The sequence below is a fragment of the Rosa chinensis genome, chromosome 7 (genome assembly GCF_002994745.2).
Source record: "Rosa chinensis cultivar Old Blush chromosome 7, RchiOBHm-V2, whole genome shotgun sequence".
NCBI lineage: Eukaryota > Viridiplantae > Streptophyta > Magnoliopsida > Rosales > Rosaceae > Rosa > Rosa chinensis.
In genome coordinates, this window is record NC_037094.1 from 26,395,018 (window position 1) to 26,522,970 (window position 127,953).

At 38.7% G+C, this 127,953-nt stretch overlaps 10 protein-coding genes, 3 long non-coding RNA genes and 1 other non-coding gene across 16 annotated transcripts in view; 5 read left to right on the forward strand and 9 right to left on the reverse strand.

Annotated features, from left to right (window-relative positions):
- Positions 1–2,259, reverse strand: part of LOC112177697 (cyclin-dependent kinase F-4) — a 4,896-nt gene extending 2,637 nt beyond the window's left edge. Inside the window, exon 1 of the mRNA XM_024315960.2 lies at positions 1,345–2,259. Coding sequence (XP_024171728.1) covers positions 1,345–2,259 — 915 coding nt within the window. The remainder of the gene's footprint in view (positions 1–1,344) is intronic.
- A 971-nt stretch (positions 2,260–3,230) lies between these two features.
- On the reverse strand, positions 3,231–9,031 carry LOC112176289 (DExH-box ATP-dependent RNA helicase DExH7, chloroplastic). 2 transcript variants are annotated; one of them, XM_024314131.2, is made up of 5 exons: positions 8,596–9,031; positions 8,360–8,465; positions 4,318–8,174; positions 3,898–3,993; positions 3,231–3,794 (listed from the first exon to the last, which is right to left on the reverse strand). In XM_024314131.2, the coding sequence occupies exons 1-4, from the start codon at positions 8,914–8,916 to the stop codon at positions 3,913–3,915; spliced, it is 4,365 nt and encodes a 1,454-aa protein (XP_024169899.1). In that variant the 5' UTR covers positions 8,917–9,031; the 3' UTR covers positions 3,231–3,794; positions 3,898–3,912. The 2 variants fall into 2 exon arrangements, with proteins under 2 accessions (XP_024169899.1, XP_040366463.1); XM_040510529.1 differs by having other exon boundaries at positions 4,318–8,189.
- Positions 9,032–32,746: 23,715 nt separating this feature from the next.
- LOC121050771 lies at positions 32,747–34,245 on the reverse strand. The gene is made up of 6 exons (XM_040511874.1): positions 34,124–34,245; positions 33,776–33,949; positions 33,562–33,669; positions 33,391–33,460; positions 33,201–33,299; positions 32,747–33,094 (listed from the first exon to the last, which is right to left on the reverse strand). Exons 1-6 carry the CDS (start codon positions 34,171–34,173, stop codon positions 32,999–33,001), a joined length of 597 nt encoding a protein of 198 aa, XP_040367808.1. The 5' UTR covers positions 34,174–34,245; the 3' UTR covers positions 32,747–32,998.
- Positions 34,246–34,541: 296 nt separating this feature from the next.
- On the reverse strand, positions 34,542–37,175 carry LOC121050770. Its single transcript, XM_040511873.1, has 6 exons — positions 36,588–37,175; positions 36,256–36,468; positions 36,064–36,156; positions 35,842–35,955; positions 34,936–35,559; positions 34,542–34,781 (listed from the first exon to the last, which is right to left on the reverse strand). The coding sequence occupies exons 1-5, from the start codon at positions 36,795–36,797 to the stop codon at positions 35,164–35,166; spliced, it is 1,026 nt and encodes a 341-aa protein (XP_040367807.1). The 5' UTR covers positions 36,798–37,175; the 3' UTR covers positions 34,542–34,781; positions 34,936–35,163.
- A 5,713-nt stretch (positions 37,176–42,888) lies between these two features.
- On the reverse strand, positions 42,889–44,236 carry LOC112179862. Its single transcript, XR_005804047.1, has 3 exons — positions 44,145–44,236; positions 43,874–44,010; positions 42,889–43,014 (listed from the first exon to the last, which is right to left on the reverse strand). It is a non-coding gene; the product is annotated as an uncharacterized LOC112179862 (long non-coding RNA).
- Positions 44,237–44,318: 82 nt separating this feature from the next.
- On the reverse strand, positions 44,319–44,588 carry LOC112179861. The gene is made up of 2 exons (XR_002927937.2): positions 44,450–44,588; positions 44,319–44,354 (listed from the first exon to the last, which is right to left on the reverse strand). It is a non-coding gene; the product is annotated as an uncharacterized LOC112179861 (long non-coding RNA).
- A 1,573-nt stretch (positions 44,589–46,161) lies between these two features.
- LOC112179389 lies at positions 46,162–47,596 on the forward strand. Its single transcript, XR_002927738.2, has 2 exons — positions 46,162–46,335; positions 47,149–47,596. It is a non-coding gene; the product is annotated as an uncharacterized LOC112179389 (long non-coding RNA).
- Positions 47,597–49,731: 2,135 nt separating this feature from the next.
- On the forward strand, positions 49,732–56,182 carry LOC112179986 (ent-kaurenoic acid oxidase 2). Its single transcript, XM_024318466.2, has 8 exons — positions 49,732–50,041; positions 53,478–53,958; positions 54,319–54,582; positions 54,814–54,900; positions 54,994–55,072; positions 55,160–55,266; positions 55,397–55,518; positions 55,887–56,182. Exons 1-8 carry the CDS (start codon positions 49,815–49,817, stop codon positions 55,993–55,995), a joined length of 1,476 nt encoding a protein of 491 aa, XP_024174234.1. The 5' UTR covers positions 49,732–49,814; the 3' UTR covers positions 55,996–56,182.
- Positions 56,183–56,252: 70 nt separating this feature from the next.
- On the reverse strand, positions 56,253–57,737 carry LOC112179987 (glycine cleavage system H protein, mitochondrial). Its single transcript, XM_024318467.2, has 4 exons — positions 57,540–57,737; positions 57,152–57,240; positions 56,705–56,875; positions 56,253–56,502 (listed from the first exon to the last, which is right to left on the reverse strand). The coding sequence occupies exons 1-4, from the start codon at positions 57,646–57,648 to the stop codon at positions 56,374–56,376; spliced, it is 498 nt and encodes a 165-aa protein (XP_024174235.1). The 5' UTR covers positions 57,649–57,737; the 3' UTR covers positions 56,253–56,373.
- Positions 57,738–59,425: 1,688 nt separating this feature from the next.
- Positions 59,426–66,036, forward strand: LOC112175200. Of its 2 annotated transcripts, none has more exons than XM_024312864.2 (7): positions 59,426–59,677; positions 63,972–64,104; positions 64,688–64,773; positions 64,869–64,947; positions 65,040–65,149; positions 65,316–65,380; positions 65,592–66,030. In XM_024312864.2, exons 1-7 carry the CDS (start codon positions 59,543–59,545, stop codon positions 65,683–65,685), a joined length of 702 nt encoding a protein of 233 aa, XP_024168632.1. In that variant the 5' UTR covers positions 59,426–59,542; the 3' UTR covers positions 65,686–66,030. The 2 variants fall into 2 exon arrangements, with proteins under 2 accessions (XP_024168632.1, XP_024168633.1); XM_024312865.2 differs by having other exon boundaries at positions 59,445–59,681; positions 65,592–66,036.
- An 18,707-nt stretch (positions 66,037–84,743) lies between these two features.
- LOC112180767 (protein phosphatase 2C 29) lies at positions 84,744–90,610 on the forward strand. Its single transcript, XM_024319335.2, has 4 exons — positions 84,744–86,849; positions 87,977–88,090; positions 88,356–88,620; positions 89,925–90,610. Exons 1-4 carry the CDS (start codon positions 84,999–85,001, stop codon positions 90,047–90,049), a joined length of 2,355 nt encoding a protein of 784 aa, XP_024175103.1. The 5' UTR covers positions 84,744–84,998; the 3' UTR covers positions 90,050–90,610.
- A 334-nt stretch (positions 90,611–90,944) lies between these two features.
- LOC112180768 (pentatricopeptide repeat-containing protein At5g46580, chloroplastic) lies at positions 90,945–93,314 on the reverse strand. Its single transcript, XM_024319336.2, has one exon. It carries the CDS (start codon positions 93,190–93,192, stop codon positions 91,054–91,056), a length of 2,139 nt encoding a protein of 712 aa, XP_024175104.1. The 5' UTR covers positions 93,193–93,314; the 3' UTR covers positions 90,945–91,053.
- A 46-nt stretch (positions 93,315–93,360) lies between these two features.
- LOC112181043 lies at positions 93,361–93,488 on the reverse strand. Its single transcript, XR_002928655.1, has one exon. It is a non-coding gene; the product is annotated as a U6atac minor spliceosomal RNA (small nuclear RNA).
- A 24,290-nt stretch (positions 93,489–117,778) lies between these two features.
- On the forward strand, positions 117,779–123,304 carry LOC112175267 (ribosome biogenesis protein BOP1 homolog). Its single transcript, XM_024312933.2, has 17 exons — positions 117,779–118,003; positions 118,925–119,020; positions 119,247–119,363; positions 119,466–119,620; positions 119,755–119,872; positions 120,064–120,165; positions 120,359–120,527; positions 120,638–120,746; positions 120,838–120,940; positions 121,089–121,239; positions 121,329–121,461; positions 121,555–121,661; positions 121,744–121,805; positions 121,904–121,964; positions 122,114–122,341; positions 122,462–122,549; positions 122,842–123,304. The coding sequence occupies exons 1-17, from the start codon at positions 117,818–117,820 to the stop codon at positions 123,104–123,106; spliced, it is 2,250 nt and encodes a 749-aa protein (XP_024168701.1). The 5' UTR covers positions 117,779–117,817; the 3' UTR covers positions 123,107–123,304.
- The last annotated feature ends 4,649 nt before the right edge of the window (positions 123,305–127,953 follow it).

Below are 127,953 nucleotides of genomic sequence, written 5' to 3' on the forward strand. Positions count from 1 at the left end.
GAAACGTCACGCCAAAACAAGAAATAAATAATCCGAGTATCGAAAGTTAGAAGCAAAAATAACGTTACCACTGGCTTTCTTATCAATTAATTCCTTCAGAACAGAGGTGAAGAGTTGAACGGAGTTCCTTGAACAGGACAGCAGTTTGTGCTTGACACGGGTGGAGTGCCCTTCTTCTGTGAGAGAATTAGGAAAAAAAAAAAGCTATCTATGACACTACTTCGATCAATAGCAATGTTCTAAAACTCGGCCGCCCAGGCCGCCTAGGTGCTAGGCGGTGCCTCTCTACCTCGACTAATGAAGAATCGGTGACTCTGGGCATTTGGATTTTAGGCGGGCACCCAGGCGGGATCCCAAGCAGATTAGGTAGGCGGATTAGGCGGTAGGCGCTGCGCTTGGGCTTCTTTTTTTTTTTTTTTTTATATTTGTATGCTTATTGCTTAACATTCTCTCCCTATTTTGATTCTTGAGGGCTCTTTTAAAATTTGAATGTTCTAGATGCAATTTTATGGACAATTCTTAGGTTCACCCCTTAGGTAAATGAGCATATTTGTCATCTCTTGCGATTAACGAATAATAACTTTATAATTTTCTAATCTAACCGTTCATGCTTATAACGTAATACAAATATTAGCTCTAGCTGTAAAAAATAAATCAAATTGAAGACCTTTTATTTATTCATTTCTATGAAATACATGGACGGACCATAACAGTAGTAAGTGTTGTTAGAACCATCCATTTGTTTGATTCAATTAGATAATTAAACGATTTTTTATTCGATTGATTTTTTATAGAGATGATTTTTAAAGGCTAATTTATGATATGGACAGTTTGATTATAAATTTATTAAGTAAAAATATGTTAATCGACAATGGGGATGAATAAAAATTGTCCCAATTTTATTACTCTTTAATTCTTTATATATTTTTAATCATATATACAAAAACTATAAATTAAAAAATACAAAACCGCCTAGGCGCTAGTCCTTTGGTCACCCCCCGACCAGTGCCTAGCAATTTTTCAAACCTTGATCAATAGAAATACATAAACCAAATTTTTATGACTTTTGGGCCATCATTAAACTTGTTTGTATTTGGTACAAACTAAACACTACAGAGACAAATATTAACTTTACATATCACGGTACAAAATACAAATAAGATGACTCTGCTTTTACATATCAAAGACAAATGTGAAGGCCAAAGCTGCCACTTATTCCTCCCCTATTAATTTTGCCCTAGATGAACCTTCCTTGAATTAATGTCATTTATATAGAATTTACATATAGATAATCAGGACAATTTATAAATTCTAGACTAGAATAGGCTGCTGCAGGCAGCTTACATTTCCAACGTTGTTAGCTGAGTAATTAGTAGAAGCTGAATCTTTGTAGCCTCCAGTGAAGAAAGGATGGTGAAGAGCTTGTGCAGCTGTTGGCCTCTTCAAAGGGTCCCAAGAGCAAAGCGACCCGATGAGCTCTACTGCAGAATCACTAACCCATGTCGGCATTACTGCTCTAAGACCAAGACTATCAATCTGCGGAAATTCATAGTTCATATGGCTTGCAAGAAGACATCCCTCCCTCCATGTATTCCTCGTTGGAGCCCCAATGACTCTACAAATCTGATACATCTGATCTGGCGAACTCGAACCCGGAAACAGAGGGTGCATGCGAAACAACTCCGCCATGATCGCTCCCATTGCCCACATGTCAACCTTTTCGTTGTAGATAAAAGAGTCTAGCAGCATCTCAGGAGCTCTGTACCACCGTGTGGTGATGTAATCACTGAATGGTGGGCCGGAGTTGATCTCCCTTGCAGCACCAAGGTCCGAAATCTTGATCACGCCTTGGTTCACCAACAAGTTATCCGGCTTCAGGTCTCGGTGAATGTAGCCATGTTGGTCATGCATAAATACAAGGCCTTGGAAGACCTGGAAACACATGGCTCGAATTTCAGCTTCGGAGAAAAGCTGCCCAGCGCTTTGCTTGAGGTGAATGAGTTGGGACAGGCTACCTTGCATGTATTCAAAGATGAAAAAGACGACGCCGTGTTGCCTCTGGACTCCCTTGAGGTTGACAATGTTTGGGTGCTTCAACTTGGTCAGTGCCTGCACTTCTGGTAGCTGTAGATACGAAGACTTGCATAAGTGCTTCAACTCTTTGATGGCGACGAACTCCCCGGTGGTCTTGTCTATGGCTTTATACACACGCCCGAAACTACCCGCACCAACTTGCTTAATGAACTTGTATTGCTCCATTGAACAAAACCCTAGCTAGACAGAACCCAGATGGAACGATCTCAAAGATAGACGTACTCGATCTTGGAGGAAGAAACTGGTGTTGGCGTCTTCTTCTGCCACTGACTTTTGACCTGATTACTATTCAAGAAGCGATATTGGCCACCTCATGATCTGCAAGAAACCGTAGCAGAGAACGCACCTACTTGAGTACTCTCTCCACTCTCCACTGAAAATGAGATGTGAAGAAATCAGTCTACTATTTTATAGCAAGAGATCACTCCCAGTCCTACTTAGGTTTGGAAAAGGTCATTCTTGTCATTGTAAAAATGTTGCTTGAGTCCAAAGCTACAATAGACAGTGCCGATCTTAGGAGGTACAGATATATCGACTATGATAAGAAAGCGTCTCCACATTTTTCTCTTATTTTTTCCATTTCTCTTAATTTTATTACAGCAGTCATATAAATAAGCAGCTTCTGCCAAATTTTGCTTTGGTCTCGGGACAGATAAAGATGATTAATGTTATTGTAGACATAGACTTTGTTACTAGGCTAATTGAATATGAAGGGACAATAGAGTCATTCCAGGTTGTTGTTTTCTTATATTATATTGTCGATGAAAAGATTCGAGTCATTGTGACTGAAGAATATGAACCAAAATTTATTTTTGTTTGTCCAAGTAGCATGTTTAAATAAGCATCTCGCCATGAATGAAAAGTTTGAATCTATCCAAAACTTAAATCTGCTTCTTTCTCACTGAGTCCAAATACCTTTGCAAGATATTGATAAAGTTTCTGTATCAACTAGTTTGTGAAGATGATAGTCAGCTTCATCGTACCATAATTCTGCTACAATAATAGAATTGGCTATGAATTTGATTGTTATACGTATCTTATGAATTTCATTTGAGTCTTTCATAATTCGGTCTTGATTCTCAAATGCCAAAAATAACTTTTGATTAATATAGATTCATTTACTGTGCTCTATAAAATTTAAAATACCCTGATGGCCGTCTTTGGTGAACGAGCTGAAAAGCTAACAATGACAATATTCCGATCTACAGAATCCATTTTTTCTGTTCGTAAAACTTTGATACAAAATGCAGCGGAGAGACAACAGATAATTTTACTAGTACATGTCAAATATATATGCCTCTGCTTTCACCCTGATTGAGGTCAAAGTTGCGTCTATTGCCTCCCACAATACCTCACATTAAATCCAGTATAGATCAGAAGAGGAGTAAAGCCGTATACCGCGCCAAAGTCCATGGTGGAATACTCTGTCCATATGACACATGAGCACCATATTTCAGCCAGATATGATAGTCAAGATTACGCTATATTTTGTCCTTGGTGTTCCTTCCCTTGCAATGACGTCATTGTATATAACTTTTACCATACGCAGCATGAAAACAAGAAATCCAGTAGAGCAATACAGAGATGGGAATGATTTTCGAGTGCGAAATAGGCAGTTTTTGCCAGATGCTGGTCAGCTTGATTCAGTCAACAGAAAGCAGCAACACAGAAATGAGCTTGAGTGAACCCCGCGTGTGAATCTAAAAAGAATGAACCACAAAATCATGAAGAGAAAAATATGTATCCCACCAGTATAGTATCAATAGTCAAGCTACATGTTGAAGCAAGGGCATGGAAGCATACCTCGAGTTTGATAGATTATTGAGGAGGAGGCTTGTCTTCTTCCAACAACAAATGGATAATAGACCTTAAAACCTCGTTATGACCAACAGTGCAATTCTGGAATCAAAGTTAAAAAAATTAACCATAATATCGCTACTGTGTTGAAAGCCATCTCATGTGAAAATAGTATGAGCTTAGAGAAGCAACAGTATTCTGGTTAATAGATTAAGCACTCTAAAGTAGCAGCTACGTAAAAATAAATTTACGGGTCCATTAACGTAACATCTAGATTCTTTGGATCATCTGGGACATTGAAATCCAGTATGGGACAGAACTGATTAGACATAAGAAAATTCTAATGTTACAGATGAATGAAACGTCATGCCAAAACAAGAAATAAATAATCCAAGTATCGAAACTTATAAGCAAAAATAATGTTACCTCAGGCTTTCTTATCAATTCTTTCAGAACAGAGTGAAGAGTTAAACGGAGTTCCTTGAACAGGACAGCAGTCTGTGCTGGTGCTGTCAGTTTTAACCATCCATCAACAATTACAAGTCCAGTCTGATGCTGGATGTTAATGGAGCCACCAAACAGCAAAATTGAGTTGGGAGAAATGATTGTAGAGTCCCGCAAAAATACTTTGTTGGTTTCAACTTTTTCGAGGAAGACAAGGAAAGGATACCGAAATTCATTTACATTATGGTTGATAGAAGAAGGGTGTACATTGACTTTTCTTCTTCCATCATACCAGGTTGGACAATGGCTAGTTCCGTGACCAGGAGCCTGTTTAAGGTTATTGAGGACTGTTCCAGCAATGCCTTTCTCAGTGGCTGCAATGTTAGGGTATAAACCTGCACATATGATAGCTTTTACAATTGGTGAATGGTTTGAATACATATTGAAGGGTTGCGATGCATCCGAAAACCAAGCGTCAAGATTCTCTTTCTTTCTTCCATCAACCTGATATTTCTTTGGAAGATCAATGAGTCCAATATCAGCAAGCAGTGTTCCAAACTGTATCCTCATGTCTCTTATCATGTACATCACTGAACTGCTCAAATAATATGAATTGCAAAACTGCTGCGCAGCTCTAACCCCTTTGTCACGTAGAATCTTTTCCCATTTCTTGTATGCAGTTATCATTATGAGATGGTCGGATTGCTTGTCAACATCATTTGATTCACTTGGACCATCTAGCTTGTCAGTCAACAGTGCCAATTTTGCTCTTTTAGCATTTTCCTTCTCATCTTTTGGATGGACAAATGGAGATTTGTAACTTAAGAATGCTGAAATTGATAGAATTGGTGATAAGCAACCAAATATTCCACCATATATCATCATCTTCCCAATTAATACGTCAACAGGAAGTTTCGCCAAATGATGCCCAAGAGGCGTTAACTCTTCATCCGTTTCAAGAGCACCAACCTCATACAATATCTTAATTGCTGAAGTCATAGCCTCTTCCCTTGGAGGTTCCAAAGCCTGGGACAAAAATGGTTTTATGTGGCCCAGAGAAAGTAACTTAATTTGTAAACACAACTCTACTAATGGCATTCGAAGCATCTCTGGAACCTGAAAGGGGCGCATCAGCTTTTCAAATCGATAACTAGTGTACAGGCAAAAGCAAATTCCAGGTTTCACACGGCCAGCTCGTCCTCGACGTTGCCTTGCATTTGCTTTAGAAATCCAATCCTCAACCATGCTCGACAATTTCTTCTGAGGATTATAACGATTCTCCTTATGCTTTCCACAGTCAATAACATAGACCACATCATCTATTGTTATGCTGGTCTCAGCAATATTAGTGGCTACAATAATCTTTCGTATGTTCTCAGGAGCCTGCAAAAACACCTTCTTTTGATCAACTGATGCAACAGATGAATGTAGCGGGAGGATCCAATCAGAAGCTGCTCCACCAAACCGGTAAGAAGCAGCTAGTTTATCAACTAAGGTGTAAATTTCAGATACTCCAGGCAAGAAGACAAGAATAGCACCTTCGCCGCAAGTTTCATCAACATGGCACACCAAGTCTTCAAGAAGATCATAATCAATGACATCTTCATTCAATCTTTTCAAATTTTGTCGAGTTTGCTCTCTGTAAGATTGATACGTATCATGAACATAATTTGGATTAATATATTCTTCAGAGAGTAGAGAATCATCACCCCAGCCAGATAAAACAAGATTCTTCTTTCCTCTGCTGTTGTCTACAGGACCAATCTTCCCTTCGGTCGAAGTTCCATAGACCATGGAAGCCGGAGAATCTGATGCAAGCCGATAATCAATGCGCTCATAAATATCCTCAAGAAAATAAGTCGTCACTGGATGTGTTCTACCTTCTGCAGTAATCACAGGACAACCACCAAAGTAATTTGAAAACAAATTGGAATCAACAGTTGCAGACATTAGAATAACTTTCAGTTTTGGTGTGTTAAGAGCTGATTGCTTCTCAATCAGATTCTTCAAAACTATGAGCAGGAAATCACCCAAAAGAGACCGCTCATGTACTTCATCAACTATGACATGAGTAATTCCAGTCAAGCTTCTGTCTCCCACGAATTTTCTCAGAAGAATACCTGTCGTGCAAAAAAGAAGCTTAGTCTTTTCATTACTTGCATTATCAAGGCGTACTTGATAACCAACCAAAGAACCATTTGAACCGGGTGAAGGTTCACAACGCTCATCAGCGACTCTGTCAGCCACAGAAATAGCTGCTATTCTCCTTGGTTGTGTGCATATAATGTTACAGTGTCCACCACGTCCTGACTGGATCATGTCATCCAATATAAATTGTGGAACCTGAGTTGTTTTTCCAGATCCCGTTTCCCCACAAACTACTAGAACATTATTATCCTGCAACAGTTGCAATATATCACCCTTCAAACCAGCAATGGGGAGTGCAGCTCTAGCTCTCAACATTTCCTTGAATTTCTGCTTTTTCTGTTTATTCTCCAGTTCTTGTTTCAAATAAGAGCTCTCTGCATCTTTGCGAGGATTTAGTTCTGCGTTTCTAGGTTCTTGAACCTGGAGTTGTGGAACCACTTTAGGAAGAGAATCAGAATCATATACAACATTAGCAGCAGAAGTTGAAGTAGAACCATCAGCTTTCAATAGTGAATCCACAAAAGTAGCTCTTCGGTCCTTAACACTATCTTCTACATTGGTTATTGTTTCCCCTTCCTTCCATTGAACAACTAGAGAAGCATAGGGCTCAGTAATTACAAGATGGATTGGGAGATCAGGAAACAGTTGACAAAGAGCATATGCTGCCACTCTATTCTGTGCATCCTCAGCTGAATCAAAAGTTACATCGTGATCAGGAAGCTGAAGAGTGACCAAACCCCCAGCCTTTCTGCTCTTACCCCTTCCACTAGCTTTACGCAAAACACTGATAGTATAAGAGAAACTATTATCCTTTCCCCGCACTTTATGAAACTTTGGGGCTTCCCATCCTGATTTTTGACATAATTGCTGAAAAATAGCCTTGGGAATCTTTTGAGGATCCCCCTTCTTCCAAATACCATCTAATTTCTCCAAATTTTTCTCACTGAGCATTTCTCTCAACTTTTCTTTCTTCTGTAGTTCCAAAATAGTAGGAGTTAGGAATTCGTTAGATGGTGCATCTTCCAAGAAAAAATTACCAATTTCCATATCAGTTGTCTCTTCTTCTGCAACAATTTTTTCCTGAACAGGTAAATCTGAAGGAGTAGAGTTGATTGGGAGCTGAACAGAGCTGCAGTGTTCCATATCATTACCGTCTACTTTTAATTCATCAGCATGGAGTCCTTCAGACTGCGTGTAAGGCGTTGAACTAGCATCTGTGTCCCCAAAAGCAGAATAAGCTCGTTCTGTCGACTGTTCCTGTTCAAATTCCAATGCCAAGATGTCGTCCGATAAGCCTAGAGCAGCCAACTCTTGCTTGAGATCACGTATCATTTTGCCTGCCCGCTCCTGGTTTTTCTTGTCCTTTTGTTGCTTGGCTTCTGCAGCTTCCAACCGCGCAGCGTGGTACTCTTTGGCTATAACATCATATGACCTTGGTTTACTGACCTTAGCGCCCATACCCTCATCATCTACATCATCTTCCCATGTACTCGATTCATCCTCTTCTTGCTGCTCAACATATCGTTTGATCCAATCTGCCTGAGACGGTTGACATGAATCAAGTGTTTTATCATTCCACTGCCCCTTGGTCCTAATAGCAATCCCCGGCGTATCCTCATCAATCTTAGCAGACGTATCCACCGACGGAGTCCAGTCGTCCCGAGAAGTCAGTACAACACCAACAGAACCACCTGACACACAGCATGCTTATAGGAACTCACAATCAAATCCAACATAGCACGATTACACTCAATTTCAAAACCCTAAATCTATGGAAGCATACAACAGATTTACGACCAATTTCCACACCCTGCATAGCACATTTAAACAACATAATCCACTGTATATACAAACAACACAATGAGTTCAAATGTACCTTCATTTGCAGCCATCGAAACACCACTCGAAAACTTGAGTGGAAGCTCATTCCCAGGCACATTTAAGCACAACCAGTCCAGAGCAGCCTCATATGTAGCCCCCTCCTGCTCAAATAAACCCCAAACAAAATTTCAATTAGGTTTCAGTAAAATTCTGCAAGAACCTAATTCACCAAACTAAGCAGAGAAAAGTTACAGCGAGTGAAATTGAAGGTGAAAGATTGATCAAAGTTACCTTGACGGCGGAGAGAGCGAGTTCAATCTGATCATTCGTGAAGCCTTCGCAGGAGAGCTGCTCGTACACGGCCCTGAGCTTCTTGGCCTTCTGAGCCTTGGAGAGCGACTCGTCGACGGGGACCGCGGCGGACCGGCCGGAGTTGAGGAGGAGGCGGCGGAGGCGGTTCTCGTTCTCGGCGGAAATCTGGAGCCTGGGGCCGGAGGACGTCGTTTGGGGTTTGGCGGTGTTGGGCAGGGGCTTCTGGCCAGACGAGGCCGGTTGGGGTTTACTGCTGGGCTTCTTGGGCTGCTGCTGCGGCTGCTTCTTCTTTGGAGCCATTTCTATGTGGTCGGCTGTGATCGGAGAGGGGGTTAGAGGACGGTGGAGGTCTGAGTTAGGATTCCGTGAGCAGAGTAGAGACCTGAAAAAAGGTTTCTTCTTTTGTTTTGTTGGAGAAAACACAAACCTTTTATGTACATTGGGAGTTTTCTTTTCAAAATCAATAAAAAATAAAATAAAATAAAAAAGACTAAATTTTAATCTCTTGAACTTTAGGGCTAAAATCAGTTTTAGTCCTTGACTGTTTTTTTAATCACGATCGTCCCTGCACTTCCAAATTGCATCAATCTAGTCTAAAATTTGACTTTGACTTGAAGTATAACATCATACGCTGAGCTGAAACCGACATGGGGCCCATTTTCCAAACTCCGACCCTCAGTTTAGATGAATAGTCCAAACTACAATTACTTCTTCAGATTTTTTTTTTTTGGCCGTGACCACTTACCCAATTTTAGACTAAAAATTACCCACTTACTCCCCTAAGAGTTTTTTAACCTCATTTACCCAATCTAACAGTATTTGACAGTATTGCCCTCATATACTCTCTCTCTCTCTCTCTCGACTCCCCTTCTCCTCCCAGACTCTCTCTCTCTCTCTCTCTCTCTCTCTCTCTCTCTCTCTCTCTCTCTCTCTCTCTCTCTCTCTCTTCCTTCCCCTGCCAAGCCGACTCAATGACCACAATAAGCCACGAAGATGCCGAGTCCACCAACCACCATCGGTCTCGAAGATGCGAGTTCACCATCGTCTGCGCCGGACGATGAATGGACGTTAATCGATGAGGCGGCCGGTTGGGGATGGAGATCTCGGCGTCATGGAGATCTCCGTGATGCAGGAAATCGCTGCTCCCTTCTAGACGAAGACAACGACGATGATGAAGAAGAGAGGCGGTGACGAAAAGCTTCAGAGGTCTCACCGGCGCTGCCTTTGTCGGTGACGTCGTTCTTATTAGCTATTCCGGCGCCTAGGAACTCAGGTGTGAGTTCCGGTTTAGTTTCCGGTAGGAGAGCCATTGTCAAAACAGTCGTTTGGTTCTAAAGATGAGACCGATGTGGGTTTGGATCGAATGATCCCCAATCAAAATTTGATCCAAGTGAAGGTTGACCAATTTATTGTTGATCAGAATGTGGATTCTGGGTTTCAATTACAAGGAACCGGCGGAGGAGGAGGAGGGGCCGGCTTCACACTCTTGGGTGCCCAAAGCAATTTTTGGGTGCCCATATCATTTTTTTTTTTGTACACTGTGAACCCTGGGAATGAGGAAGGAATTGCAATGTAACTGTGGGATTTGTTTGATGGTCTACTGGGGGCAGTAGACACATTATTGGCCCCCAGTAGACTTTGATATGAGGGACAGGGATCACTATAGTGTGGTGTTTGGATAAGTTACCTGTTGTTTTCTGTGTATTAAAGTCAAATTATCTGTGAATCCTACAAAAAGGTGCATTTTTGGTGGTCTATTGGGAGGCAGTAGAGACATTGGACTTTGTATTGGGGGGCAATAATATGATTATTGGGAGGCAATAATATGATTATTGGGGGCCAATAATATGATTATAAATTGATCAATTGTGCCTGTAGTGTGTTCATTTTTGTTTTGGGAGTTCATACAATTCACTGGACGGCAATAATATGATTTTTGGGAGACAATAATATGATTATTGGGGGGTAATAATATGATTACTGGGGGGTAATAATATGACTACTGGGGGGCAATAATATGGTTACTGGATATTATTAGGGACCGGTCGCCGGATTCCGGTCACTGGTCGTCAGATTCCGGTCACGGTCACCGGATTCCGGTCACATGTCACCGGTCGCCGGCGCCCTGCCACTGGTCACCAGAGGCCGGCAAGGTGGAGGATGACTTCTCCCTCTAAGTGAAAAAGAAGGAGAGGGCAAAAAAGTCTCAAAAAAAATAAAAAAGAATTAATTGGGTAAAGGGGAAATAATCCCTTAGAGTGTTTTGGGTAAATGGGGTTAAAAAACAGTTGGTGGAGCAAGTGGGCAATTTTTAGCCTAAAATCGGGTAAATGATCATTTCCCCTTTTTTTTTTCCCTTTTCTTTCTCCCTCTTCCAGTTTTCTATTCCCTTTGTTCCTCGACTCTACTTCCAGACCTCATAAACACCAACTCTACGTTTGATGTGATACACACTCTCTCTCTAATTCCCAGCCACCATGAATCTCTGCTCACAAGCTCCCACTACCCACCACCTCAACCAAACTCCACACCCTCTCAAAATCGGAGCAACAAGAGGCCTCGATCAAATCCACCGTCGAAGCCTCTCTCTTCGCCTCCACCTCTGCCTCTTGATCGGCGCCGTCCTCGTCTTTTTCTCCTGTGACTGACTTGGACTCGTCAAGTAGCCCAAATGTTCTCAGGGGTGTTGATTGGGTACTTGACCCGGCAGGCGATTCAATATGCGGATGGATGAGTCAGAGGACTTGGAATCGGAATCAGAATTGGAATGGAAAAGGGAAGAAAGAGAGAGAGTGGATGATGGTGTGGTGAGATTTGCTGAGTTGATTCGGTTTCGGGTTATTATTTAGTAATGGGGTATGGGTATTATGCATTTTTTTGGAGTGTATGGTGAGATTAGATTCTGGGATACAAGGTGTGGAAATGTAGTTTGGGATATACAAGAGAAAGTTGATTGCTTTTCAGATTTCATGGTTTCGGAAAACTTGTTAGCAATGTTCAAGATTGGTGTGAATTTCAGTGCAATGTTCATTGCAGATTTGAGAAATTTAGGTGTGGAGTGGGCTTGGGTTTGTCTTGGTAATAGGAAGAAAATGGTTATTGAAAAAAAGGAGGGATTGTAAGCCATGAAAGCTGAGTGTTTTGTTGTTGGGAGGGGGGAGGGGCGGAGAGAGATTTATAGGTGTGCTCATAGGTATTTATAGGCTCTAAGAAGAGTAGTGAAGGTGGGTCAGATGACATGCTCCTTAGGAAGTATGTAATGGGGACGATGGGGAGTATAGGGGAGATTCCAGGATAAGGAACATGACTTGTGGAGGTAACAAGATATTCATGATTAAGAAGGACTAGCAATATGTTTAGTGTTAGTTAAATAGCCACCATCAAGTATAAGGGTCAAGTTATAGTGTAGGGAATTATGAGTAGGGGATATCGTACTCAAGAGATTGGAAAACTCACTCTAGCTAAGGAAAACCTAAAGGATGCTAGATGAATATGCAAATGTACAAGTCATAAACAAGGGCTCACAAGTGAACCAAAGTTCATGGTGAATATATGCAAGATGGTGAGTGGTTTGATTTTTTTGGCTTTGGAAATGGTTTCGAATCAAATTAACACACAATAGAAACTTGAAATGTAAACTAGGCTATGCTAAACTAGATGTGATAGATTGAATGAAAGTTAGAGCTTTAGGTTGTTCACCATAGCCTCCCTTGCATACATTGATGTTCAAACTATAAGTAATCAAATATCCAATTACCCTCTTAGCATCCAGATAAGACTACTAAGGCCTAAACTCCTTTTATTTTATCAATTTCCACCGGATAAGTGTGAAACTAACTACCCAAGAACAAGTTATATTACCGGATAAATATCAATTCCTTGCTCCTAGATGCATAAAGATTTGAGTTTAGATAATCAAGCAAGCAAACTAATCCTAGATTTAGGTGATTTTAACTCACTACTCTCACATACACACCTAGTGTGCTATCATGTTTTCAATGTCCAAAGCTAGCTATTCTCTAAACATTGTTCATGTAATGACAAATGCAAAGTATTCAAATTAGCTAGATTACAAGCATTGACTTCTTGAATTAGCAGGTGAAGATTATCATGGAAAATGCATCAAATAAGACTCAAACATCAATTCATTACAAGTTTGTCTAGGGCTTTCAACCCTAGCCCCAACAAACTAGCTACTCACTCATAATCAAATACATAAGCTTCAACATGCATGTTTATGAACATCAAACTGAAAAGTAGGGATAGAGAAGGGACTAGTGATAATCAAGTTGAGGATGGTGTAGATGAAGTCATGAAGGCATTGACATGGTGAAAATGGTAATGGTGATGATGATTCCTCAAGTAATACTAGACTCCTCTCCTTCTTCTTCAAAGGTTGATGATGGCATATAAGATGTAGAGATGATCAAGTGGTGAAATGGTGGAGTGATGAAGCTTTTTGTCTATGAAATGGAATGAGTAGATGGAAAAGATGATGAAGGTTGTGGTGGTGATAATGGAGGTTATGAATTTATGATAGTGGTGATGGAGGTTTTGTGGAGGAGATGATAGTGGATTGTGTAGAGAATATAGAGAGAAAAAGATGTTATGGAGTAGCATGGGTGGTGTCTTAAGAGTGTAATGAAGGGATGCATATATAGAGAAGAGAGAGAGAGAAGTAAAATGATGAATGAAAGCAAAATGGAGCAGCTCTAGCATTGTAAGAAGCATGGAGGTGGAGTATGAGAGTGGTAATAGATCCTAAAAACAAGGGAAAGAGGTATGGAAGAGATGGAGTAAAAAAGAGGGAAGTAATGATGAGTTATGAGAGTGTAGAGTAGAAAAAAATGACTTAGGAAAAAGATAGGAGAAGCTGCTCTCTTTGTTGTCCATGGGAAACATGAAAATGAAGAGTGTTTCGGTGGTTTTGGGTCACCAAAGTCAATTTAGCAACCAGAGGAGAGAAGGTGCATAGGGATGCCTATTATCCAAAGGGTATTATGATGGACTAGTCTTGTTATAATCTTGTAGGATTCTTCAAGGGCTCTCCTTGATAGTTTCAGCATCATAGACCTTCCAAAAATGCACAAGAAATCCGTCCAAAGAAGGTTCTAGGCCAAACTGCCATGTTTTGACTCTGTTTTATGCTCCTGAAGCTTCCTTCAATTGAATCTCCATCGAGACATCAGAATTAGCCTTCAACTTCTTCATACCAAATGTTCCTTGATAAGTGTAGATCATCCTGGTAAAATTTCAGAGCTTATTTAGCCGTGGTTTGGCCTAAAATTCTGCCGGAATCTTTACAGGTCAGGTGTTGCCAGTTTTTCATCTTTTAGTCAGAAACTTGGACCGATATTTTGAAGGCCTTACACTCCGAAAAAGCTCTTGAACTCTTCATAATAAATGATCCTTAGGATGTCTAGAATTTATTTAAAAATTTTCAACTCATTTGGAGTTCGTTTGATCAGGCTACAACCCCTCATTTCTTGTCTAGCTCGCTTTCTCCTAGCTAGAGTAAGAAAATGTGCTAAGGTTGACTTTTAGTGCATTTCCCATGCTTCTCCATCATTTCCTAGCATGATAAGGAAAACATAATAAATATATATAAAAAATACAAAGGTTAAGCAAAAGTACAAAATTATAGAAATAATGAAATTGGATTAGTCAACATTAAATTGGACTTTAGAACAAGTAATTTTCATATTTTAGGGGACAAATATGTATATGAATTATGATCCAACATTGAGGTTTGACAGAATTGAGCGAGAGGATTTTGATTCTAATGGCTTAGTTGCAATAGGTAGATGGGAATGATATCGTTGAGAGAAGATAAGTCAATTGTGAGCTTGTGAGAAGAGATTCAAGGTGGCTGGGAATGAGAGAGAGAGTGAGAGAGAGAGAGAGGTTTCATATATGAGTGAGAGAGGAAAGCGAGGTAGAAGAGAGAGAAATTAAGAGGAAAAAAAAATTAGAAATTAGATTAAATTTAAAATGTCCATTTTGCCCTTCTTGTGGATTCAAAATTAGAAATGTGGGACCTCCTTGTCGGCTTCCGCTCAGCACATGACGTCATATTTGGCGCTGGATTCAAATTTTGGACTAGGCTGATGCAATTTGGAAGTGCAAGAACCATCGTGATTAAAAAAATGGTTAATACTAGTTACTCCCTATAATTTGCTCCCTAAAACAGTTCAGTCCCTCACTTTCTAAATTAAACAGAATACTCCTTGTACTCTTAATTTCTCACTCAGTAGGTCCAAAATACCTATTATACCCTTCACATCCTCTTTTTTAAAATTTTGTCTCTTTTTTATTTATATTTTTTCTTCTTCCTTTTTTTATTTTTTTATTTTTTTTATTTACTCTCTCTCTCTCTCTCTCTCTCGCACACCTTTTCTCTTTGTCGCCCCAGAAAATACGACCTTCAATCGTCAGATTTTGGCACTACCACCACTAGATGATGCAGCTTGGACTGACAGACGATTGAAGAGGAGGTGAGGGGCGTGAAGTCTACACTCTCTTCCAATTTCAATCCACCAAAGATCTAGGTGGAGATGATGAACCAACATTTTGGGCTGGCTTTCGGGTTATGGACTCAAGTAATCCAAATTAGCTCTTCTATTTCAGTCTTTCGATCAATAGTTTTTTAGCTTCAATAGTGAATTGGGTCTGTGTCTCGATCTTGATTTCTTATTGAGTTTTTATGGGTTTCATCCCTGCTGTGAAGGTAATGTTTGTGTTTATAGAACTGGGCTTCGTTTGATTTACTGGTCCTTGCTATGAAAGCATATTTCCTTTGTCCTGGTAAGGCTGATTAAAGACCTTATTTGATTTACTTATCATTGCTCAGTGGTTAGAGCGCCCACTACCTAGGATCCAGGTCCTAGGTTAGAGTCACTATGGGAGTAGGAGTGAAATCCTTTGATCCTCTTTGAAAAAGAAAAGAAAAAAACTTATCCTTGCTCTGAATTTCGTTGTTAGTTTTAATTGTGAAATTAGTTGAATAAGGAACCTTGAGCTCTCAACGTCAATGGAGATGGAACTGGCTAGTAAAGATGGAGATGAAGTTGGCTAGTGAGGATGCTTAGATATATTGGTCATGTTTTCCGGCGCAACAAAGAGAGAGAATATATATTTTTTAATGAAGAAGAAAAAATAAAAAAATAAAAAAGAAGAAGAAGAAGAAGAAGAAATTAAAAACAGAGAAAAGTACATATAAAAAAAATGAGGGGTATAATCGGCATTATAGACCTATTGGGTGAGAATTTGAGAGTACAAGGAGTATTATGTTTAATTTAGAATGTGAGGGACTGAACTGTTATAGAGAACAAAGTATAGGGAGTAACTTAAATACCTTAAAAAAAAAAGTCAGGGAATAAATTGATTTTAGCCCTAAAGTTCGAAGGTCTAAACTGAATTTAGTCCAAAAAAAAAAACAATAATACAATTTTTATGAAATATTACACGATAGGAAAATGAATATTCATATATCCGCACAGTTTTACTAAATCATTAGAAAAATACATACATCAAAGCGTAAATTCCTGCAATAATAAATTGCTATGCTTACTCGACCTAAATAGGGTATGGAGCCCTAGCAAGTATACTTCATTATAAAACTTATTGCCCACTTATTTAGTAAGAAATAAAACTAGAAAGAACACAAAACAAACTAAAAAATAGAAGATATTTTAACTAACTACACAACTCGAATGAGGACGAAATAGAATCTCGTCAATTCACGCAATTATGGTACTAAATGCCATTCATCTCACCCAAAGTCTGTCACGCAATATAGTAGCCAAAGCAGTTAAAGACCACACACCTATGCCTTTCTCTTTCCCCTTCCCCGAAGAGAATGGGAAATTAAGATCAATGGAGGAGGATGAAGTACATTAGTTGGTTCACTAACCACCTCTGTTAGCTTCGGTTTATTTTGGCGTCCTTGTGGTCTGCCTCGAGCCTTCTCCTCCTCACCAGCCATAACGATCACCTGTACCTCCACCAAACTATCATTTGTCCAAGCCAACCTTAAGTTCTCTGCAACCAAGGTTAAAAGAACCAGCTCAGGAAAAATCGGCTCCTCTTCGGAGCAGTCTCCAACTCCTCATCCTGATCCTATTGCATACCAGCAATAAGCAACCTTACCTCCTCCATCGATCGGCGCTCTTACACCTGCTTAAGGATGACAACTAGACTGAGTGCAGGCAGCACATTGTTCTATCACAAGAACATGGTGGAGAGGGAATGCGGAACGTTTGCCCTAAAAATTAGCGGAGACAAACCTAAATTCGATCTCACCCCAGTCACCTGAACCTCTGACATCGCCTCTCCACTTTGTTGGCTCTACTGGGGACACGCTGCTCCGACATGATTCAGACTTCAGAAAGAAATAATCCCTGCACCGGCCTATTATTTTAGATTTTAGTTATCTCGCTCTTAAATATAAAGAGTGAGATGAGGCTCCCTACATGTGTTGTGTAGGACTAATCTGGCTTTTTGCATGTGTGCGCACTCAATGTGCCTTGTCTGTTCTAGGTAGGCAGGGAGTTCCTTACTTTGTCAAATAGTTGCAACCTCTTAGTGGCAGGGTAAAGCTAAGTGTCATCGGACTCATCCTCTAGCGGCAACATCGTAAGAAAACTGTGCTTTTGGTAATTATGCTTCGTTGTAATCAAGTTATATTTCCATTATGACACCACTATGTCAAAGTAAATGGAGTAACTAGTAGTGCACTCTTCATTAGTTGGTGTCTGGTTGAATACATTTACTTGGTAGAGACTCTTGATATCATTTCATGAAATTCTATAGTGTTTGTTGTAATCAGGAGATTAGACTTAATATCCCCCCTCCTTAGTATTTGGCAGTTTCTTTAATCAAGGCTTGAGGGCAGCCACACCTATACTTTATATATACACATATATATTCTTTTTAAGTTGTTCAATGTAATTTATAAATATATTTAAACTATTTTTTATGCATTCAATAAATTATAAATTAAAAAATAGTTAAAATAAAGAAAACTGATGCAGATGTTTTTCAAAAATGTCTAGCCAAATTAACATATTAACTATTTTAAATCAATCCAATGAATTTGGAATATTGACCTAGCAGTTCTCTCTGCTAGGGTTTCTCAAAGAAGTCTCTTCTCAGAATAAATTCCCCAAACCTATGGTTGATGCCATAGCTAGTGTCTCGACTGCTTTCCAACTCTTTTATTTCGCACATATAGGTCTCGAAGTGGCAATCGCGAATGCAATTCAAGATGATTACTTCTATTTGGTGGGTCGGTTGCTTATCCCCAAATCCAAATTCCTCAGTTTCATGGGTACCATTTGTCTATCTGGAGGATCAAGACAGGACTGTCTATGAGTAAGGACGGAGACAAGTATATTTTTCAATTTGATCTTGAGAATGAAAGGAATAGAATTTTGCATGGAGATCCTTGGTATTGTAAGAATAATATGGTTGCCTTAGGAGAATATGATGGCGTGGTAGATGCCGAGGTTGTGCCTTTGTGCCTTTGTGCCTTTGGGTTTCGGTGAAGAGGTTAGCTCCTGTGCTGTGTAATTCCATAGCCTTAGCTATAGTTGGATCTTCGATAGGACAGGTTATCAGGTTTGATCAGACAACTTTGAAGCAAAAGGAGGTAGAACAAAGAATCAGGCTAAAGTTTGATACTGGCAGAAGAATTAGAGTTTGGAAAAGGTTTTTGTTTTCTCCCCTTGTTGAACCAGATTTGACCTTTTTCTATGAAAAGGTCAAAGGCTTTTGTACAGATTGTGGGTTGTTTTTGCATGATGTAGTAGGTTGTGACACATTCCTGGCCAAGGAAAGTGAGGAGCTACTGTCTCAGCCACTATCGGCGGCACTGGCCAACCTCTCTCTAGTTGCATCCCTGGCTGCGAGTCATCTCAGGGGTGCATCTCGGGCAACTTGGTTGGACCGTCATCATTAGGCGGGGGTGAGAAGCAGGGGCTATGTTGTGGAATTCCATCATCATCAAGAGTCTAGAAGCTGCAGGTTTCCAAAACATTTGGATTCCTGCTTTCTCGAAGCAGATCCAGGTTGGGGTTCATGCAACATTTTTCTTGAAAGCATTGGTGTTTCCGAGGCCTATCCATCAATTTGTGGTACCGGACCCAAGGTTACTACCATTGGCAATGATTGATGGGGATAATTCAGTGGAAAAATGTTGGTGTACCGATGGTGGAGCCTCTCAAACTGACTAGAAGCAAACGTTGTGCTGAGGAGGAGCTAGACAGGATTGGCAAGCGTTATCTCACTTTGGCTTATCCGGCATTGCAGCTTGAGGAAGAGGTGGCTTTAGCTTTAAGCATAACCAGGTACATTGGTTATTTCTCCGCAGAAGAAAAAGAGATTGGGGAGACCCAAATGAAGTAAGAACAGACCTAAAGCAGATCAAGAGTTGGCTAAAGAACTGAAACAAAAACTAACAAGAAATGAAAGAGCCAAGCTAAGCTTAAGCCTAAGATGATTGAGCATGAATCTGTTTCATCTATGAAAGGGGTTGCTGCTTCATCTAAGGTGACTACTCCAATTGTAGATTACAAGGAGGAGATGGTTTCATCTTCTCCTATTATTGCTTAAATTTTTGTTTTTAGGTCATTAAAAGATTGGGTCACTCTGTTGACCCATTTTTACCTCTACTTTGGAAGAATTTGTTTTTGTTTTAGGGAAACGAGAATTGAGAGGAATTTGCTGCGTGTTCTCATTGATAATAGGGGCCTCTTTATATAGAGGATTACAATGCATAGAATCTCAATCATACAAGGAAAGTAATTCTACATTGATTAGGATTCTAGATCCTTCTAATTAAATCCTATTACCACTAGGTCAAGTAACCTAGAGTTTGGATTAAACACAAATAGAGACATCCTTAAACACTCCCCCTTGTGTTGTCCAAACGCGGTGCTTCTCTCGTTGCCTCGTTAAAAATCTTGCCGAGTAACAAAAACCCAGTGGGACCAAAATAACCTCGGTCGAAGGGGAAAAAGAGCACAACACACCCTTCACGATTCGAGACGAACATATAGACATCTCCCCCTGATGTCTGCACCTCCCCCTGATGACAACGATCATGGGAGTTCAGATAATTTCCGCAAGTCAATTCTTGCCACATATTTCTCGAACGTGGATTTGGGCAATGACTTAGTAAACAAGTCTGCCTCACTGTCCTCAGATCGAACCTAATTCACTTTGATCTCGAGGAGAGCCTGTTGTCGCTGATTAAGCTTGGTTTTGTCGCTTTTGATGTAGCCTTGCCTCATTTGTTCAAAACAAGCAGCATTATCCTAAATGCTCGTAGGCTCATCTGTGGTAGACTTCAAACCACAATTGCTTCGAACATGCGTAATGATGGATCCAATCCATATACATTCACGAACCACTTCGTGAAGAGCAATGATCTCTGCATTGTTCGAAGATATAGCGACTAGGGTCTATCATGTAGACCTCTAAGATGTCACGGTCTTTTCTCATGGTGAACACTTAACCGGATTGGGAATGACCTTTGTGTGGGTCAGAGAGATACCCAACATCAGCAAAACCTTCCAAAACACATGTCGTTTTGGGATGGGGATAGTGGACGCAGGCCAGTGTTAGCGGCGTACCTGGTGTGTGATGGGTCCGAATCCACCATCTCTTTGTAGGGATAGAACAAGCCCATATCAATCATACATCTCAAATATCGAAAGATATCTTTTACACCAATCCAATGGCGTCGCGTTGGCGCAGAGCTATATCTAGCTCACAAGTTCACAACATATGAGATGTCCGGTCTTGTGCATTGGGATAAGTACAATAATGCGCCTATTGTACTAAGTAAGGCACTTCTGCCTCTAGCACATCTTCGTCATCATCCTTTCGACGAAGAGGATCCTTTTCAGGATCAGGACTACGGACGATCAATGGGGGGGCTTGAAGGCTTGACCTCATCAAAATGCCTAAGCATCTATCGACACGATGCTCAAGTTCTAAACCGAGACATAATCGTGTTCTCCCAAAATCCTTCATCTCAAACTACGGATTTCAAGTGTTCAGCGGTTTCCCTTAACTTTTTAAGGGCTTCTAATGAAGATCATGTCCAACATGAACCGCGATAGAATCCGAAACTTGTCATAGAAACGCGTGGGCATATCCCTTCCCAATCAAGTAGTCACATTAGTGAGCGTTTCAACCTTATTGTAAACTCGCTCCGTGGTCTAGAACCTCTTGACTTGGGTAAATGAAGTTCGCCATGAACCTTCATGTGTATTCCGTATCTAGATCCCTATAGAGATACGTAGTGATCACATTTGTAAGCTGCATGTTCAGTTATTCGGAAACTACCAAACTGACAAGGTAGTGGAGTGCAATGACATCCATTACAAGAGAATATGTCTCATCGTAGTCGATTCCAAGGCGTTTTGTGAGAAGCCTTGAGCCATAAGGCGAGATTACCATCTCTTTTTCTCACTACGCTTTCTAACGAAGACCCATTAGTCAACAGGTTCTATGTTGGAGGTGTTGGCATCTCTAGCTCGAAAACCTTCCTCTTCGTTAGAGAATCCATCTTAACCTGGATCGCATCTTTCCATTTAGGCCAAAACTCTCTACGTTGGCCATCATTCATCAACGGAGCGTGGTTCGATATCATCTGACTCAACGAACTCATGCGCAACGAAATACGCAACTACATCATCAATTATGATAGAGTTTCTATCCCACGTCTCATGTACACTAGTGTAAGTTTCATAGAGCTCTATAGTCTCAGGAATAGGTTCTAACGTTGAGGCGTCCCCCAACGATAACCATGACCTGGAAGATTCTCATGAGGCGGATTTTGAGTGTCGATGATTCAAGGATTGGTTTGTGCCAATGTATCCTTCGAACCCACGGGCCTCCCACGCATCCTAGCTGGGGTCATGGCCTGTATCGCCAGAGTGCCACTTTCTTTGGCATTGGCGCCATGCCTACCTCCATGTAGGGTGGCGCTACATCCTCTCGTAGGGACGTCCTTCCTTGCAGGCATGTTTGCAGCATATTTGTGTGATCTCGTCACTTTAATAGGGATCAAGATGAGACATAGTGGGGACAGACCATGGCAATTCCTGTCGTTCCTGTTGAACATCTGTGTTCTTATCTCCCCTGAACGATGGGAAGACTGTCTCATCAAAGTAACAACCCGCAAATCTAGCGGTAAAGAGATCGCCTTGCAAGGGCAGTAAGTGGCAGACGATTGTTGGAGTCTCAAATCCAACGTAGTTGCCCATTCGTCTGTAAGGACCCATCATAGAGCGCTGTGGCAGCACAATTGGCACAAAAATGGCTCACTCAAATGTGCGTAAGTACAAAAGACATGTACCCAGTCACTAGCTGTAACGCAGAGGTACATTGAGTGGCGGTAGGTCGTAGACGAATTAGCATAGCTGCATGCGATATCGCATCACCCCAAGCGGATGTAAGAAGATTGGTGCGCATTACCAATGTTCGGACTACCATCGTAGTCGTTTCCGCGAGACCAATTGGATGTGTACATGGGAATGTGATGTCCAACATCAAGCCCATTGCAATATCCATCGAAAGTCTTTCGATGTAAACTCTCTAGCATAGTCAAATCCAATTGACTAAATAGGATGATCCGGGGAGTGAGCCGGTTGTCACATGATATGTGCTAGGAGTGTAGCATAAGTAGCATTACAAGTGGACAAAGGCACAACACGTGACCAGTGTGTTTGCGTGTCAACCAACATCATGAGATATTTAAACGTCCGCAAGTTGGTTGAACTAGTCCACAGACTCCCTACGGATTTTGTGTAAGAACAGAATGAGTATTTTCATATCCTTTGCATAGGACGGTCTCAGTCCTAATTTCCCGAAGGAACAGGCTTTGCAAAATGAGCGAGGGGCCTTAGAAGCAACCAATGAGGATTTTGGTTGGGCCTGAGCATCTGTAGCGTTATTAGAAGCAAAATGTGTGACTACATCTCCCATCATGGCGTTGGAGCCATGGACATTAGCATGTATGGCGTCATGGCCACTAGGAGGAACAACCATGGCGTCATGCTCATGGTTGGCGCCATTTATGGCGTCATCAGATTCTTGCTTCGTTTTGCTCAAAAGAATGGATGTTCTTGTGAAGTCTTCAGTAGACGGATCATCATATCAGGACTAGGATGATCTATCCTATCGTGACAAAGACAATATGTGCCTAAATCAAAGAGATCTTCTCTCATAACTTTATTGGATTTAATAGCTCGAATAGTGACATAAAGTCCACTAGAGAGACACATAAACTTCTCTAAGATGCGCCTTTGTTCGCAATCATTAGAGGTATTGCAAAGGAACTCATTTTTTTTTGTTCTCTTCATGCATTTCTGCATGGAATCCGTTGGCTATTCATAGGTGCAATTTTCCCTAGAAGCGAAGAGAGTTTCTGTGACAATAATCAAGGTGCCATTTAGCAAGGGGAACTTGGGCTATTCCATGTCCTTGAATTAATACTGATGGCCCAGCCATCGTAGTCACAAAGTAACATGCTCATGAATCAAAATGGAGTCATAATGAAAAAAACTCAAAATTTTATTCATAAGCCAACGGAGTACATCATCGTCTCTTAACCATTTAGGAGAATCTAATCCAAATGCTAGCTAATGCAAAACAATGGTAGTCGTCTAACTTCTTTCGGTAATTCCAACGCAAATGTGACCAGGTGAGTAGAGAGATGTCGGTGGAGCAAAGCTCGCTTAATTACAACTTATCTCAAAACCTTCCTAGACATCACATTTACATTGAGTATGCCTACTTTGGAGAAAGACTAAACTATAGGCATCTACTACAAAATTAATATGGCAATCGCCTACATCTCTTGGAAAATAAAGACTTAAATAGAGTAGGCGATCTATTGATCCCAGCCAGATTTGTAGTCTTTAACCCTTCACTCTAGATCATCTTCTTGATCTTCTTATTCCACATAGTGAGCTTCTCTTGCTTCACAATATGCTTTGTAGGTGGTGACAAGTTCTTCACGAGCTCTACAAATGTGTGTCCAATGATCAGACACTCCACATTGAGAACATACATCTCTTTGCTCAAACTCCATTGATTGAGGCGCTTTGAAAGCGTCATTTAGATGGCTCTTAGTGTTGGTGGCGCCACCAACATGGCCAGAGGCGTTGCCTCCCTCTCTCTTTCCACGTTGACCTTTTCGGTTCCGTGTTCGCCTATTTTGGCGGTTACCTTCCCAAGTAGAGCAATTATATGGATCAGAATGTCCAGAAGTATACCTAATATTAGGGTTTCACTCTTGGCGCCCTCTATTAGAGGTGCGACTATAATTGGATTCCGGAATATGCTCTGTTTCCACGGATCTCGAATTATAGTTCTTCACACCGATATTGTCATGCTTTTCAACGACATTCATAGCTCCAATGAGCTCATGAAACCTTGTGATCCGTCTTGCATTAATATCGATTCGATAGTTCTTAGCAACCATCAATACAGAGACGGGGAAGGTAGAGAGAGTCTTCTCAATTAACATCGCATCTGTGATCTCTTTACCACAGAATTCCATTAAGGACTTAATGCGAAGTGCTTCCGAGTTATAGTCAAGAACTGACTTGAAATCACAGAAGCGGAGGCTATGCCATCTCACTTCTAGGTCAGGAAGCAAGGAGTCACGGACGTTGCCAAATCTTTCTTCGAGTGAGACCCACAGCCTTCTTCATTCATACACTCGTACTGGAGCGAATCATCCATATGACGAGTCATTAGGATGACGGCTTTCGCCTTATTTGCCTCTAAGGCTGCTCTATTTGCTTCCAAAGCTTGAGCTTGCTCAACAATTATCACGTCCTGGCTAGGCTCAAGAATCATATCCAGGATTCCATCAGCCTTGAGATGCTGGCGGATATCACGAACCCACCTGTGATTTCCAGAGCCAGTTGTTCCCAATGGAGCAAAGTCCAATTTGTTCAGGTTACTCATCCTGAAAGAGAACAAGAAATTAGGGCTAGTTTCGGAGCGAAATAGGCTACCACGAAAACATATGAAATTTCTGAGCGTAATCGCTTCCAAGAAATTAGGAATTTCCGAGCGTAGTCGCTTCCAAGAAATTCGATTCCAAGAGATATTGGATTAGATCGAAACAATGATGTAAGTGGTCGATCATAAATTCTCTACAAACTCTAAGTTTGGAGATCTCAACAAGCTGTAAGCTTGGAGTGAGCACAAACCCCCACAATTCGGCTTAATTTGGTCTCCCCTATGATGAAGAAAGGGGGGTAGAAGAAGGGAGTTTGCAAGTCCCCGAGAAAAAGAAGCGAAAAAGAATTGAAAAAACTTCAAAAAGGGGAAATTTTAGTAAACCATACCTCTTAGGATTGTATAGCATATTCGATCCTTATTGTAGGATTGCAGACGAGCTTCAGTCCTAGGCGAATCAAACTTGTTGAAATTCAGAGCAAATTCGCTTCTGAACAGCTCCCACTCTGATTGGTGTACAGGTCTCAAAACGACTCCAATAGGGCTTAAATTTGGAGGTTAGATATGAGAGACAGACTTGAATAATTTTGATCTGAAGTCCTGAACTAGGCGTTTCGGGGCTTGCAAACTGACTGATATGCACAGGAACGAGCATGCTGGACAGCTCCCACCTCGAATGGTGTACATGTCTCAAAACGACTCCAATAGTGCTGAAATTTGGAGGTTAGATATAAGAGACAGAGATGAACAACTTTGATGAAGAAATTATTTTCATCAGAGGTTCTGAACAAGACGTTTCGGCCAGTGAAAGCAGACTGATCTGCACAGAAACGAGCGTGCTGCTGTGTTGCAGGGGGCAGCAGGCGTGCGGCAATGCTGCAGGGGCAGCAGGCAGCACACGGGTGCGCAAGGGCTGCAGGGGCTGCATAGGGCATAGCTAACAAGGGCTAGGAGCTTGCGGCAGTTTTGGTAAGAAGAGTTTTCGGGTTTTTTGTTTTTAGGGCTAGGGTTAGGGCTCGTGCTGATAACGTGTTTTAGGGAAACGAGAATTGAGAGGAATTTGCTGTGTGTTCTCATTGATAATAGGGGCCTCTTTATATAGAGGATTACAATGCATAGAATCTCAATCATACAAGGAAAGTAATTCTACATTGATTAGGATTCTAGATCCTTCTAATTAAATCCTATTACCACTAGGTCAAGTAACCTAGAGTTTGGATTAAACACAAATAGAGACATCCTTAAACAGTTTTTTATTTTTTGGAAGAAAAGTGTTGAAGGTTTTAGACATTTTCTAGTGGTGTTGGGGCTTATTCTGCCATAGTAGTATAAGTTTTGGTACTCTGTAAGATGACTTTTTTTTACGACCTTATAAGAGTGTGTCGCTAGATTTGCTGAATTATACTTAAGATGACCTCATTTATTTCAAAAAAGAAGATATTTTTGTTTAAGGATATCTCTATTTGTGTTTAATCCAAACTCTAGGTTACTTGACCTAGTAGTAATAGGGTTCAATTAGAAGAATCTAGAGATTCTTTTTCCTTGTATGATTCTAACTCTATGCATTGTAATCCTCTATATAAAGAGACCCCTATTATCAATGAGAATACACAGCAAATTTCTCTCAGTTTCTGATTCCCTAAAACACGTTATCAACACGAGCTCTAACCCTGAAACCCTAAATTCGTAACCTTCAAATCTCAGAAACCACCGCTGCCTACCTTGAAGCTCTCAATCCCAGGAACCCAGAACCGGCTGCACCACCCCCAAAACCGGCCAGAATCAACCTAAACAGGCCACAGGAAGTGTTCAAACCGGCCTCCCAAGAAGAATCCGAAGATCTCTTGTGTGGTTTGCCATCTTCCGGTCCACCCTTCACTGCCACCTTTTGTCAGTAGCTGCAACTCGTCCCCAGAATCCGGAACCTGAAAAATCTCCACCGGAATCGGCCTAAATTCAACCGAACCGGCCACCGGCGTCCGCCTGACCTGAATAGGCAGGAAAAAAAAAAAAAGGAGAACCCACAATCGAGCCCACGTGCAGCAGGCCCCAGCGGAGCCCACGTGCACCAGCCAAGCCTCCAAGTTTCCTGCCACGTTAGCGTCCACGCAGGCGTCCAGTCAGCCCTGCCACGTCAGCACCTCCGGTCAACGGTCAGTCAACACGGTCAACCCTCTGGTCAACGGCTAGTCAACGCCGTTCAACACTTTTCCGGCCAACTTTTCGGTCAAGTTTTCCGGCCACTTTTTAAGGTAATTTTTTCTAAAAGTTACTGTTTTTGAAGTTTTTTTTTTAGTTTCTTCTTCTTTTCTCGGGGACTTCCAACATCCCTTCTTCTACCCCCCTTTCTTCTTCATAGGGGAGACCAATAGCTGAACTGTGGGGGTTCGTGCTCACTCCAAGCTTGGAGCTTGTAGAGTCCTCCAAACTTAGAGTTTGTTGAGAAGAAAACGATCGACCACATACATCGTTGTTTCGATCTAATCCAAAACCCCTCTTGGAATCGGATTTTCTTGGAAGCGACTGCGCTCAGAAAATTCCTAATTTCTTGGAAGCGACTACGCTCAGAAATTTAATAGTTTTTCGTGGTAGCCTTTTTCCCTCCGAAACTAACCCTAATCTTGTGTTGTTTTTCAGGATGAGTAACCTGAACAAGTTGAACTTCGTTCCACTAGAGACAACTAGCACAGGATACCATAGGTGGGTCCGAGATGTGCGCTAACATCTTAAGGCTGATGGACTTCTGGGAGCCATCCAAGAGCCTAGTTAGAACATGCTCTCCATTGAGCAAGCTACTGCTTTTGAAGCAAAACAAGCTAAAGCCATAATTCTCATGACAAGGCACATGAATGACGCGCTCCAAAATGAATACCTCAATGAGGAAGACCCAAGAAAGCTATGGGTAGAACTTGAGCAGCGATTTGGCAACGTTCCTGACTCCCTGCTTCCTGATTTAGAAGTGCGATGGCATAGCCTCCGCTTTTGTGATTTCAAGTATGTGCTTGATTATAACTCGGAAGCTCTTCGTATCAAGTCTCTGATGGAGTTTTGTGGCCAAGCCATAACTGATACGATGTTGATCGAGAAGACTCTCTCTACCTTCCCCGTCTCTGTACTGATGATTTCAAAGAATTATCGGATTGATGTAAATGCAAGACGTATCACAAGGTTTCATGAGCTCATTGGCGCCATGAACGTAGCTGAAAAGCACGACAATATTCTTGTGAATAACTATAATGCTAAACCAGTGGGAACTAAGTCTATTCCGGAGTCTAACTATAGTCGCGCCCCCAATGGAGGACGCAAGGAGCGAAACCCTAAGAGTAGGGACAATTCTGGACATTCTGGTCCGTATGTTCGCTCTAAAGAGGAAGGAAATCTCCAAGAGAGGAGTGCACGAAACCGTGGAGGTCAACAGGTGAAGAGAGAGAGAGGCGGAGCCTCCGACCATGGTGGTAACGCCACCAAGAGCATAGGTAGGGATGGCAAAAATCCCCAGCGGGGCGGAGCTTCATTGGATACCCGCTCCTAATGGGGGGAGAATTCGGGGACAAATGGAGAATGGGGATGGGGATCCCCAATCCCCGCTATTTAAGATTGGGGATGGGGCGGGGATGGTATTGTGATCCCCATCCCCAAACCCACCCCAATAATATATACATATATTTAATTTTTATATATTTTAATTTATTTTTTATAATATAAATCATAAATATATATATATATATATATTTACTATTTTACTTTAATAGCTACACTTTTACTTTAATGGTGTTTTGACTTTCGAACTCACTGAATTATGATTTATGAATTTAATCATGTTTTAAATTTATTTGTTGTAGATTTTGATTTTAAAAAAGGTAATATGAGAAAAAATTATTTATTTATTAAATTCTTATTGGGGATTGAGGCGAGTTTGGAGGCTTAGTCCCCAGTGGGGATAGGGACGGGGAATCCCCAATATATTTTTATTGGGGATTGGGGCGGGGATGGGGGTAGAGAATGACCCCGGGGATGGGGATGGTATTGTGATCTCCATCCCCAACCCACCTCATTGCCATCTGCTTAGGTCGTCCAAATCGCGCCCTAATGGCGCCTCGATCAAGGGAGCCTGACCATAATGATGTTTGTTTTCGATGTGGATCAACTGAACATTAGGCCAAAGCATGTACAACACCCCAGAATGTTGCAAACGCATACAAGACGTATCGTGAAGCAAGGGAAGCAAATTACATGGAACAAGAAGATCAAGATGGCGATCTCGATCTAAGGATGGAAGACTACAAGGATCAAGACCCAGAAACTGGCGATTTTGATTAAGTCTTTTCATTTTCCAAGAGATGTAGGCGATTGCCATATTACTTTTGTAGTAGATGCCAATGATATTAGTCTTTCTTCAAAGTAGGCGTACTCAATGTAAGTGTGATGTCTAGGAAGGTTTTGAGATAAGTGGTACTTAAGCGAGCCTTGCTCCACCGACATCTCTCTACTCACCTGGTCACATTTACATTGGAAATACCGAAAGGAGTTAGACGACTACCATTGTTTTCCATTAACTAGTTTATTGGATTAGATTTTCTTTGATCAAAGAAAAAATGATGTACTCCGTTGGCTTATGAATAAAATTTCGAGTTCTTTTCATTATGACTCAATTTTGATTCTAAGCATATTACTTTGTGACTACGATGGCTGGGCCATCAATGTTAATTCAAGGACATGGAATAGCCCAAGTTCCACTTGCCAAATGTCACCTTAATTACTGTCACAGAAACTCTCTACGCTCTTAGGGCAAATTGCCCTATGAATAGCCAATGGATTCCATGCGAAAACGCATGTAGAGAACGGAGATGAGTTCCTTTGCAAATACCTCTAACGATTGCGAACAAAGGCGCATCTTAGAGAAGTTTATGTGTCTCTCTAGTGGACTCTATGTCACTATTTGAGCTATTAAATCCAATAAAGTTATATGAGAAGATCTCTTGGATTTAGATACATATTGGCTTTGTCACGACAGGATAGGTCATCCTGGTAATGATATGATGATCCGTCTACTAAAGACTTCACTCGGACATCCATCCTTTTTGAGCAAAATGAAGCAAGAATCTGATGACGCCATAAAAGGCGCCAACCATGAGCATAACGCCATGGTTGTTCCTCCTTGTGGCCATGACGCCATACATGCTAATTTCCATGGCTTCAATGCCATGATGGGAGATGTAGTCACACATTTTGCTTCTAATAGCGCTACAGACGCTCAGGCCCAACCAAAATCCTCATTGGTCGCTTCTAAGGCCTCTCGCTCATTTTGCAAAACCAGTTCCTTCGGGAAATTAGGACTGAGACCGTCCTATGCAAAGGATATGAAAATAGTCATTCTGTTCTTACATCAAATCCATGGGGATTCTATGGACTGATTCAACCAACTTGCGGACGTTTAAATATCTCATGATGTTGGTTGACCCGCAAACACGCTGGTCACGTGTCGTGCCATTGTCCACTTGTAATGCTGCTTATGCTACACTCCTAGCACATATCATATGACAACGGGCTCACTCCCCAAATCATCATATTCAGTCAATTGGATTTGACTATGCTGGAGAGTTTACATCGAAGACTTTCGATGGTTATTGCATTGGGACTGATGTTGGACATCATATTTCCATGTACACACCCAATTGGTCTCGCGGAAACTACTACGATGATAGTATGGACATTGGTAATGCGCACCACTCTCCTTATATCCACTTGAGGTGATGCAATATCGCATGCAGCTATGCTAATTCGTCTACGACCTACCGCCACTCACTATACCCCTGCGTTACAGCTAGTGACTGGGTACAAGTATTTTGTACTTACGCACATTTGAGTGAGCCATTTATGTGCCCATTGTGCCTCCACAGTGCACTATGATAGGTCCTTACAGACGAATGGGCAACTCAGTTGGATTTGAGACTCCAACAATCGTCCGCCACTTAATGCCCTTGCAAGGCGATCTCTTTACCGCTAGATTTGCGGATGTCACTTTGATGAAACAGTCTTCCCGTCGTTCGAGGGAGATAAGAACATAGATGTTCAACAGGAACGACATGAATCGTCGTGGTCTGTCCCCACTATGTCTCATCTTGGTCCCTATTAAAGTGACGAGATCACACAAATATGCTGCAAACATGCCTGCAAGGAAGGACGTCCCTATGAGAGGACGTAGCGTCACCCTACACGGAGGTAGGCAGGGCACCAATGCCAAAGAGAGTGGCACTCTGGCATTATAGGCCATGACCCCAGCTAGGATGCTTGGGAGGCCCGTGAGTTCGAAGGATACTTTGGCACATTCCAATGCTTTGATCATCGACACTCAAAATCCGTCTCATGAGTATGTTCCGGGTTATGGTTATCATTGGGGGACGCCTCAACGTCAGAACCTATTCCTGAGAATATAGAGCTCTATGAAACTTACACTAGTGTACATGAGACGTTGGATAGAAACTCCATCATGATTGATGATGTAGTTGCGCATGAGTTTGTTGAGTCTGATGACATCGAACCACACTCCGTTGATGAATGAATGCCAAGATAGAGAGATTTGGCCTAAATGGAAAGATGCGATCCAGGTTAAGATGGATTCTCTAACGAATAGGAAGGTTTTCTGAGCCAGTAATGCCAACACCTCCTGACATAAAACCTATTGATTAATGGGTCTTCGTTAGAAAGCGTGATGAGAAAAAGAGATGGCAATCTCTCCTTATAGCGCAAGGCTTCTCACAAAACGCTCTGGAATCGACTACAATGAGACATATTCTCTCGTAATGGATGTCATTGCACTCCACTACGTTGTCAGTTTGGTAGTTTCCAAATAACTGAACATGCAGCTTACAAATGTGGTCACTACGTATCTCTATGGGGATCTAGATATGGAATATACATGAAGGTTCATGGTGAACACTATGTCAATAAACCCATCAGACAACAGCCGAGGACTGTTGTCTGATTCAGAAAATTTCTGTTGTCTAGTAGCCTGATATCTCTTAGGCCTTTAGACGACAGATATTACCCGTGATCTATATTTCACTCAAACAACATAGGCCGGCCAATAATCTGTTGTCTGATTGTATTGAGATATGCCGAATTATGACTTTCTGAGGTTGAAGATGTAATCAAACGACAGAAATATGTTGTTATAAAAGATTCTGGACAACATCTATTTATAAAACTCTATCGTATGTATTTAGTTCACACGACAGAAATCTGTGGTGTGAATATAGAGTTTTGATCTATCTTGGTTAATTTTCTGTTGTGTGAATCTATTGTGGACGACATATATTTATTATGTTTTCTGTTGTCTGGTTGTCATAAGGAATATAGATGGCCTGTTTCGTCTGTGGTCTTCTGTTGTTTCAAACAACAGATATTTGGTTAAATTATGTTGTTTGATGTCAGGTTTAGTATTAGTTTCTTGGTTATATATGTTGCCTCAGTTGTCTTATAACCACATATATCTGTTGTCTGGTTGTCAAGGAATTTAGATGGCCTATTTCTTCTGTGGTCTTCCATTGTTTCAGACAACAGATATTTGGTTAAATTCTGTTGTTTGATGCAAGGTTTAATATCAGTTTTTTGGTTATATGTGTTGTCTCAGTTGTCTTATAACCACATATATCTGTTGTCTGGTTGTCATGAGGAATTTAGATGGCCTATTTCTACTGTGGTCTTCTATTGTTTCAGACAACAGATATTTGGTTAAATTCTGTTGTTTGATGCAAGGTTTAATATCAGTTTCTTGGTTATTTATGTTGTCTCAGTTGTCTTATAACCACATATATCTGTTGTCTGGTTGTCATAAGCTAGGAATTTAGATGGCCTATTTCTTCTGTGGTCTTCTATTGTTTCAGACAACAGATATTTGGTTAAATTCTGTTGTTTGATGCAAGGTTTAATATCAGTTTCTTGGTTATTTATGTTGTCTCAGTTTTCTTATAACCACAAATATCTGTTGTTTGATGTTTTGTTTAACGTCAGCTTGATTTGGTATTTAAGTTGTCTGATGTTTGGTGCAACAACAACTTCATTCGGTATTTATATTGTATGAGCTGTATTATAACCACATCATATATTGAAAAACCTGTGTTGACTAGTAAGCACAATAACAACATCCAACTATAACAAGTCAAAGGCCATTTCATTTAAATCAGCCAGCAAACTACATCAATATTCAACATTACCATCAATCCATCCTACAAGTTGAGTAATCTGTTAGGAGGTCAAAATATGATCGATAAAGGCAAAAGTCGATCATATTAGTTAGGCAAAAAAACCCTCCATAATCTAGCTATGCATTCAATGTCAATATGCACCAAAACAGCTAGCCCTAACTATGCATATACCACAGATATTTTTGTGCGCACTACACTTGTGCAAACTTCATAACATGTTTCGCCCATTCAGCCCGAACTTCATCAATATCATTTTCTGTGTAAACAAGATTTGTTCTTCTATCCCACTGCAAAAAAAAAAAAAATAATAACATAGTATATATGATATATGAAGATTATATTCAGCAAACCATGAAATAAAGTATATAATGGTATTGGAAGCTGCTCAAATACCTTAGTAGCAAACTCCAAATTTGTGTCTTCCACTATCTCCTTCATGTAACGCATGATCCAATAACCACAACTCTTGCCACCATTTTGCTCAGGAATGCCCTGAAATAACACAAGACACCATATTAGAAGAACTACTTACTATGTAAAACATTAAGAGGCTGGGATACTTCAAATCTCTTTATCAACTTACAGCAAGATTTTTCCACTGGATTAATTTCCTCCCTTTCCTATTCTTGTTCGCATTGTAGATTTTAATGGAGCTTCAAAATGAATAGAAAAACACCAACATAAGTAAAGCATTTATATAATGTATCCTTAACATCAAGTACTGATCAACTTATATAGTGGAAAAGAAACATACTTATCCAAAATTGTTTTCCATTCACCAGTTATGAGGCGCCTCTTTAACGGATCCATGAAGTAAATGATCTCTTCATCGGGATTCACAACAGACAACATCCAATGAGAACTATGCCACAACAAAACTTATTTTCAGTTTAAGATAGTTTATATAAAGTAGCTACCTAGAAGCAATATAACATAACAATCTCATTATTGTAATCCAATTTACATACCCTGAGTTATACGGCACCAAATAAATCTGGCCACGCTTTCCATTTTGGAACCGATTAGACAAAGACCGAGCTCGTTCAGTAGGATTTCCACAGCCAAGTGCGCCCGTATGATCAGGATCAACAAAGGCTACCATCTCAGTCATCTTAGACCTCTTCAAAACATCATGAAGGTAGCTACATAAACATTTCAAATTCGTAATATTAACACTGATTCACATAAGATAAATCATAAACACATAAACAACAATGCAGCTGCCTACAATATATTGATTACCTTATAAACACATAAACATCATGATTGTTCCAATCGAATGATAAACAATTGCTAGCTAGTTTTAATGTATTTACCTCATGAAAAATACAATGCAGCCTCCTGATAGTTCCAGCATGTTTGCCATGGCATGGATGTCACTTCTAAAGACAACAGCCTTCCTTCGATGACCAAAAATTTCAGCATCAAAAGTGGTGTAGATGGTAGCCCCATCTTGCAGTTCATGGTTGGCCCAAATGCACAGGGCACTTACAGCTGTTGGGAGATTTGGTGGCAAGTTTAGCAAATCTTCATTATCTTCAAACATATCCATTGTTCTCTTCTTTTGATTTTTACGCTTTAGTTTTTTCTATTGTTTCAAAAAATAAGTTAGTATAAACTGCCATATCACATTATCAGTTTAGTTGTCCAAGTGACATCCATTTTGAAGTAAAGACTAACAAATTGAGTTACCTTGGAATCTGCTGCAAGGGTAATGACTAGGTTCTTTGGCCAAGCAACACAAGTCCCAATGGCATCCTTAAGTGTTACTATCTCATCTTTTATGGGAAATGGTAGCAAAGCTTCAGGAACCAAAGTCCGAATGATAGAGACGCGTACATTTTCCTCTCCCAATGAAGCGCCATGGATAGTTTGCTGGTTGGTCTCAAGGTCGACATTAATGATTGTTCCAATGGCTACAATGTTTTCCACCGAATCAATGGCCAGTTTGCACTCGTTCTGACCTAATGAGACCTATACCAACATAACATAACAAGTTCAGCATAGACATGACAGGTTCAACCTGATTTATGCAATTATGAAATTGACCTCTTCACCATTCACATAATGAAAGCTATATCAGCATAACATGTGTAATTCAACTTTGATTAGGAAACTATAAAATTACCTCTGCATCATTTACTCGTGCCTTTGGAACAGCAAAGACACCTCTTGACTTCTCTTCCAATACCGCAGTTGGCTTTGCCTTCTCATCAGTGGCATGCACAAGTTCCTTTTCAAGTACGATATTGTTCACATCGTCTCTTAAATCCAACTTCTTCTTTGCAGTTGTCACTATCTCAATTTCTCCATTACAATTTACACCTTTTTCACCTGGACGGGAGCAGCTCCTTTGTCATGAACCAACTTCATTGACTAGTGTGGCAGATTTGGGTGTATCAACAGCCAACTCCTTCCCGTCAATCTTTGCTTCTATCCTTGCAATCTTCTCACTCCAATAAGCTCTTTCCTCAGCCAACTGTCTATCTCTCTCCTCCTCCCATTTAGCTCTTTCCTTAGCAATTAAACAATCCTTCTCCTCCTCCAATATCTGCTTCACTGATGATCTCACTGTCTCTTCCACACTCTTTCTCTGCCGTTTTGGCAAATGAAAATAGGCAGCCGGCTTCACAGTCCCACCAACACCTCTAACCCTTCCATGATGCTCAGGATTCCCCAACGCAATAGTCAGCACATCTTCAGACCCAGATGTGGTGATCTCCCCTTCAGCCTCCCTTTTCTTTAAGTTTTCCTGATTGACAATAATATCATTATACGATCATCCCAATAAATGTTTAAGAGTTTATGAAAAGTTGAAGCAAAGTACAGTTAACCAAGTCAAGGAATCAAATGTAAATATTGAATTCATAGATTAGATGAATATTCTATACAAATAAATGTGTCGAGTAGCATTACATTCATGCATAAAGCCATGAAATAGTACAACTATATGAGACACATAAAGTTCGTTCACATAACTGGAATTGTAAATAATAATGTGTAGAAAAACAGTTGTTATCCTACATGCACTTACAATTTTTTTTGCTGTCTCCTCTACCTCAGCTTGTTTGAACTGACCATTCTTATCTTGCCTTGCCTTAATCCACATTGTAGCTCGATCCAGTTGTTCCAACGGCATACTTTCAGACTAAATGACCACAAGAAAAAAAAACAGCAATTAGATAATCAACTAAAGATATTTCTACTGATAATTAAAAACATTTAGCAAGTTAGTAGCCATCTAACTAAAACTCACCAATTCTTCTTGCAAATTTGCATACCCTTTGCGTGCCATACGGTGAGGGTATTTATTCTCCTTTCTTTTCATAATTTGAGACTCACGTACTTCCTACAAACCAAACCAAAAGAAAATTACATATTGCAGTGACTCACTGTAGGATTTAACAACTTCCACCAAAAAACAATATTCATTAAATGAACAACAAACCAGAAAACTAGCTGAAAGCCTGTCAGCAACAAAGGTTTGCCAATTGTCTTTCGTTATGCTTCGGTAATCATCCGGTGGAAATTCCAAGAGATCAGGTTCATTCATGTAAGGGATAATGTATAAATTAGTCAATTTGCTCTTGAACTCTCTCCATTTATTTGCAGCTGATGTGATCACCATTTTCCGACATTCTTTAGGTATGACAAATGCATCCTAAACACATAGCAAAAATAAATTTCAAATAAGAGTACTACTAGTGGTCCAATAACATTAAAACCATGTGTTTGTCAATGTAATTTGTAAAAATTGAGCTCTATGATGAGTATAAGTACCGTTATTGATTCCCAAATTTTTTCCTTTTCATCTGGATCGACGTCTCTCCAATCCGGTATTGAGATTGGGATCTTTGTACGAGCCAACACTCCTATGTAAGATTGCATTTCATTTGCCACCTTACCAACAGGTTCCCCTTTATCATTGAACTTGACAGTTAGCTTCTTTCCTCGGATAAGTCTATTTGTGATGCGGCTCATAGTTACCATCCCTCACTTCAACAGCTTTAATCCACCGGTTATGTTTTCATCATCATCATAAGCAGCGACCTTGTTGTTTGTGGAACTTGACTTTTTGGACGACTTACTTGATGATGCTCCTTTCTTTAACTCAGCAGTCATGATCAGCTTCACTTTTCTTGATGTAGTTTGACGCTTCTTGGGAGAGGAAGATTTTCTAGTAGTTTTATACTTCTTTTGCGCAACAGCCTTTTTTTGTGGAGTCACCTGCTTTTTAGGGGAGGCAGCTACTTCTGAAATACTTGCATTTATCGGTATGGCAGATGTTGATCTTGACCGTTTCATCGCTGCACTCCTAATCCTTAGTGCTATAGATCTTGCAGATGCTGATGATCTTGTGGACGCCGACATTATCTGAAACAAAGAGCAAATATAGTTAGTTACATGTTAAATAACATGACAATTATTCAAATCAACAGAAATTAATTATTAAACAAGAACCAAATACTAAGGCAACAATCAACAAAAGCAATAGTGAAGCAGGAAATGCAAGAATGAAAGTAGTCTTTATATAACAAAAACTTTATTGCAACTTAACAAAGTAAAAAAAAACCTAAACAAAGAAACCCAACCTAAAATGCATACATTCAGATCACTTATCTTTTCCTAATCACTAATCCACCCATATTCCTTCATTGCCATCTCGAATGTAGGAGCTTGGCTCTTCACCAAGTACATCATCAAATGTCTCGATTGATGGCATTATAGGAATAAATGGGTGCTGCGCCACTTCAATATCTTCTAGCTCTTCATCATTACCAGCCCCTTGGTAGTCTCTCTCTAGGCACCGTACTACCACTGACCATTGATCATCAAGGGGGTCATCTATGTAGAAAATTTGTTTGACATGCGTGGCTAAGACAAATGGATCATTTAAATGCCCTATTCTATTCAGTTTAACCAAAGTAAAACCAAGTTCATCTACTTTAATGCCCCTGGCTGACTCAACCCAATCACACATAAAGACCGGTACCCTAAACTTGTAGTAGTCCACCTCCCAGATTTGCTGTATCCTGCCGTAGAAGTCCATATCATTGGTTTTGGGGTTATTATCCTTTGCACTAGCAACTTGCATTACATCCGCAACTAAAAAAACCCCACTGTTTTGAACTGATCTGACTTTGTCACGCGCAATAGTGTTGAAATCCACCCCATTAACATGATATCCACTAAAAGTAGGGACCTCCTTTTTCGGTCCACCTGCGAGCCACCTAATACTTTCTGAAACAGCATTATCGGCAAATCTCATTTCGTTTGCAACCTACAAATTACATCATATGTCAAAGAGCATACCACACAAGTTTTGTTCGACTAAAAACTTATAATTTACTTCCTAAACCCTCAATAAAATAAAGTAGAGGATAAGCTATGTACCCTCTCCTTTAACCAACCAGCAAAGGTAAGATTCTGTTTTTTCTTCAACCACTTTTTATTTTTGATGAACCTCGGGAAACTTAACTTCAATAATTCCATATGCTCACTGCAAAGAGGGAAATACTTGAAATGAGCAGAAAAACCTAAACGAATGTGTACGTTAATATTGGATGACATTAAAATTGTAACAGAAGAATAAATATCACTTACGTGAAATATGGGATTGCATCTTTTGTGTTCTGTAATACACAAAGGTGAGCTAGGTCTAGCTGCTTCTGATTCACACTAATGATGGTGGCACCTGACAACGGTTTGCAGCCATTTAACAGCCCATATTTGGTTCTCAAAGGGGTCCCAACAGTGGTAGCATCTTCAGGAAGTATACGTTCTGAGCAAAACTCAATTGCTTCTTCAACAATATAACTCTCTGCAATGCAGCCCTCAGGAAATTGTCGATTCCTCACCCATCCTTTGAACACCTTCATGTACCTCTCGAAAGGGTACATCCATCTAAAAAAGACCGGACCGCATAACTCGACTTCCCTAACGAGATGAACAGTTAGGTGAATCATTATGTCAAAAAATGAGGGTGGAAAGAACTTCTCAAGCAGGCAAACTGTATTAACCAGGTCTGCTTGCATTTGTTCTAGCTTTGAAACATCGATCACCTTGCTACATATTGCTTTGAAAAATAGACAGAACCGGATAATTGCATACCGAACCGGTTTCTCTAAAACTGAACGTAGTGCGACTGGGAGAAGAAGTTGCATTATAGTGTGGCAATCGTGTGATTTAAGACCGGCGAGTCTTAATTCCTCCATTGACACCAGATTTCGTACATTGGATGAAAACCTAACCGGAACAGTCATATTGAAAAATGAACTACAAACGATCTTTCTCTCATCAAGGAACAAGTTCCAACTAGCCAAAGGCAACTTCTCCCTTTTTCCAGTGCTTGTAGCCTTCAAATCAGTGCGTATACCCATATCAACCATGTCTAAACGAGCAGCAGCCCCATCCTTAGTCTTCCCCGGAATATTCAACAACGTACCGAGGATAGCATCGCAACAATTCTTCTCGATATGCAGCACATCAAGATTATGTCTTACCGGAAGATGTTTCCAGTATGGAAGTTCAAAGAAAACAGACTTTTTCTTCCAACAAGGTCTGTTTTGATCTTGAAGACCCTTATAAGGGGGAGGAGGGTTTTTTTTTGCCAAATGGCCGATCAACACCTTGAACTCTTGACAAAACCTCTTCTCCACTTAACGGTTTAGGAGCTTCACCCTCCTCTACAGTGTTGTCGAAAGCAGCAGCTTGCTTTCGATATGGTTGATATCGTGGTAGGAATCTTCGGTGCCTCATGAATGCCATTTTTTTAGACTTTTTCAACCTATAGGGTTTGGTCTCTTCAACACATACTGGACAAGCATTGTATCCTTTGACAATGCTTCCCGATAAGTTCCCATATGCGGGAAAATCGTTAATTGTCCAAAACAGTGCTGCCCTCAATGTAAAATACTCTCCTCTTATAGCATCATATACTCTCTCAACCCCATCCCACAACACTTTCAGATCATCAATCAACGGCTACAAATAGACATCGATATCATTTCCGGGCTGTTTAGGTCCAGAAATTAACAATGTCAACATCATGTACTTCCTCTTCATGCACAACCATGGAGGAAGGTTATACGTGATAAGTATAACAGGCCAGCATGAGTATTTGCTACTTAGAGAACTATGTGGGTTAAACCCGTCTGATGAAAGAGCTAGTCTAAGGTTCCTAGGCTCTACACCAAAATCTGGCCATTTTGTGTCAATTATTTTCCAAGTCGGGGAATCCGCTGGATGCCTCATCATTCCATCATTCTTTCTATCCTTGACATGCCAAGTAAGTTCCTTTGCTGAAACAGTTGATTGGAACATCCTTTTGAACCTTGGGATCGGTGGAAAGTACCACAATACCTTCCCCGGCACCCCTTCTTTCTCGGATTTGTCCCTGCCTAGTTTCCACCTTGATTCACCACAAGTGGGGCAGCTTGTTGCATCGGCATGCTGCAACCTATATAAGATGCAGTCATTTGGACAAGCATGAATCTTTTGATACTCCATCCCCAATGCGCAAAGTGTTCTTTTGGCCTCATAAACTGACCCTGGTAACTCATTCCCTTCAGGAAGTAAGAGGCCAATCATAATTAACATGTCTGAATAGCAAGCATCAGTCATGCCGTGTTTAGCTTTCAAATTGAATGTTTATATCAACCCATTCAACTTGGTCGTCTTGGTACAACCAGGATATAGGGGCTTATCTCCATCCTCTACAAACTTCATAAACTCATTCGAGTCTTCTGAAATCCCCTCATCCTCACTACCCTTCATACCTTCTTCATCCTCTTCTATCCCAAAATCAGGATTCATCTCAACTGTTTCAGAATCCCCTCTAGCAACATACAAGGCAGAAGTTGATGGTTCTCCATGCCACTTCCAATGCCTATAGCTAACATCTATGCCATTAAAAAATATATGGTCCTTAATCACCTCTATGGACCAAAAATCATTGTTACAACACTTCAAGCAAGGGCAGCATATGCTATTTGTGTCCCTTGCATTAGCCAACGCAAACTTAAGAAATTCTTCAAGTCCTATTTGAAACTTTAGTGATCTTCTATCTTCTTTCATCCATGATTTATCCATCTTATATATACAAACATATAAAACAATTAGAATTGTAACATTTTATGTAGCTAAGATCATAATATATACTTAAACTAAGAGGAAAATACAGATCTGTTAGGAACTTTAAACCATTTTGCATACCATATATTTTTCAGTTGCATACTTTCCCGGAATTTACATTTCCCATATCTATCAAGATTATTAATATTCTTTGTTACCAAAGAAGACCATTTTAGACAAAGCAAATTAAAAACACTACATGCTCTCATAATTCATGAATTCATTTTAGACAAAGTCAATTTATGATTTAAGTCACTTATATCTTTAACTTCAGAAAAAGATAAATGTGGAAAGATTGCAGGATAATCTCACCTTCTTGTTTGTTTCTTGCAGCTCTCCAGCAAGACTAAATTAGTCAAGTATCAAATAGACCTGCATGCAAGAACATGTTAAGATATATTGGATGACCACAAAGAATATAAATTTGAAAAGATATATTGCATGCAAGAATATAAATTTTTTTGTCATTGAACTATTAGGATTTAGCAACTATTATAGAAGGTAGGGGAATAAAAAAAGCTAATACCCCCAAAAACAACACAAAGGGTAGACAGACCTGATATGAAAAACTACTGAGAAAAATGTTCATAAATGAATCATATATATGGAAAGAATAGACAAAACTAAAATCCAATCGAATCAAATCTGTAAATGTTAATAGCTTCCACCATGTATGACTATTCTGTTTCAATTATATATGGTGATGAAATGAAGCAGAATACTTTCCATCAGCAGTTCCATATTCCCCCAAAACCCAACAAATGACCTATAATCACAACTAAACATTAAGATATCAACAGCAATATTCCACCAAACAAACAGGAAACAGCACCAAACCAAAAAATTCACAGACATGAAAACCTTTGACAAATGAAGCTGTTTCTCGACAAAGTAACAGACATAAACATTACGATTACCCCAAAAGCCATAATGTCCTCTATACAAATATCATATGGGGACATTGACAAGAAAGCTAAGGAAGAAATTAGCAAAGGACTGTCTAAATTAAACTAATATAATCAGAAGGATAAGATGATGTTATTATCTTCACTAATGGGTTTTCAACAGATTATGAATTGGGGTAGTTTCTTCGGTAGGGGAACATAGAACACCTACTGGTATATCAATTTCAATTCTAGAAATTTAGGCTGTGAATATTGAAGTGGGTAGGGTTTTAGGGTTTTGTTTGGAGGCTTAATGAAAGGAGCAATCTGGTATGCCCTCCCCTAGCCCAACATTCGTAAATGCATGTAAGTAGGAGGATTGAAACTTCCGGTTGCTACTAGAACTACATATTTCTTGTCCCTAATAGAGTAGAGAGGGAGTCAACAAATTTTCCAGCAAATTACACCTTATAAGATAAATTTTATGAACCAAAACATCTATCATTGGAAATTCACAAACAAACGCACTTCTGCTGCAAAGTAAAAATCTACTGAGCTTCAAGATAGATAGGAATAGGAGTAGCTATGTTAGTGACCAAAACAGAGAAAAACAAATTAAGAAAAACATTATGTTGTTTATGCAATTCCTCCTTGTACTAAAATTCTGTCTAAATCCATTCTGCAAAAGTCGACATATCCAATCGTTCCAATAGCACCAAACAAAACCACATAGCAGTGATTGTCGCCCCCCATAACTCTCAAGTTATCAAAATTTTTACAGCACACTCCTAAAACCCTACTGGGAGTGTTATGTCTCTAACAACCTCTCTATTTGCTCAACCTGTTAATTCTCAAGCCACCAAATTTTTACAGTGTCAAAACCCACACAATGAAAAACAAGAATTTCTCTCCAATTCTAACACGTCCCTACCAACCAAACACAGCATTATCAAGCACTCACAAGAATACAACCAAATCATAGTCAAACATACCCAATTGAAAATAAACGCAAATAAGCCAATCCCAGATTAGAAAATTGGCAAAACCAATTGAAAAATCAATACCCTTTTGAGATTGAAGAGCTAAAGGCCTCTCCTTTCAGCCACGTGGACCTGATTGAGCTTCGGATCCTCCCAGCGATGCGACCCAAGCTTCCAAGCTCGGTTGACGCAGCTGCAGGACTGGTGAAACTGTAAGAAGCCTTTGAAATAAGAAATGAAAAACTGACACGGTTTTGAAGTAAGTTCTAGTTTTCTTTTCCTATACGTACAGTTGTTCATGCAATACTTCTTGTAAATATTTCAACAGGAATTAATTAAAAGGAAATTTTATGACCAATTTGTGACGATATAATTGACTAACGCATACACTACATGATACAAATTAACACATAATTATTAAGCAGCAGATTAATCAAAAATAAGATCATATATTCCCAAAGAATCCATCTTGGATGCAATGTTCTGCTCTTTACAAATAGTCTTAGGCTCCTCTTACAATGGAACTAAACGATTTGCTCCTTTTTAAGTGTTTATGAGAGGAGGGAATTAAGCTTTATATTCTCTGCGAGACAGTTGCATATATATCGATCCACTAGGCTTTCCCAAGACATCAACCCGCAAAAGCACAAAATTTATTCATGTCCAACTTGAACTTGAATTGTAACAGTAAACACTACACACAATAGGTTTCTATAGTGTATTAAACTTTTATCACATAAAGACTACTTATAGATAGACAACGGACTATTCTTATAAAACACAGTTTCTTAGCCTGCAAGTCTTTATAATTACTGCCAGAATTCTTAGCAGTATGTGAAGATCTAAAGCTGGCCTATTTTTCATCAATGTAAAATATTTGCAAACTATCCCAGTTATTGAGCAAACACATCACTTAGTGATCAAAGAAATTGTCAAAACAAGTAATCAAAATCTCTTTCTCTCAATTCTCTAAGAGACATCTACTCGAAAAGACCGAAAATTAATCAAAATCTGAAGCAAATTTTTAAAAGGATCTCAAATCAAGAGCGAGGAGGAGGATATCAGATACCTTGACTTCTTCCCTCTTCCTATTTCTTCTTCTTTTCTTCTCTATCTTTCTTAACATCCATATCCTCTTCTTTCTCCTCTCTTTCCCGACCCCTTCTTATTTTTTTTCTTTTCTTTCTTCTGCTCCGCCACCAAAAGCTGCAACAAGTACATAAAATTTCAAGCTTGCAGATCAAATCAAGCTATTTTTAGAGAAAAGTAAATCAAACCGAATTATCAAGCAATCTTTTAACAAAAAGGTAAATCAGATCGAATCTGAGAGAGGGACAGACCGAGACTGACAGAGTGATGTCGCGAGAACGAGACGAGGTCGTCGTGCCGCTGCCGTCGACCGTCGCAGAGACTGGGTTGAAGGTTTTGAGGATCGAGGTTTGGGTTTTCAGAAGTTTGGGTTTTCGCAGACCTCCGTCTTCCACCTAGCCTCTGTTGAGGAGGTTTGGGTTTTCGCAGACCTCCGTCTTCCACCTAGCCTCTGTCTTCGCCTAGGCAAAGTGAGCTGAACAGTTAATCGAAAAAACCCTAAATTCCCAATACAACAAAACCCCTAAATCTATAAACACTTAATCGAATGGCTTACCAGCAGTATAGTGAACGAATAGAAGAGATTGATGTTGGATTTGGCGCTGGATTTTTCAGTTCAGTGGTTTTGGTTTGAGAGATGTGCTGTGAAGAAGAGAGAAGTTTGAGAGAGGGGCGTTTTCAGTGTTTGAGAAATCCATCGGGCCCGATTTGATTAAGTTGTTTGATGACTTGATCTAATTTCAAGTATGTGTTACCAAAAAACCAAACAGTCCTTTCCAAAAAAAAAAAAACAAACTTTCGAAACTAAGCAACTCTCCATTACACACACAACAGAAAACTGTTGTCTGAAACAAAACATTTTTCTCAAAATCAATTTACCATGGTATATCACTATATTCAGACAACAGAATTTTTTCATTCTGTCGTTAAAGTTATTCAGACAACAGAAAGCAACAATTCTGTCGTCTGAGCTCTGTTGTCTGATGGGTTTATTGACATAGTGGAACTTCATTTACCCAAGTCAAGAGGCTCTAGACCACGGAGCGCGTTTACAATAAGATTGAAATGCTCACTAAAGTGACTACTTGATTGGGAAGGGATATGCCCACGCGTTTCTATCACAAGTTTCGGATTCTATCGCGGTTCATGTTGGACATGATCTTCATTAGAAGCCCTTAAAGAGTTAAGGGAAACCGCTGAACACTTGAAATCTTAGTTTGAGATGAAGGATTTTGGGAGAACACGATTATGTCTCGGTTTAGAACTTGAGCATAGTGTCGATAGATGCTGAGGCATTTTGACAAGGTCAAGCCTTCAAGCACCCCCATGATCGTCCATAGTCTTGATCCTGAAAAGGATCCTCTTCGTCGAAAGGATGATGACGAAGATGTGCTAGAGGCAGAAGTGCTTTACTTAGTACAATAGGCGTATTATTGTACTTATCCCAATGCACAAGACCGGACATCTCATATGTTGTGAACTTGTTAACTAGATATAGCTCTGCGCCAACGCGACGCCATTGGATTGGTGTAAAAGATATCTTTCGATATTTGAGATGTATGATTGATATGGGCTTGTTCTATCCCTACAAAGAGATGATGGATTTGGACCCATCACACACTAGGTACGCTGCCAACATTGGCCTGCGTCCACCATCCCCATCCCAAAACGACATGTGTTTTGGAAAGTTTTGCTAATGTTGGGTATCTCTCTGACCCACACAAAGACCATTCCCAATTCGGTCAAGTGTTCACCATGGGAAAAGACCGTGACATCTTGGAGGTCTACAGAATAGACCCTAGTCGCTATATCTTCAAACAATGCAGAGATCATTGCTCTTCACGAAGTGGTTCGTGAATGTATATGGATTGGATCTATAATTACGCATGTTCGAACAATTGTGGTTTGAAGTTTACCACAGATGAGCCTACGAGCATTTAGGATAATACTGCTTGTTTTGAACAAATGAGGCAAGGCTACATCAAAAGCGATAACACCAAGCATAATTAGCAACAACAGACTCTTCTCGAGATCAAAGTGAACTAGGTTCAATCTGAGGACAGTGAGGCAGACTTGTTTACTAAGTCATTGCCCAAATCCACGTTCGAGTATTATCAATGAGAATACATAGCAAATTTCTCTCAATTTCTGATTCCCTAAAACAATTTTAACTATTTTTACTAAAATTTAACTAAAAAATAATTCGCTCGACTAAAAAGACTTAATTAAATAGGGGCGGAAGAGAAGAGGGAATTTTACATTGTAGATAATTAAAGTCGCAATTAATTGGCGCTAAAAATAAGGAGCAGATCGAGGAAACAAACCCTCACGTTCTCTGTTTAGATAAAGCCAAAACCAATTCATTGGATTGGTCCAGAGAAAACCAAATACTTGTAGCAGAGAGAGAGGAAGAAACAGTAGACGGACGCAGGGCGCCCACAGGTACAACAAAGATTATCCAGATAGCTTTCTTTGATTTAATTTTTATTACAAAGTTTCTCTCTTTCAATTTCATTCGTCGATCATCATCTTGGATAGTACACTGTGTGAGTGCTTTGCTGGAGACTGTTCATTCACTAAACATATTCGTCTGGATCTGATTGCAATTGGTAGAATCTTTGACAGATCATTATTCATGAAATCTCTAGAAATATGTTTCCGGAAATGAATTTGCTCGCCATGTAAGTGTTAGGTGGTGATACAATCACTGCGTTATGTGACTTTCATGTGTTATACAACCGCCGATTTATTTTAACTATAGTTACTTGTGATGACACAAGGCAGCTGCGTAAGAGTGTAGTTATATTATCACCGACACTTGGCGTTAAGTAAATTTATTTGTTTCTTCTATCACTTGCAGAATTTTGCAGAATTTTGAAATTGATTGGCTAAACATATTCTTTTTATGTTTTTATGTTATGTTATTAAACTGTGAATTAATTAGACATAATCCTCCAGGAAGTATATCCAAACCCTTCTAAAGTTTAGCTGAAAATGACCAGATTTTTATATTGGCATAACCAAATGCTAGTATTCAAATGTCCTCACACTTGGGTCTTGGTATGGTCATCTTTCTATTAGTTTGATCAAAATGGGCGTGCTAATAGCTCTAAAGTCTTGCTAGATGGAACAGTATTTTGTTGTTGTTCTGAATGAGATTTAGGGTCCCTTAAGTACTAGTTCCTTAATCATCTGATTGAGCAAGTTCTATCACAACGTGCTGAAATTTTGAAGAATTTTTGGATTGAAATGCAGCAGCAGTTGAAATTTTATGGATAACGGAGCACTTTACAAAGACGTTTCTGAGGAGCTGGCAACTACGAGGGAGTTGCTCATTGCGATTTCTCACCCTACTGCAGATCAGGTCCGCAATTTGAGTTTCGTGCCTGTGGACGTGGTTGATGTGTCAAATGGCGATGTCTCGGAGCAGTACCGGTCTGAACTGATATCTATTTCTTGTGAGTCCCCAGATATATGAATACAACTTATGAGCTCCAACTGGGAAACCATAAAGATTACCAATGCCAAGTTCCTCTTGCGTTTTCAACTATAAACAACTCTACATTGCAAAATTTTCAATGTTTTGTGTGTCATTTCTGATGTCAAATGTAAAGCATAAGTTACATTAATAGACACCTGGTGTCATTAGCGTGATAAACCTTATAAGGATAATGATGAATGGTAATGGTTATTGGTTTCTCCATGCTTCTATGCTCATTAAGTTGACACTTTCATATAGTAGTTATTACTTATTAGAATTATTTCCTGGGAAAGACTACGATACATTAATGTACCGATACATCAAGCAGACTAGATTTGATACAGAGGTAGACTGATTCCATGCAAAAGTGGACTAGCTTGACTTGATCTCAAATTAGTCTCTATATTGAGCTAGTCTACCTCTGTATTAAACTAGTCTACTTGATGTATCGATACATTAATGCACCGTATACAATCCCTTATTCCCTAATGTATCGAGTCTATTGCTGTCTTTATTATCATATTGTAAGAGCCCGTAAGCAACTCAGATTAATTTGGTGAGCTTATGTCATCTGTTCATCCTTTATTAATGGTTATGAATAAACTACTCTCATCACTTCTGTATTATCTAGCTGTTAATTAGTAGCAGTGGTTAAGCTTTCACAATATCATAATACAGCCATTTGATTTTGTTAACTTTTCTAGTTCAGAGATTCCAATCCAGATATTGTCACTTGAAATGGAAAATGGAATGATGTCCCCACTACCTAGTCTATGTAAGTTTGTAAGTTGATTCTGATTAAAATGGTATTTTCACTAAACAATTCTTCTTCTTTTTCTTTTTTTCTATGTTACTCTGGTACTTTTTTTTTTTTTTGGACAAAAGATTTGTGTGGTTATCCTAAGTCTTGATTAATAAAACTTCAGAATATAAAGGAGGACATATAAAGAGCCTGAAACTCAAAATACCATAAGCAACAAGAGAATGTTCCGAAATAATATCAGGAGTCTCTACAAAATCTATGTATTCTAACATGCACAAATTAGCAAAGAGTTCTCTACTACTACTCTATTTGCTTTGACATAGCGGTGACATATAACGGAGAGATAACTCGAACCCAAAGTATCAGTGCAAGCAGTGCAGCTTTCTTATTATGCTGCCGACCGGAATTGAGAGCGGAATTGACATAGCGGTGGCATAACTGAGATAACTCGAACCCGAAGCATTAGTATAAGTAGTGTAGCTTTTCATCATGTTGTCGACTGAAATAGAGACCGACGACACTTTGTTTGATTTTATAATTAGGAGGCCAGTTATAACCATTTGACGAGACAATGAACTCACCGCCTAGTACCTGGCACCTTTCAAAGTCCAAGGATATGTAATTTTCACATGACGTGTATCTTTGGCAAAATGCCAAGTGTTAGTTATAGTATGCTGGCTATTGGCAAAGAAGGGATTATATATTAGTATGTAGCCACCATTAGACAAACAACTACAAGAACTATGCATGATTGGCTTTCTGTTGCTAGATTTCATTTTCTCCAGCATACAGAAACCTAAAATTTCTTCCCAGTAAACTCTCTCAGATGTTCATATAATTAGTCAAATTGTCATTTGCCAATAGCAGATGCAGGTATACGCTAATTTCTTGTTAAATCAGCGCAGGCCGGTGGCCTTAATTATAGGCGCCCGCTTTCGACCGGTGTTTTTTTTATTTTAAAGACTAACTGATCTTACGTTTTAATAAACATGCGTCAAGCAGAGACAATGAAAGTTGTGGGGCAGAAAAAATATGTAGATAATGGTCTTCCACCCTTCAACCCTCCATTTCATTGATTGCAGCTAGAGATTCCCTCAGCAAGAATCATTTCTGTAAATCAATTAGCAAAATCAAAGCTGTTTACTAGTGTTTGACAGGTGGTGTTTGTATGGAAAGGTGTTCTTTGGTATTGTAATTCAGTTGCCTTTCAACTTGTATGGACGATTAGACTCTCTGCAAAACTTGGTTTTGGGGTTAAGGAAGAGGCTAGGTATCAAACTTTGAACTTCATTCGACATAATTGCTCTATTTGTACCTAATTGCTAGAACTATGGCTTTACATACTTGAAATTTAAAATGTCTTGTAAAGAAAAAAAAAACCAATTTCTTTCTAATGCATACCACCTTTGACACGTGCCTCCTCTATTATTGGCAGGGAAATTTATCACATTATTTAGAACGACCAGTCACAATTTCTTCTATGAAGTTTGTATTTTGTAATAATATGAACGCCGAAAGCCTCTTGCCCTGTTTTTTAGATGCCTGGTATCTTGAAAAGTTAATAAGGACAAATGCTAGGAGGAGGGTCCTCTACTTTCCAAAAAACCACTCTGCTAGTCCTACTAGTACTCTCAACACTTGCCTAAACTTGTAAAACAAAATCCCAGAAAATCAAAGATGGACGAGTTGGGTTTCTGGTGTTTGGTTTTCACAGCTTCAGTTGGTGGCTTTGGTGTTCTAGCTTTGATCCTAAAGAGAGCAAATGAGTGGTACTTAGTGAGCAGGTCGGGTGAAAGTCTGCCTCCAGGTGATATGGGGTGGCCTTTCATTGGGAACACCTTGTCCTTCCTCTATTCTCTAAAATACGGTCATCCTGATTCATTCATCTCCAACTATGTCAAAAGGTCTGTCTCTCCTTTCTCTCTCATTCTAAAAATAAACTGTTTGATCATGTTCTACTTAGTTTGTTGCAAAATAAAGAACAGGAAAATCGTCACATGTATCCATGTAGTCATAGGCGGGCGGCTCAATCACCAGGCCACTGCCCCAAGTGTAATATTTAGTTTGGTTAGGACATCTCCAACCCTTTAGTCAAAAGTCATAACCATGTCATGAATTTGACACCCCTAGTGTCATTACTATTCATTCAGATTCTGTATATCTAACCTCCCATGGTCAAAAGGCATAGCATAATCTCAATGGACCATGGACCCACCTCATCTCCCTTATTCTCCATTTTGGCTTTCGTTCTACAAAATTAGTCAATATGACTAAGTTTTAGACTCAGGAGTCATTTTGCCTCTCTTTTCTATTGGGTTGGAGATGTTGGACTTAGATTGGGAAAGCCAAAATGGTTTTTGATACTAGGGTTGGAGATGCCCTTATATCAGCTTCAAAACGTTTACATACTATACTGATTTGGACAGTTAGTTATATCATTGCCCCCAGTACTCCACAACAATATAAGCCCCAACTCTAAAGCTCTATTCAAGTGTGGATCTTTGTATATGAAATTCCATAGGCTCAAGTAAACTTCTAGCCCACATATATTAAACAAAGAAATAGAATATCTCTTTCCTTACACTTACTAATTAGCTAAACTTTGAAGATTAGTTTTCACAGTTTACAGGTTAATTGATTCATTATATCATAGATGATTTAATATATTTATATTTTTTTTCTTTTTACTTGGAAAATTTTAGAGTGATTCTAATTGGACCTCTCCTACTTATTAAAACTTCCAATTCACTTTTTTGAATACTTAAAAAGTTAAGTGCACCTCTTTAATTTTACCCAAACACCCATGAACAATTAAATATGCATCTTAAATTATGCTTAAATAAAATTGACGAGAGAGGAGAGAAAACCCTAGGCTCTACCAATGGCGGTGACGTTCCCGTTTCTAGCTGCGTAGTGGCTCTTGAAGCCGAGCCTGAAGGACGTTGGACGGTTTCTTCGAGAGTTCGGTGGTTCTTGGTAGCTAGCTGCTACAAAAGACTACAGCGGTGCTAAAGGAGTGATCCAGGCTGGTTTGGGGCGTAGAAGGTAGCGCGACTATTTCAAACAGTTGAACTCAGATTTTTGCAGTGGCGGTGGGTTCAAGGCAAGCAGATCTGCTCTTGGTGTTGATGCGGTTTGGTTGCGATGCAGTGGTTTTTGGGGTGATTTCTTTGTCGATCGTGTTTGCAGAAGAGAGGTAGTGGAGCTGCTTCGGATTCCGACCTCGATGTAGTGTTGGAAAAGCTGTATGTCAGAAAGCTTGGTGGCGACACGACGATGAATCAGCAGGAGATGCAGGGCCTTCCTCCTCCTAGCTTTGCTTTTGTCTGGGTCTAGGATTGGAATTCAGCTTTTGGGCTTGGTCTCAATTTTGGGCTATTAGGGCCTGCTGACAGCTCTGACCTTTCTAATGGGAAGGAGCTTGTCATAGCCTAGGTGTTTTAGTTAGAATAATGTCTATGCTAGTATAAGCTTCTCTAGAAGTCTTTGTAGAAGTATTTGGCTTTAGCGTACCACAATGGCATGCTCGGTGTTTGAGGTCAGATAGACTAGATTGCCTACAGGACGAGTTGATTTTATTTAGGCCTGGGCATTTTAGCTCGAAAGCCCGGATTGGACCGATGCGGACCTTCGGGTCTGGGCCGGGCTTTGAGAAAAAAGAGACACAAAAAAATAAGGCCCGGACCGTTTGAGTTTTAACGGGTCGGTCCCAGGCCCTAGGATTTAGTGAATGTAAAGCCCGAAGTCCCGAACACTCCTAATATACCTTTTCAGTTTTTTCATTTTATCCCCATACCTTATTCTTGTTTCTCAATTTTCCCCGATCCCTTTCGAGTTTCTAACTTTATACTCAATTTTCCCCGATCCCTTCCACCTATCAATTAATCAATCTCAATTCAGTCACCTTCAATCAATCAATCAAATTCAATCTCTTTGTCAAAGAGCTGATTTCCCCAATCCCTTCTTCAACAACCCTAAGCCTCTTTTCTGTGCAGAGCCTTATAACTCTAATTCAATCAATCAATCCCATTCAATCCCTTCGTCAAAAAACTGATTTCCCCAATCCCTTCGTCAAAAACTCCAAGCCTCTTCTCAAAGAATAGAGCCTTAGAACCCTAATTCCTAAATGGAAACGCAGCTCCGGTTTTGTTGGAGTGAGATGGTGGTGGCTTCCCTTCATTCCAGCCAGTCTGAAGGCGTTGGAACTTTATTTGGTCGGTAACTTTGATTCTTTGAAACTTTGGGTTTGTAACTTTGAAGTTTGGATGTTATTTCTTCATTTTATAGCTTAGTTTGTGATTTGAATGATGGGTTAGGCCGTGCTCCAAACCCAAAAAATTAGAAATATAAAAAAATGGTCGAACCCAGATGCACTTGGTCGAGCTTTGTTCCTTTTCCCTTCTTTTTCTTTTCTGCTTTGACGATTGCAGAACCACTACAAATCACCAAATACATAATCTTTGCCATCACATATCAATGAAAAATGTAAACCTTGGTGATGGATTGCTTCAATTGATTCTTTATTGAGGGAGCCTGAGGATGAAATTGTGGAGAAACTCAAGGTAAGCAAAATAGGACTTTTGGGCCCGAAAACCCAACAAGACAAGCCCGGGCCTATTTGGTCCGGTACTTCACAGTCCCTATAACTGAAAAACATTATTTAAGCCCGGCCCGAAAAAAACTGGCTTGGTCCCGGGCCTAGCAAATTGACATGCGGTCCCGACCCGTGCCCAGATCTAATTTTGATAGTATAGTCTTCTTTGTACTATTCTTTACCCATGATTAAAGGTCATATTTAATGATATGAACTCTTTACCTAAATATAAAAAAATTAAATATGTCCTTTCAAAAAAAAAATTAAATATGTATCTTCAACAATTTTTTATTTTTTATTTTTTTATATTTTTTATATTTTTATTTTTATTATTTTTTTATTTTTATCTTTGTCAATTAAACAGAGTCTTGTGTGTTTGGAGTAACCAACTCGATGGTTTGAGCATATTGAATGGCTTAACGATTTCACCTGTTTATTGTTTCATACATGTATTTTGGTTAAGAAAAGCACTGACTTTGTCTTTCTTTGATTATAGCTAGTCATATGGATCCACAGGAGGACCCACTAAGGGCCCATGCGCGCAGTGAAATTTTTTCATACATATATATATATATATATATATATATATATATATATATATATATATATACTTGGTGCTATATATCGCAAGATCTTCATATGAACGAGAACGTGAAATGATCAAAACTCTATTATGTCCTTTATGTTTAATGCCTAGAGTTTCTGATGATAATACATACTTTCTTTATTGGTACACCGTTCACCAGATATGGTCAGACAGGAATTTACAAGGCCTATTTGTTTGGAAAGCCAACCATCATTGCTGCAGCACCGGAAGTATGTAGAAAGATCTTAACTGATGATACACAATTCAAGGCTGGCTGGCCAAAATCCACTACTGAACTACTGGGAAAGCTGGCATTTATGGGCAGTTCTGCAGAGGAACACAAGCGCCTTCGCAAGCTGACCGCAGCTCCAATCAGTGGTCACAAGGCACTGTCTATGTACCATGAATACATCAAGGATGCCATAGTAACTTCATTGGATGAATGGTCTAAATCTGAGGAGCCAATTGAGTTCTTGACAGAGATTAGGAAGTTAACTTTCAAAATAGTCATGCACATTTTTCTGAGCTCTGAGATTGGTCCCATGTTGGAAACCTTAGAAAACGATTATACTATTCTCAATCATGGACTAAGATCCATGGCCATTAACATTCCTGGCTTTGCTTATCATAAAGCACTCAAGGTCAGATTTCTTTGTTTCATTTCATATTTTTTCTTTGAATACTGTTGTGATACTTTTTATCTGGTTTGATACCATAAGAGTTTATCGCAAACTAAAGAAGTAGAAAAACAATGCATTATTTTATTAGGAGAGAAAGAAGGATCACATTAATATGGAAATGGATTCTCTACCATGCTTTTTTTTTTTTTTTGTTTACTTCAATTGTAGTCCTATATTGCAAAGTGTTTCAAATCCATCACTCTTATGTTCACCCATCCTAAATTTATAATACAGGCCAGAGAATCCAGATCCATAGGGATCTGATTATTCAGTCTAATGAAAACATTTGACATGATTCATTGATATTCTTGCATGCATCAGGCTCGAAAAAGGTTGGTTAAGGCTCTTCAAGCGATTGTCGATCAAAGAAGAGAAGGAAAGGAGGGTAATCTATCAGGGGAAAGAAGAGATTTGATGGATTTGTTACTGGAAGCCAAAGATGAGACTGGTAGAAAACTGTATGATGAGGAGATCATAGACATAATCCTCATGTACTTAAATGCTGGTCATGAATCTTCAGCCCATGCCACAATGTGGGCTACTCTCTTCTTACATCAAAATCCAGAATACTATCAAAAAGCCAAGGTGTGTAGGTGACGATTTAGTAACTCAAACATGTGTGTGATGTTTAAGTTTTGTGTCTGTAAAGAAATTGTTAGTGTGGAGACCATTTGCTTGGAAACCAAGTTAATCTCAAGTGTGTTTTAAGTTTGTCTGCAGTTGCTACATTCTTCCTTCCAGTTGTGAACTGTGGTTGTCTTTCATATTTTTTTATCAGACTTTGTTCATTGTTGTTGTAAATTACTTACCTTTCAGGCAGAGCAAGAGGAGATTCTTAAAAGCGTATCACCAGAAAATGGATTGAGCTTCAAAGAGACTAAACAGATGGAATATCTTGCTAAGGTAAGTACTCTACCAAATTTAGCATCATCATCTTAAGCATATGCCTCATATTTCAACTTCAGCAACTAACAAGTAGCAATGCTTGGCAAAAAGGTAATTGACGAAACAATGCGTGTGGTTAATATCTCGCTGTATACTTACCGGGAGGCTACAACTGATGTCAACATCTCTGGTAAGCAATTAATCTCTCTACTTTCTCCATTTCTTTTTGCATCTGTTTCTTGTAAGGGAACTTACTAGAAACTGTTGTGTATTCAAGGATACACAATACCAAAGGGATGGAAAGTAATGATGTGGTTCAGAGGAATTCATTTGAATCCAGAAATTTATCAAGATCCAAAGGAGTTCAATCCCTCAAGATGGAATGTAAGCCAGATAACTCACAGAATTAGATGTCTTTGTATAGCATATTCATCAATTTATGCATTACTGGTATGACTGAGCAAAGTTATTCATCTCACAAAGTAAACATGTTTCATTCTTTTTTTTTTTGTAGGAAAGTAAAGCCAAGGCAGGGACTTACATTCCCTTTGGAATAGGAAGTAGGCAGTGCCCTGGAAGTGATTTGACCAAGCTTGAAATTACTACATTTCTTCACTATTTTCTCCTTAATTATGAGTAAGTTCCCTTGCTTTTCGATCAAGGGTTGTCATTTTAAGTTGAATTATCACATTCAAACTCCCCACTTAAATTCATATATCAAAATGCAAAATGCATTAGTTCATTTGGAAGTATCTAATACTTGATACTAATCCATGAACTTTCAAATGAATCGTTGTATCTAGTCACTTCAGTTTTTAATGGTATGTGTTATCGAAGTCATCTCAAATGCATTGTGTCCTAATATCTTGTGATCCTTTTTCCTCCAACCAATTCTTCCATCCAAATATGTACTTGCCATACTATTGTTTACTCTGTATGACACTGAAATTGCAACCAGATGAACAATAAATAATAGTCTTTGACATTGAACTTCTTGAGTGCAGGCTCGAACGACTTAATCCGGGATGTCAAGTGAGGTATTTACCTCATACAAGACCAGAAGACAATTGCCTTGCAAACATTAAGAAGCTTCCATTATCATCATCTATATAAGTTATCTTCCATTTGTATAATAAACATGTATTTAGCTCCCTATTGCATCCCTTGATTTGATGTTTGCCTAGTGAAAACGATAATAATAGTAGTAGACATTTGAATAAATTGTTGGGGGTAGACTTCTTCAAGTATAGTCCCCCTTGTTTTGTTAAAGCTAAGTCTTAAGTATCAAGCATGATCCAAGAAAAGCAGTGCAGGCAAGTGCTAAAGAGATGATACATAGTAGAATTGAAAGGGAAATGAGGGAAAACACATTTAACTTAGAACCTGCAGTTTTGTAATAATATTTTGACAAGAACTTGTCAAACAAGATTCTTAAACATCTGAAAATCAGTCGGTTCAAGACTACTTGGCCTGCAAGATTTTGATTACATTCTAGTGGGCTGCATCTTCTTCCTCGCAGAATTTCGTGTATTCTTTAGGACCCAACAAGGATTCTAGTTCTGATGCATTGCTGGGCTTCACCTTGATCATCCATCCATCTTCATATGGGCTTGTATTGATCTTCATTAGAAAATACACCGAATGAGTGTAAACAAAGGAATATGTTGTCAAATACGAATATTTGGCTATGTAATGTTGTCAAATTTTCAATCTGAAAACCGTCCTAAATTTTATTTGGTTGGCTGGTTCAGATCGAGAGTCTAACAACTTAACAAGTCACATTATTGAAAATACAGTTGCGAAATTAAGGAAAAGCAATTACCAAACCAGGTGTTTCACTCAGCTTCGGGTTAACCTCAACAACCTCACCAGAGATTGGGGAATTGACATCACTGGTTGCTTTCACACTTTCAACATTTCCGAAGCTGCTGCTTTGGGAGACTGCTGTACCGGGTTCTGGCAGCTCCACAAACACCACTTCACCAAGATGGTCCTGAAACGAAAAGGCTTCATCTAGTCACTCTATCTGCTACTTCAAACATTACATCACTCGCCAAACTGGCTTACCAAAAGTTTGTTCATCAAATAATATCCGAATATACGCCTGCTCTGAGTTTCATTTATTTCTAGTAGATTAGGTTCTGCAATGTGCACTTCGACATTATTTGGTGACCTTTTCTTCCTTTTCAGACCATAATAAGGTTCAGACTTCAGACTAGTGGAAAAGCTTATATATAGTACATCATTTATTTCTACGCATAACACTAACCTGAGCATGGTCAGTGATACCAATTGTAGCAACTGAGCCTTCATGCTTCACCCATTCATGTGAAGATGCATACTTCAACCCATCCAGAACTGCATATCCAACATAACCCAAAAAAGAACATTACAATTCTTTCAAAGTCTAACCAATGAATACATACCCAAACCCTTAGCTTATTATGTTTCAGAGGTCTGAAATTGCCTATACTAAATTTTCATAACCTACACACTAGAGAGAATAATCATACATGCATTAGCAGCATTATTTGATTCCAGTGAAAAAGATAGGTACTTTATAATCTAGACCACAGTTCTAGTTGACCCTTAGCACTAAAAGTAAAAGAAGACAAAAAAAGCCAATGGTCCAAGTTAAAGAAACTGAGAAGTAGTACCAGTGGAAAAGCATCTGGAGAGAGAAAATGCAGGGGAGAGTTGAGCTTTGGAGGCACCAGAGATTCTGAGTGCATTTGCTGTAGAAGAAGCCCACATTTTCATTGCCATTGTTTTTGCTACGTTATCTCTCTTCTGTGTCTCTGTGAGGTTTGCTTGGGTTATCTCAAACCTCAAAGGCTGTTATGAAAGAAAAGAATAGGGGCACACAGAGTTAGGATATGTCGTTTTATCTTGGATGAATGGTTGGCAACAAGAGCCTCATCCTAAGACACAATACAAAGACCTCATTTGTCTATTTTTTGGGCCTACTAGGGCCTAAATCAGCCCATGTATAGATAGTTGCCTGGATCCCAAATGCGAAACCCAAAATGTGCAGACCCCAAGTAGTAGCCCATAAATGTTTAGGTAAATTGTCTAAAGCAATTTGTCAATAACTTTATTAATTTTTTTTTTTATTGGAAGTGAGGTTGCAAGGCACCTCGGTTACGTTAGCGAGTTAGTAACACACCAGTATTTGGACCGAGTTCCACGAGAGTATCCCAACAAAAACAGACTAATCTCTTGCTGCATGCGCACGAACCCCGAAGGCCCCTCAAACCTGCTAGCCACAAACTGGTAGAAGTTGGGACTCGAACTCTAGATATAGACATTTCATACTAGACAAATCGACTAACCTTACAACACGAGGTGGTTAACTTTATTAAAGTTTTTGAAAAATAATTCAAACGTAGAACAAAAATAGTATTAATGTCCAAAACATAATATATATATATATATATATATATATATATATATATATATATATAATGTATAAACATAAACGTTTAGACCAAAAAACAAAAAACCTACAAAAGCTATCAATACTTGGAAGCCTCAAACCCAACCCAAGACCTCCTTGTTGGTAACTGATCAGGCGCCCTCAACGCTAAACTAGCCACATTGTATAATAGACAAACTATATATATATATATATATATATATATATATATATATAATCACTAGAGCATAGGACCCACCATGCCCCAACGTGATTCCGCCACTGGTTGTTGGGTTTAAGGCTAGTGCTATTTGTGGGTGGGCGTTGGGATTGATTGGATGACCTATTCTTTGTTTGGCGACAATCCCTTCTCATTGTTTTTGTTGGATCTGGCTTAATCTATACATGAGATCCAGAGGTTTTTGACATTCAAATGCGAGACCCGGGATGTATCTGCATTTGGGACCTGGATGAGTCTGATTTTTGGGCTGCAATCTAGACTTAGACTTTGGATTTGAATTATCTTACACGCACCTTCCAACTGAATTGAGGAACTGTATCTAATTCTCATACACCAAAATAATAAAGCGATTCTTTAAAACCTATTTTAAGTGCTATTACCAAAATATTTAAGTGATATTACTTCTTTTTCTTTACAACCTATTTTTCGTGAAGCAAATGATGTGGCCCATAGATTGACACATCTTGCTAGTGTCTCTTACTTATATGATTATTGGTTAGATGAGACTTCTGTGATTATCCATGATGTACTCTATGAGGATTCTTGTACTAGTACTCGAGGTGTAGGTAACACGTCCCCCTCGCTGTACAATCATCCCTCTTATATTAATAATAATAATAACGGACGTGAGGCTGAGTCTCTCAATTAGGCCGGATTCCAAGCTCATTTTCAAAATAATAATAATAAAAATAAAGCGAATATTTTCTAAATACTTAAATAGAGGGATTACTTATTTTCTAAGTGAATCAATAGTTATATTTTATGTATCGTACTTAACCATCTGTAATTCTATTTAAATTATATATTTGGGATACATATTTTACACAAAAGAACAAATTCCTTTGAGAAATTTTGAAACATTAAGCACTCGAACTTCCACAAAAAAAAACTCAAAAATAAAGGGTAGTAGCACTAAGCCCAGACCCACGCCCCAAGACAAAAACGGAGAGCAAAACCCCGACAATCGGACCGTGCAAACTCAAGAACCAATTTAGGCATATGGTATGGCTGAGATTGTAGAGGAAGAGGAGCTGATACCAATCAATCACAGAAACAATGGCGACGACAAGGTTGGGATCGTTGTACGGACCATTGGCCCAGCTCCCCCTTCTCGTCTTCAGCTCCCCTCTTCTATCAGAGTACGTATGTCCTGCCCTCTCTTTCACCCTTCACTCTTTATATATATATGAATGCATGATCATGATCATGATGACGACCCAGATGCTCTGATTGGAAATTTGGTTTGGTTTTCTGTTTTCTGTGCTAATTGATTGATGCCCAGGTTAGAAATTCTTGATTATTTGAAGCCTTTGTGTGATTCCCTGAGTTTGATAGCAATTGGTAGCAGGAAAGTTGCATAATTTGAAACAATGTCGAAGTCTAGCAATTAAGATATTGTCTCGGTTATTCTATTTGCTGATTTCTATAGTGTAGACATGGCCAAACCTGGGTTTCTTCACTTACTTTTGTACTCTCTAGTGTGCCTGGTAGCATTAAGATATTGTATCGGATCTAGTTCAATGAGACTTCACCCGGCCCAGAGAACTTTACGTTGAAAGATTAGGAACTGAAAAGGGTATGTAAAAATTGATTGATGTGATAGAAAACCTCTGGGACTAAAAGGATATGGGTTGTTCTCGACAATGAGGCTTACATGTTGAGCCTGCCTATCGCGGCTTTTCCATCTTGTTGAGTGGTTGGAGTATCTCACAACAGAGAGTGTCAGCTGGTTGGTGTAGGTCAAACTTTGTGCTTAATTTTCTGAACCCTGTAGGTCAGTTAGTGCAGCAATATATGTTCAAAAATTAGAAAAAGGAAAAACTTTCCCACACCAATTAGTCAGGCGTATTGTATTCCTCTTGCATGTTTGCTCTTGTTTGTTTACAACCTTTCTAGCAGCTCCTCTCTCTCAGATGACATTGTGTGTAATATGGTGATATGTGAAAGATATAGTTTACAGTAGAAACTAATTAAGAATGCATTGATTTCTTGCTTTCCATGTTAGAGATAACCCATACTGTAAGTTTCGTATGCTTCTGCTTCAATTGATTTGCACCATTGGAGCTGCTGATAATATTTTAAACAAAATACCTTGCTATGCCATGACACATGTTTTATGCTGTCATAAGAAAATGTGGGTTGCATGTAAACGATTGCTACACATTTCTGGTGCGTAATGGTGAATGGGCGAGGTGTTGGAAAGAGAGATGGTTTGGGGAGACAGCATTTTGTCTTTCATTTCCACGTTTATATACATATCATATCATTGTCATTGTCATTTACCCATAGCTAGGGTGTGTTCTTATCTCTCTAGTATTCCAGTGAGTTGGGACTTTGGGTTAGAAGGAACATGAGAGATTAGGAAGTTCAGGAGCTTATGTGTTTCTTATCTGGGTTAAAAGGGTGCTGTGCTGGTTCATCTAGACAAGACAAGAGAAAGTGGTTGCTGGAGTCATCAGAACTCATCATTCTCACGGAATTTACCAGTTCCTCAATTGATTCCCTCTTCCGTAATATGCTAAGTTCCTTCGAAGGTAAGGGTGTTAGTTGAGTGACCCTGTATTTATTGCTCATGGCAAATACCTGCGACATGGTTCAGAGGAGAAAGGCTTGATGTTTGTTGGTTCCCAGATTGGTGTGTAGTGTGTAGAAATGGTTCTGAATATTTTAACCATTTGTTTACAATGTCCAGTTGAGTTAACTCCATGAAAAAGGGTATCAGGGAGTCTAATCTGAGTTGGGACAACCCAGTAGATTGTGTGGCGTTATTGCATGAAAGATGCAATTTTTTGATGGCGTTATTGCACTGTAATGGCTGTATTTTGGGTCATTTGGATGGGGAGATATAAAAATTTTCGAGAATGTGAAGGGGGACGAGTTGGGGTGTTTGTTGGAAAGTGTTTGCTTTTGGGTATCCCTATGGGGCATGGCTGCATGGTTACTTTGGAATTCAGACAGAGCTCTTTCCGTGCCATTCTTTATAAATAGAATGATTGTGGTTTACTATTGTTTTGCTCGATGCTATCTTTTTCTGAAGAGACTCTATCTTGAGTTGTTGTCTATTTCTGTTATCTAGCATCGTTGTCTTGAGCTACTTCTTTTATTGTATTTTTCTTCCTTTTAATCAAAGTATGTTTCCGTATTATATAATATTGATATTAATAATTAAAGCAATATATGATATAAGTTCTCTGATTTTTATTTTTGGCAAGAGAAAATTATTCTTGCAAGACTGTGAACATTATGTTTTCTGCATTGGAATCATGTTTGGTTGTGCTGTCTCAATTCATGGTGTGGTAGGACATCATGCCTGATATGGGGAAGGGGGACTTCACATATGTAGATTTTCCTGCTTAAAAGGTACCCTTTTGACAAGAACCAAAAGGGATGGCATTGTTGGGGCCCACCTCACAACGTGGTCTGATGATCCGATACATCCGAGTTTTAGATCTGCATTTAAGAATTGTGCCTGCAATTGTCAATTATGCGCTTAGTAAAAAGACTCTGCTCGTCTAGTTTTGTGGGGTAGTGAGATGATTAATTGGTTTCTGGTTTGATTACTCTGTTATAACTTATAAGTATGACCTTCTGGATCTCTTGTCCGCTTTTATTGTATCATTCTGTTGAACAGTTTTTTTTTTTTTTTTTCCAATAAGAAAACTTCTAAATATGATCTGATCTTTTATGAGAAGAAGTGGCGAGTTCGGAGTTTGGATCATTGATTGCATTTAGGTTTGGGCCCACATGTGATCTGTTTTCAAAGGTGCTGTTGAATGCTAATTCAATTATATGTGGGACTCCTGTCAACTGCAACTGGTAGTTGGGTCCTGTATGGGATACAATGGCACAGTTTGAATATTTGGGTTGACTTTGGTTCGGTATGTCTTTCTACTTTTATGTGTGTTTCTTACATCTCCATGTCTAGAAGTTACATAGTGTTATGATTATGTGGAAAATCAGATTGGCCCCATCTGGTGGTTTCTTTGGGATTGTTTCTGCACATTCTTGTTTTATATGCCCAATGATGGAAACTAATTCATCCGAGCAGTGTTTCGTATTTATTTTAAGCCTCCATTTGTTGCACCACTATGACTATCACCAATGCGTGCTGCTGCTGCTTGTTGTTGTTGTTGTTGTTATTGTCCCCATTGTTATTATTATTATTATTATTATTTTTGGTGATGCTCTGGTGGTGTTCCTAAATGTCGAATGGCTTTCAATAAAGCTTCACTGTCTTTGACTTGTTACATATGAGGTCTGAGGGCTCAAAACTTAATGCGGGTTCTTGATTTTGGTGAAGGCAATGGACGACCTGTATTGTCTAAATGTACATAATGCTCGTTATTTTTGTAACCTGTCTCAAGTCTCTGTTTGACCTTAGTAACCTGCTCAAGTCTTCTTTCCTTTTTTCCAGTAATCCTTCTCAGTGGGTACTTGCTAAACTATTAATTGTTGCAATGTGTTATGTATTCTATATCTATGCATGTTCTACAGTTCTGCTTGTGGTTGCTGGGTAGTTTTTCTTTTTGTTTTCAGTTCTGCTTGTAGTCATTCTATATCTAAGTGAACTGATAAGCAGCCTCAGTATAATATTACTCATTCTTATTATCCCTGGATAGAAAACTTATTTGTGGGGGTGGTTCTGTGGTTTAATGTTAGGAGCCTTTTCCTCTCATTTTTGCTATCATCATCATCATCATTTGTGACAGATTCTCTTGCTGGCATGTACGGTTGAAAATCTGAAGGCTTGTTCATAGGCAGTTGATTTTTTTTTTTCCCTTCTAAGATATACTTTTTAAATTGTAAATAACTTTGCTCCTTAGTTATAGACTTATAGTTGTGTTTAAAAGGAATAATGGTTCCTCAAATAGAAAGAACTGGAGGAGTTAGTTTGGGATAGGGGTAAGGTTTTTGCTTCATTGTGGTCTTATTTTTCTCAACATTTGAGAGACTTTTCCCTAGTTTAAAACTTTTTTATTCATGCTGGGATGTTTACCATGGACTGCATGATTCTTTGTTAATTTTCTTTGGTTAAGATTATTCTCTTTCTGAATCTTGGGCAGGTTCTATTCCTGGTTTTGTGTGATTGTGAGTTCTTGTATTCTGTTTTTGTTGGATAAGGTTAGGTTCTTCTGTTTGTATCAAAAAACATATAATGCTTTGGATTTGTTCCTTTCAAAACACTGTCAAGTATTTGTATCTGGGGTTCCGACTTATTCTCTCGTGCTTTCTGAAAGATCTGTAGCAGCACCAAAATGTGTGAGAGAATTTCTCGTCAGAATGCTAATGTGTATAAAGAGTTTAGTGTTTATTGTAATTTCATTGCATGTAGTTATATGGACTTTACATGTCCAATAGCATTTATGTGCAAAATGTAAAGGGGTGTGTCATTGCATATCAGAATAATGTGGTTGCACTTTTTGTCTTTAACAGGTGCTTGACTTGAGAAAATTGATAGCTGAAAAGTATCAGTTACCATTAGAGAAGTTGAGGCTTATTATGCGAGGCAATGTGTTGCATGACAGCAAAAGTGGGCAAGATGTGAATCTCCAACTCAAGGATGGCGGTACTGGTCTTATTATTTTTGTAGTCCCTTTTATATTTATTTTTCTCAATAATTAATATAAGCTTTGCTTGATTTTGTTGCTTCTTTAATTGTGGAAATTGCTCGGAGTTTCACAGTATATTTGTCCTACTCTATTAGAATTTGAAATGGTTGTCTGTGAAACTACTGACCACCTTTTTACTTAATCAACTACTTCGGTGCAATTATACCTGCAATACTTCCCTGGATCCCTTCAAGACTCCCAAGTCAAGCTTGTTTGGAAGAGAGTAGTACTGGTTACGTTCAGGAAATCCCTTGTTGCACCCCCATTTTTACTTCTCAGAAAAAGTACTTACAATTCAGATTTTGATTTAAGAAAGTTAAATATATCTTGATTTAATGAATATATATCACTGGAAAAAAATATAGTCACCTGACTCACCTCCTTTATTCGTTTGGAACAACAGTTAGTACTTGCCAACAGTTTGTAAATAGGTGTCAAATTGCATAGGCCAATGTAGAGACAGCAATTTCTTAGTCAAGACTGCAGTTTTGGCATTAGTAGTGGCAGTGAATTTATTATCATATTTTTGTTCTTTGCTAGATTCTCTTATCGTTGCTGTCAAACCAAAGCCACCTTCTAAGCATCTTCGGGATGGACTTGACGAGGACGACGACGAAGATGATCTGGTACAAATCTGATTGAATTGGTTATCCAACTGAAAAGAGTTAATATCATGTTCAAGCACCGTATTTAATGGTCTTTCCTTGATGTTTATTACCAGAAGTTTCAGCTTCCCCAATCATCAAGCCGGTGGAAGAGGAGAGTATATGCTGTTCTACATGATAAGTTGAAGCTTCCTGGTGGGCAACTAGGCATAAGTTGAACAGTTTGTAAAACTAAACTGTAACAGTCCACATGACTGACGTAACCTCGTTTATGTTTTCAATGCTAGATATCCTTTTGATGGCCATTTTCTCTCTCAGTTTGAAGATGTGGGTAATTATCATTATGTGGTTTATATTGGCACCTGTGGCCCACCAATGGGATCTTGGCCCTTTATATGTAAGTTTTCTCTCTCTTTTAGTTCCTACTGTTTATTAATGCTGTGCCTCTTTCTCTAACAGTTATTTACAGCAGATACTCCTAAACTTGAATTGAATGTCTGCCATTAAATGATCTTTTTTTTGTCTTATTATTAAGTCGTTGTTTGTTACTGCTATTTATTCAGATACTTGGCACCGGTTTTGGTGTCATTCTTCTGAATCTAGGACAGCGGAAGCCTGGCGATGTCAGGTATGCACTCTATTTCTTGATCCTCATCCCATCACTTTCTTCCCCTCTTTCCTGTTGTGTGTATGTGTAATCTCTGTAATTATCTTCTGTGGATGTCACTACACAGATGAAAATCTTTTTGCATTAGTTTACCTTTCAATAAATATATAAATGAACAATGTCAATTGCTCATTTAATTTTTCTGTGTCTTATTCCGTGGTATATTATGCAGTGCATATTCGATTTTCAATGAAGATTTTAGAGAGCTTCCAGGAACCCTTAATGCAGAACGTCTTGATGGGGACATACGGACAGGTCAGATTTGAGCGTGGTATAGACCATTTGGAATCACATCTAAGATCGCCCCATGTTGTCCACCCGCAGTACTGAAGTTTATACATCGAACCAGGAAATATGTGCAATTATGTTCTTTTTATGCTTTGTAGGGTTTTTGAGTAGATTGTAAGGTTAGAAGTCTCTGTTTACTTAACTCCCCTGATAAACTAAAAACAGTAATAACCTTGTATATACAATTTCGAAGTGAAATATCTTCTGTAAATGACTGAAGAGGTTGAACCCAATTTTGGAAATAGCATTTAGCTTTCATAGACCTCTCAGAATTATGCTTTGTATATATTGTTGGAGACATCCAAAATGGGATTAGTTTATGCTTGAAAGTTGACTTCAGATATGCTAGATGCATAATGTAGCAGTGGCACAGTGCCTTCTATTCACATCCTACATGACATGATCGAAATCACTTTTGCAATTTTCTTTGCTATGCTGGTGGTTAACGGGTGAACCGAAACCATATACTTACATACAGGTCGCCAGCACCGGAACAAATTAGTTCTTACGACGGGGTCGCTTGCCCCATTGACCTCATACTCATACCGGCTCCCTCACAGTGGTCACTAGAAATGTGTAGTGATTGTCTATATTTATGGTCGCCGAAAACTGGAGGCCTACCGATTTATAGGTGATGTACCACTTACAAGTATGCAGAACCACTAACAAAGGCTACGAATCACAAAATGTTTTGCTTGACGAGTCTCATTCCTTGATGTTTGTTATAGTGAAAAGGTTTCATATATATATATGAATGGGCCAACTGTCTTAATTTCAGCCTATAGCAGACGGCAATGGCAATCGCCAAATCTGGGTCACGTAATAATGTGACTAAATTGAAAGATCTATCTGCATATACAAGTTAATCTTATAGGGAAAATTTTACGATACATTAAGATAGAAATACATCAAGTAAATTAGATTTGATATAGAGGTAGATTGACTCAATAATAAGTAGACTAACTTAACTTGATTTCAAATTAATTTATCTCTGTACCGAGTTAACCTATCTTTGTGTCGAACTAATTTACTTGACGTATCAGTAAATTTATGTACAGTAGACGAACTCATGTTATAGCAGCGATGTGTTTTGAAATGGTTATTGACCTTTTTTGATGATTTCAAACTAAAGTTTGAGCTTCTTTTCCTTTCTTCCCTTTTTAGTTTTCGTCGTTACTACAGTGGCTTTGGACAAATTGAGCCTTTTGATACTCTAAGGTCCCCCCACTAGAACAAAGACAAATAAGAAAAAATGTCGTCAACCCAGAAAAATCAAACCTCTCACTCTCTCATTGTCTCATCAAATTTAAATAAAACACAGATCGATTGGAATCTGGACTAGGTCTATCTCCAGATGTTGTATATACTTGGTAAACTTTTATTGTCAAACTGTTATGACGTATAAATTTTTTTCTCCTTTTTCTTTGAAAAAATATATTATTCTGTTGTTAAACCGTCAACGTTTACTAACTAATTTTTTGGTTAAATTAGAAGCCTAATTCTAATCCAATTTATTGTCTTCCCTCATCACTTGGGCAAACCTAACAACAGGCTAACAGTAACCCTAATGCTCAAAATTAAGCAGGGCTGGCTCTAATTACCATCCCTGCCGGAACCGACCGAAAACCGGCGGTGTCGGCGCCGACAAAGTCGGTAACTGAAGAGTCGGCACGGTACTACCGTACCGGAGCAACTTTTTCGGCTCTGTAGTGGTACAGCCAATCGCAAAGGTTCGATGATACCGAACCAGCCGATATAGATGTTTCTGGATTTAATTCCAAAAAATACTCCCCTCTTGCGTCTGTCAAGGATCAAACCCTTGCCATTCTCGCTACAAACTCAAGCCACTTACCACTAGGCCACAAGCTTTCTTTGTTATTTGATGCGCATAACTAAACAAATATACTTGAATCAGAAATCACGAAAATTAACAACTCTTTCTTGTCTTCTACTTCGAGACATTTCTCTTTCTTCGTTCTTTCACAGTCTCTTCCTCCTATGTTTTCTTTCTCTCTGCACACTCTCTCTCTCTCTCTCTCTCTCTCTCTCTCTCTCTCTCTCTCTCTCTCTCTCTTCATTTCTGACTTTTGTTCTTCTCATATTCTTATTCTTGTTCTTCTTCCTCCATTTTCTCATCATTTTTCTTCTTTTCTCTATTCTTCCACCTCTGTGCTCTTCCTTCTTTCTGTTTCTTCTTCCTCCTCATACTACAATCCTCATCTCCTTCTTCGGATTTTATCTCTGCAGTCCTCTAAATTCTGACGATCGAAATTTTCAAATACCGGTCAAAACCGACCGTTGAATGCGGTAACCGCAAGCTTCGGTAACCGAAAGCTCCGGCACGGCTACGACAACACATTTGGCGAAACTGAAGAGTTTCGGTCGGTATTCAGCTGACGTCAAAAACTCCGGCAACCGTACCACGGCCAGCCCTAAAATTAAGTAATCTTTGTACGGTACATCTAAAATAGCATCTAGCAGAATCGCTTTGGTAGGGTTGAGACCCACAACGCCTTTGGGTTATATTGACATCCTGCACTTAAAAAAAGAAGTAGAAAAAGAAATAAATATGGTGATAATTTGATTCTTCGTCGCTTCAGCATCTTCCTTAGTGGAGATCTATTCTGACACCATCTTTAGTGCCATGCATTTTAAGCACGGATTCCATCTTCCGACACCATGATTTTGGCTTAAGGTCCAGTTCGAGTAAACCATGGATCTTGATCAGAGTTGCTTGGTAATTCAGTCATGATCAACTAGGATTGCAATATGACTTAATAAATTTGTAACTATATGGTTGTAAGTTCCAATAAACCAAACACACTTAACATGAGGAAAAATAAACCAAACACACTTAACATGAGCGCAAAATAAACCAAACACACTTAACATGAGATATGTTGACACTTGACACTAGGACTGTCAATGGGTTGTGTCGGGTGAATGTATTTATCGTGTCGCAGGAGACAAACCCAAACCCAACCCATTTAATAATCATGTCAAAAATTTATACATAAACCCAACCTATTTATTAAACGGGTTACCCGTTTCCAACCTGCTTAACCCATTTAATAAATAGGTCGTGTCGTGACAAAATGACCAATTTAAGGGTTAACAATGCGACCCATTTAACTAAAAAAAATGCATAAATTGATTAAATTCACTAAAAACTCCACAAGACGAAGAATATAAATAATTATATATAATTCAATCCAATGATTATAAAGCAAAATATTTCAAATTCTCTAATCTTATGATTAAATACTCCCAACGTCCAAAATTTCAAGATGAAGTATAGCATAATCGGGTTATACGGGTTCACTTCGTGTTGGCGAGTTGACTCATGACCGACCCATTTATTAAATGGGTCATGGCGGATTGACCCACGACTGACCCGCTTTTTAATCATGCGGGTTCAACCCGCTTTATTTCTTGTGGGTTGTGAATCGTGTTATCGGGTCGTGTCAGAATTGATAGCCCTACTTGACACCATAAACCTTTCAAAATAAGTCAATTGCGGGAACAATTTGCCATAAAAATGAAGTACAGAATGAAGCCTTGTGTTGTTAAACTGTCAGCATCTACATACATTTAGACAAAAAATCATTTCATCGAAAAGTAAGATGGGGGCAACATTTCTAAATCAACCATATAACGTTTTGACCATGCAAAGAGACTAAAACCGATTTCTGTTTAAAATTTTGAAATTTAGTTCCGACAATAAATGCAAGACGAGATTCTATTCTCTAAAATAATAAATTTCAAAATGTGTTGTTCAAATTTGTCTTGTCTAGGTACGTAGCATGAGCATGATTAATCATTATACATGTAGTGGTGCATGTAGGTTAAACATAGTTGGTTAACCTACATGCACCACTGTAGTCATTCTATCCCTTTTCTTGTCAAACTGTTATGACGTATAGATTGTTTTCTCATTTTTCTTTGAAAAAATATATTATTATGTTGATAAACCGTCAACATTTACTAACTAATTTTTTGGTTAAATTAGAAGCCTAATTCTAATCCAATTTATTGCCTTCCCTCATCACTTGGGCGAACCTAACAGGCTAACAGTAACCCTAATGCTCAAAACTAAGTAATCTTTGTACGGTACATCTAAAATGGCATCTAGCAGAATCGCTTTGGTAGGGTTGAGACCCACAATGCCTTTGGGTTATATTGACATCCTACACTTAAAGAAGTAGAAAAAGAAATAAATATGGTGATAATTTGATTCTTCGTCGCTTCAGCATCTTCCTCGATGGAGATCTATTCCAACACCATCTTTAGTCTCATGCATTTTAAGCACGGATTCCATCTTCCGACACCATGGTTTTGGCTTAAGGTCCAATTCGAGTAAACCATGGATCTTGATCAGAGTTGCTTGGTAATTCAGTCATGATCAACTAGGATTCCAATATGACTTAATAAATTTGTAACTATATGGTTGTAAGTTGCAATAAACCAAACACACTTAACATGAGATATGTTGACACCATAAACCCTTCAAAATAAGTCAATTGCGTGAACAATTTGCTATAAAAATGAAGTACAGAATGAAGCCTTGAGTTGTTAAACTGTCAGCATCTACATACATTTAGACAAAAAATCATTTCATCGAAAAGTAAGATGGAGGCAACATTTCCGAATCAACCATATAATGTTTTGACCATGCAAAGAGACTAAAACTGATTTCTATTTAAAATTTTGAAATTTAGTTCCGACAATAAATGCGAGACTAGATTCTATTCTCTAAAATAATAAAATTCAAAATGTGTTGTTAAAATTTGTCTTGTCTAGGTATGTAGCATGAGCATGATTAGTCATTATACATGTAGTGGTCCATGTAGGTTAAACTTTCAATTTGTTTTAAAGAAAAATGAAAATGTGGTGGTTCGATCGATTTCAAGATTTTCAAAGTGGGTTTTGAGTGGTTGTTGCACTGCCAATTAATCCTTGATGGCACGTAACATGGATCAAAGTCAACCATCTGCCGATCACAAATCACCCTTTTCTTCCTCCTAAAATCGATGCACTAAATCCATCACCCCACTCACTCCACTTAAACCTATTCAATATATATATATATATATATATATATATATGCACCTTGATTAATGAAATGATTGAGTTTATTTTACTTTTCGTTCATTTATATGAAGATATAGTTTACTTATTTATCATAGCTTTGGCTCTTATGGTTTCAAGTTTGGTTATATATTCTAATCACCATTAGTAAGCGGTTAATTACGCGGTCACGATTTCGTATCATGTAAAAACTTTTATCTATTAGTTACATTATTGTGAAAGGAGATTTTTTCACATTTCAAACAATTATAGATGAGAACAATTAGGATATGAGATTTTGAAATAAAGAGTCCTATCGGTGAATATGGTGTGTCACGTGGCATGATTATCACTCAGCACGAAGAATAGGCCTAAGCAAAACATGTTTCATAAGGACTTTAAGATTAGTTAGAATAGACTATGTGATCAAGACCTGACAAAAAATGAGTATAACTCACGATCATGGGCGAAGAAATTAAACAAATTTCAAACACGGATTTAGGTTTGACCCGCATCTCAAATCTTGATTTGAGTAGTATATCAGCAATGCACAGCACAACCACCTTTTAGGAAACTACCCTCAAATAGAAACCAGAACTTGCCCACCAAAAACATATCCATCAACCATCGAGGACTTAGCTGCTAGGACTAACTGCATCCTTAGATACAAAGACACTATTACTCTAACATGAATGCACCCATGACCTAATTGAGATCGAATTTGCAAGCCCAACATTAGGTCAAATGTCAAAATGTAGGAAGACCAGAGACAAAAATATGTAGCTATTGCAAACCAAAAGACCTAAATCGAGCTTGTGCAATTGCCGCAGTGATTGACTCTTGTCGTTGCTAGGTTCTAGTTTAAGTTTCAGGTTTTGTCGGATTTCTAGCCTAAATAACAATATTTGACTTTCCGGCCACCGCTAGTACAATTAAAGCTTGCTTCGTCTTTTCTCTTGGGCTGAATCGTTTAAGCTCTAAAGGAGTGTGCGTTATCACTAGCGGTTATCACTTAATGTTATGGTTTAGCAAACATGTATGAACAGTATATGTTCCTTTCGTCTATGAAATTTTTAGCAGTTCCTCAATTGAGTACATTGTTGTTGAAGGCTCACTAGTTTTTCATTCGGTGTCTTTGCTACATATTGTCTTCTAAGGAGCATATTTAGTGACGCAATCGGAAGTAACTTGGACTTGCTATAGATCCTAAACAATAATTCTGGAGTCCACCAGAGAAATTTATGATAGTAATATGAAAAACAGGTTATGCAGCCGTTTAAAGTTGCTTATATAAGAGAAATGAAACCCTAGAGCGTCTAACAATGAATCCTAAAAGCCCACGAATTAAAACAAAACAAATCCAAATTGAATTAGAAAACCTAAATTGCTGGAAAAATAGTAAATTGCAGTTTTGAGGCCCGAAACTACGTCGGAAGGTATAGCAACTGGCATTTTGACACTGAATGAAAAATTTGCAGCAAACCAATTTTTCATTTTTTGTGATGAAAGGCTCTTCGATTCTAGTCATCATCCGTTCTACATCATTTAGTCCTTTTAAATGGGGTATTAGTTGATTTTTTTTAGTTAGCTTGACCCGTCAAATATTGGTTCAAATTAACTTTGAAATATAATGTATGAGTCATTTTAATTTTGTATGTTGGTTTCTATTAACAAAAACCCCACACTATAATATCATATTTGTTTTAGGGAATCAGAAATTGAGAGAAAATTGTTGTGTATTCTCATTGATAATAGGGGTCTCTTTATATAAATGATTACAATGTATAGAATCCGAATCATACAAGGAAAGGTAATCATACATTGAATAGGAATATCTAGATCCTTCTAATTTAACCCTATTACCACTACGTCAAGTAACTTAGGGTTTAGGCCAAACACAAATAGAGATTTACTTGAAACTCCCCCTTGTGTTGCCCAAACGCGGTGCTTCTTTCATTGCCTATCTAAAAACTTTGCCGAGTAAAAAAAACCCAGTGGGACTAAAATAACCTCGGTCGAAGGGGAAAAAGAGCACAACACACCCTTCACGCTTCAAGACTAACATGAAGACATCTCCCCCTGATGACTACGATCATGGGAGTTCAGATAATTTTCGCAAGCCAATTCTTGACACATGTCTCTCGAACGTGGATTTGGGCAATGACTTAGTAAACAAGTCTGCCACATTGTCCTCAGATCTAACCTGGTTTACTTTGATCTTGAGGAGCTTCCGTTGTTGCTGATTGTAGAAGAATTTGGGCGATATGTGCTTGGTGTTGTCGCATTTGATGTAGCCTTGCTTCATTTGTTCAATGTAAGCAGCATTATCCTCATAAATGCTCGTTGGCTCATATGTGATAGACTTCAGACCACAATTGCCTCGAACATGCGTAACTATGGATCGAAGCCATATATATTCACGAACTGCTTCGTAAAGAGCAATAATCTCTGCATGATTCGAAGAGGTAGCGACTAAGGTCTGTTTTGTAGACCTCCAAGATATCGCGGTCTTTCCCATGGTGAATACATAACCAGTTTGGAAGTGACCTTTATGTGGGTCAAAGAGGTACCCAGCATCAGCAAAACCTTCCAAAAACACTTATATCATTTTGGGATGGGTAGAGGGAACGCAGTCCACCCTATGTGGCATCCCTTGCACTTGATAGCTAGGTCTGAAACCATCGTCTCTCTGTAGGGATAGAACAATCCCATATCAATCGTACCACTTAGGTATCGAAAGATATCTTTAACACCAGTCCAATGGTGTCGTGTTGGCGCAGAGCTATATCTAACTAACAAGTTCACAGCGAATGAGATGTCTGGTCTTGTGCATTGTGCTAAGTACAATAATGCGCCTATTGCACTTAGGTAAGGCACTTTTGCCTCTATCACTTCTTCATCGTCATCTTTTGGAGGAAATGGATCCTTCTTTGGATCAAGACTACAGACGACCATTGGGGTGCTTGAAAGCTTAATCTTGTCAGTGTTGAAACGCCTAAGCATCTTTTGGGTATAAGCTGATTGATACCATCTCTATGGTGCTCAAGTTCCAAACTGAGGCAAAACCGTTCTTTCCCAAGATCTTTCATCTCAAACTCGGATTTCAAGTGTTCAGTGGTTTCCCTTAGCTCTTTAAGGGTGCCAATTATGTTCATGTCATCGACATAAACCGCAACTATTGCAAATCCGGAACTTGTCTTTTTTATGAACACACATGGGCATGGTTCATTGTTGACATATCCCTTACCAATCAAGTAGTCACTTAGACGGTTATACCATATCCGTCCGGATTGTTTCAATCCATATAGTGAGCGTTTCAACCTTATAGCAAACGCGCTCCGTGGTTTAGAGCCACTTGATTTGGGTAACTGAAGTCCATCAGGAACCTTCATGTATATTTCTGTATCTAGATCTCCATATAGATACGTAGTAACCACGTCCATAAGCTGCATGTTCAATTTTTCGGAAACTACCAAACTAAAAAGGTAGCGGAACGTTATGACGTCCATTACTGGAGAATAGGTCTCCTCGTAGTCGATTCCAGGGTGTTGTGAGAAGCCTTGCGCCACAAGGCGAGCTTTGTATCTTACAATCTCATTTCTCTCATTACGCTTTCAAACGAATACCCATTTGTGACCAACTGGTTTGGTGTTGGGCGGTATTGGTACAACTTTACCAAATACCTTTATTTTCGCTAGAGAATCAAGTTCTGCCTGGATCGCATCTTTCCATTTTGGCCATTCAGCTCTACATTGGCATTCATCAACGGAGCGTGGTTCAATGTCATCGGTCTCAATAATCTCACGCGCCACTGAATACGCGAATATATCATCGATCATGATGAAGTTTCTTTCCCACGTCCCATGTACACTAGTGTAATTTACAGAGATCTCTACGTTCTCAGGGATAGGTTCTGACATTGTGGCGTCCCTCAATGATGTCTCTTGAACATAACCATAATCCGGAACATTCTCATGGGACGGATTTTGAATATCGATGATTAAAGGATTTGTTTATGCCTCATTCGCTCTCTTTTTAGGGCGAGTATCCTTCGAACCAATCGGTGTACCGCGCTTCCTTGCGTGACCTGCGGCCATAGGCACCACATCATTGCCATTCTGGGCAACGGCGCCATCTCCTAGTGTCACAGGAGTAGCGTTATGTCTAGTATTCGGGACATCAATCCTTGCAGGCAAGTTTGCAGCAGGTATGTGTGATCTAGTCACTTTGGCAACATCAGAAAACGCATCAGGTAGAGTTTCTGCTACGTTTTGGAGCTCGATTATTCTTCGCACTCCAAGTTCGAACTATGCGATACGGGGATCGAGATGAGACATAGTAGGGACAGACCACGACAATTCATGTCGTTCCTGTTGAACATCTGTGTTCTTATCTCCCCCTAACGATGGGAAGACTGTCTCATCAAAGTGACAATCCGCAATTCTAGCGGTAAATAGATCGCTTGTCAAGGGTTCAAGATAGCGGACGATAGTTGGAGATTCATAGCCAACATAGATGCTCATTCGTCATTGTGGACCTATCTTAGTACGCTGTGGCGGTGTAATGGGCACATAAATGGCACACCCAAAAATGCGTAAGTGTGAGATATCAGGCTTGTACCTAGTCACTAGCTGTAACGCAGAGTAAGCTTGGGTTTCTGCGTTACAGTGGGTCGTAGATGAATTAGCATCACTTCATGCAATATTGCATATCCCCAAGCAGAAACAGGGAGACTGGTGCGCATAACCAATGTCCGTGTTATCATATGTAGTCGTTTGATAGTGGCTTCTGCGAGACCATTTTTGGTATGAACATGGAAAACTTGATGCTCTACATCAATCCCCAGTTATATGCAACAGTCATCGAACGTTTTCGATGTAAACTCCCTGACATTATCAAGTCGAATTGTCTTAATGGGATGGTCAGGGTAGTGAGCCCGTAGACGGATAATTTGGGCGAGGAGTTTAGCATAAGCAGCATTTCGAGTGGACAACAGCGCGACATGTGACCAGCGTGTCAACTCATTAACCAATACCATAAAGTATTTAAAAGGTCCGCATGATGGTTGAATTGGTCCACAGATGTCCCCTTGGATTCTCTATAAGAACGGAATGAGTATTTTGGGATCATTTGCGTAGGACGGTCTCAGTCCTAATTTCCTAAATGAACAGGCTTTGCAAAATGAGCGAGGGGCCTTAGAAGCAACCAATGAGGATTTTGGTTGGGCATGAGCGTCTGTAGCACTATTAGAAGCAAAATGTGTGACTACATCACCCATCATGGTGTTGGAACCATGGAAAGTGGCATCCATGGCGTCTTGGCCATTGGAAGAATCATCCATGGCGTCATGGCCATGGGTAGCGCCATTTATGGCGTTGTCACAAGGGACTTAGGCCGCCCTATGGCATCCCAAGACAGCTGCAGCGCCAGATGCTGCGGTGGCTGCTGTCTTACTAAGTCCTGGAATCAATTTTCGATTCTTGCTTCTTCTCACTCTGAAGAATGGATGTCCGTGTGAAGTCTATAGTATACGGAGCATCATATCACGACCAGGATGTCCTAGTCGGTCATGCCAAAGCCAATATGTGTCAGAATCCAAGAGCTCTTCTCTTATGATATTATTGGATTCAACTGGTCAAATTGTAGTGACATAAAGTCCACTAGATTGCCATATAAGCTTCTCTAAGATGCGCTTTCATCCGCAGTTATTAGAGGTAATGCAAAGGAACTCTTTTCCATTCTCAGTATGCGTTTCCGCATGGAATCCATTGGCTCTTATATCTTTAAAGCTCAATAAGGTTTGATTTGCCTTAGGAGCGTAGAGAGGTTCTGCGACTTTAATCAAGGTGCCATTTGGCAATAGGAATTGGGCCATTCCATGTCCTTGAACTAAACCTGATGGCTCAGCCATCGTAGTCACAGAGGAATGAGTAGGCAATATCTCTAAGAATAATTGCCTATGGCGTAGAATGGCATGTGTAGTCGCACTATCCGCAAGACATTGTAGTTCTCCAGAATCCATTCCTAAAAGAAAAGCTCGTAATTAAAAAGGAGTCATGAAGAAAAGAACGCAACTTTTATTAATAAGCCAACGGAATTACATCATTGTCTCTTTCACAAGAGAAAATCTAATCCAAAAACTAACTAATGCAAAACAATGGTAGTCGTCTAACTTCTTTCGGTAATTCCAACACAAATGTGACCAGGTGAGTAGAGAGATGTCGGTGGAGCAGGACTCTCTTAAGTACCACTAATCTCAAAAACTTCCTAGACATCACATTTGTATTGAGTACACCTACTTTGAAGAAAGATTAAACCATTGGCATCTACTACAAAAATAATATGGCAATTGCCTACATCTCTTGGAAAATAAAAAGACTTAATCAAAATCTCCAGTTTCTGGGTCTTGATCCTTGAAGTCTTCCACCCTTAGATCGAGATTGCCATCTTGATCTTCTTCTTGTTCCATGTAATTTGCCTCCCTTGCTTCACGATACATCTTGTATGCGTTTGCAACATTCTGGGATGCTTTACACGCCCTTGCCCAATGTCTAGGTAGTCCACATCTAAGACAAGCATCTTTATGGTCAAGTTCCCTTGATCGAGGTGCTTTAGAAGTGTTTTGGGGACGGTTTCTCTCCTTGGTGGCGTCTCCACCATAACTGGAGGCTTGGCCTCTCTCTCTCTCTCTCTCTCTTCACATGTTTACCACCACTGTTCTGTGCACGCCTATCTTGGCGGTTTCCTTCCTCTTTAGGGTGAGAACTATCCCTATCCTTAGAGTTTCGCTCCTTGCAACCTCTCTTAGGGGCGCGACTATAATTAGACTCCGAAACTGACTTGGCTCCCACGGGTCTAGAGTTATAGTTCTTCACAAGTATGTTATCGTGCTTTTCAGCCACATTCATGGCACCAATAAGCTCATGAAATCTTGTGATGCGTCTAGCATTGACATCAATCTGATAGATCTTAGCTACTATCGATGCAGAGACGGGGAAGGTAGAAAGAGTCTTCTCGATCAACATCGTATCAGTGATTTTCTGCCCACAGAATTCCATCAAAGACTTGATACGAAGTGCTTCCGAATTTTAGTCAAGTACAGACTTGAAATCACAGAAGCGGAGACTATGCCATCTCACTTCTAAGTCTGGAAGCAGGGAATCACGGACGTTGCCAAAACGCTGCTCGAGTTCTACCCATAGTTTGCTTGAGTCTTCCTTATTGAGGTACTCATTCTGGAGCTCGTCATTCATGTGTCTTGTCATGAGAATGATGGCTTTAGTTTCATTCCCCTCTCTCGTAGCTCTATTTGCTTCAAAAGCAGCAGCTTGTTGAGGAGTAAGCACATCCTGACTTGGCTCTTGGATCGTACTCAGGATCCCATCAGCCTGAAGATGTTGGCGCACATCACGGACCCACTTGTGGTATCCTGCGCCTGTTGACTCTAGTGGAGCAAAGCTCAACTTGTTCAGGTTACTCATTCTGAAAAACAATAAGAAAGTAGGGTTAGTTTCGGAGTGAAATAGGCTACCACAAAAACAATAAAAATTTCTGAGCGTATTCGCTTCCAAGAGATTAGGAATTTCCGAGCTTAATCGCTTCCAAGAAATTCTATTCCAAGTGGGGTTGGATTAGATCGAAACAATGATGTTTGTGGTTGATCGTTTTATCTCAACAAACTCTAAGTTTGGAGGACTCTACAAGCTCCAAGCTTGGAGTGAGCACGAACCCCCACAGTTCGGCATTTTGGTCTCCCCTTTGAAGAAGAAAGGGGGTAGAAGAAGGGAGGTTGCAAGTCCCCGAGAAAAAGAAGAAAAGAATGAAAAACTTCAAAAAAGGAAACTTTAATTTTAAAAACTTACTTGTTGATTCGAGACTTGAGAACACGCGCATGTTGATGCAGGCGTGTTGGAAAACAGGCTGCAGGGATGTGCGAGGCAGGAGAGCTTTGGGCGAGGCTAGCTGAACACGGGAGCTGCGGGGGTAGGCTGCTGGTGCTGCAGGGCTACGGGGCAGCAGATGCAGAGCACGCACGCGTGGAGCAGCAATCGCAGGGGTGCGTAAGAGCTGCGGGGGCAGCGAGCGAGCGTAGGGCTGCGGGGGCAGTAGAATTAGGGCGCGCTCTCGGGAAGCAGCGAACGTAAGGCGCGTAGGAGCTGCAGGGGATTTGGTGAGAAGAGTTTTAGGGTTTTGGTTTTTAGTGCTAGGGTTAGGGCTCGTGCTGATAACGTGTTTTAGGGAATCAGAAATTGAGAGAAAATTGATGTGTATTCTCATTGATAATAGGGGCCTCTTTATATAGAGGATTACAATGCATATAATCCGAATCATACAAGGAAATATAATCATACATTGAATAGGAATATCTAGATCCTTCTAATTTAACTCTATTACCACTAGGTCAAGTAATATAGGGTTTGGGCCAAACACAAATAGAGATTTACTTGAACAAGAATCTATTTTTTCATGGTTTGAGAATGTTGCATTAATCTTTCATGGTTTCATAGTTTGAGAACTTTGGTCCATACCCTAAGCAACTTGTGATTAATGAAATCCCATAATTAATATCACTTATAAGAAGGGATCTATCTTGGACGAATCCAACAATGTGACATCGGTCGTTGACCAACTGTGCTGCCGTCGACCAAACGTTGTTCTTTTCTCATATTCCTGGAAGCTGAGGTTGAATCTTACTTTTAAAAAAACACAAAGAAACAACACAAGAACTGGTGGGAATTGCAGTAACTGTGTTAACTTTCTCCTCCAGATTCTTTTATAAAGCCAAACATTGCTGCCACCCAAAAACAAAAACCCCTTAAATTACTTATTCTAATTAATTTTCTTAATTTTTTTTTATCTAAATGTCATGTTCATTGAGCTAGTTGTTTAATGCCCATCATTTTTGCATCATCCATATTTTATGTTTTTTCTGTTTTGTTTTTTGAGAGCTCTCTAGATCCATATTTTATGCTGAGTGACTTGAGTTTGTGCTCTCTATTAATTATATATAAGACATGAGTCGTTCTCAATTGTGTTTTGCTTTTCCTTCTCATTGACTTGTTCTAAATTACTAATATAATATCAAAGCATATGCCTGTAGGGCAGCTTGGTTTGGTATATATGGTAAATTCATCTGCTCTGTGAAGTTGGAGTTTTAGTTCAGACAACATAAAGTTTCTTACCAAAAGACAAAAACTATAATTAACAACATGTTTAAGAGTATTATACTATCCAAGTACTTTGATCTCTTAGAGAAAGTAAGTAGGAAGGGGTTAACTCCTTGTAATGGAGTTTTATTTTAATATGCTGACCACTTTAACAGTTAATTAAGATAACTTGGTCGTTCTTAAAATATTGGGGACGATATGGTCCCTAATTAAGTATAAATTTAGCAGTCCAATTGTCAAGAAGTGACAGCACAATGAGTTTCTTTAAAGTAGTATGGCAAGAAAAGGAATCATATGTACTAGTATTTAGATGTCTCCCAAACAAAATAAGGTTCCAATGCCTCTTTGTTGAATGTTTAAACATAATCCAAGTTAATTCAAAGTCAATCACTTTTAGAAACCTCTACATGTATAGAAATGCTCTCTTTCTCGTTTGTTGGTGTCCATGCCTCCATGGTATTGTCTGGTTCCTTGCTGGCGATTAGTGGTGGAGTCAGGCTGCGGTATGGTGGTCTAGATGCTTGCGGTGGTGCTAGTTCAGCTCTTCAAGGTAACGACAGATGAAAGGGTTGTGCCTCATCGAGATTGGTTGGTCGTGAACTGAGATGATCGGGATGAACATTTTTAAAGCCGCGTGTATTTCAACTTACTTTTTGGGCTTTAAATGTTAGGCTAATATTGCGCTTAGAGGGGACTTATTTTGTTTGTCCACTATGGCTCTGTAATATTACTATGTTATTAATGAAATAGTTTTTTTTTTTTTTGGCGATGGAAGGATTTTTATTCAACAAGAAACAACATTACAAGCGAAAGACCCAAACCGGGATCAAAGAAAAAGAACAAACAAACGAAGACAAACAAGCCCAGCAAGCTTCAACCACAGTGCAGATCGACCAGGAGAGAGATAACGTAGTGACGTTGCCGCCACTAGCCAAACCCAAGGGTGACACAGAAACGTCACCAGATCGGCCGGCGAAAACTTAGAGACCAACCAAAACAAAGCAGCACAAAACCCATCGAAATATCTCCATAACCCAAATCTCTAAATCATTTGATCCTCTTTTTAAATAAGGAACAAAAAGAAGCTTTATTTAAAAGATAACATAATCCATATTTGACATCGATCAATCCTTGGCCTCCAAATGACAATAGTTTCCTTAATTATTACCCTAGCCAAAAATGTGCTAGTAAGGACCATTCCAAGTAGAAACAATTCATCAAGTTCCACTCCTCCGGGATCCCAAATATGGAACCTAACAAGGTATTACAACTTGAATTGAACGAGATTACCATATACATATTACATGCTTGCTGGCAAGCTATTGGCCGTGGAAAGCGAAATGAAATTCATTAAAGATAGTCCAATGGATGATTTCGCAATATTCTTATGAAAAAACCTTGGATACTCATATATGGGTGGTTTTTTGTGAATGAGTAATATGGCCCCACGAGTGCACAAAAGGAATCACGGTTTTGAACACATCACAATTCATGCTATTTAGTTTAGGGGAATTTGATGTATGTCTCTGAACGACTAATTCAAGGAATCAAAACTTGTAACAAATAAGACATTTATGATATGTACTAAGTTATTAAGCTACACATGTAGAAGTTATTTCAATTATCTGAAAATGAAATTTAAAATCATAAAGGATAATTTTGAGGTGTTTTACCATTCTTTTATAGTTGGTAAAGTTTTGTCAGAAAATACAGATGACTAGCAGCATGATGATTCAATTACAACTTGAATCAAATGAGATTACCATTTGCATATTACACGCTTGCTAACTATTGACCATGGAAAAGCGAAATGAAACTCGGGGAAAATAATCCAATAGATGCTTTCGCAATAGTCTTATGAAAAACGCTTGGATATTTGTATATGGATGATATTTTGTGATTAAGTAATGGTCCCACGAGCCTACAAAATGAATCACGTTTTGTTGATGAACACAACACAATTCATGCTATTTAGTTTCTGTCTATTTCTGAACGACTAATTAAGGGAATCAAAATTTCTGACAGATAATACATGAATGGTACATTCTAAGTTATCAAGCAAGACATGTAAGAGTTATTCAATTATCTGAAAAATGAAATTTAAAATCATAAAGGATAAGATTGAGGTATTTTACCATTCTTTGATGATCAATAAAGTTTAATTAGAAAAATACAGATGATTAGCAGCATGATGGTTCAATTACAACTTGAATCAAATGAGATTACCATACGCATATTACACGCTTGCTAACTATTGACCATAGAAAAGCGAAATGAAACTCGTGAAAGAATGAAAGATAATCCAATAGATGCTTTATTCGCAGTAGTCTTATGAAAAAACATTGGATATTTCATATTTGTATATGGATGATTTTTTGTGATTGGAGTAATATGGTCCCACGAGCGCACAAAAGGAAACACGTTTTGTTGATGAACACAACACAATTCACGCTATTTAGTTTTTGTCTGTCTTTGAACGACTTCCATAATAATTTGTGATAGATAAGACATAAATGGCACGTTCTAAGTTATCAAGCGACACATGTAGAAGTTATTCAATTATCTGAAAAATGAAATTTAAAATCATAAAGGATATGTTAGAGGTATTTTACTGTTCTTTGATAGTCAGTAAAGTTTCATCAGAAAAATACAGAGGATTATAGCAGCCTGATGGTTCAATTACAACTTGAATCAAATGAGACAATATTACACGCTTGCTAACTATTGACATGGAAAAGCGAAATAAAACTCGTGAAAGATAATCCAATAGATGCTTTCACAATAGTTTTATAAAAAAAAAAGCTTTGGTTGAATATTTGTCATTGAGCCATATGATGCCACGGTCCCACAGTACAATACGATTCACATTGTTGGATTATCGTACTATTTGACCATGGAAGCGAAATGAAAGTCCAATTGATGATTTTTTCAAAATAGTTTTATGGAAAAGCTTTGGTTGCTTATTTTGTATATGAATGGTTCTTTCTAATTGAGTAGCATGGTTCTCTAGCCCACAAAAGTAATGATGTTTTGGTGCTCAACACAATACAATTCACTCTGTTGAGTTTTTGTCCACTTCTAGATGACTAATTAAAGGAATCAAAATTCGTGACAGATAAGACATAAACGATAAGTCTGAGTTAGTGACATTGTAAAAGTTATTTTGATTACTTGAACATGAAATTTGAAATCAGAATGGACATGTTTGAGGTAATTCACTCATTCTTACTGGTTAATAATTCTCACATTGAATTGAATGAGATTATATATAGACGATTCTCATTGATTGAGTAATATGGTCCCAAAAGCTCAAAAAAGAAATCACGTTTTGTTCCTGAACACAACGCGACTCACACTGTTGAGTTTCTTTCCGCCTCTGAATACATAATTAAGGGAATCAAAACTCATGACAGATAAGACATAGACAATAAGTTCTAGGTTATCGAGCGACACATGTAGAAGTAATTTCAATTATCTAAAAATAAAATTTGAAAATCATAAATGATAAGTTTGAGATGTTTTACCACTCTAATCTAATTTATTGCAATTTTTACTACTTTAATAAAATATCAATGATTAAATGCATGTTGACTACTATCCATAAATTCAGTCCACAGAATTTCAAAACTAAAATGAAGTAGCACTTCGTTCCAACTTCCAACTAGACTTGTAATTGCTTCCATTTGAATGGAAACCAGATTACCATACTAAATTTTTTTGTCATATAATTGCTCTTGCTAAATATGCATCAAAAACCAAGAAGGGTAGAATAGTAATTTATCATGGACGAGAAAGGTGGTGGTCAACCCCAGATTGGGCCTTGGGCTGGGAGTCGATAAAACACAGGGTGGTGTCCCAGTCATCCCAAAACAACGAAAAGGACAAAAGCACCCCTAAAGGACAACCCTTTTTCTCCCGCCTCGGTTTTCCACATTGACCCTACAGTCCCGCCCTTCCCTGCCCCTTTCCCTAAACAGTAGGGAGTACAACAGTAACGGTGCCCCCGGTCAGGGCCAAATTAGTCACACCACTTTCCTCCCCTACCCCACTCCACCAAACACGTGGCTTCCGACGTGGCACCCCACCTAGATAACGCGCCAGGTGTAACCTTCAATAACAAAAAAATTACAAAAGCCCAAAAAGTGTGTGTGTATATATATATATATATATATATATAATTTCTCTAACTATTTGGTGTGGTAAAGTTAGTTAAGTAACCTAGCATGGAACCACCAAGACTAGCATTCTGGTCCCAACTCACACCAGTGAGAGAATCTTAGATAGGGCAAAAGTGGAGAGAATCTTAGATATGGCAAAAGTGCCACATAGCTAGTACTTCTAGTCAATCAAGACCCTTACATGGGTGTAGCGGGAGATGTTTTGGGTATTCATGTTGCCTTCCCTAAGAATTTCTCCTCACCGGTTTATGTCGAAGGTTTGGATAGTCTTTAGATTTGTGTGCTTGCAAGAGAGATTAATTTGACTTTATTGGGTTACCCTCAAGATAAATACATATTTAATAGGTGTGTTACTAACTTGCTAATGTAAGTTATGTCGGCGAGCTGTGACATGTTGGTAAATTATAATTTCAACATTATAAAGGTCATGAGTTCGATTTTCATTGACATATGTAAGAATAAGGTGGGTTAAGAGTTTTTTTTTTTTTTTTATATAAAAAAATTACGTAACCGAGCTGACTTACTACCTCACTCAATTGTAAAAAAAAAAAAAAGATAGGGTTTCTTTTTTCTCTCTCTATAAAAGTTAAAAACGAAGGTCAGTGAGTCTTCTCAACTAAAATATAAAAAAAACACTGGCACTCGTTCTCTCTCTCTCTCTCAAACTTTGGCTCTCTCAGTTCCTTCTTTCTTTTCTATTTTTCAATTTTTTTAAAAAATGTCCTTTGGTGCTATTTGGGTTGTTGAGCTCTGCCGGAAAATCGCGTAGGTAAACGAGAGTGAGAGAGAGAGAGAGAGGGAGGAAGCTCCCTTTTCTTGTTAGTTTTCTCGGTGTGAGGGCAGAGCTAGGTGAAAGGCAGTTGAGCCGAGTCAAATGTGATGGGAAGTGGAGTCTCCACCCTCTCCTCTTGCTTCAGATCGGCTCACCCAACCCCCGACCACAACGACGTCGTCTTCTCCGCCTCCGAGCCCTTGGACGAAACCCTAGGCCATTCTTTCTGCTATGTAAGGTCCTCCGCTCGCTTCCTCTCCCCCACTCAGTCGGATCGCTTTCTTTCCCCTTCCAACTCCCTCCGGTTCTCGCCGCCGCACGAGACCCGCGCCCGGCCCGGCCTCCCCGAGACCGGGTTCAAGGCCATCTCCGGCGCCTCCGTCAGTGCCAACAGCTCCACTCCCCGGACTGTCCTCCAGCTTGACAATATTTACGACGATGCCACTGACAGTGTCAACGGTGGCTTCGGCGGCGGTGTGAGGGGCAGCATCGTCAATGGTTTCGAGAGTACGTCGTCGTTTAGTGCCCTGCCTCTCCAGCCGGTGCCGCGGGGAGGCGAGCCCTCCGGCCCAATGGAGCGCGGCGGCTTCTTTCTCTCCGGTCCGATAGAGCGTGGGGCGCTCTCCGGTCCGCTTGACTCGAACCCGCCCGGACCGGACGGCGATGTCCACTTCTCGGCGCCGCTCGGCGGCCTTTACGCCAAGAAGAGGCGGAAGAAGGGCATTTCCGGGATCCGGAAGGCGTTTTACCGCAACTTCGAGAAGAAGCAACGGCCGTGGGTGGTGCCGGTGCTCAATAATTTCGTCGGCCGGAAGGAGGGACCACCGGCGAACGGGGAGGAGCACGAGACGGCGAGGAATAATGAGACCAATGTCCAGTGGGCTCTCGGCAAAGCCGGGGAGGACCGGGTACATGTGGTGGTTTCGGAGGAGCAAGGGTGGCTCTTTGTTGGGATTTATGATGGGTTTAACGGCCCTGATGCGCCGGAGTTCTTGATGGGGAATCTTTACCGTGCTTTTTACAATGAGCTTCAGGGCTTGTTTTGGGAGGTTGATGATGATGAGGAAGCCCAAGAAGGCAGTCATACAAACCCACCAGATGTTGCCCAACAAGTTAATGCTACTACTAGCTCACCAAATCTTGCTTCAGAGGGTGAGGCTAAAATTGATGGGGAAGTTTCAGATGCTGGAAATGGGTCGAATTCGAATTCTGACCCCTCGGGGGCAGGTGATCGGACAAAGAGAGTGACCTTTCAACCGGAAGGGAGGAGGCGCCGGCTGTGGGAGTTACTCCGCGAGGCTGAGGCTGAAGAAGGGCTTGACCTTTCAGGTTCAGAGAGGTTTGCGTTTTCTGTGGATGATGCTCTCACTGTCAGCAATGCTGGTTCGGCTGGTTCTGCTGAGAGTAGGAGGTGGCTTTTGTTGTCGAAATTGAAGCAGGGATTATCTAAGCATAAGGATGGCCAGGGTCCTGGTAAGAAGCTGTTTCCATGGAGGTTTGGTTTGGAGGATAAAGAGAAGGTTGAGGTTGAGAATAGAGTGGAGGAGAGGTCTGCTCCGCCTGGTAGGAGAAGGAAGGAGGGTCCGGTCGATCATGAATTGGTGTTGAGGGCATTGTCAAGGGCTTTACAGGTGACGGAGCTTGCTTATTTGGATATGACTGATAAGGTCATTGATACAAATCCAGAGCTTGCTTTGATGGGGTCGTGTTTGTTGGTTGTGCTAATGAGGGATGAAGATGTGTATGTGATGAATGTGGGGGACAGTAGGGCGATTGTTGCACATTATGAGCCGGAGGAAGTTGGTACAAGCGTGAAATCAGGGGGGCAGAAGGACAATGGGTTGAGTGCTGAGGACATAACTGAGGCATCCTCAGCTGTGGGTGATGAGGCTCCTACTCAACCAATGAGATTGGCCGCATTGCAGCTGTCCACTGATCACAGCACAAGCATTGAAGAAGTAAGTTCTCTGGTCCTCATGTAATGTAGCTCTATTATCTCATGCTACTATGGTTTGATTAGTCATTTCTGATACCACCCTCTTGACATACAGTTTGTTTAGCATTTTATATCTGGGGATTATTTTGCTCTACAAGATTCAACATCAATATAAGCAACTTTTTCAAGGGCTTAAGCCAAATACGTGATTGTTTAACACAGTTCTTGGTTCTTTAGTTGCTGTTCCCTACAATTTAAAGCAGCATGCTTGGCTGTTTTATCTCCTGCTCATGCTTTCATGCATCTTGGTCTTAGATTCTGTTGAGAGTTTTTACAGGCTGAAGCACACATTTTAGCGATGTGCTTAGTGCAGACTGCTAGAGCTAGATGTTAAACTCGCATATTATGTTTGGGCTAAACTCCTTTGGTTTGCATTATTCTTTGCTTTCTACTTCTTCAAATTTTGTTCACCCACTGGAGGAGAAGAAAGTATTGGCAGTATGTTTCAACTGTGTATAAGACTACCCCATTGTATCATCTGTCGGTTAAACCTGATCCTGTTCAATTCACATCAGCACCTTGTTTTCTGTTTAAATAAGACTACCCCATTGTATCATCTGTTGGTTAAACCTGATCCTGTTCAATTCACATCAGCACCTTGTTTGCCTGTGGTGGGACATGGTAGGCTGAAAGAATTGAGGAATCTTCCCTTTTCTTGTTCCATATTTATTTCTGTCTTGTCATTTTCCTTTTTCATCAACATTGATCCCCAATGGACAGGGATGATGTATGGAACCTTCCTTGCTGATGTCCTTTTCCTTTGGATGCTTAATGTCTCCATGTGAATATATAGTTTGTCTATGTATATTTTTAATTATGCAGTGTTTTCTGTTAATTTCTCCTTGTCTATGTTTTCACGTCAGCGGTCCAGAGTAACTTTCTCACGATAACATGCAGTGGCACAATCTTTTTTGTTATTTCATTGACGATGACTGTTGAGTTTCTTCTTTGAACAATTCTATTCTTATTGTTTATCCAGCCCAAGCTTCCTTTTGTCACTACATCATATTTTAGTTTCCTGGTCATATTGTGGATGCATCTTTGCTTAGTTCTACTTACCTTTTAAACAATTCTGTTTTCAATTTGCAGGAAGTGATAAGAATCAAGAATGAACACCCAGATGACAAAAACTGTATTCTCAATGATAGAGTGAAAGGTCGTCTTAAGGTTACCAGAGCGTTTGGGGCAGGCTTTCTGAAACAGGTCCTATGGATGTACTTGTTAATTGTCCTAATATATATCACTTTTTGCGTAGTTTGCTGTTAACTCTTGATCCCACTACATATAAGAATATTACTACTATCTCTGAGAAGCAGACTAAAACTTGTCATGGTTGGCCAAAACGATTTAAAATTTGGTGTTTTGACTGCTGCATGTAGCATACCATGTACAACTTGCTTGTTTTGCCTAGTCCAATAAGAAAAATATTTTACAGTTGGTAATGATGTGATCTGCATTGTTTATGCAGCCCAAGTTCAATGCTCCGCTATTGGAAATGTTTCGGAATGAGTACATTGGTACCGCACCATACATCTCATGTTTGCCTTCTCTTCGCCACCACAGACTCTGCCCTAGTGATCAGTTTTTGATTCTTTCATCTGACGGTCTGTATCAGTATCTAAGCAATCAGGAAGTTGTTTCTCATGTGGAGAATTTTATGGAGAAGTTTCCCGAGGGAGACCCTGCACAACACCTGATAGAGGAGCTTCTTTTCCGTGCTGCAAAGAAAGCCGGTACGCTTTGTCATTTCTCCTTATAATAATGTTTTCATAATTGTATATAAGTTATTTTTTTTTTTTTTTTGGGTCTCCTTTTAAAGTATTTGGAATGGTAACTTTAGTAGTAGCAAGGTGTTAAAATACATGCACGAGTTTAGCATTGGAATACTTTTATTTATTATATAATAAGATAATGTGCCAAAGAACGGAAATGCACTGACCTCCATAACTATTGCCTGACCCAATGTGATGGTTATGCTTTGTGCTTTTGAAGAGCTATAACCTAAGGTAGGATTCATTGATTAGTTAATATCATACTTGATTATGGCCAAAGGTCTTTGCTCTCATGCACTACACTATTTGCACTCCTTTGTCTTAGTGTTGGAGTGCGAGAGTACAAAAAGAGATCTTCCTTGGAACAATTTGGTCAGAAAGAATAACATATATGGATTTTTTTTTCTATGTGAGACTCACGATACTTGTCAAGGTCCTCAAGGATAAAGTAGGTGAAATTGTTGAGTTTTGGCCTTCAATGTCCAATAGATTTACATAGAACCCATTCTTTCTTTTCTTCCTGTGGATTTTAGGACTGCTGGATCTTATATCAGCTGTGAATTCGTGATATTTTTTCTTGTTGTAAAATGTAATGCTGATAATTTGAAGAGATTTTGATTATTTTAATGGTATTACTTGTTAATATATTCTTTGAAGAAAGATGAAGGTATCTCAAAGTGGTTTGTACTTATTGTTCTCTTCTCTAATGTATTTACTATTTTATGCTGATAGCCTGATATATGCATATATGTTGTGTGCACATGTAAGTGTCTTTCAGTGAATGAGGTTGTCGTGGATGCATGTGATGATGCATATTTAGATTTCAGTAATAGCTAGTTTATTTCCTGTGCTGTTTCTATCTGACTATACAGTCGGTTTTTGGCTGTTAATGGAGCTTATGGAATGTGCCCTCTTATGCACCTAACATTCATAAGGTTTATGCCCCAGGGTCTTTTGGCCTAAGACATACATAGACTTAAACAATTAGTTAAAATTGAAAATGATAAAAGATGTTAATTTTTCTATTAGCCTCAAACTTTGGGATTGATTGTCGCATGATGTTCCAAGCTTTGCACCAGTGTAATTACTAACTAGAACCTTTTACTTGTTGTACTTTTAAATGGTGGGAAGGAGTTTGTTCTTACAGTATTTCAGGAATTATGTCAATGGAGGGATTGAGTTGGATTCTGGAATGGGAGTCTACATTATTGTTAATTAGCAATTGTACTTATATTGTTGGGAGTCTGAACTCTTTTGGTTTGCAGGAATGGATTTCCATGAATTACTGGACATCCCTCAAGGAGATCGCAGGAAGTATCACGATGATGTTACTGTTATGGTCATATCACTTGAAGGAAGAATTTGGAAGTCATCAGGAAAGTACCTTTGACGACATTATACACAAGCAAGCAATGTTTTCTATACAAGCTATATTGCAATTTCGAATTTCAGCTAGAGATAGTCTGCAAGCAGTATGGAAAGCTTTGCTGCTGACCGTAGTCCATGGGGGTCCATTAGGTTTTGTTTTCTGTCTCACAGCATAAGCATACAACTAGTAGGGGATGGTAATGGCGAAAGGCTGATGTTAGATATCATCTTCAAAATAGATGCAAGATATTGGGTTCAGTGATGAAAATGAGAATCCGCAGATGGAGTAGTTGGGAAATGCTCTTTAGGGGAAAAAAAAATGTTTTATTTTTGTCCCATTTCTTTTAGACTTAAAAGAACAAAAAAATAGAAAATTTGCAAATAGGTGCAGACTCTTTCCATTTCATCTGTGCCTTTCTCTTTTGTATCTTTTCCGGAGCCGAAAATGTGTTTTGTAAATTGGTGGGGGTACAGAATTTACTTACTGAACTTTGAGCATTCCCTTGTCAATACCTGAGCAGCTGTAATTTTGAAGGTGGGGTTTCCACCCATTGCGGATATGAAGAGTTCAAAATTTTACCAACTTCTTTGTGTAGTGACTTGTTAATTTTGTTTAGCATTAGGTCACCCTGGACTGATCCTCGTGAAATTGGTTCCCATTTCGATGGAAAACTACCTACAGAAGATTGTGGGATTTTTAATTACGAGCAGTTGCAAAACGCTGCTTGGATAACCTAGTACAGTCATGTGCTTTTTAGCTGCGCATTGTGAACTCTGCAGGTACTAGTTTGGGCATGACATAACAGCAAACTATATGAAGTCGAAAACGTGTTCTGGCATTCATAGTATGGATATGGAAGGGGCCAATTAACAATCTTCTTGTTCTTAGGAAATGCGTTCAGATAATATATTTCACATTTGTGCCTCAAACTATTCTGATATATAAAATTTATAGTGAAATGTACAATGATCCAAATCAAATAATACATTTCACATTTGGAAACTACAGAGTTGAGTATAAACATATTAAGCGGTGATTGATTGTGCCTGTGACCGCACCCACGACACTAAATCCTCCCGAGTTGCCACAAAACAACCAGCTTTCTCTTCACTCTGCCGAAATGGTGCAGCCAACTTCTTCACATGAGAACCAAATGAATGGGCCAGTCCTTGAGAGAATTTGTGAGTTCCAGCACCGGTTTGAGCAGAAAACAACTTCGGCAGAGCCTCTTCACGCTGAACAATTTTGTATAGAGTTCCCATCCACTCTTCAAGTGCAGTGTGAGCAGCACCAATGGATAGTGACCTAACATCTAAACACCACTCATTCGCTGTCTTGTTGTGTAAACCCGGATACAACCCATATAGGGTTCCTAGATAGAGCAGCTCATGAGCTCTCTCGTGGTTATTTTTGTTTCTGCATATATCAATCAAGCAATTGCAGAAGGGTCTTCTGGATTCAACTGCAGTGCTACCAATAACATCCCTAAATTCGTCTTTAATTGCCTCAAACCCTACTTTCTCATCTTGCAGCACTTTTACGAGGGTAACCAACTTCGGATTAGCCTGCTGCAAGCATGAAAAGACCATATCCTCATCCTCAGTTTTTTCACACAACGACACAACAGACAGTAAACACCCACAGAGCCTATCATCTGGTTTAACCCCTCTTTCAACTGCAACATTGAAGACTCGAACCATATCACCAAATCTTTTAGCTCTCCCCAAGCATTGTATCAAACAAGTGCAACCCATGACATTGAGGTGCACACCCTTCTTGGACATTTCTTCAAACAACTCCATGGCCTCATCAGCATTCCCACCACTCCCAAAGATGTTCAACATTGCCGTGTAACTATAACTATCCGGCCTACAGTGCTCTGACTGCTTCATATCCTCGAAAAGCCTCTTAGCCTCATCCTCCAAGCCAAGGTCAGCACACATATTCAACAATGTGTTGTACAAAATGAAGTCCATCGGCCACTGATTCGACCTCATCCGCTCCCACAATTCCAACGCGTCTCTAGCCCACCTCGCCTTGCCATAGATCTTAACAAGCGCAGTCAATGTTTTCTCATTCGGTTTCAGCCCGGATGCAACCATTTCTTCGAACAAACTCCTAGCTAAACCAGGCTTTCCAGCCTTCCCCATTGCCTCTAACAACGTATTGTACACGACCAAATTAGGCTTCACACCAATAGAAGCCATTTCCTGCAAGACATACCTAATACCATCATAGTCCCCAGCCTCACCAAACATCTTACCCAACACAGAAAATGCAATAGGGTCAGGTGTCCACCCACTAGCCCTCCCTCTCTCATATAAACTAAGCACCTCCTCAACCTTGCCCAATTTGGCATAAACATCTAAAATAGCAGAGTAAGTCACCTCATCAGGCATCAAACCAGTCTTGTACATCCTCTCAAACCACTCCACCGCCTTGTCGAAAAGCTTGGACCTTTTGGCACAAGTGATTATAGTGGAGTAAGTAATGTTGTCAAGCGCAACCCCATTGCCTATCATCTCCTCAGCAAGCTCCTCAATGAGCTGAAACTGCCTCCCAAACCTCATGGACTTCATGGTGACATTGTAGAAGATGGTCTCCATTGGAAACAGGTTCTGGGACTTGACCCAGTTGAAGAACATGTGGGTTTTCTGCCATGGCTTCAAGCTGTTGAGAATCAAAAGGGCATTTTCTCTGGTGGGTGGGTGTGGGATTTCTTCTAGAGCAGCCAAGAATGCTTCTTGAGAGGAGTCACAGTCATTGAGCTTCTGGGCAAAGAGCCTGAGATCTCTGACCTGAGGATTGTAGGAGTAGAGAGAGCGCTTCTGCCTCTGGAGGGATAGCACAGAGCGTTTGGGCTTGGCCGGGTTGACCCAGATGGACTTGGGCTTGGATAGGACTTGGGGTTGGTCTTTGGGAGGAGGGGTGGAGAGAGTGGTGGTGGTTAGAGGCTTGAGTTGGTCAGACAAAGATGGGGTTTTGTTCTTGTTATTGGGTTGTGATAAATCTGGTGGAGATTTTGGAGGGGACTTGGTAGACCTGCAAGAAATGGTGAATCTTTTGGGTGGGATTAGTTTGATTGGTGAAGTGAAGAAGATGGGTCTCTTGGTTTCTGAGGAATTCACAGTGAAGTGAATGCTACTAGTACTAGTAGTAGCCATAAGAGAATGAAGGTGTGTCTCTGTTTTGCTAACAGAGATGGGTTTTTGTTTGTTGTCACCCTTATCTAAAACCCAGCCAAAAACTGAAACAGAACCCTAACAATAATCATCAGAAACACAGTAGCTAGATATTTGAACAGTCACCAAAAAAATGAAGGAAAAAAAAAAAAAAAATTGGGGTAAGATCCACCACAAGGGTGGGTAGCCTTAACCGGATGTGTGGTAACAGGTAAGTCCGAAGACTGTTCCCGTCCCTGTCAGGGGAGATGCCAACCATCTCTCCTTTCTACGAACACAGATCTAATAGTAATACTAGGCTATATAAAGAAGATAAATAAAACTTCGTTCCGATGTGGGAGTCTTATGAAGGTTTAAGAACAAGGTCGCTATATTGAATTGTGATTTAGAGATCAAACCGGGGGAGGTTTCTTTAAGAAAAGTAAGGGTCTGATCTATTAAACTAGGATTTCCATGCTTTGTGATTTGGATTTTGGTATTGATGCCCAGATTTTCATATGTAAGTGAGCAAATATATAGCCCCAAGATACCTTCATGGCACTCTACGTCTCTACCTTCACTTGATGAAGGTGCGCTCTCTATTCTCAACTCATACGTAAAGATTTGAAAAGCTTTCGATTCTAGTAGAGAGCATTTGCTCACACATTTGAAATTTAGGTTGAAGGGAATCAAGAAAATCTCCAGCTTTTAGCAAAATATCTTGACTAAATTGAAGATATTAGAATAACAAAGAAACAAGACTAGGAATCATTTGAACACCCTCGTAACTTTGTTCCATGATTGTTCAGTAAGGAACACACGCAGCCAAAGTAATTAGTAAAAGCAACTACACAAAGCTAGTAAAGAATTCGACTTTCATAAGAAAAAGGGTTTCATCATAAACTATGCTCAGGAAACAAATGCAGCATCTAGCTTTCCACGGTATACCAGACCAAAGTTTGCTTGAATTTCAATTACAATTCCCGTCCTATATTATATCCATTTAATTTGGCTTTCTACTTTCTTCATCTACAAATAAGGTAATTCTTTGATCACCGCAGTTGGAAAATTGATCCCCCAACACACAAATAATAATAGAATATAAGCAAGCCAACAAAGATAAAGGATTTAACAAGGTTTGCACTAAAAGTCCTTTACTTACGTTCTGAGAATTACAAAATTACATCACTCAAGTTCGTACCAAACATGAGCCTTTGTAACCAAAAGGATACCCCTTGTATATCTTCTATCAACATAGAAGAATTCTCCGCAAGAGTTGTACAACCTTTTGAACATAACTCATTTTATTTCTACACCCATAGACCATTAGAGTCGCACTTTCAACCTCTCTTGCATAACTCCCCAGAAGACAACATGAGCAGCAAGCAGCTGCCAGGGATACCACTCGAAAATGTTGAGTGATGGAAAGCCACTCTTTAGAGTGATGGCTAGCACAAGGGAATTCCACCCCTATAAGGGTGAGATAATGTCACTCTAGGAATTAGAGAGCGAGGGAATGTATTAGCCCCACAGAAACGAGGAGCAAAGTGATGGAGATCCACCCACATTTGAAAAGAACTTTTGTAAAACAAGAGAGAGAGAAAGATATTTTTGAGAAAACTTTTGCAAATGAACAGATTTTTGGGCTCGAATCCATCTTAACATTGTAGAATCGGTATAAATCCGTATGTAATTAAGATTCTTATTTAATTATGATATCTTGTAATTATAGAAAATCCTGTAATTATGGAAAGATTGTTTCCTATTAGAGTTAGACTATTCATTTGTACTTGTATATATACCCCCATTGTAGGATGAATATAATTATCGAATTAATCCTGAATTGAAGTATTCTTTTCTACTTGGTATCAGAGCAGGTTCAATCCCTTGAACTTGCGCTGTATCCTTTGAATCCTGAATCCCGAAGAACACCACAAACCGATGCGTACCACCACCGTTGAAATCAAACCATCCCTGAATTTCAAACCACCATCACCCTACCTTTTTTCGGAAAAGAATGAATTTTTTTTTTCAAAACATTCATATCCATCTTGAAACCCTAGAAAATCCAATCCTACGAAAATCTTGAATTCCTCAATGGTTGCAATCAGAGAAACAGGCTATGGGGCATTCGGTAACTACCGAATTTTCTGTTATGGCTCAACGCAAACAAGGTCCTTCTCTAGGCTTCTCAGGACCTTCTCCACACCGTCATCTAGGTAAACCAAATCCATATGCAAACAAAAAGTGCATTATCTGTGGGGAATTAGGTCATAGCAAGGAGCGGTGCTATGAAGTGATTGGTTACCCTGATTGGTGGGACTTCACCAAAAAACCGCGAAAGAATCTGGGCAAGGCCGTTGTTGCTACTATAGAGGAAGTTTACCTAGACAATGCCTCCGCTAATGTAGCGCAGTCAGGTATGAAGGGTAAGGTTACTTTTAATAGTACATGGATAATTGATACAGGTGCATATGACCAATGACCCTAGTCTTGTGAAAAACCTTAGACGTTCCCCTCAAAATGTTGTCTCTACTACTGATGGTACTCCAACTCCAGTCACCGGAGAAGGTTCTATTGCTTTATTTGATACCTTCTTGAATCTGTCTTAGTTGTTCCATCACTAGCTTATAATTTCTTGTCTGTTGGTCAAATTATTTTAGCTCTTGCATGTATTGTGACCTTTTATCCGTCTTTCTGTGTGTTTCAGGCCATTCTGACTCGGCGAATTCTTGGTTATGGTGTTAGAAGGGGGAAATTATACTACCTGGATTTGACAGAGACTGGAGAGAAACATAAGCATTTTTTGGGACAAGCTAATCAGATCAACGGGGTAGAGAATGCGAAGGAAGCTGTATCGTTATGGCATCGCCATTTATCATCTATCTTTTAGTTATCTTAAGAAGCTGCAACCTTATTTGTTTTCCGTTGTCAGTGATTTGGATTTCCATTGTGATATTTGTGAACTAGCCAAGAGTCACCGTAGCTCATATTCACCAAGTCTTAATAAAAGTAATGTTCCTTTATGAAGATTCACTCTGATATCTGGGGTCCTGCAAAATTCCTTCTCTTTCTGGAGCTTGGTATTTTGTAACGTTTATTGATGATTGCACTTGCATGACATGGGTGTCATTACTGAAGAATAAGAGTGATGTATTTAGGATGTTTATCGAATTTCACAAAATGGTGGCAACTTAGTATCAACAATCTATCAGAGTGTTTTAGTCTGGCAATGGTGGAGAGTCCTAAACCCTAAACCCTAAACCCTATGATTGAGTTTTGCCGGTCACATGGAATTTGTCATCAAAACACCAATTCTTATACTCCTCAACAGAATGATTTAATGAAACGGAAGAATAGCCAGTTGATGGAAGTTGTTCATGCTTCCTTGTTTGGCATGAATGTACCTCGGTCCTATTAGGGAGAAGCAGTGAAATCAGCAGCATATCTTATCAACCGTACTCCTTCACGAGTGATTGAATTTCAGAATCCTCATCAGAAGCTTCATACACTTTTGACCATCCCTTCTATGCCTAATTTGGAGCCCCGGGTGTTTGAATGCACAACTTATTTCACATTCCCAAGCCACAATGCAGCAAGCTTGATCCTTGTGCCCGTAAGTGTATATTTGTTGGTTATGTTGAATTCTAGAAGTGTTATCGATGTTATGATCCTCTTACTGGCACTATACATGTCTCTCTTGATATTGCTTTTCGTGAATCCGAGCCTTATTATTCAGGGGGAGTTTAGGAGTCTTCCCTTCAGGGGGAGAGAGGTTGTGAAGGAAATCCTCGAGATTTATTTGAATTTGAAGAATTAGAAGCATTGGAATCGAGATTTGGAGTTGGGAATTTTCCAGCACCAGTTGACAACGAAACTGAAATTGGGACAGTAGGAAAAGAAAAGAAAAAGAATCTGGGGACATTGAATATGTTGGCAGTGGACCAGTGGGATCCCCAACTTACCAGGACAGATGCGGTGTACGACCATCCCTTGAACCGAGCCAACGTCATGATCTGTCGAACAAGACAGACACATCACGCCAAGATGTCAGCTTGCATCCCCGAAGTGACAACGACGTCAACTTGCATCCCCAAAGTGACAACGATGTCAGCATGCATCCCCAAAGTGACAACGAAGCTTCAATGGGTCTTGCAATGTATAAAACATCACAAGCTGATGAATTACCCATTGACCAGCTCAACTGTGATACACCCAATGAAGAGAATATAATTCAGAGTTCTTGTCTGTCAGAGTTTTCCCCACTCTCTACATCATGAACTGAAGAATCCGCTGCGAATGTTCCTCCTTAGGTACCTTTAATTTTGAATGAATTATCTGGGGTGGATAATATTGATTTTAGGAAATCACAGAGGGTTACCAAGGGTATTCCTAAGAAACAATATGAGCCAGACGTCAAAGCCAAAGCTAAATATCCTGTACCTAATTACATGTCTAACCATAGGTTGTCTGGGTCATATGCACTTGTTGTTAATCAATTATCTACTGTATCTATTCCTAGTAACGTGCAAGATGCATTGACGGATCCAAAATGGACAAAGGCGATGAATGAAGAATTAGAAGCTCTTCAAAACAAAAAAATGCAACATGGGAGTTAGTGCCTCTGCCGGCTGGGAAGAAAACTGTAGGATGTCGTTGGGTGTTTACTGTGAAGCTTAATGCCAATGGAACTATTGATGGATATAAGGCGAGGTTGGTTGCCAAGGGACATACACAACGCTATTGGATTGATTATGAGGAGACTTTTGCACCTGTAGTAAAGATCAATACTATCCGGATTCTAATCTCACTTGCAACAAACAAAGATTAGCTCTTGCACCAGTTTGATGTGAAGAATGCGTTTCTTAATGGCAATTTGGAGGAAAAAGTATACATGGATGTGTTTCCAGGTGTTAAGAATCACCAAAGTGACATTAGCAAGGTGTGTAAATTGAAGAAATCTTTGTATGGCCTGAAGCAATCTCCAAGAGGTTGGTTTGGAAGATTTTCAAAGTCCATGAAAGCCTTTGGGTATAGACAGAGCAATTCTAACCATACATTTTTTATCAAACGCAAGAATGGTAAGATTACAGCTCTTATTGTGTATGTTGATGACATGATTGTTACAGGAGATGATTCGAAAGAGACGAATGAATTGTAAAAGTATATGTCAAAGGATTTTGAAATGAAGGATCTGGGACAACTGAAGTATTTTCTGGGTATTGAAATTGCAAGGTCTAAGAAGGGGAATTTTCTTTCACAAAGAAAGTGTGTCCTTGATTTACTTGCTGAAATGGGGATGCTGGACTGCAAACCAATGGAAACACCCATTGAGATGAATCATAGACTTGCTATTTATCCTGATCAAGTTCCAACTGATAAAGGGAGGTATCAACATCTTGTAGGAAGGTTGATTTATCTTTCACATACTAGACCATATATTACTTATGTTGTGGGTGTTGTTAGCCAGTTTATGCATTGTCCTAGTAAAGAGCATATGGATGCAGTCTTTCGTATTTTGAGGTACTTGAAGATGGCGCCAGGTAAAGGGTTACTATTTGAGAAAAAAGATGAATTGGAAGTTGTTGGATATACGAATGCAGATTGGGCTGGTGATAAAACTAACAAACGTTCTACATCTGGGTACTTTACTTTTGTTGGAGGGAATCTAGTCACTTGGCGTAACAAAAAGCAGAAAGTCGTTGCCAGATCAAGTGCAGAAGCTGAATTTCGAGGTATGACACATGGAGTCTGTGAAATTTTATGGATCCGTAATGTCCTGAAAGACCTGGGTTACAAGTTTAAAAGGACTATGGATTTGCATTGTGATAATACAGTTACCATTGAGATTGCACATAATCTAGTTCAGCATGATAGAACAATGCATGTGGAGATTGACCGTCATTTTATTAAAGAAAATCTTGACAGAAAGGTTATTCACTTTCCATTTGTAAACTCAGAGGAGCAATTAGCTGATGTTCGCACTAAAGGAGTGTCCAGGAAGATATTCGACAGCTCAATTGACAAGTTGGGCATGATAGACATCTATGCACCAACTTGAGGGGGAGTGTAGAATCGCTGTAAATCCGTATGTAATTAGGATTCTTATTTAATTATGATATCTTGTAATTATAGAAAATCCTGTAATTATGGAAATTAAGATTGTTTCCTATTAAAGTTAGACTACTCCTTTGTACTTGTTTATATACCCTCATTGTGGGATGAATATAATTATCAAATTAACTCTGAATTGAAGTATTCTTTTCTACTAACATCATGTAGAATTTCACTGCACACACATCTTCAATTTTAAGGCTAAGTACCATATCCCTCTAGCTAGCTAGCTCAATGGTCATGCAACTAGTAATTTCATCAAGTGAGTATTAACAATAAATTGTGAAACATATCTTTATTCACCATTTATATACTTTTACCAAGTATATATGACCAATCTTGAAAATACAAGTACCTCTCAAAATAAGGCCATTAATTATAGTTAAGCTAAGGAAAATTTAAGAAGCCTTGGGAGAGGATTGCATCTCTAACTACTTCTATGGTCAAGATTAGAAAGAGAACAACCATTTTCACAACAAAGATACTAAGAAAAATAGTTTGTCACACACTAAATTTTATCATCAAATTTATAAACAACTAACTCAGACTCTGTCCATTCTGATGAGTGGTGACTGAGTTAGTTGTTAAGTATGCTGATAAAGTGATGATCGATCAAGCACCCTAACCATGACACCCTTTATATAGGAGGCCCTGAAGAAGTTTATGTAGACCATCAAATTAAAGACTATAGATAGAGATATCGATGAGATTATATTATGATTTCCTGAACTGCTTGGTTTTGTTGCATCATGCAACCAACAAACATATTGTTGCATCAAGAAGAATAGGATCGCCAAATTTAGTGATTTTCTGAAAAGTAACGCGTTTAATAACCTGTAATTGGGTGTTTACACTAGAAGTCTAGAACCAAGCCTTGAAAGTGTCCAGTATGCATTAGTAAATGCAATGATATAGGGCCTCAATAAGGCCTAAAATGTGTGGCCTTAATTCTAGGTATCATGCCATGTCACCTATACACATTATCTATTTGCCAAAACATGTCATGTAATTCTTGAGTAAAAAGACCATCTTATCATTCCAAAATTTAATGGCTCTAAATTATTTTGATTTTAATTTCTTCAAAAAAAATTTTCCTTTTTTTTTTTCATTATTTTGCTTCTTCTTTTTTTTCATTATACATATATAATTTGTCAAAAAAATAAATAAATATGTACACACACACATATTTTTTTTGATGAATTATATATGTTATTAGAGAAGGTTTCCTAATAGCATATCTAATTCTAATTTGAACTTAATTTTAGCATAGAAGCCATTGAATTATAATTCAAATTCAACGTGAATGATGATTTCTATTTTAGTGTGAATATGTTATTACGGAAAGGTTCCCAGTGAACATAATTTACTAGTTCATTATTGGCTACAGTACTTTTTTGTTTGTGTAAGACATGTTAGCTAACTTTCAGTTTCAATGTGGATGATGGTTTCTATTTTAGTTTGAATATATCATTAGACATTAGGAAAAGGTTCATAGTGAACTTTACTAGCTCATCATTGGCTATTTAGTACTTACTTGTTCATGCAAGACATGTTAACTCTTTCAGTTTCAATAGATGATAGCTTTTATTTAAGTGTGGATATACCATTAGGGAAATGTCCCCAGTTAATTTTACTAGCTCATTATTGGCTACTTAGTACTTATTTGTTACTGTAAAACATAATAGGTGACTTTAAATTTCAGTGTGGATGATGACTTCTATTTTAGTGTAAATATGTCATAAGGGAAAGGTCTCCAATAAACTTTACTAGGTCATTATTAGCTACTTAATACTTACTCTTCGTGTATGACATGTTACCTGACTATAAATATTAATGTAGATGATGACTTCTATTTTAAACCTTTCTTTATTGACTCTTTCTTTGATTATTGATGTGTGTTATACACCTATTTTTCATTGCATTGCTATATAGTCTTAATAGCATTATGATTGTTTTTTCATGTAAAAATAAACGAACAGTTGCATTAATGAAGTCTCACTTGACCTTTAAGGAACACTTTCTAACGCTACATTTGGATGAGTCAATATTAAATTCTCAAGAAATTTTAAAATGATAGAATCTAGAATTCTATAATTAATGATATCTTTTTACCTCTTCAATTAATTACCTGATTTCATGGGTTAGAACTAGAATTTCAATATATTTTCTTTCCATTTTTTTGTAGATCCAATTTAATTTTTGACATTTCTAATTACCTTATTAATGTAAGGTAACTAACCTTCCATTAATTTTAGTAAATTCATTTAACAAAGAATTTAATATTACTTCAATTTACTAGATATCATGTGTTAGAATTACGATATTAATATATTTCTTTTTTTAATTTCTGTGTAACCAATTTTAATTTTTGACTTTTTTGTTATCAAAATTTCTTGACTTTTGCGGGTTAGAATTACGATATTAATACATAATTATATATATATATATATATATATATATATATATATTGAACAACTTGTACACACACACACACACGGAGCGGTTCTGGAGCGGATATCTGCAACCCAGAAAAAGTGTTGACGTCGCTCCTCTTGGCTGCATCAGGCGCCGACATGCAACGCTGCTAGTGCCGGACGGAACCACGCTCTTCTTACTGCTGGACTCGCCAATGAAGGGTTTGAAGTCGACCTTGATGGTGCTTCCATGGTTTCTGGCGAGCTCACCACGCATCGCTGAGAATCTAATCACCTTTGCCTTTGCTTTGATGGCTATGCCGTCTGGGATGTCCAAAGCCTTCGTCCGGCAACCGTAGCACAACCATCGCCGCCTTCTCGACGCCGGAGGAGGGACGTCTGCTCTTTTTCTGGGTTGTGGACGTCTGCTCCAAATAGTTCCTATATATATATACATATTCACAAACATAGACACACATGTTTTTGGAAGAATTTTATATATACGTAATGAAAAAAATAAGGAAAAAAAGCCAAAACAATACTTTTTTTGGAAGAAAACAAAAATAATTTAGAGTCATTAGATTTTGGAATGATAAGATAGTCTTTGTACATAAGAATTACATAGTATGTTTCGATAAATAGGTGATGTATGTAAGTAACATGGCATGACACCTACGATTGAGACCACAAATTATTCTCTGCATTAGTAAACTCCTACATTTTCCATAACTAAATGCAAGACAGTATTGCTAATTAAAGAAGTTTAGTGATGGACCCCTCTCCGTCCTTGGCCTTGGGAAAAAATTCAAAGTTTGGCTGCGAGTGTCCGCCAATGATTATAAGCCTGCCATCTGGCAGTAGGTGATTTGTGGCATACCACCTTGGGTGGGCCAGCGCATGCTCAATCTCCACCCAATCACAACTGCTGCACGGCTCAAATAGTCTCACCCTTAGCTTATTGTTGTTCCACCCCACAGTCTGAATGAGACTGCAGTTGCAGCTGACTGACCTGGAAGGGCACCAAGTGTCAGAAAACAACATGAGCGGTCGGAAAGAGTTATTCGCCACGTCGTACTCGACTGAATGTGCGATACAGTTGACTCGGTTCTTAACTGTTTGGCATATCGATCAACTTCTTATGACCGGGAAATTGATTATGCAGATATTTATAGCAGCTCAAAGATGAGGATTTAATTATTTAATATATATATATATATATATATATATATACACACACACACACATACATACATACATACAGGGGCGGAGGGAGGCAGGGGCCCACTGGGTCCCGTGCCCCACTCAGATTTTCAGAAAAAAAATAATAATATATGTATATAGTTTAATATTATATTAATATCATATTTGTATTATAGATTTTTATATTATTTTTTCTCAACTTAATCTGAAGTGCTTAGGTGCTCTTCTTTTGTTTTGTTTTGTTTTGTTTTTTTTTTTTTTTATGGGATTGTTTGAGGAGGCACATGTTTGAACTTTTAGTAATATTATATAATTTTTTTTTTCCTAAATTTCTTTGACATCAATAATAGAATTTGTTACGATTAAAGATTCATATTTCTTATTACTTACAGAATTTTAAATTTAATAAAAAAATTCTAAAAATATATAATACAAATTTGTGACATATAGTTCAGACCAAAAAAGATGTGACACATATTCACCAATGTACTTACTTTTGTTGTTAGTATTGATTGTACCAGTTGCGACTGCAAGTGTAGAAATAGTATTTTTTGCTATGAACATTGTAAAGACTCGTTTACGCAGTTGAATGGGTGACAAGTTTATGAATGATTGCTTGATTTCATATATTGAGAAAGATATTTTTACTAGTATAAATAATGAGACTATCATGCAACGATTTCAAAATATGAAATCTCGTCGAGAACAAATCATTATAATAGATAGAAATTACATTTAAAGATTTTGTATGTTTTTATATATTTTTTTTGTGCCCTAGTAAACCTAAATTCCTGGCTCCGCCAATGTATGTGTGTGTGTCTATATATATATATATATATATATATATATATATATATATATATATATATCTAGCCCAAGCTTATTAAAGTTTCCTAGCCTAATCAATTGTGGTGCGCATGTGGCTATCACCTTTATTTTTATCTCAAATTGTCCATGATCTTTTAAATGAGATATATATACCTCTTGTGAAACTGGTTTTGATGTTGTTAATGGCAGTCTAGCCTATTCCTTTTATGATAATGAGGTTGTTAGCTGTGATTGTAATGCACATAAACAATTTTGATCTTTTTATCTTTAAGGGCTAGCTTTGCTGGTGGCTTGGGCTCCAAAAGTTGTGGTGTAATTGTATTACAATGAAAGGATCGCCTGACTTTTATCTGATTCTCAATTACTGATTAGTCATGCAGTAATTGTTCATTGTTGGGATCAGTAATGGAGAATCACCTACCACAAGTAAATAAGGCAAGATTGAGAGAATGAATTTTCTAATATATTATTATACCCATTCTGTGGTGTATATAAACAGACTACAATCGTACTACAACTATTGTGTACTACTGTACTACACAACATATACAAGGTAAGTAGTTACAACAATATATTCCCTTGTATTCTATTCCTAATAGGGAACGATGACTCACACTAACACTCCTAAGCCCAATTAACACATCAGCCCATTAATCCTAAATACAAGAACTGAACAACTACAATCCCAGTTTGCACCAACTGCATCAGCGTGCACTCTTGTCTTCTACCTTCAGTAGCTGCAGTTTGTTTTCATCTGCATAGTGTCGGTCCTGTGCCACATGTCTCCTTCTTATTACTTGAGACATTGCTATAATTTGTATGCTCCATCCCCAGTTTGGGTCATGAATGAAATGCATCTCTTTTGAATTTACTTATTTTCCCTTTCCTCTAGTTGTGCACCTACTAGGATACTTCTGGACATTCTAGTCCACATAATCACTCTACTTGGGAAGATAACCGCCAAAATAGGCGAACATGGAACCGAAGATGTCAACGTGGAAAGAGAGAGGGAGGCAACGCCTCCGGCCATATTGGTGGCGCCACCAACACTAAGAGCCATCTAAATGACGCTTTTAGAGTGTCTCAATCACTGGAGTCTGAGCAAAGAGATGTATGTTCTCGATGTAGAGTATCCGATCATTGGGCACAAATTTGTAGAACTCGTGAAGAAATTTTCATCGCCTACAAAGTATATTGTGAAGCAAGAGAAGCTCACTATGTGAAACAAGAAGATCAAGATGATGATCTAGAGTGAAGGTTTGAAGACTACAAATCTGGCTGGGATCAATAGATCGCCAATTCTGTTTAAGTATTTATTTTTTCCAAGAGATGTAATAGACAATTGTCATATACTTTGTAGTAAATGTCATTGGTTTAGTTTTTCTTCACATAGGCTCATCCAAAATGAGTATGATGTCTATGAAGGTTTTTGAGATAAGTGGTACTTAAGCGAGCTCTAATCCACCTACATCTCTCTACTCACCTGATCATATTTATTTTGGAGTTACCGAAAGAAGTCAAATGACTACCTTTGTTTTGCATTAGCTAGCATTTGGATTATGTTCTCCTAATTGTTAAGAGACAATGATGTACTCCGTTAGCTTATGAATAAAATTTCGAGTTCTTTTCATTATGACTCCATTTTGATTCTGAGCATATTACTTTGTGACTATACGATGGATGGGCCATTAGTATTAATTCAAGGACATGGAATAGCCCAAATTCCCCTTACCAAATGGCACCTTGATTACTGTCACAGAAACTCTCTACGCTCCTAGGGCAAATCACACCTTATGAATAGCCAACGGATTCCATGCGAAAATGCATATAAAGAACGAAATGAGTTCCCTTGCAATACCTCTAACAATTGCGAACAAAGGCGCGTCTTAGAGAAGTTTATGTGTCTCTCTAGTGGACTCTATGTCACTATTCGAGCTATTAAATCCAATAAAGTCATGAAATAAGATCTCTTGGATTTAGACACATATTGGCTTTGTCAAGACAGGATGTGTCATCTTGGTAATAATATGATGATCCGTCTACTAAAAACTTCACACGGACATCTATTTTTCGAGCGAAATGAAGCACTAATCAAAGGTTGATTTCTGGGTTAAGTATGACCATCACCACTGCCTAGGGCACCGCCGCCGTCCACCACTAGCCTAGGGATGGCATAGTCCCTATCCATGACGCCATGGATGACGTCTATCATGGTGATAGCCCCTAGGTGATGCTGCAATCACTAACTTTGCTTCAAATAGCTTTTCAGACGCTCAGGCCCAACCAAAATTCTCATTGGTTACTTCTAAAGCCTCACACATGCATATCTACTGCAAACATGCCTGCAAGGATAGAGGTAGGCATGGCGCCAACGCCATAAAAAGTGGCACTCTAGCGTTACAGGCCATGGCCCCAGCAAGGATACATGGGAAGCCCGTGTGTTCGAAGGATACTTTGGCACAACCCAATCCTTGGATCATCAACACTCAATATCCATCTCATGAGAATCTTCCGGATTATGGTTATCGTTGGGGGACTCCTCAACGTCATAACCTATTCCTGATAATATAGAGCTCTATGAAAATTACACTAGTGTACATGAGATATGAGATATAAACTCCATCTTAATTAATGATGTAATCGCCCATTTCGTTGCGCATGAGTTTGTTGAGTCTGATGATATTGAACCACACTCCGTTGATGAATGAATGCCAACGTAGAGAAATTTGGCCTAAATGGAAAGATGCGACCCAGGTTAAGTTGGATTCTCTAATGAAGAGGAAGGTGTCTGAACTAGTGATGCCAACACCTTCTAACATAAAACCTATTGACTAATGGGTCTTCGTTAGAAAGCATGATGAGAAAAAGAGATGGCAATCTCGCCTTATGGCGTAAGGCTTCTCACAAAACGTCCTGGAATTGACTACAATGAGACATATTCTCTCGTAATGGATGTCATTGCACTCCACTACCCTGTCAGTTTGGTAGTTTCCGAATAACTGACCATGCAGCTTACGAATGTGGTCATTACATATCTCTATGGGGATCTAGATACGGAATATACATAAAGGTTCATGGTGGACATCATTTACCCAAGTCAAGTGGCTCTAGACCATGGAGCGCGTTTGCAATAAGATTGAAACGCTCACTAAAGTGACTACTTGATTGGGAAAGAATATGCCCACACGTTTCCATAACAAGTTTCGGATTCCATTGCGGTTCATGTTTGACATGATCTTCATTGGAAGCCCTTAAAGAGTTAAGGGAAACCGCTGAACACTAGAAATCCGAGTTTGAGATGAAGGATTTTGGGAGAACACGATTATGTCTCGGTTTGGAACTTGAACATCGTGTTGATAGATGCTTAGGCATTTTGACAAGGTCAAGCCTCCAAGCACCCCCATGATCATCCGTAGTCTTGATCCTAAAAAGGATCCTCTTCGTTCGAAGGATGACGGCGAAGATGTGCTAGAGGCGGAAGTGCCCTACATAAGTACAATAGGCGCCTTATTGTACTTAGCTCAATGCATAAGACCAGACATCTCATTCACCATGAACTTGTTAGCTAGATATAACTTTGGGCCAACGCAACGCGATTGTATTGGTGTAAAAGATATCTTTCGATACTAGAGATGTATGACTGATAGGGGCATGTTTTATCCCTATAGAGAGATGATGGATTCAGAACCATCAAACACCAGGAATGCCACCAACACTGGTCTGTGTCCTGTATCCTCATTCCAGAACGACATGTGTTTTGGAAGGTTTTGCTGATATTGGGTATCTTTCTGACCCACACAAAGGTCATTCCCAAACTGGTCAATTGTTCACCATGGGTAAGACTGCGATATCTTGGAGGTCTACAGAATAGACCATAGTCGCTATATCTTCGAACAATGCAGAGATTATTGCTCTTCACGAAGTAGTTCGTGAGTGTATATCGATTGGATCCATAATTAAGCATGTTCGAACAATTGTGATTTGAAGTCTACTACAGATGAGCCTACAAGCATTTAGGATAATACTGCTTGTTTTGAACGAATGAAGCAAGGCTATATCAAAAGTGACACACCAAGCATAATCAGCAACAGCAGACTCTCCTCAAGATCAAAGTGAACTACGTTCGATTTGAGGACAGTGTGACAAACTTGCTCACTAAGTTAGTGCCTAAATTAGTTTCGAGAAACATGTTGGTAGCATCGTTTGTGGAAGTTATCTGAATGCCCATGACCGTAGTCATCAGGGGGAGATGCAGACATCAGGGGCAAATGTCTACATGTATGGTCTTGAAACGTGAAAGGTGTGTTGTGTTCTTTTTCCCCTCCGACAGATGTTACTTTTGTCCTACAAGATTTTTGTTACTCTGCAAGGTTTTTAATGAGACAACGAGAGGAGTACCACGTTTGGGCGACACAAGGGGGAAGTGTTTAAGTAAATCCAAAATATGTGTCTGGCCTAAACTCTAGATTGCTTGACCTAGTTGTAATAGATTTTGAATTAGAGATATTCTCGGAGATATTCATAGATATCCGATTAATTGTACGATTATCTTTCCTTGTACAACTCTGATTCTATGTCTTATCCTCTATATAAGAGACCCCTATTATCAATGAAAGCACGACTCAATTCTCTCATAATTTCAGTTTTCCTTAAACAAAAATAAGTATTTTGCAACTTTATCCCAATTTAACTGAAAAATTGAAAGAAATACTAAAGGGGCTATTAGAGGGGTATTACAGGCATCACCAGGTTCCCTAAAAATTTATAGGTATCAAAAATTGCATTTCATGATTGTTGTAAAAAAAAAAGTATTTTGCAACTTTATCTCAATTTAACGGAATAATTAAAAAAAATACTAAAGAGGTTATCGGAGGGACCGTACATGTATCACCAGACTCCATAAAAATTTGTATGTACCAAAAAATGCATTTCATGATAGTTCAGGTATCATATTTGGATTGCACCCATAATATAATCTATTATTATTGAATTGAAAAGTCTAGAAAAAACTAAGATAATTTTTTTTATAATACTTTTTTTAATAGTCATTTTGTGTGGGAGGATATATATATATATATATATATATATATATATATATATTGTTAAAGTAAAATGACAATTGGAATTGGTCTACTCATTTCATTTCATAGTCCCTTTATATAGGGATAAAATTACAACTGAAATATCGATTACATTAATGATACTAAATGCTGATTGATCCGTAATTGCGCTGATTGAAGGTAATCACTGATTCCTTGATTCCATCTCCTTCAGTTGCTTTGACGAAGGCACACAATATGTTTTTCCTTTAACAATCCCCCTTGTGCCAAGTCAAAGATGAAATGGTGCATGAGTTGTTGTCTCACTAAAAACCTTGTCAAGTAATAATAAAAACCCTGTAGGATAAAAAATACACCTTGGTTGAAGGAAAAGAGCACAACGCACCTTTTATATTTGAGGATGACATGTGTGTGTTAGACTCCCCCTAACAGCCTAACGTCTACACCTCCCCCTGATCCTTACATTAATCAAGGGAGCTTGGAAAATCTTCACATTCCTATGCTTTTCACATGTTTCTCAAATATGGCTTTAGGCAGTGATTTGGTGAACAAATCTACCACATTCTCCTCAGACCTTACTTGATTCACTTGAATCTTGAGGAGGGCATGTTGTTGCTGATTATAGAAAAACTTTGGCGATATGTGTTTTGTGTTATCACCCTTAATATAACCTAGCTTCATCTGTTCGATTCAAGCTGCATTGTCTTCATAAATGCAAGTAGGTTCTTCAGTGGTAGAACTCAAACCACAAGTCCCTTGAATATGTGTAATGATAGTTCTTAACCATACACACTCACGAACCGCCTCATGTAGAGCATTGATCTCTGAGTGGTTCAAGGAGGTAGCACAAGGGTTTGCTTGGTTGATCTCCAAGATATCGCTGTGTTCCCATTGGTAAATACATAACCAAGTTTGGGAACGACCTTTATGTGGGTCAGAGAGATACCCAGTATCAGCAAAACCAACCAAACGTCATTTGGCGTTTCGGTGTAGTGAGTGGCGCTTTCGCCATCAACATTTCCTTTAGGGATTGCAGTTCCATCTGCAGTCCCTCTTGTCTCTCTGTAGGGAAAAAACAATCCCAAGCCAAAGGTTCCTTTTAGGTATCGAAAATATTCTTGATACGATTCCAGTGACGCTGTGTTGGCGCTGAGCTAAATCTAGCTAACAAGTTCATTGAGAATGCAATGTCTGGTCGAGTACATTGGGCTAAGTACAATAATGCGCCTATTACACTTAGATAGGGAATTTCAGTTCCCAACACCTCTTCGTCATCTTCCTTTGGATGAAATGGATCTTTCCTAGTATCCAAGCTTCAACCGATCATGGGAGTGCTAGCAGGATGCGCTTTGTCCATGTTATATCACCTGACTTTTGGACATACGCAGACTGGTGGATTAGTATTCCACAAACTCGGTGTTCTAGTTCAAGGCCTAGATAGAGTTGAGTTTTCCCAAGATCCTTCATCTCAAATTCAGATTTCAAGTAGCTCGCGGTTTCTCTTATTTCATCAAGAGTACCTATTATGTTCATATCATCGACATATACAACTACAATTGCAAATTCGGAACTTGTTTTCTTTATGAATACGCAGGGGCATACTTCATCGTTCTTATATCCATTCCCAATCAAGTAGTCACTTAGACGGGTATACCATAACCGCCCGGATTATTTCATTCCGTAAAGTGAGCGTTTCAACTTAATTGTAAACGCACTCCATGGTTTAGAGTCACTTGACTTGGGCAATGTAAGGCCATCATGCACTTTCATATATATCTCTGAATCTAGATCCCCATAGAGATATGTAGTAACCACATCCATGAGCTGCATTTCCAGTCCTTCAAAAATTACTAAGCTAACTAAGTAGCAGAACGTTATAACGTCCATTACGGGAGAGTATGTCTCCTCGTAGTCAATTCCAGGGCGTTGTGAGAAACCTTGTGCCACAAGGCGAGCCTTGTACCTCAGGACTTCATTATTCTCATTACGCTTTCTGACAAAGACCCATTGATGTCCTACAGGCTTTACACTTGGTGGGGTTAGCACTACCGGACCAAATACCTGTCTCTTTGTCAGAGAATCTAATTCTGCCTGGATTGATTCTTTCCATTTAGGCCAATATGCTCTTTGTTGACATTTTGCAACAGAGCGTGGTTCGATATCATCGTGCTCTGTGATTCCTCGAGCAACAGTATATATCATCAATGTGTATGGAAGATCTTTCTATCATCTCATACGCACTCTCATAATCCTTTGAGATTTCTTTGTTCTCTGGAATCATTTTAAACATCGGAGCATCCTCCAGTATTGATTCATGGACATAACTATAATCAGAGACAATCTCATGAGAGGGATTCTATACATTGATGATTGGTTTGTGCCTTACTCGCCCTCTTCTTCCTTGGGTGAGTGTCAATCGAACCAAGTGGCCTCCCCCTTTTCCTTTGGGGAGCCATGGCCTTAACCACACCTCCACTAAGTGTGGTTGCAGTGCCTCTATATGCAGCACCGTGCCTCTTGTTGGGGACTTCTAACCTTGCAGGCACATTTGCAGCTGGTATATGTGATCTTGTCACTTTTGCGATATCAGTAAACGCATGAGGCATCGAATCTGCTACGTTCTGAAGATCGATTATTCTTTTCACTTCACTTTCACATTGTGAAGTGCGGGGATCAAAAGGAGACCAAGGACTGAAAAAATCGAAAAAATCGGCGAAAATTTCATTTTTTTGGAGGCCCGATATATCCCATGACAATTTCGGTCGAAATTTTCGATATTTCCCGATATTTCCCCATACATTCCATGTCCACCAACAATTCTCACATCCAAAGTCAATCTCTGTGGGCCCAACACGTGTGGTGGATGAGTAGTTGGCATAAAATTCAATCCAAAAAGCTAACAACAACACCAAGGATCAAACCTTGGTCATCCCACTACCCTTTGAGAGGGTTTGCTAACTCTGCTGCACAAACCTTTATATATTAATTACAACATTCTAATATATATTCATTTGCCTACGAATCTGAAAACTTAGATACACGTCCAATCAATAACTAACTTGAAACACTTAATTTCTATATTGAATTTTTTTTTTTACTAAATGTTCAAATATTTTACAACAACATTTCAAATTATAACTTCTATAAATAGTTTAAAATAATCTTTATACCTTGCACCAAATAATCTTCATACCTTGTACCTCATAGGTCTTCTATGTGGTTCTAAGTTACTCATGTAATTCAAGGTGTAATGTATGATTTGTACAAAAAATGTATATAAGGCGTGATGGCTTAGCCTCTCATTGGGTTTCCAGCCATAAAAAAAAAATTAGATGTTTATTTCAAAAAATTTCAGAGTTATCGGCGATTCAGCATTTACCGTTTCATCTGAAATTATTACAAATTACTATATAACAAGGTTTATTCAAGGTTTTCTTTCTATATATAGTACACAATTGATAAAATAAACATATCTAAAAGTTTCACCTAAAATTTCCATGTTTTTCTTCAAATTTCCATCATTTTTCTTGATTATTTACCTAAATCGATATATCCTCGATATTTCCGTCGAAATTTCTGTTTACGGGACCATCGATATTTCCTCGAAACTCGATATTTTGGTCCTTGAATGAGACGGAGTGGGGACAAACCACGACAATTCCTGTCGTTCCCTTGGAAAATCATTTTTCCTATCTCCCCCTAACGACGGGAAAACTGTCTCATGAAAGTGACAATCCGCAAATCTAGCGGTAAAGAGATCGCCTGTCAAGGGTTTCCAAATAGCAGATAATTGTTGGGGATTCGTATCCAACATAAATACTTAATCGTCTCTGAGGACCTATTTTGGTGCGCTGTAGGGGCGTAACAGGCACATATATTGCGTAACCAAATATGCGTAAGTATGAAATGTCAGACTCATATCCAGTTACCAACTGGTACGCAGAAAATGGTTGGCTAGCAGTGGGTCTGAAACGAGTAAGTAAAGCTGCTTGTAATATTGCATAACCCCAGGCAGATATAGGCAGGTTGGTGCGCATAACCAATGCTCTAGCCACCATCTGTAGCCTTTTGATGGTGGCTTCTGCGAGACCGTTTTGTGTATGCACATGGGGTACATGATGCTCTACATCGATCCCAATAGGCATGCAATATTCATCAAATGCTTTTGATGTAAATTCTCCAGCGTTATCAAGCCTTATAGACTTGATAGGGTGATCAGGGTGGTGAGCCCTTAAACGTATAATCTGTGCTAGGAGTTTTGCAGCATTTCTTGTGGACAATAAAGCGACATGTGACCAGTGTGTCGAAGCATCCACCAGAACCATAAAGTACTTGAATGGTCCGCATTCTGGATGGATAGGTCCACATATATGTCCTTGTATCCTTTGTAAGAATGGAATGTTTTATGTTATATCTTTAGCATAGGGAGGTCTCGATCCTGTTTTTGCTAAAGAGAAAGCTTTGCAAAACGAGTGATGTGCCTTTGAGATAGTCAATGAGGCATAATGGGAGGGAGGTAGTGCTTCTGGTACTTCAGAAGGCAATGACTGCATTTGAGCAATACTAGAACCGACACCTTGTAGTGTGACGGATTTTTATCCCATTTTATGTTTCACTCGAAAGAAGGGATGTCCATATGAGTTTTTTAAAATACGGATCATCATGTCATGACCGGGGTGCCCTAGGCGGTCATGCCAAAGCCTGTATGAGTCAGTGTCCCACATTTCCTTATGGGTGACAATCTAGGACTCAATGATTCGAATCGTAGTGAGGTACAGTCCACTAGATTGACTCATGAGTTTCTCTAAAATGCGTTTCATTCCACATTCATTAGAGGTACTATAAAAGTATTCAGTTCCATTCTCACAGTGTGTTTTTACATGATAACCGTTGGCACGAATATCTTTGATACTTAACAAGGTTCGATTAGCTCTTGGTGCATACAGAGCGTATCTCATATTCCTTAGAGTATTTATATTTATGTAGAATGATAATCTTTTCATCCAAATAATTTTTTCTTTTTCTAGATGTATTGCTTTACATCTTTATAGTACAATTTCGAACCATGTAAATATGTGTAGTAAATAAATTTGAATAAATTCAGTACTTCAGAATAAAATTCAAAATTTATTAATAAGCCAACGATAATCAAATCAAGGTCTTTTTTCATAAATCTAATTCATCAAACCATTATTGAAATAAACTGTAAGACCAAGTAGTAGTCTAATTAAAAATGAGGCATTATGCCTTCACAACTGTCTTTGGAAAATAAAGCAGATCAGTCAAGATTGAGAGCATCCATTGACTTAGCAAGTTCCTCTTTGCCATTGAAGTCTGCAGTTGTAAGGTTGACGTCTAGGTCATGACCTCATTCTTCTATATAGTGAGCCTCTTGTTCTTTAGACTCTCTATACCTCTTGTAATTGGCTGCTACTCTGTTGTTTGCTTGGCAGTTCTTGTACCAATGCCCAATGAATCCACACCAATAGCATGGTTCATTGTCAACTCTTTCCTTTTGCATCTTTTTTCCACGATCCCATGTCCCTTTCCATGTGGTGCATTGTTGCCACGTGGGTAGGGATCAACACATCTAAACCCCCTTGCATTGGAGTTCTTTCCACCTTTCATTTTTCCATAATTAGCCTTGGGAATTTTCTTTGTCCCAGTGGGCCTGGCATTGTTGTTCAAGAGAACCTCATTATGTCTATCAGCCACTTGCAGTAGTCTTATTAACTTATTGAAGGTTGTGATTCTTTTGTTGTCATACTCCAACTTATACTGGTTCGCTAGTATAAATGCTGAAGTAGGAAAGGTGGTAAGAGTCTTGTAGATCATATCATCTTCTGTGATTTTCCTTCCACAAAAATTGAGACGTGCCTTAAGGCGCAACATGTCCTAGTTGAAGTCATTTACCCTTTTGTAGTCAAGCAAGCGAATTCCATTCCACTGAACGGCCAGTTCTGGGAGCAAGGTGTCATGAATGTTCCCAAAACGTCCCTTAAGGGTATCCAACAGTTCTTTGGGTGTCTTCAACTGAAGGTACTCCCAGCGTATGCTAGGATCAATATGTCGCCTCAAAAACATTAAGGCATTTGCTTTCACCTTATTAGATAGTTCATCATCTTTAGGGTCGGTAATGGTGGCAGTGTAGTCTTTTGCCACAAAGGCAGTTTCCATATCGGAAACCCAACGATGGTACTCAAGTCCTTCTGAGTCCAAGATGTCAAATTCAGGTCGAGTTGAATCAGCCATCTACATAAACAAGAGAGAAGATATAAATTACGCAGTCATAAAGACATCCACGTAAATTATTTTCCAAAAATGTGAATTAGATTTCAAGACCAAGATTCGTAATGGTCACATTTTTTTCCGATGCTATGTGAAAATGCTTTATCACAGTAAGTATGTGTGTATAATGCGCATGAATTTTCATTATCATGGCAAAATGCAATTTTTGTATATTGCATTCTAAAAATAAGCATAGCGCATTTAAACATAGCATATATAAGAAATAAAGTACATGGCATGCTCAAATTTCATAAATATACAACAAATTATATACTACACATAATCATAGCAAATTATATAATAATAGCAAGAATATATCATGCATAAAATAAAATGTAAACAATAGTATAATACAAAGCATGCGTAGACATAATTTATATAAGCGTAAATAAAATAAAAACATGCTCAAAATTTCATAAATAATATATAACAATATATATAGATATATATGGCATGCTCAAAAATAAAATATATAATCCTGCTTAAAGATAATTATATAAAGCATAAATGACAAAGCATGCTTAAAATGATTAATATAATCTAACTAAACATGCTCGAAAATTTTATAATAAAAGCATATATAATAAAATCTAAAGCATGCTTAAAAATAGAAAAGATAAATCAAATTCACATGCTTGGTTAAAAAAATAAAATAAAGAAAACATACTTGATTCCGAGAAAATAAAACAATCCTAGCGCACACGCGTGTTGATGCAGGAGTGCGTAACGATGTTTTTGAGTTTGAGAAAAATTGGGCCGCTTCCTCTCTTTTCAGCAGTGGGCCACGAGACCTTATTATTATTATTTTTTTATTCTGGGCCGCAGAGGCCTGCTGTTTCTTTTTTTTCTTGTCTGGGCTGCAAGGCCTTTTTTTTTTTCTTTTCTTTGTTTTTCTTGTCTGGGCCGGGTCTTTACTTTGGCCCAGGTCACCTTTTTTTTCTTGATTTTTCCTTTCTGATTCTCTCTCTCTCTCTTCTTCACTTCTTCTTCTTCGCGTTTTCTGGTTCTTTGCTCTGTTCTTCTTCTGGTTTGTAGTGCCTCAATCTGGGTGTCGAAGCAAGATTGGTCCGGGACTTGTGCAGCAAATCTGATCGTCGGAGGTCTGGATCGAAACTGCCTGTTGGTCGGAGTGTGAGGAGCAAGTGCAGGTTTGGTTGCTGAAGTCTAGTGCTGCAGGGATCGGTGATGGGTTTGCCGGCTGGGTTGCTGCAGCAACGATGGGTGGAGGACGCACGCAAATCTGGGCTGGGCGAGAGAGCAGCGTCGTTGCAGGTGGGTTGGTGAGGTGAGGCCGATGACTGCAAACACCGGACGTGCAAGGTGGAGGCGAAGGCGGGGTTGGTGAGGTGAGGCCGGTGAGGTTTTGTGGCAGCAATCGGGGCTGGGCTGCACAGGTGAGGCCCGTGTAGGCTGGGGTATTGCAGGCAGGGAGGGACGGAGAGGAGGAGGTTGATCCGGAGTTTTTTTCTTCTAAGGGTTTTTTTTTTTCGACGGGAGAAAGAAACATTTGAAAATTAGGTTTTTTTTTCTTGGCTATTTACTCTGAGCGTGCTGATAACGTGTTAAAGTAAAATGACAATTGGAATTGGTCTACTCATTTCATTTCATAGTCCCTTTATATAGGGATAGAATTATAACAAAAATATCGACTACATTAATAATACTAAATGCTGATTGATCCGTAATTGCGCTGATTGATGGTAATCGCTGATTCCTTGATTCTATCTCCGTCAGTTGCTTTGACGAAGGCACACAATATGTTTTTCCTTTAACATATATATATATATATATATTATTTAATAATTCATAATAGAGTAAGGTCAAGTGAACATCTTTAAAACGCGGTGATCTAATCTACGGTGGAGTTGTTATTCGTTGGCAAGTTCACATGTGGCAAGGGCTAAGTAGAGCGCGATGGTGGATTTTGCTTGGGTGTGGTCATGTATTGGTCGATTGGTGCCTGGTTCGTTTTGTTTTTGTCAGGGAGATCGACATTTCGAGTGGTGACGCCTGATTCTCTCGTTAGGCTTAAATATGAGATTTCGATTTGGTGTGGATGTGGTGATTGCTCTGCTAACCAATGCTTAAATAATTTAGGCTTCTTGTTTGTTGTCCTATGACTCCTATCACAAGCTATTGACTACACTAATGATATCAATATCCATTTAAAAGTGAACAAATTTAGTAGTTTTAATAAAACCACTAAAATTAAAAAAAGTGAGAAAAGACGTTCTACTAAAATGACCAGAAGGGTTTAAACAGGCCGAAAACCCTAAACCTCACATCCCCGCTTTTACTCTCTCCCTCCCCACGTCGCCGGCCCTGAGGTACAATCTTCGGCGCCGACGCCTCACCCTCCCGGACGCCCTTGCCTCTCTTGTTCTTCTTCTTAGGTAACATATACTTTGATTAACGTTTTCAATTTCTCGATACCTTTTTCTTTAAGCTTGATTCTGCCAATTTGATACTGTAAGGTTTTGTTTTGAGCCCCAAGCTTTGCAGCTAGATATTACTATTAGAACCCAATATGGCAAACTTTGAGCTTATTGTGTTCTTTTGAGTTGTACTGTTTGATTATTTGGTCAAGTTATTCACTATATTTGTTGCTCAATGTGATTCATTGGATTACTATGAGAAGCCAAAAATCGCATCTTTGAAGGTTATTGTGTTCTACCGTGTATTGGGTTAAGTTGATTTTGTTAATTTATTGCTGAAGGAGAAAGAATGAAGGTTAAGAAGAAGAGCTCTGTTGCGGCAGACTCGGTGAAAGAACAACAGAAGAAGCAAAAGGGGAAGATGAAGATGAAGATTCCTGAAGCGAAACAAGAAAAACAGCAACCGGAGGAAGTAGACTCTGATTCTGTTTACGATTCCGGAGCTGAAGATGAGAGGAGTCTGTCAAATCATGAGGTATTTTTTGAAATCGATATAGAACACTCCTCGGTACTGTATATAGCTGTTGAAACTAGGACAAGTATGAATCAAGGTTAGCGGTGATTCAAAGCTTTAAGAGGTTGATGTAAATTGATTGGAATTCCGTCACAAGTTTAGGTTTCCAGTTTTTAAGGTGATGGTAATATACATATAATCTTGCAATTTATACAACTTCAATATTATTCTCTGTTACCATTTTAATTTAGGTGGATAAGGTGGGTATGATTTGGAGCTTTTTCAGTGTTCTGTTTGTTTGGGAATTGATATTGACTCTTACTTATGCGATTGACTTCAGAACTCTTATAGCTTAATTTATAAATGTGTATCACTTTCCTGGTAAAGTCGAAAACAGCATAGGACCAGATGTTCCTCTGTTTTCTGGGTTCAGTTTTCATTTATATACTTGGATTTTTTTACCAAGCAGAGAATGAATTGTTGGTATGTACAGTGCTTATTGCTGCTAAGTTTTTGTTTATTTAGAGGACTGGTGATGACATCTTGGTTGAATTGATTAGGTTCCTTAGCTGTCTTAAAAAAAAAAAAAAATTTAACTTCAATAACGAGATTAAAGAGGAAACTTCACCCTTCAATAAAATTAGGGGTAATTGATCAATACTTTTAAACAAGTTCTAATATGATTTTAAAAGGGTTTAAAGTTTATTGAAAAAAGTAGTAATTTATCAAAATATCAAAATTTATTGGATCAAGTTGACTCTGGGTAAATTTTAATTTTAATTAATATATCTTTGATAATAGATTGTATTCAATCCTAATGTCCAATTTAATATTTTTGACAAAACCTAAGAACACAAGGAACTGCTTAAATTTTTTGTTCTTTCTTAAGTAATCGGTGTTTTATTTCAAACAAAATAAATGAGTGACTTTTTATAATTATAGGATATGTCTGGTGGTGAAGGATCTGACTTAGAGGATTATCCATCAATCAGAGACACAGACTCGGAAGATGAAGAGAGTGGTTTTTCTGAAGATGAGGTATGCAGATATATGGAAAGAAAATAAGCTTAAAGAAGTCAAGATGTGGATTATTTTTCTATGCATTAAGTTCTCTATCGATTTCCAATCTTATTATGAACCTCCACATAGTTTAAAGCTCAGGCGTTATGAAGTTTTCATGATTTGAATAAAAATATGCCAGTCTGCATCAAGAAAGCTATCTGTTTTGACTGTCTGTTAATATTGTAAGTATTAACCATGGCAGGGTGTGCTCAACACCAGCAGAAATGATGGTTTGGCCATTGATCATGGTAATGAGGAGGAAAGTGATAGTTCTGGACTTCATGAAGTAGTGGACGAAAGTGATTCATCTGAAGATGAGGTCTGTTGTTTTATCTTTTTTTTTTTTCTCAAGATTTTTATGATAGTATGGTTATCTTAATGCATTTGAGTACGTTTCCCCTCATTTTTCTGTTTTTAACAGGTTGCTCCTCGAAATACAATTGGTGCTGTTCCCTTGGAGTGGTATCGGGATGAGAAACATATTGGTTATGACCTTACAGGGAAGAAGATTAAAAAGAAGGAAAGAGAAGATAAATTACAATCCTTTCTTGCTAGCGCTGATGATTCCAAAAATTGGTGGGTTTCAATTTCTAAGATAGAAGTTTAAGTGAAGACTTTTGGTGAAATTCTGTAACATGCTACATTTTCCATGGCCAAAAATATCTATTATTACAGTATTCACCAAACATGCTACTTTTGTTACTTTTCAGGCGCAAATTTTTGGATGAATACAATGACGAGGAAGTAGAAGTGACAAAAGAAGATATGAAAACTATAAATAGATTGCTTGAAGGAAAGGCGCCACACGGTGACTTTGATCCATATGCAGTTCGTAGATCGCACCCATCAAATTCCAAATAGCATTCTTTTCTTAAAAATAAATAAAATAAAATAATAAATAAATAGGCGACTTTCTTATAGCTAAATATTTATACTAAAACTTTTCATATATAATCTCTTTTTACATATGAAATTTTCATTTGTAAGTTGAATTGAAACTTCCAATATGTCACTTGCAGCCTTATGTTGATTGGTTTAAATGGGATGACTCAAAGCATCCACTGTCAAATGCCCCTGAACCCAAGAGACGATTCATTCCTTCAAAATCTGAAAGTAAACTGGTAAGGCATATGTTCAGTTATTGATCCTGTTGGGTGGTTTGTTCCTCTTTAATATGTCAGCTTCTGTGATAAACAAGTGCACTTGTTTGAGCGATTGGGACAGATCATTTATTATTTTTGTATTTATTTATCTTGTTTGCAATGTGACATGGTTTCTTGTTTCATGGTCTGGACTTCTTCCTGTGGTCTACAGGTGAAGAGGTTAGTATTAGCAATTCGGAAGGGTTTAATTAAGCCTAGAAAGGATGAAGAAGAAGAAGAAGAAGAAAGTGTTTATCCCTTGTGGGGAGATGACTCTAATTCAACGGAAAAGGATGGTAGCCATTTATCTTACATTCCAGCGCCAAAGCCAAAATTGCCAGGTATGTAATTTTTATCCATATCTCTACTAGTATAGAAATTCAATTAGATCAATTCCTCTTTGTTGGTGCAAGTATCCTGTGAGAGAGCTTAAAGTAACTCTTTCTTTTAGGGTATGAGGAGTCCTTCAATCCTCCTCCAGAATTCATCCCATCACAAGAAGAGATTGATGCTTATCAGTTAATGTATGAGGAAGACCGCCCTAAGTTTATACCGAAAAGGTAACACTAAAGTTACTTGAAATTGGGACTGATGTTAATTTGTTACTCTTAGTTCAGCATCTAACATCTGGGCTGCTGTCATATTGGTCAGGTTTACATCTATGAGAAGCATCCCTGCATATGAGAATGCTATTAAGGAGTGCTTCGAAAGATGTTTGGATCTATACTTGTGCCCCAGAGTTCGGAAGAAACGTGTAAGTGAGAAATTCAGATAGCAGAAGAAATTTAGCAGTGCTAATTAGTTTATGCTTTGATGGTCTTGCAAGATCATTTCAATCTTTGAATCTAATCAAATGAAGGCAAGAATGATTCATTATTCATAACACTATCTTTTCATGTCAGATCAATATTGATCCTGAATCTCTGAAGCCCAAGCTACCAAGCCGAAAGGATCTCAAGCCTTATCCTGTGAAATGTTATCTAGAGTATAGAGGTCACAAAGACACAGTTACATCAGTTTCCACAGAAGTTTCAGGGCAGTGGATTGCATCAGGTGTGCATGTTGTTCTTAATTCTTTTTTTTGCATTCAGTCAGGTATTATAATTTCATATCAGTATCATTAATTGTTATGGTTTTTACAGGTTCATTGGATGGAACTGTGCGAATTTGGGAGGTTGAAACTGGTAGATGTCTCAAACTCTGGGAGATTGGAGAAGCTGTCACATATGTAGCTTGGAATCCCAATCCTGAGTATTCCGTATTGGCTGTCTCTGTGTAAGGCTGAATTTATTTTTTGATTAATTCATCCTTTTATATTTGTTTGACTGGGATCCTGTTACTTGACTGTAACTATTACCAATTTTTTAGGGGACAAGATGTACTTATTCTCAACACTGGTTTTGGGAATGAAGAAGTACAGAAAAAAACTAAAGAACTTCTTTCGGCTGAAACACCTACCACACCAGATGACACGGGTGAGTGTGAGTTTGCTGTTGCTCTGAATATATTCAAAAAATGGTTTCTAACCCTTACAATACACATACATTGGCAAAACAGCTACCTTCGTGAGCTGGATTCAAGATGAAACACACGAGGGCACCAGGTTAAGACATTTTAAGGTACATTTTTAATACATGGGTTGTAAACTGAAGTCAAGATTGGAAGGAATGTCTGTCACCAAAGAATTTTAATTGCTTGCTTTGTTGGGATCTTGCAGACTGTGTCTTCAGTGGAATGGCATCGTAGAGGAGACTACTTTTCAACGGTGGTGCCAGCAGATATCCTTTTTAGTGTCAAAATATCATATATGCTCTCTCTCACACTCTCACTCACTCGCACTGTCACATATCACTCACTCACTCACTCACTCACTTTTTTTGCATGATCCAATTAGTCATCTCCTTGCATTTTCTTGACTTAGCTCTACGCCAATCAAAATCAATTTTTATGCATAGGCTCTCTCAGAAGTCTACCCAGACATTTTCAATCAAGTTGGGTGGGCTAGCAGTTACTTCAGTTTTCCATCCTGTTCGCTCCCACATCTTCATTTCTACGAAGAAAACTATTCGCCAATATGATTTGGTGAAGGGAAAGCAAATCAGAAAGCTTGATACAGGACTAAAAGAAATCTCCTCCATTGCAGTTCATCCTTCTGGTAAATTTTGATTTTAGATTCATTACATTTCTCTGTATTTATTCAACTATATGCAACTATTTGCTTGTCTGTGCGTCATTTATACTCTGATTTATCATCTGAGGTGGACTGTTAATGCAGGTGATCATGTAATTGTGGGGAGCAGAGAAGGAAAATTTTGTTGGTTTGATATGGACCTTTCAACCAAAAAACCTTACCTTATTCGCCAGTAAGTTCCACATTTAAATAATGGTGCCAAACATATATATGAGTTGTACGTTTTTTTTTCCTTGGTATATACTTTCATGCAAGGTTCTGTTATTCTTCACTCTAACTCTGCAGAATTTACAGGTTTTTGGAAGATGTTATCCATTATATTGTCGATTTATTACTATTTTTTTGGTCAGATCAGATGATCAATTTTAGAAACACTGAAATATGCATATACATGAATTTCCCTTTGCGATAACTTGGTTCTTTTGTACATTCCTTTATCACTGCTGATTTTCACAATTTATCAGGTGGCATAAGAAGGACATCAACAATGTGTCTATCCATCATTTATATCCGTTGTTTGCAACATGCTCTGATGATTGCACTGTACAAGTTTCTCATGGCATGGTTTATTCAGATCTTAACCAGAACCCTCTTATAGTTCCACTGGAAATACTCCGAGGTCATGCAAGCTCAGATGGGAGAGGTGTAATGGATTGCAAATTCCACCCAAGGCAGCCCTGGTTGTTCACGGCCGGTGCTGACTCGGTGATCAGACTTTACTGCGATTGAGAAGAAAAGAGATGAAACTGCATTCGTACACAGTACTTATTGATCTAGCATCATCAGTTGGGTCACAATTTTCTGTGCTCTGAAATCTAAATACATTGTTCATCTTTTGGATGTCTGTAGTATCAATAATTGTTCAATCCCAATTTTGACACCATACAACTGGTCCTTATAAATTGGTTTTCCTTTTCTATTGGCGTTTCGGTGGGCATTATAGACGGGATAATCCGAGATTATGATGTTCGAGTCATAGCACCAAAACTAATGGTGGTTTGGGTTGGGTTTCAGCCTTTCTTTAGGGATGTGGTGTGGGCTTTTATGTATTAGGTTCTCGATTATGGCAAGCATACAAATATTTTAGATGAGGTCTCTACCATCTTTTCTCTTCTCTGCAAATGGATTTTTCATTAGTAGAAGCAGAATTCAACAATGGGAGTCGACTACAGTAGTAACGATAATCCAAAGAAATGAAGAAGTAAAAAACAATCAGGAAGAACACAATGGATTTGTTGGATGTTGTTTGGCCAGGTTGGGCTTGACCATTTGGATCAAATAATTCACACCTCTTCATCTGTGTATGATGTACCGGATTTAGGTAACCAAAATTTAGGGTTTGGTCTTACTGCCAGAATGAATCAAATCAATTTTTGCACTAGTGCCAATACTATGAGTTGTGTTCACTTGGTTCATCGTTAGCAATTTTAAATATAAAAAAAATGATTTAATGTCATCACCGATGATGTATTCATCGCAAGAGGTTTAGTTAAAAAATTAATAAAACTCTTATATTGTCCACTTATTCGTCGGTCTAGGGGATAAATAAAAAATTTGGTAGAACATGCTTGCAAATGGCTTTTCGTCGTTGGCAATTTTAAATTAAAAAAAAAAAAAAAAAACATCTTTTCTGACAACGTAAAAATTTAAATAAAAAGATTGATATGACACATTTACTGAGTTATTGGTGGATGGTTTATATAAGAAAATGGGTAACATCTTTACCAATGACTCATTATTCAGTAGTAGATTTATATTAAAAAATTTAGTAAAGCATGGTTTTATGATTTTTGTTGGTAGCAATTTTAAATAAGATCTCTGTTGATGACTTTATATTCGACACAAGATTTTCCTGCTGAGCCTTGAAAATGTTTGGTTAACGTCCAAATATCCGATGTACTTATTGTTTTTTTATAGTTCTCTTCTACAATAAATTCAAGATGTCCAACTTATTCTCATCGGATCCTAAAGGTCAAGTAGAATAGTAGATTACCAGATATGAGTAAGATCAGAGATGTTAATAACGATCGAATTTGTGCAATGTGATTCTCGTGGCTTGGCGGCACCAATTTTCATCAATCATTGGAGTAGTTTTTGCCAAGAAATCATCTACCTAGTTCATAATTTGCTCGTGGTAATAATTGTGGTGGTTGAAGTGATCGACTTTCTGCGTTGATCGATCGAAAACATTCTCTATGATTTCGAGGATATTTGGTCGTATCTTCATCTGATCTTTGTACTTGCTTTGTACTTGCTTTGTAGCTAAACAGCTAGCCTTCCCGAGGTATATCTGTTATAACACCTTGCTAAAACATTTGCTATTTAATTTTTTTGGTTATATATAAAAATAGGCATGGTTAAATTCATGTTTCACTTAAAGTAAAACACTAGATGTGAATTCAAACAAGTTCGAATTGCAAACGTAGATTTGAATTGAATTATTTTTAAAGTTTGTTTAACTCAATCTCAAATTTAAATATGTTCACAGTCGAGAATTCTAACTAACATATAGTTGATTTCGCGGCCTATTTTTATATGATAAATTTCTTCAATGATTCAATATTTGACTATTTTTGGTCGAGTTGGACTTGTGATCCTAAAGATACAAAACATTGTGAAACACAAGGCACCATATGTAGCAATACCTATATCTTTTGTTGTAAGTTTTGACTCTGGACGTGGTTTGTGACCAAATGTAGAAGCCACCAAATTTGGTGAAGTAGTTTTTCTATATTCAATCATATTTTTACGGATGCAACATCTTTAGTGTTTGACCAAGAACAGAATATTTTGTTCCAAATAAAGCTGAACAAAATATTTGATTGATTTGGATTTTGTTCTTGTGTGCTGCACATTCCCATATCAATCTGAGTGACACATGCACTTACGATTATCTTAAATCTAAAATCAAGATTTTCATGCTCCTAAACATCTTAGGGGTCAACTGATTGCTCAATAAACTAATGCAACAAGAAGACTCTATTAGAAACGATGTCGCGATGTGTCTGCGCGCTACGTTTTGTCTTGTTTTTTTTTTTTTTTTTTTTTTTAATTTTTTTTTATGGAATTAGGAGTCTCGGGGTCCTAATCCAGAATTTTATTAATATAAAGTGAAAGTACAAAGAAGCCAGCAGACCAAACCAGTTGGCTCAAGAAAACAGGCGAACCAAACCGAAACTAGGCTCAAGAAAATAGCCTACTATAAGAGACTGAATGAACAGCCAACGGACTAACTTGCGCGTTACATATATTATTGAGTGTTTTCATGATGTTGATTATTTTATTTTTACATTGGTCCAACTAATCACGTGGTTAAAGACATTATAGGATTATTATACCGATATGAATCTTTCACCTAATTACTTAAATTTACTTACGTAAATCATCATTCATTTGTATCGACTCACATGAAAAAATGAATACGTTTAAAATATTTCGCCCTGGCCGATCTCTTGAGGTAGATTGATTGTTGAGCATTAATCTATGACTCGGCATATACTCGTTTTTCCACTTAAGAACGTGAGCTCATAGTTTAACAAGATAATGATAATGTCCCCATTGTGATTGTGATGATAAACAGTGATTAAGGTCTTAATATATAGTAACTCTTTGGAGGCGACATTTTGTCATTCGCCAATCACCAAATCATTACAAAATCTATCAAATAATTTATCCTAAGCTAGACCATGAGTAATTTGGCAGAAGCAGACAAACTATTAGAAGTGACAAGTTACTAGTCTAGTTTCTTAGAATCACTTTCTATCGCTTAATTTGTGGGTCTCTAGGTCCGTGGCGGTAGCCAAATGATTTTGGACTTTTTTCTTTTGCATCACTATTAGCATCTCAACGAATCTGATCCCACTGATGTGGAAAATCAAATTGTCACATCTCTCTGCCCGGCGCTAAATTGAAATGGTCCAACATGTGTATCATTTCATAGTTAGAATTTTTTTAATATCACATGTGCTTCGGATTTTTCAATTATTAGATTTATCTCTTTCATTAGATTTAGTAGTTAAAAAAGTTTAATGAATAGTAGATCTTTCATTAAATTTGGATTGAGGATCCGCACCATTGTGAAAAAGACGAGGATAAAACAAACGTCAAGCGTGCTAAGAAGCTTAGTAAATTTAAAATACGAGAATAATATTCATATTTGTATATGATTGCCCTTTCATACTTTCTGCTTTCAAAATCTGATCTTTCAATACCGATCGATCAATTCTCGTCACACATCGCGTGTGATTATGAAGAGATTATCAAGCAAGCAAAGTTTAAAAGCAGTTTAGTAAGCGAACACGCCTGCACGCCTGCTAAACAACTAATGAATGAAATCGATTATCAAGCAAGCAATCCCAGCGAAACCTGAACCGGCCAATTCATTGACATATAGAAAATCCAAACTGAAATAGACAAATGGCCGCCTTTCTTGTTTGGCAATATATCCATGTATTATTGCTAACTTAAATGAAATTATTAGAGTGAAGTCAAGATGGATCCATTTTATTTGGAGCACTATATTGTGGTCTGCAGCCAGCCAGCCATAGGTTGACATCTTTGTCTGTGTTATGTGTTACAGTTGCCATTGATGTTCATTGGCACCAAGAGACAAAGGGGCCGAAAGCAGAAGACAAACCTCGACCAAGATAAGCAATTAATAGCGAGATAAGGTGCAGCATTTTGTTGTGGTCTTCCCCATTAAGTCACCATTTTCCAATTCCCCATAAAACTAAAGAGAATATGAATACACCTTATTTTCCTCGATGAGTATCCATCGTTCATTCACAACTTAATAGACAGAGCATGAAGTCAGGACCTTCTTTTCCATTGACTTCATTTCACACCTCAACTAGCTAGCATCATATTAACTGAAAGACATTTCATAGCCACTTTTTTCCCGATGAAATCATAGAGATTTGAAGTTGATTTAAAGAAGTCCCTTTAAATCTCAAATCGCTATTTTTTTCTCGATGAAATCATAGCGATTTGAAGTTAATGTAAAAGGACTTCTTTTTCATAGGCCAATTTCAATCAATATTGGGTGAAGTATTTTAAAGTTTTTAATAGTTGCTCTGTATACACTTCCCCCTCTTTCATTTTATTACTTTTTAAGTTTTATTTTTTATTTAAGGGATGGGGCGGGGATGGTATTGGGATCCCCATCCCCAAACCTGCCCTAATGATATATACATATATTTAATTTATATATATATTTTAATTTATTTTTTTATAATATAAATCACAAATATATATATTTACTACTTTACTTTAATAGTTACACTCTTACTTTAATGGTGTTTTGACTTTTGCACTCACTGAATTATGATTTATGAATTTAATCATGTTTTAATTTTATTTGTTGTAGATTTTGATATTAAAAAAGACAATATAAGAAAAAAATTTATTTTATTTATTAAATTCTTATTGGGGATTTGGGGAGAGTTTGGAGGCTTAGTCCCCAGTGGGGATGGGGACGGGGAATCCCCAACATATTTTTTATTGGGGATTGGGGTGGGGATGGGGATAGAGAATCGAATGACCCCGGGGATGGGGATGGTATTGTGATCCCCATCCCC

Bases quoted from the DNA above. Each gene is read 5' to 3' on its own strand.
- LOC112176289 (XM_040510529.1), bottom strand. From the start codon at position 8,916: ATGGCTCCAAAGAAGAAGCAGCCGCAGCAGCAGCCCAAGAAGCCCAGC. The intron at 8,190-8,359 runs GTACATTTGAAC...AGTTCCTATAAG, and splicing joins TTCGATGGCTGCAAATGAAG to CATGCTGTGTGTCAGGTGGT. The intron at 3,994-4,317 runs GTAACATTATTT...CTTTGATTCCAG, and splicing joins AATTGATAAGAAAGCCTGAG to AATTGCACTGTTGGTCATAA.
- LOC121050771 (XM_040511874.1), bottom strand. From the start codon at position 34,173: ATGGCAAACATGCTGGAACTATCAGGAGGCTGCATTGTATTTTTCATG. The intron at 33,300-33,390 runs GTAAGTTGATAA...GTGTTATTTCAG, and splicing joins TCCAGTGGAAAAATCTTGCT to GGCATTCCTGAGCAAAATGG. The intron at 33,095-33,200 runs GTATTTGAGCAG...TTTTTTTTGCAG, and splicing joins ATTTGGAGTTTGCTACTAAG to TGGGATAGAAGAACAAATCT.
- LOC121050770 (XM_040511873.1), bottom strand. From the start codon at position 36,797: ATGGTAACTATGAGCCGCATCACAAATAGACTTATCCGAGGAAAGAAG. The intron at 36,469-36,587 runs GTACTTATACTC...CTATGTGTTTAG, and splicing joins AAATTTGGGAATCAATAACG to GATGCATTTGTCATACCTAA. The intron at 35,956-36,063 runs GTGAGTTTTAGT...GTGGTCATTTAG, and splicing joins CAAATTTGCAAGAAGAATTG to TCTGAAAGTATGCCGTTGGA.
- LOC112179986 (XM_024318466.2), top strand. From the start codon at position 49,815: ATGGACGAGTTGGGTTTCTGGTGTTTGGTTTTCACAGCTTCAGTTGGT. The intron at 50,042-53,477 runs GTCTGTCTCTCC...ACCGTTCACCAG, and splicing joins ATCTCCAACTATGTCAAAAG to ATATGGTCAGACAGGAATTT. The intron at 55,519-55,886 runs GTAAGTTCCCTT...TCTTGAGTGCAG, and splicing joins TATTTTCTCCTTAATTATGA to GCTCGAACGACTTAATCCGG.
- LOC112179987 (XM_024318467.2), bottom strand. From the start codon at position 57,648: ATGGCAATGAAAATGTGGGCTTCTTCTACAGCAAATGCACTCAGAATC. The intron at 56,876-57,151 runs GTTAGTGTTATG...TTTTCGTTTCAG, and splicing joins GTATCACTGACCATGCTCAG to GACCATCTTGGTGAAGTGGT. The intron at 56,503-56,704 runs GTAATTGCTTTT...TTTCTAATGAAG, and splicing joins TGAGTGAAACACCTGGTTTG to ATCAATACAAGCCCATATGA.
- LOC112175200 (XM_024312864.2), top strand. From the start codon at position 59,543: ATGGCTGAGATTGTAGAGGAAGAGGAGCTGATACCAATCAATCACAGA. The intron at 64,948-65,039 runs GTGGGCAACTAG...TTTCAATGCTAG, and splicing joins TGATAAGTTGAAGCTTCCTG to ATATCCTTTTGATGGCCATT. The intron at 65,381-65,591 runs GTATGCACTCTA...TATATTATGCAG, and splicing joins CGGAAGCCTGGCGATGTCAG to TGCATATTCGATTTTCAATG.
- LOC112180767 (XM_024319335.2), top strand. From the start codon at position 84,999: ATGGGAAGTGGAGTCTCCACCCTCTCCTCTTGCTTCAGATCGGCTCAC. The intron at 86,850-87,976 runs GTAAGTTCTCTG...TTCAATTTGCAG, and splicing joins ACAGCACAAGCATTGAAGAA to GAAGTGATAAGAATCAAGAA. The intron at 88,621-89,924 runs GTACGCTTTGTC...TTTGGTTTGCAG, and splicing joins CCGTGCTGCAAAGAAAGCCG to GAATGGATTTCCATGAATTA.
- LOC112180768 (XM_024319336.2), bottom strand. From the start codon at position 93,192: ATGGCTACTACTAGTACTAGTAGCATTCACTTCACTGTGAATTCCTCA.
- LOC112175267 (XM_024312933.2), top strand. From the start codon at position 117,818: ATGAAGGTTAAGAAGAAGAGCTCTGTTGCGGCAGACTCGGTGAAAGAA. The intron at 121,462-121,554 runs GTAAGGCTGAAT...CCAATTTTTTAG, and splicing joins TCCGTATTGGCTGTCTCTGT to GGGACAAGATGTACTTATTC. The intron at 121,662-121,743 runs GTGAGTGTGAGT...TTGGCAAAACAG, and splicing joins TACCACACCAGATGACACGG to CTACCTTCGTGAGCTGGATT.